The sequence below is a fragment of the Crocodylus siamensis genome, chromosome 1 (genome assembly GCF_052110815.1).
Source record: "Crocodylus siamensis isolate JL-2025a chromosome 1, ASM5211081v1, whole genome shotgun sequence".
Classification (NCBI taxonomy): Eukaryota; Metazoa; Chordata; order Crocodylia; family Crocodylidae; genus Crocodylus; species Crocodylus siamensis.
The window spans coordinates 199032575-199173595 of record NC_143395.1 but is presented as its reverse complement, the minus strand read 5'-3'; the positions used below and the strand labels follow the sequence as shown (position 1 = coordinate 199173595).

General features: G+C 45.8%; 5 protein-coding genes across 12 annotated transcripts; 4 read left to right on the top strand and 1 right to left on the bottom strand.

The window, feature by feature from the left end:
- Positions 1-22076: 22076 nt before the first annotated feature.
- PET117 (PET117 cytochrome c oxidase chaperone) lies at positions 22077-30087 on the top strand. The gene is made up of 2 exons (XM_090052225.1): positions 22077-22543; positions 29938-30087. Exons 1-2 carry the CDS (start codon positions 22448-22450, stop codon positions 30085-30087), a joined length of 246 nt encoding a protein of 81 aa, XP_089908351.1. The 5' UTR covers positions 22077-22447.
- Positions 27884-54151, top strand: KAT14 (lysine acetyltransferase 14). Of its 5 annotated transcripts, XM_090052185.1 has the most exons (12): positions 27884-27898; positions 30383-30643; positions 32780-32898; positions 36177-36298; positions 38258-38439; positions 39042-39458; positions 40506-41068; positions 41773-41909; positions 42167-42342; positions 48475-48665; positions 52327-52516; positions 53654-54151. In XM_090052185.1, exons 2-11 carry the CDS (start codon positions 30388-30390, stop codon positions 52498-52500), a joined length of 2337 nt encoding a protein of 778 aa, XP_089908311.1. In that variant the 5' UTR covers positions 27884-27898; positions 30383-30387; the 3' UTR covers positions 52501-52516; positions 53654-54151. The 5 variants fall into 5 exon arrangements, with proteins under 5 accessions (XP_089908311.1, XP_089908301.1, XP_089908328.1 ...); XM_090052175.1 differs by having other exon boundaries at positions 52327-54151; XM_090052202.1 differs by lacking the exon at positions 27884-27898 and adding an exon at positions 27914-29639 and having other exon boundaries at positions 52327-54151.
- Positions 54152-58296: 4145 nt separating this feature from the next.
- Positions 58297-59713, top strand: LOC149873864 (baculoviral IAP repeat-containing protein 5-like). The gene is made up of 4 exons (XM_090052162.1): positions 58297-58456; positions 58542-58651; positions 58809-58926; positions 59269-59713. The coding sequence occupies exons 1-4, from the start codon at positions 58346-58348 to the stop codon at positions 59350-59352; spliced, it is 423 nt and encodes a 140-aa protein (XP_089908288.1). The 5' UTR covers positions 58297-58345; the 3' UTR covers positions 59353-59713.
- Positions 59703-107030, bottom strand: DZANK1 (double zinc ribbon and ankyrin repeat domains 1). The gene is made up of 21 exons (XM_090052151.1): positions 106986-107030; positions 106608-106737; positions 105699-105852; positions 101451-101568; positions 96255-96354; positions 95345-95469; positions 92496-92578; positions 90462-90579; positions 80330-80443; positions 78989-79081; positions 77053-77175; positions 76003-76167; positions 75078-75306; positions 70883-70986; positions 68523-68597; positions 67501-67597; positions 65906-65997; positions 64380-64460; positions 62977-63104; positions 60831-60905; positions 59703-60524 (listed from the first exon to the last, which is right to left on the bottom strand). Exons 2-21 carry the CDS (start codon positions 106714-106716, stop codon positions 60359-60361), a joined length of 2349 nt encoding a protein of 782 aa, XP_089908277.1. The 5' UTR covers positions 106717-106737; positions 106986-107030; the 3' UTR covers positions 59703-60358.
- Positions 107031-107159: 129 nt separating this feature from the next.
- POLR3F (RNA polymerase III subunit F) lies at positions 107160-122382 on the top strand. Of its 4 annotated transcripts, none has more exons than XM_090052119.1 (9): positions 107160-107289; positions 107899-108016; positions 110605-110672; positions 111215-111282; positions 112169-112281; positions 113700-113843; positions 114937-115008; positions 116225-116416; positions 121264-122382. In XM_090052119.1, the coding sequence occupies exons 1-9, from the start codon at positions 107234-107236 to the stop codon at positions 121339-121341; spliced, it is 909 nt and encodes a 302-aa protein (XP_089908245.1). In that variant the 5' UTR covers positions 107160-107233; the 3' UTR covers positions 121342-122382. The 4 variants fall into 4 exon arrangements, with proteins under 4 accessions (XP_089908245.1, XP_089908236.1, XP_089908262.1 ...); XM_090052110.1 differs by having other exon boundaries at positions 114937-115044; XM_090052136.1 differs by lacking the exon at positions 113700-113843.
- Positions 122383-141021: the final 18639 nt, after the last annotated feature.

Sequence of the window (141021 nt, the reverse complement as noted above, 5' to 3'; positions counted from 1 at the left end):
AACAAGGCAGGCCCTATGAGCGGAGGAACTTGTTCAGCCTCCACAAGAGAAGGCTGAGAGGGGATCTGGTGGCCGTCTACAAACTGGCCAAGGGGGACCAGCAGGGAATGGGAGAGTCCCTGCTCCCCCGAGCACTACCAGGAGTAACAAAGAATAACGGCAATAAGTTGCCTGAGAGTAGATTTAGGCTAGACATCAGGAGGCTCTACTTCACAGTCAGGGCGGCTAAGATCTGGAACCAACTTCTAAGGGAAGTGGTGCTCGCTTCTACCCTTGGGGTCTTCAAAAGGATGCTGGACAATCACCTAGCTGGGGTCGTCTGACCCCAGTATTCTTTCCTGCCATGGCAGGGGGTTGGACTAATGATCTGCTCAGGTCCCTTCCAATTCTACCAACTATGAAACTATGAAATACCTCACTTTAGGCCTGTGTTGGATAGGGAAGAGGCACAATCCTGGAACCATGGTGGGGTGTCTATACTACATGCTGCTTACCAGCTTGTAGCTTACAGCCTGAGCTCATTGATCCCTAGGATGAGATTCTGGGTATCAAGTTGTGGCTTGCTGGTTGGAGGTGCACCTGGTGGCATATTTGTCTGTACAGCAGAGAGCCAGGCCAAATGTCTCTAGTTCCACTGAAAGGAGTTGACTTTCTTGCTGAATCTTTTCAGTGTAGCTTGTATTGCACCCACCACAGCTACTGCCCAGAAGGGTGACACTGTGACCACAACCACCCAAACATTAGCTCCTAACTAACAGCACTAGTGTCTCTTCTTGCTGTGCCTCCCTGTGTTTGTCTTGATGGTGGGATAGACAGTGAGAGAGTTCATGTTTCACCCCTGCCCAGACAGTGCATCTGCAAACCTAGGGACCAAGCAGCTCTGGCTAGAATTGCCTTTATTATGTCAACTGCTGCCAGCAATTTCTGGATTATGCCACTATCATTTTGGCCCACAGGACTTGATTACCGTTGTGTTTTATGATATTTACAGATAAAACACACCTTAAAATGTATTAACTGCCACATATTCCCAGCATGGCAGTCGCAGTATCTGCCTTTCTCTTTCAATCTATGGGAAAGGTTACAAGAAATGAATGCCAATATGATTACAAAGCTTTCTGTTTCTATAACTTCCCCATGCTATCAGACTCAAACTTTGGCCCCAATCTGAGCTGCGATCTTCTATAGTTCTTTAGACTGGCAGAAGCTTCAGAAATGTGTTGGGTAATATTTATGCAAGTCAGATTTGGTTTTGTTCGGTGCTCTGCACCAAACTGAGAGTCTTGTTCAACTGCCTGTAAGCCTCATGAATATAAAACTAACTAGGAAGAGTTACTTTCTGACTTTCCAGAAAGTACTGGTTTCCTGCTTCTCACCTTAATCAGGAAGTGCAAGGGCAAATTTACATGAAAAGGGACTGTTTTACAAGCTGGTTTATTGAGCTATTTTTCCATCCCTAGAACAAGAGAAGTTTAAAAGCTTTTCTCAGAAAAAAAAAGTTTACCTTTCTTGCTTTTTTTTAATTTTAGAAATATTGGAAATGTTTTTTCTAATCTTTCCTTTTAAAATAGAATAGAAGGCAGGGCAAAGTGGCACCTTAGGGTACTAACAGATGTTCATTTAAAGGCATGATGGGAACTGACCCTCTCTCCCAACAATTATGCCTCTTGCCATGCCACATGTGCATGGCAGGATGTGTGATTTTTGGGATCAGATCACAATCACAACCTATTTAGTAATATGGGGGTAGCCTGGGATCATGAGCCCAGGCTTCCTCTGCACCAGCAAGTTAAAAGCCTGGTGCCTGATTCTCACAGGGCTCTGGGACTGCACTGGGACTCAAACTAGCCTTGGAAGCCAGCCAATAATTCATTGTTCATCAGATGGATCAGGACCACACTAGGACTCAAACTGGTCCCAGCATGATCCCCGGCACTGGCTGATAAACTGCTGATCATCAGCTGGATCAGGATCACACAAGGGCCTAAACCATACCAGGTGCAGTCCCCTAATCTGGCTGATAATCAGCTACTGTCAACCAGCAGAGATTGCACCAGTGCTGGATGGAGACCCCGATGAAATCCTAATCCTGACACACATTTGATTTAAGGCATGATGGAAACCAGACACAAAAATATTACCCATTTTTATGTAATATTTTTGTGTTTGCTTACCCTTTTTGGGTTGACATTAATTCCCTCAATGTATGGATGGGTTACTATTTAAGACACAATAAACAGATTGATTGTGTTTTAAGTGTAATGTCTTCCAGGGACCTTAGAGACTAACTTGTTCAGAAATGTGTAAGCTTTCGTAGGCAAAAGCCTACTTTGTCAGATGCTATGAATGGACTAAAGTGGATTAGGTAGACTGCATTAAACTGCTGTGTGGATGCTCTCATTCAAAATGAAAGTAGTGACACTAAATCAGAATTAAGGGGTGAATTAAACATAAGTAAATTACAACTACTTTAGTTTGTCCATAGAGGAAGCTAATCCAATTTGACTAAACTACTTTAAATCAATGCCTTTAGTTATTATGGATACATTTTAGCTGAAACAAGCCTCAGAGATGTAACAGGCTAAGCTTTCTCAGTTCTTAATTGAAGGGTTGGGGTACTGAATCTTTAATATAGATAGCCTTTTTCTTATGTGTTTCTCAGTTGTTTGAGTTAAGAATGTGCTAGCAAAAACAGCAACTACCATGAAGGTCTGAATAAAAAGATTCCTTTTCTCTCAGCCTGTCAGGTTTGACTACTATGGTGTCTCTGCTGCCAAAATATATTCTACAATTATGGATAGACTCTTCTAGAAAAAAAACAAACAAGTAAAATAAATATTATGGTGAGAAAAAATATAAATTTAAGAATCTGTAATTCTGTTTGTAAATATACAATAGCACCAATCACCATCATCATAAATAGCTGTACCAAGTTGACTAGAGCCTGACGATCCAGCCAACTTTCTATCCACCTTATAGTCCATTCATCCAACCAATACTTCCTTAGCTTGTTTGCAAGACTTCTGTGGGAGATCATATCAAAAGCCTTGCTAAAGTCAAGGTATATCACATCCACTACTTTTCCTGCATCAAAAGAGCCAGTGATCTCATTACAGAAGGCAATCAGGTTGGGCAGGCATGACTTGCCCTTGGTGAATCATGCTGACTGCTCCTACTCACCTTCTTCTCCTCCAAGTGCTTAGAAATAGATTCCTTGATGACCTGCTCCATGATTTCTCTGGGGACTGAGGTGAAGCTGACTGGTCTGTAGTTCCCTGGATCCTCCTTCTTCTCTTTCTTAAAGATGGGCACTATATTTGCCTTTTTCCACTGTTATGCTATGTCATATGCTAGAATGTTAGAAAGAGTGGTTATAACAAGCAGGAAGAACCCTTCACTGTGGATAATCTTCTTGTTCATTTGATGAGAAAAGACAAGAAATGACTGACAATTAAGTTCAGTTATGACAGGAACTGAAGAAAATCTGGGGTATAAAAATAGATTTGTAACACCAGGTGTATATAGTGTGCATATACACTATAGTATATAGTGTATATATAGTATATAGTGTATTGGAATCTTATAATGGGTATCGAACCAGCACTGTGTACAGTGAAAATATACTAGGTCCTAGTATTTTTGAGGCTTTCAGAAGGCAGCACAGGGTGGGGTGGGGCCTGGAGGTCTCCTGGCTTGTCCCTCCTGACTTAGAGCCCTGAAGGAGCAGGTAAGTGAGCTCTAGGCTGCAGTGAGCAGGCTGAGGGGGATCAGGGATGCAGAGAATGAAATCGATGCCTATTTCTATTCTCTGCAAGCCTGGTTGCCCACTGTACAGCCCCCACAGGAGACGCATCCAACACAGGAGTGAAAGAAGGTGCCCAAATCCAGAGCTGCTAGGCCTAGAGCGGTGGAAGCTCCCCAGGTTCAGCTGGGGAACAGGTTTGATGCCCTGGCAGCTGTGACGGAGGAGGACGGTGGAATGGCCTCTGGCAGGGACGATGCCACTCCCCACACAACAGGGAATGGGCAGAGAGCAAACACCAGGAGGAAGAAACGCTGGGTCCTGGTGATTGGAGACTCCATCCTATGAGGACTGGAAGGTCCCATCTGCCGGCCCGACCCCTGGACACAACAGGTCTGCTTCATGCCTGGGGCTTGGGTCGGGGACATCACAGAAAGGATTCCGACCTACATCCGACCTGCAGACCTGCGGTTGTCGTTCATGTGGGTATGAACAACGCGGCCAGGGGCAACCCTGACCACATTATGAAGGATTTCAAGGCTCTGGGAGACAAGCTGAAGGAGACAGGGGCACAGGTGGTATTTTCCTCTCTTCTTCCGGTGAGTAGGCAGGGACGGCGACACGAGGCCTACATTGGTGTGGTCAACCGGTGCTTACGCAGCTGGTGCCACCAGGCAGGCTTTGGGTTCCTTGATAATGACCCATGCTTTTGGGCGTGGGACTTGCTGGGGTGGGATGGGCTTCATCTCTCTCTTAAAGGCAAGCGTGTCTTCTCTTCCAGGTTGGCTGATCTCGTACGACAAGCTTTAAACTAGCCTTGCCGGGGGAGGGGGCTGCAGGAAGACAAGGAGAAGCCATCCAAGCAGGACAGGTGACAAAGGCAAGGAGTGCTAAGGTAAGAAACGGGGGTCCAGACAGCCTCCCTAAATGTGGGGTGGCACACACAGTCTTGCAAGGCCTTAAATGCCTACATACCAATGCTCGCGGTATGGGGAATTAACAGGAGGAACTCGCCCTCAGAATAGCTAGTTCAAACCCAGATATCATAGGACTAACAGAAACGTGGTGGGATTCGTCCCATGACTGGGCAGTTAGCATTAGGGGCTATAGGCTTTACAGGCGGGATAGAAAAGGAAGGAAAGGTGGGTGTGTGGGACTCTATGTCAAGGAGCACTACATATCCTCTGCCAGCAGAATGGGATCAGAGGAAGGGCAGGCTGAAGTGCTCTGGGTTAAGATACAAGGGGGCCATAGGCAGAGTGATTTGACGGTGGGGGTCTACTACAGACCCCGCAACCAAGGGGAGGAGCTGGACCAGGAATTTTCGGGCCAACTTGCAGAAGCACTTAGGGCAAGGGATGTAGTTGTCATGGGTGATTTTAATTACCCAGACATCTGCTGGGAGGAACAGTCAGCCAGGACAGACCGTTCCAGGAGGTTCCTAGCTGAGATACAGGACCTCCACTTAATCCAGGAGGTGCACAGTCCCACCAGAGGAAACGCCTTGTCGGTCCTGGCCACAGGTGATGACCTGGTAAGGGGCCTCCAGGTTCTTGACCACCTGGGTGATAGCGATCATCGCTTGCTGGAATTCACCATCCAGTGCAGGGTGTCAAGGGCCTGCAGCAAGACGGTGGCCCTAGACTTTAGGAGGGCCAACTTCAACAAGTTGAGGAGACTAGTGGGTGAGGCGCTGGGGTTCTTGAGGGCAGGGGAACTCAGTGTCCAGGATGAGTGGTCGTTCCTTAAGGAAACGATACTCAGGGCCCAGGTGGAGTCCATCCCAACAAGAAGCAAGGGGGGCAAGAGTGCCCGGAAGCCCCCCTGGCTCACCAAGGGTGTCTGGGAATGCCTGCTTGCCAAAAAGGCGGCGTACACCCAGTGGAAGGGGGGTGCTATCTCCAAAGAGAAGTATACCTCCTCTGCTCGGGCCTGTAGGGGGGCTGTCAGGAAAGCTAAGGCGGACATAGAGCTAGGACTAGCATCCAAGATCAAGGATAATAAAAAGTCCTTTTTCAAATACATAGGGAGGATGAGAGGTACCGGGTAACGTGGGGCCCCTGCAAGGTACTCTGGGCAATCTGGTGGTTGCGCCAGAGGAGAAAGCAGAACTCTTTAACCAATTCTTCATGTCCATTTTCTTGTGCAGGGACCGGGACTTCCCCACTGGGATGCCAGATGGACTCGAGGGGAACGCCTCCAGACCTCAGGTTGGGGAGGACTGCGTTAATGAGCTTCTGGAGGGGCTGGACGTGTTCAAGTCAGCAGGTCCATATGCTCTCCACCCCAGGGTGTTGAGGGAGCTAGCAGGGGTTATTGCAGGGCCCTTGGCATGGCTCTACGAGTGCTCGTGGTCCTCGGGCCAGGTGCCAGATGACTGGAAGATAGCTAATGTGGTCCCCATCTTTAAAAAAGGGAAGAGGGAGGACCCGGGCAACTATAGGCCCATCAGTCTTACCTCTATCCTTGGGAAACTCTTTAAGAAGATCCTCAAGGAGCACATCTGTGATGGGCCGGCTTCAGGGATGATGCTCAAGGGCAACCAGCACGGTTTCATTAGGGGCAGGTTTTGTCAGACCAACCTGATTGCCTTTTATGATCAGGTCACAAAGACAATGGATGCAGGTGTCACCGTGGACGTAGTCTTTCTGGATTTCAGCATGGCCTTTGACACTGTCTCCCACCCCATCCTCATTAAAAAACTAGGTGATTATGGCATTGATGCCTACACAGTCAGATGGATTGCAGATTGGCTGAAGGGTCGTACTCAGAGGGTGGTGGTGGATGGGTCATATTCGACCTCGGGAGAAGTGGGCAGCGGAGTCCCCCAGGGCTCGGTCCTGGGGCCTGCGCTGTTCAATTTCTTCATCAGCGATTTGGACGACGGGGTGAAATGCACCCTGTTTAAATTCGCTGATGATACCAAAATTTGGGGTGAGGTGAGCACACTAGTAGGGAGGGAAAGACTGCAACAAGAGCTGGATAGGTTACAGGAGTGGGCTAACATAAACAAGATGCATTTCAATACTGACAAGTGCAGGGTGCTGCACTTAGGCAGTAGAAACCAGCAGCACACTTATAGAATGGGAAACTCCCTTCTTGAGAGCATGGAGGCAGAAAGGGATCTTGGAGTCATTATTGACTCCAAGATGAACATGGGCCGACAATGTGAGGTCACGGTTGGCAAGGGCTAACCGGACCTTGTCATGCATCCACAGATGCATCTCAAGTAGAGCCAGGGAGGTGATCCTCCCCCGCTACGCAACGCTGGTCAGGCCACAGCTGGAGTACTGTGTCCAGTTCTGTGCGCCCCATTTCAGGAGGGATGTGGACAACATTGAAAGGGTCCAGCGGAGGGGCACACGCATGATCTGGGGACTACAGGGCAGACCCTACATTGAAAGACTGCGGGACCTAAACCTGTTCAGCCTTCACAAGAGAAGGCTGAGGGGGGACCTGGTGACTATCTATAAACTCACTAGGGGGGACCAGAAGGGTTTAGGGGAGACACTGTTTCCCCTAACGCCCCCTGGCATGACAAGGAACAATGGACACAAATTATTAGAGTAGATTTAGATTAGACATCCACAAGAACTACTTCACAGTTAGGGCGGCTAGGAGCTGGAACCAACTTCCTAGGGAAGTGGTGCTGGCTCCTACCCTGGGGATCTTTAAGAAAAGGCTTGATGACTACCTGGCTGGACTCATTTGAGTCCAGTCTTTTTCTCCTGCCCAGGCGGGGGGTCGGGCTTGAAGATCTACAAGGTCCCTTCTGACCCGACTTCTATGATTCTATGATAAGCACTCCTAAAATACTGAGGAAAGTGTGTTCTCTCCAAGATCCATGCTGATGAAAGGTAGCTTTATCATCATCTATATGGTCCTTATCATCATCATTATTATGTCATGCTTTTCAAAGTACAGTACAAGCCAATGAAATACAACTAAGTATGGAATGGAGAGAGAGAGACAACTAGCCAGTAAATAGCATACTTCACAATAGTCTGAGGAGGACAAATTTTGACTAAGGATTCTAGGGCAAGTTTCCAGTCATACAAAAAGTGCTATGGGATGTTTAATAGCCACATAATAGAGCAGATACGACCTTGGTTTTTAAGGTTTTCTCTAACCAACTCACCTCTTCAGTAAATACACACACACACACATACACAAACACACATGCATGTAAAGATGAAAGACTGAGTCAAGCTAATATATGATAGTAAATCACTAACTGTATTATATCATATATATTTATACATATTCACTCACGCCCCACACCCCCACCACAAGATCTGTGCAGTTCACACATGGCCAGGACATACATAAACTATATAAAGCCCAAGGGTCAAGTGATCAAACAAGCAAATACAGTTGGGAACTCCTTATTATTCATTCAGGAGCTCACATGGTTCTGGGGCTTATTGGTCTGGGACTCCACACTGAACAACTATTCTCATTGGATCTCTTTGCAGTGGGGAAACAGGACCTGCTGTTGGCTTTTATCACCATAGTATATAAATATCTCATAAATAATTGTGTATTGATCCTCATATACTCCTGTTAGGCAGGGCAGTGCTGTTATCCCCAAGTCACCAATGCAGAAGTGAGGCTCAGAGGGTAGGAAGCTAGAGGAATAGACATCTGGAAAGGACAGGGTTCTCCCACAGTACATCATGAATCTTGAAGCACAAAGGAAGTCCATTCCCTTGCAGAGAAAAGGTAACAGAAGGGCTGGGAAGTCCTCTTGGCTAAACAGGGAAATTATGGTCCTCTTATGAAAGAAGAAAGAGGCTTATAAACAATGGAAGCTTGGGGTGGGCCCCAAGGAGGACTATACCGCAACGGCCTGCATTTGCCGGGAACACATAAAACAGGCTAAAGCGGCGACCAAACTTAAATTAAGAATGGGAAGCAAGAACAACAAGAAGTCCTTCTTTAGGTACACAGGGAACAGTAGGTAAACAAATAGGAGTGTAGGGCCATTGCTCAACTCAGGAGAGCTGGTTACTGGCACCCAGAAGAAAGCTGAACTTCTGAATGACTACTTTGCCTCAGTCTTTCACCGAACCAAGGGGAAAACCACACCAGGTAGAGTGGAGGATGAGCACAGTAGGAATAATCGCCTTCCTACTATTGCTGTAGAATTAGCGTATGACCAATTAAAAAAATTAGACATATACAATTCAGCAGGACCAGATGATGTTCATCTGAGAGTGCTGAGGGAGCTGGCCAAAGTCATTGTGGAGCTTCTGGAGAAACTCTTCCACAACTTGTGGTGCTCTGGAGAAGTCCCTAAGGACTGGAAGAGGACCAATGTTATGTTGTGCCCATCCACAAGAAGGGAAGGAGGGAGGATCCAGGTAACTGTAGGCCAATAAGCCTAACTTCCATCTTAGGGAAAATCCTAGAAAAGTTCATCAAGGAGTCTACCTGTGATAAGCTTGCGGAAGGTAAGATTCTGAATGGCAGCCATCATGGCTTCATTGCGGGCAGGTCTTGCCTTACCAACCTCATCTCCTTCTATGACTAGGTAACTTGCCACCTGGACACGAGAGAGCAGGTTGACATTATATACCTTGACTTTCAAAAGGCCTTTGGCCTAGGATCCCTCGATGTTCGTGTGAAAAAAATAGAGGATTGTGGGCTTAACTTCAAGACAGTCAGGTAGGTGAGAAACTGGCTGCAGGATACAACCCAGAGAGTCATAGTGAACGAAGAGATCTGTGTCATCTTGGCGAGAAGTGGGCAGCGGTGTCCCACAGGGGTTGGTGCTCAGTCCAGTACTTTTCAACATCTTTATTAACAATTTGGATGTGGGGGTGAAGAGCTTATTGGCCAAGTTCGCAGATGATACCAAGTTATGGGACAGCGTGGTCACACTTGAAGACAGGCTACAGATACAGGTGGACCTAGGCAGGCTAGCAAGTTGGGTGGATCAGAACCTGATTATGTTCAACATCAGGAAATGTAAAGTGCTCCACCTCGGGACAAGCAACCCCCAATACACCTGCAGGCTTGGTGGCACCAAACTGACTAGCACCACAAATGAAAGGGACCTGGGGGTAATAATACACCACAGTATGAATATTTGCTAGCAGTGCAATGCTGTAGTTAACAGGGCAAATATTACCCTGGCATGCATCAATTGATGCATCTCCATCAAAACCAAGGAGATGATTCTTCGGCTCTACTCAGCACTGGTGAGACCACAGCTGGAGTACTGCATCCAGTTCTGGGCACCACACTTCAACAAGGACGTGGACAAGCTTGAGACTGTACAAAGAAGAGCCACCCATACAATTAGAGTCCTAAAAAGCAAGCCATACGAGGAAAGGCTGAGAGATCAGGGGCTCTTCAGCCTAAGGAAAAGAAGGCTGGGAAGGGACCTAGTAGCAGCTTACTGCTACACTAGGGGAGTACATCAAGGGCTCGGTGAGCAACTGGTCACCAGGGCACCCAAGGGGAAAACCAGGAATAATGGCCACAAACTCCTGGAAGATCGATTCAGGCTCAACATTAGGAAAAACCTTTTCACAGTCAAGGTGTCAAGACTGTGGAATAAGTTCCCTCCAGAGGTGGTGCAATCACGTACCCTGGAAATCTTCAAGAGGAGACTAGACAGTCACCTTGCTGGGGTCACCTGACCCCCAGTTATCTTTCCTCCTTGTTGTAGGGGGCTGGACCCGATGATCTTCCGAGGTCTCTTCCAGCCTTACAATCTATGACTATATGAATGAGTCAGTTCCTAAAGCAGCTTCATCCTTGAGGGGCACCAAGAATCCCAGGCTATGTCCTCCAAGAGTGTCATGGCCGAAACACCTAAACTGTCCCACCAGTACTAGCATGTCCAGGTTTGTGTTTCTGCATTGTGGATGCACCAGTGCTAGGCTGTGGATACACACTGCAGCACAGGCATACCCTAAGCAATGTCCCTAAGGTCACACATAGTGGCTGAGAATCTGGCAAAGTTCTCTAGGGTCACAATCTAGTGCCCTGCCCACAAGCTCATTCCATGTCTAATTCTTAGGAAGTCTGTTATAGCAGAGGCCCATTAAAGTCCTGTGTTATGCAGTAAGCCACTTTCATTTTGGTACTCAGACATGTAGTCTTATTCACTGCACACATTAGATCCCACAATACATCTCAGACAAGACTTGACCAATCAGACCAACGTGGGTTCTGAAATACCCTGAAAGTTCATTTGCTCTTTCATTTCTATCTGGTGACTTGTCACGATATCATGTTCTCTTGGCTTTTGGCCCTTTGTATGACTCATCATGGTATTGAATATTGGGGCCACACCCTCAGCTGGTATAAACTAAGTGGGGTGTATATCCCCACAGATGCCGACAGACCTTATACTGATTGGGTGTGTCTACACGTTGCTGTATGGCAATGTTGCCACAGCACAGCATAAGTGGTTACTGTACTGCGCCCACGGCGTACGGGTAGATTTCACTGCTACATCAACGTAGCGGTGTGCTGTATTAGGAGAGGGCGCCACTATGGTGATGTAGCTGGTGATCATGTGCAGACCCGCATGATGACTACGTCACCATAGCATGCTGTATGGCAACGTAGCATGTTGCTATGTCTCTGCAGGGCGACATGTAGATGCACCCATTAACAGTGTCTCTCCTGGGTTTTGGGAATTATATCAGACAGATGACTACCCATATGACTAAAACTAATAAACACACCAATGTGAACATAAGTGTTATTATTCTGAACTGAAATGTTATCAGCCAAGCACATTTTGTACACAAACACACATACATGTAAGGCATTTACCCATTTGTTCAATAGACAGTATAACTGAAAACAGAGCCTAGCTTCCAAGAATGAAACTTCTTGTTTTGCTACTATTAAAATCTGGTGACTTTCTCTGTCAGAAGATGTAGTGCCCAAACCATATGCAAGCAAGGATCTGAATTTTGGCAGAAGGGGTCCCCCCTTTGTGTCAGAGATGCTCCCCTTGTGAAAATCTATCCTAGATTTTCCAGCCTTTGGAACACTACATATGGTACATGCTCAGCAAAGACTGAGATCAGCTGGGACTGGAGAAGGAAATGGAATTGATTAGGAGCTATGGGGGAAGGGAGATTCAACTCAGGTAAAGAGGTGGAGAGAGAAACTGGCACTAATTGGAACAAGAGGCTTGGGGGCTTGGGATGGACACAGAAATTGGACAAGAAGACAAGGAAGGAGACGGAGGCTGGAAGTCAGTGGGACAAAGAAACATGGATGGGGAGTGATCTGAATGCCTTGCAGGGAATTGGGACCAGAGAAACGGACTGAAGGAAAGGCTAGGAACTGGGACTGTCTGGGTAAGGGGACAGAGGATAACAAGCTTTAGGGGATGTTGGGGGGTATCTGGAATGACAGGGAAAGTCAATTGGAGCTCAGGATGGGGGATAGAGACTGAGGCTGGGAGTCCAGAGTAGGGAATTAATGCTGAGCTAGGAGCCTGGAACAAGGAGCCAAAATGGGGAAGAGACTGGAGTGGAACAAAGATGGGTTCAAGGAGATAGGGTGGAACAGCTGGGCTTGGAGGGAACAGGCAAAAGGGTCTGTGACCATTATAGCTTACTCCCCTCCAAAGTCTGAAGTGGGACCTGCATTCCTCTGCTGTTAACAAATCTGTGTGAAACTCACTAGCAGTGTAGCCCAGTCCCTCTAATATTGGTTCACATGCAGGCTAACAGCCTAGTACTGCTACCAGTTTCTCTGATAACTCAAATGGTGCTAGCCCTGCTGATGAACTACATGAAAGAGTCAAAGTAACAGCATAGGAGGGAATCTCTTATTTTTACTTTCCTTTTGAAAAAAATAAGGAAATTATATCAAAAATCTAAAAAAACAACATTATTAAAGCTACAGCATCAAATTGCCTGTACCTTTAATACGTTTTCTTTGGGCTTATGCATTATGATCCAGTTTCTAAATGCTGAATTAATTCCTATTTTTCCCATCAGACTCTTGCTTTTTTTTCTGTGTGCAAGATAGACCTGCCTTGAGGATGCATTACAGCTGTGTAGTGAAGAAAGTATGATCTCTGGCCCATTTAGTGTAGAGTATGGAAGGTGAATGAAGCAGGGGACTGCAAGAATAGAAGGAGGGCCTCCTGCTTCAGACAGCTGATTGCTTCCTTGGGGAATGGATGCTATCCCTACCTCTGTCCTGTGTGATGCTGGTTAAGTCAATTAAGCCAATTTTTTCAGAAGTGGGTACTTGTTCTCTACCTGTAAAATGTGAATGTTACCACCCATCCTGTCATGGGTGTCGTGAATTAATTTACATTTGTCAGTCATTCAGCTGCTCTAGGGATAGGTACCTTGAAAAAGTTCATGAGGAAATAGGTAACTGTGTTCAGCACACAGTCTGAATTGTCTGGAGTGCCTTAGGTCTAGGGTCACACATTAAACAAGGATAAGCAAACCATAGAATAGCAGCATTCTTCAGGTGTTTGTCCTATGCAATCTGGATATTTGGTGCACAAAAGGTTTCTGTCTCAAGAAAGCAAGATTTGCTTTGAACTCCAAGAAAGTCTCTTTTTTCCTTCTTTTCAGCATTTTTTCTGCTATTGTGAGTGCAAACAGGTATAATCAGGCCAAGACTTTTGGAATATGTTGTGTCATAAAGATAAGCAGCATTAAATTCACTGGCCAAACCGTACAGATCTTTTTCTCCTTTGCTGAAGTGTACTAATGAAATTCAGCCTACTGTATGTGTGATTTTAAGTGGCAAATTGAGCTTTTCCACCCTAATGAATCAATGTTTCTAGTCTTATAAGGGGGACAGTTCAATCTAATCCAATTTGTGTGGTAATTCTCTACAATCTGAGGTAATCAGTACTATTTTTAAAGGGAGGGAGCCTGGCAACCTAGTGAGTCATGAAAAGGTACAAAGTTGTGTTTTGGTGGCTTTACCTGCCTGGGTACTCCCTGACAACTCAGCCGTTTTACAATTGCACATGGCTGGGTTTTTTTAATATATACTGGTATATATATTTTCTGCTCACTGTTGATACATAAAAACTCACATAAACAGGGTGAGACTAAATGATATACCTGGTGCTGTTGGATGCATAGAGTGAAAAAAAACCTGTGCCACAGAGATCACGACTTTTTTCTCCCTCTTCTTTCTGCAGTTATCCTGGATTACGAAGCAGTGGGGCAACAACTTCAGACAGAAGGGACTTAAGTTGATGGTGTCCTTTTAAGGAGTCTTGTTTTTCAGGCAGATAGTGTTTGTATTAGCGTGGGCTCATTATAATCTGCTCCTTATTTAGGGTCTGTTTCCAGAGCATAATGTTGTAAGGAGAGGCTATTTGTCAGGGATTATGGGCACAGCTCTGCTTTGGAAGGGTTCAGGGGAACAATTTAACCCGGACATGGATTACCTGGTAGCCTGTCCCAGCTCTGTCAGGCGATTCCTCCAATACAGTCACTGATGCTAAGGTTGTAGAGATGGAGGAACCTGAATGAACCCCATGGGGTCAGGGGGAGCATCTCCATGGTCTGCAGGAGACTTAATGTGGGTTAGTTTTCAAACACCCTTGTTACCTGGTGGGTGGTCCTGGGGGAAAGAAGCAGCCTACCCCCTCCTAAACACCTCTTTGGTAATGAGGACTCATCACCAGACCCCTTAATCTTTCCTACATGCCATGGGAGCCCATCCCCTATTGACACTTGATCCTATTCCATCTCCAAATGCTCCTGCAGTCCTAGAGCTGATCCCCAGAGGTACCCACCCTCCTGTGCTGACCTTTCTCCCTCCAGTTCTGCTCGTCTTCCTCGTCGTCGTGGCAACATTGAGATTGTTGGGGGGAATGAGGCTGTGACATCATAGGTCCTGTCCTGTTCCCATGGCATCTTTAATGAACTGCTCCAGGGCCCATTTCTCTGTAGTTTCTGGAGCAGTTCATTTGATTAGAGTTTTTCTGGCATCTGATGTCCCTGCCTTTTCCTCTTGGAGCTCCCCTGGGGTCCGGCAATAGCCAAGAGACTAGGCCGCTTCCTCTCCCAGCAGCTCCCCCAGTAATGTACCTAGGGTGAGGACAATCAGGGCAGCTCCCATGCCCCCATGTGTCCTGCTGCCCCTAAATATCTGACTTCTTTGTTACACTTCTGGGCTCCCCTTAAGGCTCTAAATCTGACAAAACTCAGTGGGGAGCAGGGTCAAGGTTTGCCTCCAACTTTCAAGGCAGGGTGGCGGGTACACCAGTACTGGGTCAATGACTCCTGAGGAGACATATTGCGGGTGTGGCCTTCCTCCACAGCCTGAAGTGTTTTCATCAGGGGACATTAATCCTGGGGTGTTTCATCCTGAGTGGAAATATTCCCACCCAATCCCCTTGCAGCCCTGGAGTGATTTATTTTCACATTATATGACAGAGAGAGGCCCAGGAGGGATGGGAAGGGCAGTTAGCAGTCATGGAGATAGAGACCACTGGAGATAGTAAAGCTTGTCCCACCCACAGTAACTGGGAGGAAAAGGAGAGTGGGTGAGCCTGGTCTCCTCTGCAGGACTGAGACAGGGGCTTCCCCCCAGGAGAAGTGGGGCACTGAGAAGAGATGGTACGAGCTATTGTTCAGACCTGAACAGCCCCAATTGCAGAGGTGGGATGTTAAATATGATTTGGAGCATCTCAATTTAGGGTCAGCTCCAGGATCAAGCCAGTAATTAAGTGACTGTGCCTCCTAGAGAAGACAGACTACATTATTGCCCTGTTGTCATGAAACCCCAGCATCTTCTGGACAGCATCACGGGCACCCAAGAAACCACAGATCCCAACCAGGACCCTAAACTGGAGGAGCTTATCTTGGATAGATATTTTCAATATACCAAACCCCAAGGCACACTCCATAGCAGAGACAGAAGAGACAGTGCCTCCAAAACAAACCCGATGAGGGCAGGGGTGGGTGGGACTCCTTACAGTACACAGCTTTGTTCTGTATATCCTTAGGGATACCACCATGTTGGGCAGATGGGAGTGAGGTGCATCTCTTTTACTCACGCAGCATACTCAGGATGGCACCCATGCTGGAGAATTCAAGCTCTGAACCATATTTCTTTCTGACATCTAAAATCCCACAACCATTACCCATGGGCACTGCCTGTCTTCCCAACTTCCTTCCCATGTTGCTTAATCTAGCTCTCTGTTTTCTGGTCAATGGTGTGGCCCCTTGTCAAAAGGCAGCACTCCGGATGATTTAAAACTGAACACACTGCTTGACCTTCATAAGGTACCTTTATAACAATGGCAAATACAAAAAAAGAAAAAGAAAGCAACTAGAAAAACATTTTGGTACAGAGTTTGATGGATTCCCTTGAGCTTTTAGCCACCTATGCACGTGTACCAGGCTTACCTTTTCAGAGCTTGGGTTGAGTCCCAGGATCGAGGATCTGCTGTTTGATTGGTGGAGCCCGCCCACCAATCCGGAGGCAGCATCAGGGAAACAATGCCTTACCCTTTTCCTAAGGGAGGGGGCAAGGAGCACCTGGACCTGAATCGGAACTGCACCAACCAGGTCCAGAGAACTTCGGGGATGGAGTCGCTGAAGAGTATAAAAGGGGAGTGTGCTCAGCAGGCTGGAGAGAGATGATGAGGGATGGGGAGGAGAGAGGAGCTCCAGAGATGGCCATCCTCGGGATCCTGCTTGAGCTTCAGTGGTGAGCAAGTTGGTGCACAGGCATCAGGCTCTAGGAGCCACTTGAGGCCGGTTGAGCCTGCAAACCCAGCAAGCGGCTGGGCAGTCGGTGTGCAGACTGGCACATGGAGAGCTGGCCCTGGGAGCAGCTTGCAGCTGCTTGGGCCTGACCCAGTGCGCAGGTTGGCGCACAGAGAACCGCCTTGGAAGGAGCTCGTGGCTGCTCAAATTAGCCCCAGCCCTAGGCCGAGTGACGGAGCCCCGCAGTGCGGCCCCCACTTTTAATTGAAAGAGCCCCGGTGCCCAGAGCAGGGCCTGGGTAAGGGCAGAACCCCCAGTGTGAGACTGGGGAGTCAGAGCCAGCAAGGGTGCCCAGTGTGGGGCACCGGGCCATCAAGGAGAGATGAAGGTGCTGCTGGGGGAGGCTCTTGTGGGATCAGCCACCAGCGGACGAGCCTTGACTTCACCAGAGAGGAAACGTGAGTTACTGGGGAAGCAGGGCCTGCAGGAGAGGCTGACATGGGTGAGGAGGGTCTGCCACTTCCACCCTCCATTGCGGGAGGGGCGTGTCCACATCCTAGGGCCCTAAAGGGGAGGGGCTTCAGGGAACCCCCTTGGGGAGGTGCTGAGTGCGCTCCCTATTTTGAGGTTGTCGTATTAAGGACGATATAGCTAGGGGTAATCTTTAAGGGGGGTTATATGGTTTATGTGCTTTATTGTCTCAGTGTGTATATTGGTATTGTTATTTGTGAAGGTTTAAAGAAATATTATGGTTAAGTTACTTGGGTTATATAGTTTAATATCCCTATGTGTTAAATGTGTTGTATAGGTTGTAAGTTATTTGGTTCATATTTGGTATTATATGTGAATTGTGGAATATTATATATAGCATTATATATTAAGCCTTGTAAATATTCTGTTTTATATTAAGTGTCTGTATTTATTCTTGTAATAAACTGTACATAGTTAAGTATTTGGTTTTGGCCTAGCTCTGTAGAGTGGGGAGGAAGCCACTCTAGTAGCTGACCCCTTCCTCAGCACCCTGCCTGACCACCAGCACTGTCACCGGAGGACAGGGCACACCCCCTGGTATACCCGGGCTACACGTTATGAAGTAGCTTGCCCAAACCAAGGCTGCAGAGTCATTTAAAAATGCAGAGAGGATAAGGCACCATTCTTTTATCCCTTGAATTCAGAACAGTTACTGCAAAGGCTACTTATTTTGTAGTTTGCTTTGTTCTGAGCTGAGGGTGTTAGAAAAGAGAATTTAAGGCAAAGATGGTGCTGCATTTTGGCATGCATGTTGCAAGGCAATACAGTTTTCTGGTGGCCACCTACATAAGATGGCGGTTCCTTGTCACTCCTGCACCTCTTTCTCCTCCTCCTCAGCCTGGATTGCCATAGCTATTTCCCAAGTCATCCAAATCTATCCTGCCAACACACGTGCATCAGCCTGTTTGTATGAATGCCTGTCAGGACTGCCACACACACACCCAGCTGTGTTCCTTCCTTGCTGCCTCACGGCAGTTTAAAAATACTTGCTGTTTCACAAAAGCCAGAAGAATTTGGGGGATGGCAGGAGAGAAATCATGGGAGTGTACCAGCTTGACCCCAAAACCCATAATCCCAGTAGTTTCTAACAGGTATCTCACAGCACGCCACAAAAGAAATCCCAGAATGTCTAGTGTTTCATAGCAGAACATTGCACCTCAGGATGCCTGCCCAAAACACAAGGTCTGTTTAAAAAAGCATAGCACTGAAGGCTTGAAAGACAAGAGGCTTATATTATCACAAAGCAACATTGACACATTCTGTCAGAATAGTTGTACTTTAGGAATTGCACAAGAAAAATATTTTCCAAAACCAGTTTCTTATGTAGATAATCCTGAAGTGTCCTCTTCTTCAATTCTCCTTCTTTGTTCCATTGTTATTTCTTTCCACACTCTGGTTTCCACAAGTCTCCGTCTTAGCTCCGGCCTTTACCTTTCATTCCCCAGTTATATCCCTTTGGTTCTCATCTCCTTTCTTCCCTCCACCCTGCTCTATTAGGTCAAGTCACCTTCTCCCAGAGCAACAATTTCCATCTTCTTCACTCCTTGCTTCACACTCAGATCCTCTTTCTGGCCTTTCCTCCTCCCTTCTAACCAGATCTCTTCATATCTAGGATGCCACTAGCCAAAGGGCCCTTACAGTGTGGAAGTCAGCACCCTGAAGAGGCAGGAAATTTGTTGCCTGATAGTCATAAGTGGCACTGCTTTCCTTACAGTCCATAGTTTTACTACAGATACGAATCCTTATACAGAGTAGTGCATTCTTATAATACCACCAGGGAGACTTGCAGGTCAATACGGATTTCCCAAAGTGGTGGGAGGCTCTCAGAGTTTGAATAGCTGACAAATGGAATCTGCGGTGCCCCTTCCAGAGGGGCAGTCTCCATAGATGCACAGACCTTTATAGACATAAAGCACAGCTCTCTGCCCTGAAGAACTTAGATATAGGGCATCACTAGAAGGAAATGACAGGGAGGAAAGATAGGTTTGGAGCTGGGTTGCAAAACACAAACAGTTAAAAAATAATGAGCCATATGGTCCAAACTGGCACCCGACTGGAGGTGCTAGGCTTGGCTCTAACGCTATACTTGGAGATATTCTGCACGTCTTCTCCCTATTTCCTTTATGAATACTGTAAGGTGTCTCTTTCTGTTTATATCTTGCTGAGACACTGTCTCTTTTTGTTTATATCTAGCACATATCACCTCAGAGCTTTAATCTCACTGGCTGCCCCCAGCTGTTACTTCAGTCATCAAATAACCCCAATTTTTCTCTCACTCACAGTGCTCTAAATTCAGCAATAACCCTATTAAAAACAGTGGAGTTTCACTGGTATAGGATCAGTGCCAGTAGGAGAAGAATCAAGATCTATGAATCATACTCCAAGCATGCTCATTCATTCTGTTTATTTCATGTGGGTATGGTTAAAAAAAGAAGTCAATCTGAAAAATAAAATTTGAAAAAGAAAAGCTAATGGATATACCAGAACGTGAGGGAGCAAAGCACACAGGAACGATGTTGGAAAGTTAACTGTCTTCCCTGGGGTGATTTGCATGGGTGATGTTGAATAGCTGTAATCACCAGACTGCAAAGTCATAATGGAGAATTGGTAAAAATGGGCCTTGAACATCCCATTATAACCTGTTTGTACTGTATAACCTATATAGCATTTATTTGAACTGGTGTAGTTACATCATTGCAAGTGTCACCAGTGCAGAGGGCTCCAAAAGAGAAAGGACTGGAAGAGGAATGCTGTGTCATTCAAAGATAAGGTCAACTGAGGAAAGGGAACAGACCAGGAGCATAGCAAGGGAGAAGACAGGAAGGACAAGGCAGCAAAAAGCACAGAGAGTAAAGGGAATATTAAAAAGGGTAGTTAGCAGCAGAGTTGAATCTGGAAATACAGCTTGTGTGTTTCGTCTTCCTCAGTGTATCCTTGTATACCAGTAGCAGCACAAACAGTTCTTGTTATGTGAAGCAAGGGTTTCGGTGGGTGATAGCTTTCATTAGACCATCTGCATGTGGCTGGTGCAGTAAAACAGGAGTGTCAAACTCATCTTACCTTTTGGGCTAGATGAATGGTGCAGGGCCAGGTCATTGGCTGGATTTGGCCCATGTCTTCAAGAGAAGGCTGGATACGCATCTGGCTGGGGTCATGTAACCCCAACACTCTTTCCTGCCCCAGGGCATGGGGTTGGATTCAATGATCTGTTGAAGTCCCTTCTAACACTAGCAGCTATGACTCTATGGGTCCCGCTCTCCTCCCCCCCCCATGCTGGATCCAGCATATGCGGCACATGCTCTGGAATCTACACTACAATCAATGCCTGCCCCTGGATGCACATCACCTATGGCACCCGCTCCAGCATGTCAACTGAGACCCAGAAGCCGCACCAGGGAGGGGTAAGGATGCATGACAGGGACCTGTGGGCCAAATTGGACCCATAGCCACATGTTTGACACCCCTGCAATAAAAAGTATCACCCACACAAGCCTTCACCTTTCACCTATTTCCCAGACTATCAGGGCTAGGAGGCTATCAGCTTTTGTCACTGCTTCTTGTGGCCCTCTCTCTGGGACCTCTTGAGCGTACACTAACTTTTCATAGAAGCAGGACATTGGCTGCCATGGTTCCCCTGCTTTACCTGTGGCAGGTTAGGGTGTTAGGTTTGTGTTGCATCAGGGTTGATGGTAGTTTTATGAAGTAGTTTAGATTTATGGATTTGTATGAGGTGGTTTGGATAGGGAAGGTCCTGCCTCAGGCAGAGGGTTGGATTTCAGCATTTCTCAACCTGTGGGTCACGACCCAAAAGTGGGTTGCAAGAATACATGACAGGGTCATGAACAAACTTTAAAAATGCATTCTCTTTTAAAGGGGAAAAATGTGGGAAACTGTGGCTTTTACCTTGCAGGCTGGCACAGTTCCAGCTTACAGGGGGCTGCTAGGGGCCCCCCATTCCAGCCACTGTCTCATACACTGGAGGCCTGGAGGTGGGGGCCAGCAGGTCTGGAGTAAGGGGCACTGGGGCAGGATAGGCCATTGATCTTGGTCCTGCTACAAAAAAGGTTAAGAACTACTGGACTAGATGACCTCCTGCAGTCCCTTCCAGCCCTGCTTCTGTATGACTATGATTCTTATGAGACCAGCATTGCCAGGTCCTAAATATGAAATTATTGCATTGGAAGCTCAAAATTATTGTATTTGCTGAAAAACTATTGCACACTGGAAAAAGTTTCAAATAAGCATGCAAATAAGTCTTTCTTATTTACTTCATATTGCTCACTGTAAGGCAGCATGTAAGTGGGTGAGAACTGGGTCATCAAAATGGAAGCATTTCTTCATTTTGAGGCAAGCTGTCATAAGAAAGTGCTGACAGCAAACCCAAAAGTTGCTTTTCAGACCGACTGCCACCAGACCAGACCCAGAGGGGACCTCCTGAAGTCCCCTCTGCACCTGACGGACTCTGAGAGCTACTCTCCAAGCATGGACCACTCCACCCGTCAAGGACCCCTGCAATAGGACTGAGTAACTCCTTCAACCTACTCCCTCCACCACTGCAGAGTATTGTATGGGTTTGTGTGCATCCATCTTCTTTCTCTCTCAGCATTGCAACCTCTTCCGTCCCCTTCTCCTACTCCCCACCCCTGGCCATAGTTGGCTAACACTGTATTTTCAGTCCCTCGCTTGGGTACTCTGTATTTCCCTTATAGCTTTGCCATTTTTGTCTCATGACTCTTAACATTTGCTAACAAAATTACATATGGTCTGTCGCCATGACTGAGATGGATTTGAAATGGTGTTGTGTAGCAGAAGGTCCCTGTCCAATGCACTGTGGACAGGACACCTTATGAGTCTGGTACCAACAGGTTTGAATTACACTTTGATTCTTGCAGGGGTCTGCAAAAAAACCTGGGCTGCCCATCACAATGCCCTAATAAAACTGGAGACTCCCCCTACTGTTACGATTTTCAAATCTTACAGGGGCTTGTGTCTTTTTATGGGGGGGCTGAGCTGCCCTGAACTCTCCCGTAATTTGAGCCCTAGATACAGACTCCCAGTGGAAAGAGCTTGGCCACATGCCTACTTTATGGAAATGAGCTGTCTCCAAGAAAGGTACATTCTGCACACTTTTACTATGATGGACTGCACATTGCCCCAGGACGGAAACGATCATGCAAACACAAATATGGCAATGCAGTTCGACACTATTCCAGGGCCAGGCTGGAAGGACGCCTGCTTCCCAGCACCCCCCGCGCGTCAGGCTCCAGTCGCCGCGCCCCAATCCTCGGCGCGGCGCTCGGCTCGTGCGAGCTGGTAGGCCGTGAGGCGCCATCGATGCGCTCGGCGCTCTATTGCTCGGGCCTGGCGGCGGCTCGCGCAACAACCCCGCCCCCCGCGGCAGGCGGGCGCGTGCGTTGCCGGGTTCCTGCGCAGCGCCGCTCGTGCTCGTTCTCCGCGCTGCCGCGCGCGTGCGTGTGTGCGCTGGGGCGGGGCGGGCATGTCGGCGGGCTCCAAGGCGGTGCTGGGCGTCACCCTGCTGCTCTCGGTCGGGACGGTGGTTGCCGTGCACCTGCAGCAGCAACGCGACCGCGAGGTCGGTGTCACGCGCCGCGGCCCTGGGGGGGAGGGAGGGAGAGGCCGGGCCCGCCCACCCGAAGTTGACGGTTGCTCGCGCGCCGCCCAGAGCCACGCCCCCTTGGAACGCCTCGCCCTCCCTCTCCCTGCTGCATGCCCTTAACTCTGCCCCCCGGGCTGCCCTCCCCACCCCATGGAGTTCATGTGGGGGTGGGGAGGGCAGGCGGGTGTTTCTTGTTGCCCGGGGTCTTGGCCTGCTTGGAAGCTGCCGGTTCCTCCGTGCAGCTGCAGGAGGAACTCGGGCGAGTTATTAGCCAGTGATTTTCTGGGATGGCATGTGTGAGAGCAGGGCCAGGCGTCTCAGACGTGCGGTGGGTGTGGCACTGAGCAGAGCATGCCATCCCGCACCCCCGGGCCCTTGGAGGAGTCCGAGGAGCCCGGTGTATGCTGCACAGTGAAGCTCTGCCTGATCTTTTTGACATGTATCAGGAATGCGGGCCTTATGCCCATGGATCAGCAGGTATCCCTCTCCCCTGTTAGGCAAGAGGGCCGTTTGTTGAGTATGTGTCAGGTGAATTTATGGGACAAATAAAAGACAAAGCATGAATGGGAGGGAAAATCAGAGGTTCAAAACAAGTGCGCCGAGGAGGGGCACTGAGCAGAGCATGCCAGACAGTGCCCACTGGCCCTTAGATGAGTCCGAGGAGCTGGTGGACATTGGCCCAGTGAAACTCTGCCTGGAGACATAAGTGAACCAGGGACAGGAAAATGGCCCCACAGTCCCCTGGGGTCATCCTGGTCAGAGCCTCCTTCCTGGTCAGGCCTTTGGGGAATCGTAGGCATAGGCTCATCACTTCAAAATATAAGCCTCCCTTGATGAGGGGGCCACTGCAGGCATGTCACTGATTCCTTGGGACAAATAATAACAAAACAGGGATGGAAGTGAAGGTCAGAGGTTTCTAACAAGGGTGCTGAGGGGAGAGACTGAGCAGAGCACACCAGACAGTTCCCACTGGCCCTCGAACAAGTCCAAGGAGCAAGTAGATAGTGCTCAGTGAAACTCTGTCCTTGGGGGTCCTCCTGGCCTCTTTCCTGGTCAGAGTTAAGCAAGGCCTAGGAGGAAGTTGACAAGGTCTATTTGAAGTGTATTGGGAGCATGGGCTGTTGCTCATCAAGTGTAGCTGAAAGCTCCCCTTAATCTGGGGGGGCTGCTAAGTGCAAATCAAGTGATTACTGGGGACAACTAAAGAAGAAAACAGGGACAGGAGTGGGGGTCATAGGTTAATCACAAGTACTTCAAGGGGGCAAAGCAAGCACTGGATCTAGGAGTCCAAGGAGTCAGTGGATGCTACCCAGTGAAGTTCTGCATGAAGGTGTGAGTGGATGAGGGACAAAAAGACAGCCCCACAGTCACCAGCGTCCCTCCAGCCAGAGCTGCCACCTTGGTCAGGTAGATGGATAGCTTAGCTAGGGCCTATGAGAGCAATTAGCGCACGTGGCAGAAGTTATATGGTAGACTCATGGCTTCTCACCCATCTGATGAGTCCTGTGGATATCAGTGCGATGCCGCGAGGATTATTTTTACAAACGTGGTTCAGCCCCCTTGCACACATTTGTTTTGGTGCAGTCTTTAGTTCACTGATGACAGTATTTTTTTCTCACAGAATCCTGCCTCATTCAAGCCTTGGGGTGGTGGAGTGAATTAGGGTTACATGGGGAAAGAAGCAGCTGTCTGTAATGCCCCTAGCTGCATTTATTGTAGAAACTAGAAAGTTTGTAATGAATGGGGCAGGGCATTGCAGGAAGAGGAAGGATGGGGTCCTGAGACCTAGAATCACTAAGGCAGTATAATATTGTCCCAGAGAACTAGAGTCTGTCCCTGCCTCTGGCATGGAGTTGCTGTGTGATTCTAGGTCTAAGGCATCATGTACCTGTTACACTTAAGGTGTGATTAACCAGTTAAGGATGAGTTCAGTGGTCACCTAGCCACACATTCAATCAATGGGATGATAAAAGAGGAATAAGCTATGAAGTTATTCCACAGAATATGTTGGAGAACTTTGTAGTTGCTTCCTATCATGGCATTAATTGAATGTATGGCCAGGGGCCCTGGTGGCTGGGAGTACCATCAGCTGATTGGATCTCTGGGGGTGGGGGAGCTATGTCTACCCCAGAGCCTGGGAGCTGTCAGATGACAAGGCTCCCAGCTGCAGCGGGGCTCGTAAATCCCTGTGGCTGGCAGATCACAGCAGCCACAGACTGCAAATCAGCAGTTGGGGCTCCCAGCTGCGGGAGCATGATGCATCCCAGTGGGTGGGTCTGTCAGCTGATCTGGCCTCCAAGCTGAGGGAGCTTGCTTCTTGCCAGTGCAGGAGGAGCTCAGGATTGGCTCCTCCTGCACTGGCAATAAGGCATGATAAAATCTGCGTGATCCACACAATCACACCTCCTGCCACCATGCAGGTATAGCTCTAAGTGATTTACCAGGCTTTTCACACTTGAGTTCCCTGATTTTCTGAGGCTTCCTACCATGGACTTTGAATTGAGATATGCTGAACATTCAGATCTTCACAGAAGCCAGTGGGAGCTGTGCTTTGAACATATAAAGTACTAAGTATTGCTGACTGAAAAAGTAAAGACAAGTTGTCTCAGAGTGGACGCTTTGGAACTTGAGTTCTGTGCGCTGAATGAGAGAAGAGTCCCGTGCAAAAAATAGTACATGATCTTACAATGAAAGTCTGTCATAAATAGGGACCTGCCCAAATCGCGATTACATGGATTTCACGGAAATTGTGAAATTGGGCGATCTCTGAAATCCGTGGGGAGAAAAAAAAAAGAATATCTCAGCCCTCCCCTCTCTCTCAGAACTTAGAAGGTCCCTGTGGACTTAAGCAGTATTTATGTTCTATACCCAGCATAGTGTTGAGTTCCTCGGGGCAGGTCACCCAAAACCACTTCTGGATGAGAGAACCCCACAGGGTTAGAAACATAACAGTTATTCACCTGGCAAAGAACATGCAGTATTGCCAGATTTGATGGAGCCTGTAAAACCCTCCAGAGGCGGAGGGGTCAGATGAACCTGTTGGTCAGCTAGGCAGACCTATTTCAGATCTCTGGGTGACCAGGGTAACGTGAGCATTTTTTTAGGGGCTGATGAAAGAGTAATTTATCCCCACCATTTTTTTTGGAAATATAATCATTTCCCATCCATCTTGATCATGCCAGTGTGCAGATAGCTGCTTTGAAGACTGGAGGCAGAATGAATGTTCTTCTGTCTCCTATTGCAGATGTATAACCCAAGGAAGGGCTTTTTCTTCCATAACAATCTGTTTATAATCCTTCATATTTTCAAGGCTCTATTCAGAAATTTCTTTCTGTAAGGAAGAGCTGAGATTCTTCTTTACAAATCCAGGGTCTGATGGCCTCAGGCTTCATGGGATCCACATATTTGCTCCTGCTGAGGGACAGAAACCTTGGGAGGAGCCTGAAATAGTTGAGTGGAAGGGAGCAGGGGTTGAGAGATAGTTTAGGTATAAGCAGGACCTCAGTGGGAATGGATACAACCTCCAAAGATCCAGGCAGATGTCCTAATGTTTGGGGAAGAGCAAAATCTTACACAGCCATATATCCTTTTCTGCCCCAGCTCCCATACTGTGCAGGATATTTAAAACTAGCCTCTCAAACCCATTTCCTCTGAGAGTGCTGTCTGGTGCATTGTCAGTGCCCAAATTTAACTAAATCAATTCAGTTTAGCCACTGCAAACCCTAAATGTGGATGCTCTTGTGTTTAGTGAGGTCTGGTTTATATCCATTTACATGAATCAACTTCTAGCCTTAATTAAGCTGGAAAAAGCCAGTTATAATTTCAGTTTGTACATATTTAAATGAATGAATTTTAAAAAATGGTGCAAGTTCCTGTGTAAAGAGAAGGCCCAAATCTGTATGCACATACTCCAAATCAGCTAGTGATATTTGGTAGCTCTTAGTGACAAATGACAAAAACTGCCATATTTACCCAAATCCAAGACAACTTCAGATTTAAGGCAGCCCCCCCACCAATAATTAGAATCTGGGCATGGAGCATTATAAATTTGCTATAACTTTCCATGTATAATATATAATTATTGGAGGGTTGTCTTAAACTTGCCTCTGACTTTAGCCTCTAGCTTCTGCTACCAGAGCTGGAGTTGCACCAGTCACCTGTGCCGAGGAAGTACTCAAATCCAAAATGAGCCTTTTTCCCCCCATGTTGGGGAAAAGACTTTATCTTGGATTTGAATAAATATGGTATATACTTTCAGAGCTCTGAAATTAATGAACTTGCAGTCTGATAGATTCTAAGAATCTGAATTCTGTGGGATAAAGCAGGTAGCGTGTTTCTAGCCTCTGTTGTTCACTTGGTCTATAATCGCCATACCTTTTTCTAGATTTTGATTAGCTAATGCTATTAAAGTAATTAGTTTGTCAGGTCTACCATTATATAGTAGTAAGTTGTAACTTGTATTAACTTGATTGAAACTCATGGGAAAGCACCTTTGTCATCAGATTAATTGCCAGAGAGGTTTTGAGAAGTGGATAAAATACTCCTAGCCTTTGTATTTCTTTTAAATTAAAGTAATTTTTGCATAAAATATTTTTTTTTGATGATTTTCATGGAAAAAATATTTTCCTGTGAAATGTATAATTAGGTGGATTCTGGATGAAAAATAAAACCTTTCTGTTAGAACCGATTAAATCATGCATTTTTTGATAACTTGATGACTTTATAGTTAGATTTCAAATAAGTGATTTACAGATTTTTAGCATTAATTAGCTCTGTATGGGATTAGCCAATATTTCTGAAATAACATTTTTTGTCATTTTGTTAAATAATTTGTTGTGCTTTTTTCTCCCTTGTGTTCAGCCAACCAGTTTTAATATACGCATGAATGCATTTGGGTCCTGATCAGGCAAAACCTGGATCCCAAGCACATCAGCATTAATAAAAGTTAGTACAGCGTTTCTCAGGGCACCGTGTGGGTGCCGTGAAATCCTTTTCAGGGCATCATGGAGTGCTGCACAGTATTAGCACTGTTCGGTCTGTGGACACCTCTCTGCAGTACCCAGAGATTTCAAATAAGAATCCATGGTGTCAACAACATTCTGACCTGCTGAAGTCTGAGTTCTTTGCAGCAGAGTAATTGATTCTTATTTTTCCATAGTGCAGAAGCTGAGTGAAAGCTAAGAGCTGGTGTTTTCCAAGGGGCGCCTTGAGTATAACGAGATTAAGAACTGCTGCATTAATACATTCAGCAGGGATGTAAGCCTTTCTTCAGATTAAGACTTTAGTAGGAGCAAAACATGACCATTATTATGCAGCAGGATCCATGTGGAGGCCAGTATTGACTTTTCTACCATAGTTTTATATGTTTCTTTCATCAAATACAATATTTTAATATTGTAGTAACTTTGCTTGAAATCTATTCAGTTACAGAAGGGTTGGAGTCACTGTCAGATATTACATCTGCTGCTCAATGCCTCTGCCATGTTTTATGGTTTTGCAGTTATATTTTCTTAGTTTAAATATGCCTTTCTCTCCCTTATGGTGGTACAGAGATACACATGAGCAACTGGGGACACTCACAAAGACTCCAATTCAGCCTTCAAATCTACCCTTATAGATCCAGTATCCCGGTCAAGGCCTGATTGACCATGTGTAGAGAAAACAGTGACACTAACTGTGGGCAAAGTGCAGTGAACCATGAAGGTGGATCCCCACTGAGGTTGCATAGGGGGCACTACTAGGATGTGAGGGGCTCTCTGCTCAGATTTCATCATAGGGTTAGGACCACAGTGTTGTCGAATGCACAAAGTAATCAAGCCAAAGGAAACTCTTCTCTTTCAAGACTAGTAGTCCTGCTTAATTTTTACAAAGGCAGCCACTGTGTAGTCTGTGTTAATGTCTGATTAATATTAATAAGTATTGTTAGAGAAAGGACCCGTGTTATTTTTTCAAGACCTCACAATAAGCACACTCTGGGTCACCAACAAAATCAGACGAGACATTAGATTCAGATGTCTTAAGGGTAAGAAACAAGCAGGAAGTAGCCATTTCAGTCTGTGTTTTGTATATCACAAAGAAGTGGAAGATGGCACAAGTCCTCTTAAAATCCTTCCAGGTCACCACCAAGTTCTATTCAAGCAAAGGAGCACAAAGAGAGGAATTTGGGACAGGTTAATTTTGGTAAAGGCAGGGGAGTAGAAGTCACAATCTTCTAGAGTAAGGGCTTTTTCTGTAATGCTAAAGATCAGGGATTGGCAATGAATGGCTGGAGCCAGAGGATCTGGCCTGCAGAAATAGTGGGTTTTGCCTTGGCCCGTGGCAGCCAGGAGGTGCATTAGGGTTGGGCAGCTGGAAGCTGTGCCCATCTTGTGGCCACTTCTCCCTGCCCCCTGTAGCTGCAGTATGGGTGCTACTTTCAGTCAGTATGTAGCTGAGCTGGGGTTGTGCAGTTTCCAGATGCTTAGCTCCCCTACCTCAGTTTCCACTGGCTGGAAGCTGTGCTTGTGCTGCAGCCAGGGAGGTGGGGAAGGAGGGGGATGGAGCTGTGATGATGCACGTATCTCACAGCTGTCTGGCCCTGGCACAGTTCCCCATCAGCTGGAAGCTGCGCTTGCCCCCAGCCAGGGCTAGGGACTACAGAAGCAGCAGCAGTGCCTGCTGTCCTACTCTGTCCCACTTGCTGATTCTTGCCAAAACCACCTGGTCTGCCCCAGACTGGAGCTGGGTTGTTCTGGCCCCCAACTAACAAAGGTTTCTGATCCCTGCTGTAAAACAGTGATTCTAAACTAGGGTGCCACAATATATTTTAAGAGTGCCATGGGGTTGTCACGCTATATCAGCACTATTAGATATGCAAACATCTGCACATGATTCACAAGATAAACCCAAAGTTTTCAAATAGGGATCCATAGTGTCAACAGCATGGTGACCTGTCGTGGTCTGTCTGAGTTCTTTGCAATAAAAAAATGCTTTTGTATTTTCCCATAGTCAAGAGATGAGTGAAAACTAAGAGACAGTGTTTTCCCAGGAGTACCTCGAGTCTAATGAGGGGTGTCTTGAGTTTAAAAAAAGGGTAAGAACCACTGCTGCAGGAATCATCCATATACAATGTTGATGGTTGCTCACCAGGTTCCCCTCATTAAAACCATACAGCTAAGTCAGCAGAGAGTAGTTTTGGCCCATTACCAGCAGCTTATCAACATCTACCTCTCAGATCCTATATTTAGGTACAACTAAAGTCACTGAGGGAGAACTAAAGATTTGCAAGTGTTAAGTGATTAGCTGTCCTGCAACAGGGATTGAAACATAAATGGAGATTAGTCACATATAGCACAGGCTGCATTGCGATGAGCCATGTCTTGTGTTTTCAGAGGCTGCGTGAAGGTGTACTCAGAGACCTCGAGAGGCAAAGTCGCAAACAAGAGAACATTCGCCTTTTAGAAGAACAGATTATTTTGACCAAGCGTCTGGAAGCAGAAAGAGACAGGCAGGCTCCGGCCAGAGGACCCCAGCAATCCTAGATGTAGAACAGCAGTATTAGTTTTCACTGAAGACACACACAAGGGATTGCTCCTGCTTGTGCCTTTGTGTTTTCAGATATACAGGTTGTCACTGAAAGTCCATCTCCTCTAGATTAATTTTAATCTTGCACAGAAAATTACAGGCATTAGTAAATGCAAACAGAAGGTCCTTCTGGCTTCAGTATTTTTATGTGTGTGGGGGACTTGGCTGGCTTATCCAATGTGGATGATATTTTAAACATTGGGAGGGGGGGCACCTGGTAATGTAAACTATCCTCTTTTTCTCCCTGTGAAGAAGGGATGGATAGTAATGTTCACATGAGTGGGCTAATGAGCCGTCATGATGATGAAGCCACAAGGACATCCACCTCTGAAGGTCTGGAGGAAGGTGAGGTGGAAGGGGAGACTCTCCTTATTGTCGAGTCTGAGGATCAGGCCTCTGTGGATTTATCCCACGATCAAAGCGGGGACTCTTTGAACAGTGATGAAGGGGATGCATCCTGGATGGAGGAGTTGTCCTACTACTGTGAGAAGTGTCAGAAGTGGATACCAGCAAGTAAGTGACAGTGCCTTTCCTTTGTTTCCTTGATCACTTTCTTTTTGTGTGTTTGTTTCTGTGGGTGTTTGTGAAATATTCTATATTCTTGGAAAGAGCACTGGACTGGACCTTGAGAGACGTGGGTCCTCTGCATCTCTGCCTCTGGCCTGTTGAGTAATGTTGGTCGAGTCACTTTATCTCTTAATTCCTCAGTTTCATCTTCTGTAAAATGCAGCTAATGAGTCTGACTCCTTTTATAAAGCACTTTCAGACCCACTGATGAAAAGTGTTATATAAGAGAGAGTTGCTGTTGTTATTATTTTTATTTTCCTGGTTGATTTGTTGTTTGTATGACCGGTATGAGTAACTCTCAACTGGTATGTATAAGAATTATTCCCTTATACTCTGCACTTACTTTTGCATTCACAGAAGAGTATAAAGTGCCTTAGAAGCATTTTGGGCTAACCAGATTAAATTAATTCTCTGGTATCTGTTTAACATAATAGAAATGAGTTTAGGTTTCTCCCTGTACTAGTACAATACCTGTTACTGTCCAAAATCTAAGCACTGCTCCATTTGTGGAAGCAGAAAACAAACCTGGGTCTGCGCCTTTCAAGTACTTTGGCTAGCCATCTTGCTAAAAATCTGCCCAAACCCTTGGAGGGAAATCCCATCCCCAGTGAAGTCAAGGGGAGTTTTGCCATAAACTTTTAATGGAGCTAGGATTTTTCTTTTGGTGTTCAGTAGCAAATGGCTAAAGGAACACAGTCAACTTGAAATTTACTCTGTAAAAAACAATAAATTAAAAGCATTTGGTGATGATCCCTCTGACTCGTGAGTCCTGCTGCTGCTGCTTTTTTTTATTTTACAGTCCAATTTTCCATTACTCCCACCCTCAAGCTTTGTTGTTTGCATAAAAGATACAAACAGCAAGGGAAACTGGCCACAGAGTGAATGTGATCAGACACAAGTGTGCAGAAATAGAAATGTTTTTCTCTGATGTCTTTCAGTGACAGTGATCCTAGCTGTGACTTACACCACATAAAAGTATGCTCAGAGATGGATTCCTTTGGCAACTTTGCTAATATGACAAATAGCTTTTGCCAAGAACTAGTGTTTCATTAACATTATTATTAGTATTTCACTAATACATTGTGAATTGCTGTATTGGGGTCAATGATGTAGTAAAAGAGGACTAGGTGATTGCCTTAAGCACTTTAAAAAATTCCAAATGTACACAGTTACTGTTCCTGTTTGCTAATGATATTTATGATTAAATTAATCAAAATTCACTAGGGGGTAAATCTTACAATCCTAGTTCTTCTCATTTCCTCTTTTCCACAGTAGAGAGGCTCATTAGCCTTAGAAGGCTAAGATTTTTTTGGACTGACTCTCTTCCATCAAGCTGTTTGTTAAGTCACACGTATTTAAGGTCAGCAAAAGGTCTTAAACATGTGCTGAGATGCTTTCCTGAGTTAGGCTCTAGAAAAATAAACCTTAGTCAAGAACAGCTATTTCCTGGTATCATCTTCTATTTCTAGCTGGATGCAGCATTCCCCTGTCATAGTGCCAAAGAAAAATAATTCCATAATATGGGTAAATAGATATCTTAAGGTCTTATGGTAAGTCTACCTCTGTGGGTCTCTGGCTGCAGAAAGAAGAACTGACAACTTCACATGCAGTGGAGGGGTGGACAGTGAAAAAAGCTAGAGGATTACTTAGCTGTGGAAAGATGGCAAGTGAGGAAAGACTTGTATACAGACCAGGTTATAGTGGCATCTTTCACATGGTTGCCTTTTTGACTACCTGGCGCCTTTATGAAGACCCTGGGGAACCGGGGAGGAGGTAAAAGAAGGCAGAGGAAGTAGCAGGGTCTAGCTAAGTCTAGCAAAGTTTTAAATGTATTTGAAAGCTAGGTTGAAGACCCTACTTTAATGCATGTGTTTCTGTATTGGTTCCTGCTGGTTTCTGTAACTGTACAATGAATCTATAAGCATTGCACACAGTTTTTGAACTTTTCATGAGTACTCAGGGTTGCTGAACTGTGGCTTAGGAGAAACATGTTCCTCTGGGGTGTTGTAGGGAATCCATATCTACTTTTCAGTGTTTCCTCAAAAAGAACTGAGGCATGGGTCTTTTCTTTATTCATTTTAGGTCAGTTGAGAGAACAACTCAGTTACCTCAAGGGAGATAACTTTTTCAGGTTTACTTGCTCTGATTGCTCAGAAGACGGGAAAGAACAATTTGAACGACTGAGACTGACATGGCAGCAAGTAAGTAAAAGTCTTCTTTCTAGTAGAAGAACAATAAGACCTTCAAAACTTGTTGTTTAAACTGTACACACGTCCTAGACATTAGGAGGTCAGATATAGGAGGCAAAGAAATGTATCCAGGAGCTTCCAAAGTGAGTTTTCTGAGGATTGTTAATTATCTGCTTGACATTTGTGAGTAGATCAGAAAGATAGTCATAAGACCCAAACTGCTACTCAGTACCACTACATGCCAGTTTGAAAAACCAAAGAAAATGTAATTTTTGCTGTTGGCTTTTCGGGCAAAGCAAAAGCCACCAAGAGGGCGATGTTTGAACAAAAAGCATGCTATCTCACTGGAAGCAAAAACTTATTGGCTGTCCATGGCTGTAGTAAATTCTAGTATAGCAGTACATTTAGCTGTCATCTTTGTGGGATTTACTATTTTAGTCACTTCTATATCTGCATTAGTCAGGTAATCTCCGATTTATGTAACAGTAAGTTTGATAGTCATGCCTCTTAGAAGGGATTCCTTGTATGATACAAAGTTTAGGTTTGGATTTCATAGATTTAGGCTGGCTGTGCTTGAAATAAAGAACTCTGATATCTTAATGAAAATCACAGCTCTGAAGGTTTTCTTCACCTTTAGCTTTAAGCAAGGTTGGGCTATTTACTCAGTTCTCATAGGACTGAGTCAGGCTGATGTATACCAAGTGTGCATAACTGCTGGAGTGCTTCTCTTCTCTTCTGATTTGGGGAGGGGAAGGGAAGGAGCAAGCCAGTTCAGAAGCTGTGATTGGGAGCTTGTTTTTGTGTCACAAAGCAGACCTGAGCGCAGTTACCTCTGAATCAAAAATAACTGTCGTGAGGGATTTCAACCAGCATATATTATGCTGTGGCACTGAGGCACTTGTCTTCGCTTCTCAGTTGCTGATGGTCCACTGCTGGACATCTGTAAAAGTTTCAAATGTGGTCAGAGGTCTGTAAGATGGTGCATGTCTGAGCAAAGTGGGGAATAATACTGAAAAGGCTAGCCCCAGGATGTCTGAGGGCTGCTCCGTGCTGCTCTGGCAGCATTAAGCAGACCAAAGCTGGCAGATCCACCTGCTTGTGGAATTACCTGACTCAAGTGGCTGAGACCTTCTTTTGTAGTTCCTACATTGCTTTCTGGCATCACCCAGGACAGACTAGATGGCCAGGGCACCCATATACTTTGGGGCCGTTGGCAGCAGGCAGGACACAAAAAGAACAGCCTGAATTTATATCAGGATTGGTGCTTCCAGGTAATTCCCTAGCAATACAAAGATTTGTCACCCTCCCATAGTGAGGTCTGCTTAGCCACCCCGGAGAGTCTGGTCCAGTGATTGCTGCTGTCAGCCTCCACTAGCACAGACAAAGATTGACAAAGAGGAAGAAATAAAAAGGCAGAGACAACAGTAAAGAGAAGTGAAGAGAAGGCAAAGAAAATGCAGCTTCCCAGATTTCCACCAGCTGAAGGCACATGTGGAGTGAAATTTAGGGAAGTAGCCATATGTCTTGGGGAGGGAATGGGGGAATAGATTTCTGGGCTTAGGGTGAGAGTGATGTGATGCACACATCTGATCTCACCCACTTAAACCCCCCCCCCACTGATGTTAAAGCTATGACCAGTCTCCTGTCATTGGTGGGACACTGTTGCATGGTGGGGTCAGCGCATAAGCATCTAGAGCAGTGGTACTCAACTTTCTGGCCCTATGAGCCTGATGAGTGACATGGGGTTAGTCCATGGACCAGATCCCATGGACTGAATCCAGTGTGGAGTTGGCACACAGTGTTGGTCCGTGAGTGCAATCCAGCATGTCATCCCTGCCCCATGCGGTACATCTGACCATGGAGCGCCCTGTGCAGTGGATCCAGCCACAGAGCAATTCTGTGCGCAGCCCTTCACACTATATCTATACCTGACTTTACATGCAGGTGCAATCTGGTGCCCAGGACTGTGCCATTTATCTCATGGGGCTTCCCACAGATTTGGAAATGTGATGGGGGGGAAGCAATGGAAGTGGCAGTTACTGCATCTGCTTCCCTCTCTCCAAATTTCTAGGCCCTTGGGGAGTCCGACGGGTCAGATGTCATGATCCCATGCACTGGAGGTTGAGCACTGCTGTTCTAGAGCACCATATTCCAACTAGCAAGGGATGTATTGGAAAATCAGCCAAAGGGTGGAGGTATTTTTCTCCCACAAGCATTAACAGGCATGAAGCTATCATCCCTTAGTGCATTGATAGGAGACCGTCTCCCCAGACTTGGAGTTCAGAGCTCAAAGGATGTGGAGAATCAGTTCTACTGGAAAACAGTGTCTGAAGCATTTGAATAGCTTGTGCCAGGCTCCAGCCCTAGCCTCAGCATTGGTGTTTACATTCCAGACCAGAAGAGCTTAATGTAACTGGCAGTTTTTCATTTTGGAGAGACTGACATTAGCAACTACTTTAATTTGGCTTTTCATAACTACTTTAATTTGGCCTTTAGCAAGTCCAGTGGACATCTGTGGTGCATAGGAATGTTCTGTAAATAGATTTTGCAAGCTTTTGGGCGCAGTCACCCTTCTTTGGGCATGGGGAGTCTCTGCTGTTCTGAGACTCCAAGGAATAAAGAAGTTAAAAGTGTGACAGGATGTCAGTGAGAATGTAAATAGATGGAAATCAGGAAAACAAAAGGTAGGGAAGGGAAGGGGGTGGGGAGGAGCCAAAGTAAGGGAGGCTGTACTCAGTTGGTCTAATAAAAGATATCACATCTACCCAAAGAACCTTGCCTGCCTATGTCCTTAGATCAACGCAGCTACAACAAAAAACCCTGTAAATGGATTGTACTCAGTGAATACGATGCATGAGCAGAGTGATCCATGCATTTTATAGCCCATTCTTTTCTACTGGATTCTTATCAAGAGACGTTACAAAGACCCTGATCTGCATATTTGTAACATATGAGCCGAGTGGAATGCTTGCTGCCTACCTTTTCTTCGGACAGATTTCCACCTCCCCACACATGTTCATACAGGTTTTCAGCTGAGTTGCAGCCCCTTTCTGCCATTCCCACTGTAGAAGACTGTAAAGCATATAACTAGATGGCTCAGGATTCCTTTGGCATGGGGGAATCCTTAGGAGAAGCATGATGGGCAATTGAGTAAATGCAGCAAGGTCTATACAGATTGGTGTGGTTCAGTTAAAAGCTTTGTATAACTAAGTAAAATAAGCTAGGAGGGGAAGGGGACTTTTCCCCTTTAGACACAATAGTTGAATCCAGTGTTTTCTTTTACATTCCAGGTTGTCATGCTGGCAATGTACAACTTGTCTCTGGAAGGAACTGGCCGTCAAGGGTATTTTAGGTGGAAAGAAGATATATGTGCTTTCATTGAGAAACACTGGACTTTCTTACTAGGGAACAGGTAAAGCCATTATGTTTATGTCAGGATGGAGACCAGAGTTGGGGACAATTGTGTTACTCAACTGAAGAACAGGAATTCCAGGTTATATAGAGATTTTTCTGTTTGTTCAATTGAGGGTTGAGTAGAAGGAAGACAGTGGAGGGTTTGATACACAGGGCTCAAACAAGGACAAGGAGGGTCCTTTTGGGGACAAATGTTAGTCAATGAAAGAGAAAAAGAGTATTGTGCAGAGGTAGATAAAGACCTGTATATTTCTTTGTGATCTTTCTGAGCTACATTTCAGTATAAGATGCCCTAAATCAGAGCCTTAAAGTGTCTACCTCTCTTCATGATCTCTGCACACATAGGGCCTGTGATCTCATTTGTGCAGGTCTGAATGAGGACACTACCACCAAAAAGAGAGGAAGAGGATCTCTTCTCCTCTGCTGGTATCACCAGAACTTTGCAGCCCTTCCCTGGCATCAGCCAGCACCAGCCTCCTTTCCCCAAAACAGGCCACAAGTTCTTGCAGGGCCCTCATGCCTGTTGAATTTGGTCCTTCTTCAACATGTCCCTGGAGCAGGAGCAGACTACAGAAACTTTATTGGATCAGGAATAGAGATTCAGGAGTTACTGAATTGTGCCACCACTTGCAGTCCTTAAGCAGCTACGTTTCTGCCGTTATGTATGTGCAGAATAAATATTGTTTTGAACAGTAACTTGCACTGGAGTCTCCGACATCCCCAGAAGGGCCCTCTCCTGATCTAGAGGGGCTATCTGCCCTTCTTGCACTTGTTTTTTCTAGCTCAGTGATTATGTATATTGAGTGGAACAGCTTCACCCAGAGAGACTGAGTGCCAAAAGTCCAGTAACCTTCAGGGCACTCTCTGGGTGACATGAATTCAAGTCCCTGCTCTATAACAGGCAGAGTGGGGATTTGAAAATGGGTCTCCTGAGTGCATGTCATGACTATTGAGCTGGTGGCCATAAGGTGGTGTGTTTCTCGGGTTTTCTACGAGCATGGCTCTATGAGAGAGCTTGTAGTTTGAGCCAAGGTAGGACTCTTTCCTCTTCTTGGAGTTAGGCTCCTAACTGCTTTTGAGAGGGGGTCTTACTTTTCACCTTCACAGAACTCAGGAGACTGGGGAGCATAGGTGTCTTTCTGCTCCATGTCTTAGCTTCAGTGAATCCCATTCTTAGGAATGACTGTCTCGTGCAATACGGGATGTGCCTGTGCACTTGACTCATGGTAGTGAGTTTCAGTGGACAGTATCACTCCAGCATCTCAGCCCGTGTAGGGTCTAGTCCCAGGCGTTTTGTCCTACAGTGAAAGACTGCTAAAATGCACTGAAATCAAGAATTCCAAGGGTTTAACTAAGATCTACCTGAAAAGAGACCATATAACAACACAACTTATTCAGCAGATCTTTTCCCTTTTATAGTCTGGATCCTGTCTATTGACTCTAACAAACTAGGTTTAGCCTCTTCTTAGTTGTGCTGACTTGTTAGTGATTCAGGAGAACAGGCTTTGTTGGCTCTTGCTGCAGCAAAAGCCATGAACTGTTCTGTGGCTGTAGAATTTCTTAATATGAATGTCTTAAAGACCGTGGTACTAACAGCTCAGGAAATCATCTCTTGTCAGCTCACCATGTTTGATATTGTGAGAATAAAATATCAAATATCTGCAGTGTCCTGTGTGCAGAGTTGATTGTCAGGGTGAACAATAAATCACCCATAAATTCTAGCCTGGGTCCGCTGACTTGGTGTCCCAGGTTCCCTCTTGCAGTGGCCTGTTAGAAATCAAGAAGAGTACATGTCTGAAAGCTGAAATCTGGAAGCCAAATGAACTGTTCCATCAGAGTATGCAAAGAATACATGAGCATCTTCTGTGGCTTGTTTTTGGGGAGGGAGAAGGAAGTGCTACTAAAACCTTATTGGTGAATGGAGGCCTATCACTCATTTTCTTTTCTCCTGCCTTAGGAAAAAGACTTCAACATGGTGGAGCACTGTTGCTGGCTGTCTCTCTGTGGGGAGCCCCTTGTTTTTCCGCTCAGGGGCACAGGAATTTGGAGAGCCAGGGTGGTGGAAACTTGTTCACAATAAGCCTCCAACAATGAAACCTGAGGGAGAAAAGTTGTCTGCATCAGCACTGAAAGCCAAAGGTAACTTCTGTGATGATGGTGTGAGGAGGGGTGGCTGGGGCAGAGTTAGATGCATTTGAAGATATAAGGTGATGCATGAAAAGGGCACATCAGTGCATGTGTGGATGCACACATGCACGCTTGTATGTGTGCATTGAATGTTACAGGGGCTGATTTTTTTTTTTCTCTTTTTTTTTTATCCTAGTCCCACACTATAACAGCCAACCTCAAAGGAGTTACTCTGGGTTTACAACACATGGTCTTTTATACCCTTTTTGTAGTATACTTGCCCAAGCTGCATTTGGAAGGAACCAAGGGCATTGGTCCTTTGGAATATTTTCCTGTATATGAAATTTAGCCGTTTCTTTGTCTGTGGTCTCCTTGGCTTTCTATTCTTTTGTTGTTTTATTCACATTGGTGAAAGCTACTCCTGGGCAGAGAGGGCTTCAGTGGTACCTAGATGTTCTGCTGGATGCCTTGCACAAGAATGAGTTTCATCAATGGCTTGAACCCATTCTTGAAGATTCCTACCAAAATGAGTTCACATGGCTGCAGAGGAAGAGTAACAAGACCGTGGCAGCCTTGGGCCTATTGGAATAAAACTTGTCTTTGTTTTCTGGCAGCTTCAAAACCACCTCTGGATCCCATCATTACAGTGGAGGGGCTTCGGAAACGGGTGAGCCGCAACCCAGTGGAGTCGGCCATGGAGCTGAAGGAGAAACGATCTCGCACACAGGAAGCCAAGGACATCAGGAGAGCACAGAAGGAAGCAGCTGGTTTCTTGGACCGGAGCACTTCCTCCACCCCTGTCAAATTCACCAGCCGAGGCCGCCGTCCTGACCTGGTTCTGGAGAAGGGAGAGGTGATTGACTTTTCCTCCTTGAGCTCCTCAGATCGTACTCCTCTGACCAGCCCATCTCCATCTCCTTCACTGGACTTCTCTGCTCCTGGGACACCGGCCTCTCATTCTGCCACTCCTAGCCTGCTCTCAGAAGCAGATCTCATCCCAGATGTCATGCCACCACAGGCCTTGTTTCATGGTAAGAGATACCACATTTTTTGTTTAATGGGAAGCGATGTGCAATTTTCTGACAATAGAACTCACGTTGAGGAAAGAACAGGCAGTTTGCTTCATTTCAAAGCAAGATGGACAACGGTGAAGAGTGAAGTCTTTTTCTGAATTACATGAAAATCTAAATTCACAATGATAGATGCTACAGGTGGAAGAAACCACATGATCCTGTTCAGGTGACATTCCCTGTTCTGTGTTTATGAAGAATTTTCCCCCAGAAATTCCTGCTTCAAGTTCTACTCCCAGTGTTAACTGCAATGGCAAGAACAGTGAATGAGAGAGTTTATACATTTATATAGGATCAGGGATATGTGCTTTTCTTTGAATACAGACATAACATCCTCAGTTAAGAGATCCTAATTCTAGGTCAGATAATGGTCATGTTACTCAAAATGAAGGGAGCTTTATTCCAGGAATAGCCTGATTGAAATCAGTGGGAGAATTAATGAAGTCAAGTACAACCCATTGCAAGCAAGGGTTTTACAGACTAGTTGGGCCAGGTCTGGCTCTTCAGCTAGTGTAACTCAGGATAGTCTCACTAACTTAAATATTTCTCCAGTTTATACCAGCTAGAGATCTGGTCCATAATCTCTGTTGGTTCAGCACCTGCACTTCATTACACTAGTTTTCATGTTAGGATCTTTCAAGAAAATGACTAAGTAAAAACACGATTTAAAGTGTTTCCCTTTTAAAACAGAAAACAAAAATTTGAAGCTAAGTTTTTAAGAGACTAATGATTTGGGACACCCTCATTCTAGGGAACCAGACTGCAAGACCCCTTAAGGGCCTAATTTTTAAAGAATCGGTGGTCTGTGCCTTCTGAAAACTGGACTCCCATTAAGATGTCTCCAGTTTGGCCTAAAATCACTTCACATTTTGAAAAGATAAGACCCAAAATAAAGGACAGACAGAAGCTTACAGGTAAATTCCGTGTTATTTTCTTCCTCACTTAAACAGCAGCAAGCTGCTATTGCATTTGCATGTCTATCCTAAGTTGCTTTGGTCTTCCATACAGATGATGAGGAGATGGAAGGTGATGGAGTCATAGATCCAGGTATCGAGTACCTGCCCCCACCTAGTGGGCCTGGGTCCATGATCACAAGCAGAAAGAAGGTGAAAACACCTGAGCAGATCAAGCAGGAGGTAGAGAGTGAGGAAGAAAAAGCAGAAAGGATGGAAGGTGACAGTGAAGATGCTGAAGATTCAAATGCAGCCCTGCAGGGCAGGGCACGAGACAAGAGGAAAACCCAGCTAGAGAAAGACAGTAAGCCCAAAGCACCAAAGCACACATCTGTTAGCATCTATGAAGAAAAGCTGCTTCTAAAAAGACTGGAGGCCTGTCCCAATGCTGTAAGCATGACCCCAGAGGCTCGGAGGCTGAGGCGCAAGTTGATAGTTCGACAGGCCAAGCGGGAAAGGGGGCTGCCACTCTTTGACCTGGATCAGGTTGTGAATGCTGCACTGCTCTTGGTTGATGGGATTTATGGAGCTAAAGAAGGAGGTGTTTCCAGGCCTCCTGCAAGCCAAGCAACATACAGAACTACTAGCCAGGACTTCAGAATCCTGGACAGGTACCAGGTGAGTGCTGACAGCCCCTAGATAACTCTTGCCAGCCATTTTGGGACTTCTGCTACAAGGTGCAGCCATCGTGCTGCAGAGGCTGGCTCTCATGAATGAGCTTCATTTTACAGATGGGTTGTACCCATGTGAGTAGCCTCCCAAGACCCGCTCTTGGGTAATGCTTAGTAAAATACAGATGTCTGCTGGTTCTGTCACCATGTCCTGACTCTGCCTAAGCCAGAGGCAGGCAATTATTTTGGGCGGAGGGCCGCTTACTGAGTTTTGGCAAGCCATTGAGTGCTGCATGACAGGCAGCTAGGCAAATAAATATTAATTTTCTAAATTTTTTAGGAGCCCTGTGGGCTGGATAGAATAGCCTGGTGGGCCACATCCTGCCCACCCCTGGTTTAATCAGTTTATTATGAGTGCCCCTGTCAGTACACTGCAGTGTTTTCTTGCCATGCAGGAGAATGGGCATTCATTGTGACCTCAGTGGGTGACTGATGGACTCAGCATCTTACAGGATCAGGTTAGAGAGAAGTTAGAGAGAACTCGGAGCTAGACCACCAACCTGAAGGTGTCAGACCTTCCTGTTATACAGGGGGAAACCTTAATTATAAGGACATTTTTCCCTCTGCCTTCAGTTCCAGACAGTAAGTTACTGAATGTGACTGCTTAATCTGGCATCCATGATGTGTTTGTTCTTTTGTCTTGCTATAAAGACTGTGTTGCCTGCTATGAAGGGATATCGGCACCAGACAACAAAGTTCTTGTACCGACTGGTTGGCTCAGAAGACCTATTGACAGACCACAGTATTGTCAGTCCTTACACATCTCGTGTCCTCAAACCTTACATCAGGTATGTTTGCTGATGCTGAATTTCACCAACTTTATAGCAGACTGACCCCAAGTGCTTGGAATTGCAAAAGCAACCTGGTTTCTGATAATCAGCTTGGATTTTTGTCTGGGTGGTCATAATTTTTCCCACAAATAGAAGGCAAGATACCTTGGGGCCACTGGAGCCCCATCAGAAGAGTGGGCAGCAAACATTCAGCAGTGATGATAATGTTACCGACTTGTCTTTAATGTTGTTGTTTGTGTTTGTTCCATTGGCAGGCGTGATTATGAGACCAAGCCTCCTAAACTCCAGCTGCTGGCAGAAATCCATGCTCATTTGTATAAGAATGATCCCAACTGGAAGGCTGAGCCCGAAGCCCCCATTGATTACTGCTACGTTCGCCCTAACCACATCCCCACTATAAACTCCATGTGCCATGAATTCTTCTGGCCTGGTAGGATTCCCGACAATACTCAGTTTTCTGGAAAGGAGGAGGTTGTTTTAAAAAAATGTCTTGGGCCAGGTCTTTTTCTTCAGTTTGTATTTGCCTGACTCTGTTATTCTACAGATGCATTGATTTACCCAATAGGCACTCGGTGAGATGGCCGTTGCTGGAGAAGTGTTAGCCTTTCTTTTCCGAGACCTGTCCAAGGCAGACAATTAGCCCTATGCCTCCACTAACACAGCACTTAAGCAGGTGCTGTATTTTTGAGCATGTGCGTAGTCCCATTGATGTCAGCAGGGCTACTCACATGCCTAAAATTAAGCATTCGTTGAGTGTTTTGCAGAATCAGGACCATAAAATAAAAGAGACACCGACTTGCTTTATTACTGGTTTCAGAAGGAAGTTTCCCTCCCGGCTTTGCCTGTGTTGTCAGGGGGTATAAAAAGAGCACACTAGTAGCCAATGTAGCCCTGCTAGCCACACCTCTGCTTTGCACAAAGCTCTGGTGGCAGATGGCCTCTGCCAGCAGAACTGCTTCTACTGAGGGGAGCTGGTGAACTGCCAGGAGAAAAACTGCAAGCAGAGCAGCATCTGCTCTAGGGGCCTGACTGATGTAAAGTGTCAGCAGCAGAGGCAGTGTAGAGTAGGCCCTTGTAACTGTAAGGTCTTTATGTATAAGGCTGGAATTTGAGATCTGGGTACAGTTCCTCACTTGGTCATAGACTGTATGTGTGACCTTAGGCAAGGTCCTTCCTTTCTGTGTGCCTCAGGTCCCTTTTGGTAAAGTAGAGCCCAGAGCATTTATTTTATCTGTATCATCTGTCTAGACCAGTGGTGTTCAACCTTTTGGCCCCATGGGTGGCATGGGGCCCATCTGAGTGCTGAATGAGGCTTGGCACTAACTCCTCCCTGCTCTCAGTGCTGGGATAGGGCTCTGGGAGCCCAACACTGCTTCGTCCTATTTCCTATGTGCTGGGGTTAGGCCTTGGGGCCCAGGTACTTCCCCTTCCCACCCCCTGCATGCTGAGATTGGGTTCTAGGGGCTGGTTCTCCACTCCCACCCTCTTGCACAAGGATTGGGTCCCAGGGATTTAGCACCACCCCCTCCCAGCCCCCCACACTGGGATTGAGGCCTGTTACTGCCTCCACCCAGCCCTGTGGGCTGGGATCAGTTGCTGGAGCTAGTACTGGGGGCCCAGAACCTGTAGTCCCAGCATGAGTATCAAGAGTGAATCTGTTTGTTCTCCAGTGGTCTTTTGTTCAACCTCACTCTCCTTACCCTCTTGCCATGTCTTTGTTTTTTTCATGGGGGTGGGGAGTCTGTGGGTTTTTGGTGGCTTGGGAAAACAAATCTGTCCATCTACCCAGTAGGCTTCCCTTCCTCTTCAAGCTTGAGTTTCTTTAAGGAGACACCGTCATGGTGTTTTAGGATTGTCAGGATCTTGTTTGCTTACAATCTGATCCGTTTTTCCTCTCTGGAATTTCCTTTTGACTTGTTCCCCAAGGCAAGCCCCAGTCTGTGAGGCTCTGCCACTTTTACTTTTGACTACCCATCATCTGAGTGGTGGAGGAGCATGCAATGTCACCATAATCTTGTTTTTCCTCCTCCCTCCATTAAGGGTTATCTGCAATCCCTTGCTAAGGGAAATCTCTCTCAGAAGCCCCTAGCTCTACTCTGTTTTGTGCCTTCTGGCATGTGTACTCTGTCTCTGAGACCTTTAGCCCTCTGGCCCCTCTCTTTTTCTCTCACCAGGCCAACTAGTACCTCCTTACATCCCCTTAGTCACCTTTAGTCCCATCCACAAACCACCAGGCCAAACTATAACGAAAGAGCAAGCCTTCTGGCTACAACACAGGCTATTCCCACGCCAGGTCCATGCATAAACATCAGCCCATAGGCTCTGAGAAATACAAAAGTCCTAAACCATGGCTGTAGATTACCGCACTTTACCGCTAGAGCCCCTTGGTAGTGCCTTTCTCAGTGTCTGGCCTGCCTCAGGCACAGACCAGCTTTTTTCTTGCTGCTGCCTGTCACTGGAGGATTTTGCCTTGCAGTCTGCTGCATTACACTGCTCCTGCCCTTCCCTCTCCCACTACTCACAAGGGAGGGAGCTTATATGAGTCAGTGTCCCTCCTCCAGTCTCCTGGTTGGCTCTTTCACACCAGAGCTGGTGTCTCCAGTAAGCTTGTTATCTGCGCCACCCTCCGTCCTGCACTCATTTCCAGCCTCCTCATAACAGGGTAGGGGCTACTTATTACGCTCCTCATGGATCTGGAAATTTAGCAGCAGAGGATTGGTGCCACTGCTCTCCCACTGCCAAATTTCTGGAGCCATGGGGAGCCCTGTTGGCCAGATCTGGCCCACAAGCTGGAGGTTGAGCACCCCTGGTCTGCACTGTGAGCTTCTCGGATAGAGGGGACTGTCTGTTACAATGAGCATGCTCCTGCAGGGGCACCAATCCCAACTGGAGGTTCCAGGCAGTACTGGAATAATAAGGGTAATGTTGATCTCCTGCTTGGATCAGCCTTTATAATGCTGCAAACTATTTCTTTGGAATACAGAGGCAGTACAGCCTATGTTCAAAAGCAAATATTTGGTTTGTACAGCATGCTTTGGTTTGTGATAATCACTTGCTATTATTTGCACGGCAGTAGCACTGAAAAGCACCAGTTAGAATCAGGGCTCCATAGTCCACTATACAAGGTGTTTGGGAAAACATGAAATAGTTTCTGATTTATACCAGAAGCTGAGCATGTTCACGACAGCCTCCCCCATGATGTAGAAAGGTGTTTGTTGTGACCCCAAGTCCTGACTAAATCAGGTGACACATGATGAGGATCTGAGAACCTTCCCTCAGCTAATGTAATGGCACAAGGGGACAAGAGGGTCCACCCCTTCACAAACTCTGTCCACCAGGCATCAAAAAACCACAGCATGCACCAGCCTCCTGTCTGGGCTTCAAGCATGCCTTCTCTGTAGTTGAGGCTACCTTGTTTTTGTTGCAAAGGCCTTTTTTGGCCAGAGGTGCAATGATATGGATAGGAAAGTTCTTTGCACCAGTCCAAGCACATCTGAGAATAAGGGCTTGTGCACCTGTGGGCGGATATTATCCCAATAAAAAATAGTGCATGAATTGAAAGTGTTGCACATTTCTGTGGTTCAAGGGCTAGATACAAAGAAGGATTTGGGTGCTTAAATCCTAAATGGCAATCCAAAAACTCCCACTCAGCATCTCCCACCCTGGAATTGTCTGAATTCACTTTTGGGCTTTGAAATTCCCCAGGTGCTTCTGCACCTATGCAGAACTGCCTCTATCTGAGTAACAAGGAGTCTCATGCCTCCCTGGGCTGTAGAGGATCTAAATAAGAGATTCTCAACCAGAGTGCCGTAGGCTGCCTTGAGATCCTTTCATGGGTGTCATGGGTTACCATGCAGTGTTAACACTGTTAGGTGTGCAAATGTGATTCACAGAGTAAACAGGTAAACCCAGAAATTTCAAACAGGAATCTGGAGTGTGAAAAACATGCTGAACTGTCATGGTCAGTTTGAATCCTTTGCAACAGAAGAATTGCCCTATTACTTTTCTGTAGTCAGAAAACAAGTGAAAATTTAAGATCTGGCATTTTCAGGGGGTGCCATAAGTCTACGAAGGTTGAGAACCATTGAGCTAGATGCTAGGCAAAGCAGCTCCTACATCTGCAACAAGACCCAATCTGTTAGGTTAGCTTTGAGAACGTGGAACGTGTATCAGCCTAACTAAGCATTTATACACATACTTGTTTGTCCTGCAGTGTGCCGGATATCTGCTGCTTTGGAGCAGACTTGATTAATTGAGTCTGCTTTGCATGTAAGCTGACATGCCAGGCACTGTCACAAGTGCGGTTGTATAAGTGCCGAAATGTGTGTCAGCACACAGAAAATGGCAGTGGTGCGCTTTTGAACTAAAGCGCTTCTGAGGTGCTTGCATGTGTAAAAAAGCCTATTGGCTTCAGCACAAAGGCTGCAGCTGCAGCCACTTTCATTCACCTTGCAGTCATGGCAGAGAAGGGGTGTCTTTTCCAAGGACTCTTTAAAGTATAAACATGTCATGGAGCAGGGATTAGAACTCAGGAAGTGTTTTAACTGCAAGGCTACAGAGTCTGGTCCCCTCTTTGTGCTCTCTTTCTGGCCCCAAGATTCACGTATTCTTGGCTGCCCAGCAGGCCAGCTTCTATAAGAGGGATGGAGGGTGCCCTCAGTGAAAGGGAACTATGCTGGTATAGAAGGACTGAACTTCATGTTACCATGGGGCAGGAACATGCATGCCATCAGTTACCACAGAGCAGCTGACACACAGTAAAGCCCCACTCCCACGTTACCTTGTGAAAGATTGTGTGTCTGTGCCCTGAGGTAATGACCTCTATACAAGTATAAGTGCACACTGGGGGATTTATACCATTTCACCTGTACCAGTCTGTTTAGAGCACTACAGTGTTCCTGTACAGACAAGCTCTGAGTCATTTCACAGTAAACTGCAGCCTTGAGATAATTAACACCCATCATCTCCCTATCTCTTGAATCCCTCTCCACCCAGCTCTCTCAAGAAAGTGACTGACTGATTAATCCTTTTGTTTGTTCCCACTGCAGTGTGATGTTTTGAATCTGATCAGGAATAATAATTGTCACTGAAAACTATATCCTGTCTCCTCATTGTTTTGGCTTCGTACATCTATCCACTGTCACCATCCTTAGGTTGATTTATGATCCGCAATTGAGGAAACGTTTGGGGCCTGATTCTTAACTGTCTTACATCTTAGGGCATGCCTACATAGAAAAGCAACTCTAATTTAAAGGAAGATGTGAATTTGGACTGTAATGATGACTCTATACTGACTCCCTATGTAGGCAAGTGCTGGACAGCTTTGGGCATGTGAAGTAGGTACCATGAGGCAAGCCAGCCTGTGAAATTACAGCTGGTTAGGTAGCCCCTGCTAACAGTCCATATGTGTATACTTGCATCATCATAATGGCTAGGTAACTGAGCCCTTAGTGAAGGTGGTGTCACTTTGAAGAGCAGAATGACACTTTAAATTTAATGTCCATCTTTGTGTTTTGGGTGTAAATCCATTTACACTTCTCAGCACCAAGTCCTGCAAGATCTGTAGAGCAGCATTTCTCAGCCTGTTTGGACTCAAGGTCCCCCTGTCTCCCAACTTGCTGGTGCCATTCATTGATACCCTGCATACCCCTGGCCTCACTGCTGCTCCTCACTCCTAACCCACAGCCCTGCTGGTGCCCCTAACTCCCAACCCACACCAGTGATGGGGGTGTGGGGCAAGGGAGGGCATGGCCCAGCTACTGCTGCTCCCTTCAGGCTGCCCTTCAGGGTCCTTGTGGTAGCAGCAACGAGTCTCGCTGCCCTGCTCTGCCCTCCTGTGCTGGGTCCCTCTGGCCTGTCTGCTAGGGTGCAACCTAATGCCCACTGTGGGCACAGGAATGGGGGGCAGTAGGGGCATGTGCCCGTCCCCCCTTACCTGCAAGGAGCTGTGGGAGCTGCTCTCCACAGCTGCCTGGCTGCCATGTGCCCCTTGCTGAATCTACCCCCTCCCGTTCCCTGTAGCCCCAAGCATACCCTTGCAGGCTGAAATGCTGCCAAACTGGAAGGGGAAACCCGCAATTTCCCATGTTTTTTTTCCTTTAAAGGAGAAAATGCATATTTTTCTGTGAATCTGGTGGCAGCATTGGCAGTAGGCTCAGCCTTGGCATGGGCTGCCCCAGCCGACTTCAAAGATCATGATCACAGCAGATCCGAAGCCCCCGCGGACCTCCTGACACCTACTTGTGACCCTTGAAGGGCTGTGGACTCCCAGTTGAGAACCACTGTTGTAGAGGATTTTCTTCTACACGTGGGCTAAAGCCAGTAGCAACAGTGCCATTTCATGCCATTATATGCTGGGTCGATAGCATCTTTCTGTGCACAGTTTGAAAATGAAAACAAAAGAAAGGGATCTAACAGGTTCTCCTGCAAAGCATATGCTTTTGAGAAGGCTGTTAGTTTCCATGGAAGTCCCAGATGCCCTGCCTGTTTGGTTTTGTGCGGCACTAACATTTTCCCTTTGGTTTGCAGTATTTTGTAGCTCTGCTTTTCTTGCCCCCTGTAGGGATTGATTTGTCTGAGTGCCTGCAGTATCCAGATTTCAGCGTTGTCGTCCTTTACAAAAAAGTCATCATCGCCTTTGGTTTCATGGTGCCGGATGTGAAATACAACGAGGCTTACATCTCTTTTTTGTTCGTTCACCCTGAGTGGAGAAGAGCAGGGATTGCAACTTTTATGATCTACCATCTGATTCAGGTAGTAAAAAAGATCCCCTTCCCCTGATACAGGCCCAGCATTGTCTTCCCTCTTGTATACAAATGCAAACAGCACAGGGTCAGGAGTGCTGTTTCTTTCCTTCTGTCTCTCTCTCCTTTCCCACCTATTGTTCATTTGTTTGCTCAATAGCATGGGAGAGCTGTTCTCAGCCCCAAGGGAATTTATACAGTGAAAAATCATTACAGGAAACTGCAATTGTTGAAAGGACTTTTTCAGATAGGAACAGGACAGCTCAGGTTAGCAGCATGATCTAAACCTTGTATTTATTTGGGCTAAATTCTGATTTGCTCATCAGTGGCCAGCTGCTGGTACAACAGCAATATCGCAAATATTGGATACAGAGAGGCGATGCTGTAGTATGCGCTGTCTGACGCTGTCTGAGCTAATCTCAGTTTCAAGCACAGGGAGGTTCCACTGCTGCCTTCCTTCCACCTAGGGGTAGCATCAGAGCAGCTATCCCAGTTGCTGACCACTGCATAATCTGGATACAGTCTTTCATTTCTACCAGTCACACATGGAGCTGCCCTGAGACGGAGAAGCCCAAGGTTAAAGCCTGAAAGTAATTGCCTCATGCTTGGCAAGGAGCTGCCCTGCATTGGAACCAGGGTAATATTACCAGGGTGAGGGCAGACATGTCTTGGCTCAGAGAGCTGCAACCTGTGACTGCAACTGGTTTTACAAGGTCTCTGGGGTTTTCCAGAGAAGTCCCATTTACCTTCTCAGGGCCTAAGTTGCTGGTTCAGATTCAGTCATGTTTGACATAAAGAACAAATGTTGGTACCCTGGATCAGATTTAAAGGGAGTGTCCCTCTTAGCATTTATAGGGCTTCTGTACAGGAACATTCAGGAAGCCTACTCTGAATTAACTTGAGTTGTGACTTTGAAATGGGTATTTTAGTTGCATTAAACCCGGGGTGGGCAAAATACAGCCCGCAGGCCAGATCCAGTGTGCCAAGTGATTTCATCTGGCCTGTGGGTGGGTTCCTACTAGTTCACTGTATCTGGTCCAGCGTGGGGCTTGCATGCAGTTCCCAGGTTCTCTGCCCAAGCCGCATGCTTCTGAAGGGAGTCCCATGCGATGGAGCTGGCGGCCTGGCATTGCTCACTGCTATGCACAAGTTGTGGGGAACAGCATGGAGCTCCACGCTATGGAGCTGGGCTGGCTCCTCCCCTCTCCCTGTTGCCCGAGTCGAGTCTCATGATCTGAACTGCCGGCTTTGTTGTGCAGGGCTCCTCCCCCTGGTGGCACGGAGCTTGGGCATGTGAGCCTTGAGCGGTGGAGCTGGCGACCCAACCAGGTGCAGTCCTTGGGCTCGCTGGGACTTCATGCCGCTGGGGGGCTCTGCCTGCTGTTGCTGCTGGTGGTGTGCAGTGGGGGGCGTGTAGGGGGGCGCTCACACCCTACCATACACATGCACCCACACCCCCCCACACTCATCCCCACCCCTTCACACGCCCGCAGCCCCCCACAAACCCCATACCCGCACATCCACACAAACACATTCCCTACAAAACCTCTATACCCCCCACACCTCCCCACAACCCCCCCCCACAGGCCCACACAAACCCCATATTCACCCACCCATACCTCTCATATACAAGAGTAAGGCTTCATTTTGAGCTTTTATGCAGTCACGTCTAGATACATGATGCAAATGCATACAAATCGGGACACAAACATTTTTTTAAATAAAATTAAAATATGTTATTGTAGATGTTTGATTTTTAGTATATAATTTGTTTGTTTTTTTCCCAGTTCCAAGGTGGCAAACCCCCTTCCCAAAAGGAGTACTTCTGGGGGCAAGGGGAGGGACTTCTGGTGGCAAAAGTCAGAGACATGGCGCAAGACTTCCAGTCCCAAGGTGGTGACCAGGGTGCCTGTCAGAGGCTGGGGCTACCTTTGCGGCCCTAGACAGTTCACCAAAACTCATTAGGCAGCCCTGTAGTCGAAATAATTGCCCACGCCTGCATTAAACCCTTACCTTCACATAGAAACCTAGAACTGAAGTGGCCTTGAGTTAGCTTGCTTCATTTCCAACATGAAGTAAAGTCAAGTAGGTCAGGGCCTTTTAACATCCTGAGTAAGTGTCCAGACGGGGGTCTAAATGCAGCTTTAGTAGTAGGAAACTGTCAGTCCTTCTGGATCATGGTGTATGTGTAAGGAGTCACCAGGACCTTAGTTTTCTGGAGTATTGTTGTGTAGACAAGCCTACAGATGCACTGTTATGACTCACCTGGCAGTCAGTTCATTCAAGGCACAGAATTTTGGTAAAGACAAGTCTCAGAGAAGATAGGCCAAGACTCAGATGGGCACAAAAGCTGATGGAGTTGATAACTGTGGTAGGGCTGAGGCACGCTAGTGGGTCAGTGTTGAAAACTGCCACTCCCTTTCACATGATTCACAGCAAACTGTTCAGCAAATTTTGTTCCCAGTTACACTGGAATATAAACAAAGGGCTGCCATCAAGATAAGTAGAGCCAAGCGGACTTCGGGCTGATATGACAGTAGATTCCAGTGGCTATGAGAGAGTGCCACTATACATGACGTTTCTGTTTGATTTCTGCCAGTCCATTGTCTTTCGCACTGATTGACCAGAGGTACATTCTGGATAGTTTTAAGATGAAGCTCTGGGAGGACTCTGATCCAACCATATGCCCATCCTTGTGGGCAAGCAATGCACTGTGAACTGTGCAGGAGTCCTGTGTTAGTGTGTCTGTCCCAGTGGGCAACAATCTCTGAGTCCTTATATTCTATTTCAGAAAAGGCCCCTGTTTTGAATGCTCTTTGGCACTACTGCAGTTGGATCTTATTATTTCCTTCTGCAAATGAGAAGTGTCTTTTTTTCTTCTTTGCAAGCCTAAGTCAACTGGCTCTATCATTAAAATTTCTAACTGGCTGTATTCTAACTCTTCCTCCTTGTAGTTAGTCTGTTTAATGTTTGTCAAATGCTTTCCACTCAACAGATGAAAGGAGTCCTAAAGGTCTGAAAATCTGTTATATTAGCATTATTACTGGAGCACTTTTATGAACGATCAAGTTGCTAACGAGCAAAAGATTGCCAAGACAGTGATAGAATTTCTCTTTACTATCTGAACAGAGATATTTAACTTCTTGGGAGGAGGGCTCAGTGCCCTGAAGGCTGGGAGAGGGGCAGGGTGGAAGGTATTGGAATTCCTGTGTAACAGACCTGGGGCAATGCAGTGTCACCTATGTGACGGTAGGAAACTCAAGTTTATATGCTGACAAGGAAGTGTACGGTTTTGGGAGTGCAACCAAGCCCTTTGGCTTGGCTTGTTTCTTCAGGCCACTGCTATTGAGCATAAGAGATTAGTCTGTACCCTGAGACTACTTTTTAATTAACAACTACATAGCAATTGGGAGAGAAAAACTAACAAATTAATAATGCAGATTTGCTTTCACCCTCCAAAACTCCAGTTACTCAACCACAGAGGTCTTGATGACAAGCAAAACTCACATCTACTTGGAACTGTTGCTATGTGTTGTAATTTCTCTGTTTTCAGGGCTGATTATTTTCTCACATTTCTTCTGCTAGTTAAATTCCAGAATTTAAAAGTTCTTTCACCTCCTCATTTTCCCTGGAGGCTTTCTCATTCTCTTGATGTATTTTTTCTTTGGCAGACCTGCATGGGCAAAGATGTAACCCTTCACGTCTCTGCAAGCAACCCAGCTATGCTGTTGTACCAAAAATTTGGATTTAAGACTGAAGAGTACATTTTGGATTTTTATGACAAATATTACCCCTTAGACAGTAAGGAGTGTAAGCACGCCTTCTTTCTGAGATTGCGACGATGATGAGCACCAGGACTAGGTACAGCTCTATGCAAAATGTGATCTGTTGAATGAAGAGTTACCATGGCTTTCAGCTGAAGCCACTGGCGGTTCTGCAGAGCTGAAGTGCCCTGATGTATTTATTGCTAACATCAACAGTGATACATTGTGTGCTGAATATGCAACCAGAGATGATTTATGACCTGGAATGGGGTGCCAAGGGAGAGGCCTCGAAATATGAACCGGGACACAGTTAAAACCAGTGGAAGGCTGGAATTCTAGAGGGGAAATTTCTTGTCCATGATTTTGGAGAGTCCCTTTGACAAAAACCCGGGAGAGATCATAGGGGCCAGACTTGACACAAATTGTGCTGCAGTTTTGTTTCCCAGATGTTATTTATGGAACATGAAAAATACCTAAACTCAGTTGCCGACAGGGATTTTGTGATTTATGTGTTTGGGAACCGTATCATAGACGCATGAAGGAAAATACAGCCCCAGTCAATGTAGCTGGACGCTGATCCTGTATAAGTTAGGATGAGGGTCAGAACAGCAACATGAGAATCATTTCTTAGGTATAATAAAGAATGTGATGTCAGTATGCTCCCCCAGAAAAGCGTTAGTGGAAGTGTCTCACTCACCCTACTCCTTATCTTTGGCGTTTCCCCTCATCGTGTGCCCGATGTGAAGTCCTTGCAGTGCATATCATTCTGTGTTCAGGAACAGAATGTCAAGTAGATTTGTAGCTAGGTGAGGTTGGATACAAGAGCTGCCAGATTAGCTCTCTGAAGTTATGAAATCCATCCATCAGTCCTTGAAGCCATAAATCAGCTCTATAGATACACCTCCAGTCATGGGCTCAGCCTTGCCAGCTCCAACATCCTGGCACTTGTGCTGTAGATTCTGTGGTGAGAGGAAATTGGGCACAGGAGACTGGGGAGATGCGAAATCTGATTCTGGCTTTACATAATTCATCTTTTTTAACCTTGAGGAAGCAGGGGCAAAGATGAGGCAGTAACGTTCCTCAGAAGCACCCACTCCATGATTTCATGGCTCTAAATGTGATGGTATAAGTGAAGAAATGGTTTGTGTAAAGAAGGATGTGCAGCTTCCCTCACAAAGGGGACTCATCCTTTTTGTACACAGTTTGTCAGCTCTCTCTCCTGACTTTCCTGCAGGTGAACAGTCACTGGACAGATTGCCACATCTACAACCTGCCAAACTCACAAACAATCTACATTTTGAATGTGAGCTGCACCTACTGTGCAGTCTTAATGTCAAGCCTGTGTAACTGCAGAGAACACTTGGCCTTTTTTTTTTTTAAACCCGCTCTGTGTACATTTCAGGTGCCTGACTATAGTAGTAGTTGCCTTAATGGAGTCTACATTTTGATAGCAGCAAAGCAATGGACACAACATGTGTATTTGTGTAGCCAGTGTTAAGTCTTCACTGAAACAAAAATGTAATTGTTACCAGAAAAAGATGTATGACTTTCAACACCATCTAAGAATTGTTTACCCAATTGTTTACCCCAGCATTCATGCACATTTCCAAATATTTGATGACTGTATGTGAAAATCTTTGATGTTACAAATGTTACAAGTTAGCTGTACTTGGAAAGGAAAAAACCTCTGTCTTTATGAATGAAATTAAAGCCCACCTCTTGGACATATTCAGCTGTGCTCATACATGTTGTCAAGTTACTTTCCACCCTTCACTCGCACCTTCATCCTTTAATGTCAAGTAAAGGCTAGTATGCCCAACAGGGAATATTTTCTGCTTTGGCTCATCATAGTTTCCCCTCATGCAGGAGAATGTGTAGCATGCTGTAGCCTTGCGCTGTATCATAATCCACATTTGATGCCTGGAGGAGAAGGCTCCAAACTCCCTCCAGAGAGCACTGTGCTCCAGAGCAGCAGGGAAGGGTTGGGTGGGATGACACCTAACTCTCCCACTACACATCTACACCGAGGTCATGTAGGATCCTGTCCTGGCTGTTCCCTCACTCCTCCCAAGTAGGAAAGAGGTGGTTATAATGAAAGCAAGAACTGTCTTAAGTTATTGATGTAAAGGTAACTGTCCTTCCAGTTTTCTAGACAAAGTCCTGTTCAATTTTCAAGAGATCCCTAATCTTATACCTGTACAATAGCAGCCCTGTTGTTTGGGAGCCAGGATGGTTAGCCTCCTAAACTGGGACTCAGATTCTTTTTCCTGCTCTCCTGGACTCTCATTTTATGACCCTGGGCAAGACATTGAAACCCAGATCCTCAAAGTAGCGCTATGTACTTAAACATCTTTAAAGGGCTGGGGATTAGCTTCTCTGTATCTGTTTCTCATCTGTAAACAGGGAATTGTGGCATTTCCCTACTTCCCAAGGGTGCTAGGAGAATGAATACACTGGAGACTGCAGTGTGTCCAGAGAGCGTAGTGTAGTGTTCCACACAAGTATGAAGAAGTCTCTGGCATTTTGTGGGTAGTGAATTGGAGGCATAAATCTTTACATACTGATGGTTGCATTCTCTCTGATTTAAATTTGTTCCCAGAAAATCAGTTAGTGAGCTATCTCTTGTTCCTGTGGGTCCCAGGATTAGAGGGTTAAAGCTAGATGCTTGATTATTACTATATTCTGAAACAACTTGCTGTGACTATGTGAGGACAGTCTGGCTTCCAAATGGCTTATTTTAGCCAGGACTTACCCAATGTAGTGTTTAATCTGTTGCACCACCACCATGTTCTAGTATGGAAGTTGGGTGCCACCCTAACTAGCGTTAAGATCACCTTTGATGACAGTCTGGTCAGAAACTTCTGGAACTGAATGGCCATGGAAACAGGACTGCCATCTTGTCCTTGCTGCTATGAAAATGCACAAAAATTTCAGTGGAGCAGCTTGCTTTCTGTGGGAGAATTCTCCAGTGAAAAGTGTGAGCAAAGCACATGTAGTCTGCCTTCCCCCACAGCTCTCCTTTTTTCTCTGCCTCAGATCTGAATACCAAGCAATCTTATCACCGATTAGAAATCCAACACCCACACTGATTTAACAATCCAACACCCCACAAAAGTGACTTACCTACAACTCCATCAAGCTGTTCAATGATTGTACAATTTTGGATGCCAAACCAGCACCTTGGCACAACCAAGTTTAGCAGAGCAAAGTTACCTAAGACTAATGATGAAATTCACTTTTCTCCTTAAAGGGAAAAAGAAACCTGAATTGTTTCTGAGTGGTGTTGCTTGTTCATGTCAATGTGATGTAGCAGGGAAACTGCCTATTGCATTCAGGCTATCTTGCATTTAGATCTCCCACACATGTGAGCTACTGGCTATGTAAAGGTATATTGTTCTATAATTTTTTGAGCATGAAATAATTCGATCATCATCACGCTTACCACTTTACCTTGAAAGAGGAATCTGATTACTCACAGGACATCTTGTATTGCCTACACTGGTGAGGAATGTCTTAATGTCAAACAACACTGGGAATGGAAGCAGTCACAGCTTGCCTGGTTCATGTTTTGCTATGCCTACTGCATGCGTATGTACGTGTGCATTTTCTTTGCACCCTCACAAGCATACACGGTGGCAGGTTCTAGGTGGGGGTTTGCAGACCAAGGGGATAAGCTGCAATTATCACCTACCTTTGATCACTTCATTTTCTTCACTAATCTTGCCCCGATCCTTGCCCCTGCTCTGCCATTAGCATCCCAAAGCTGGAGTGCCTGAGCTGTCATTGAGGAAGCAAGCCTGCAAGCACTGTAGGTAGGTGGATAGGTGGTAGGTGGGGCTGGGAGAGTGGGAAGTGGGTGATGCACACACAGCAGGGGACTTGTGTGTTGTGCTGTACAGGTGGAGGGTACTGAGTAGCCTGTATGGTGGGGAGGAGCTGGGGAAGGGGCACTTGTGTGGTGTGTGGCCGGCCCCCTGGCCAGTGGGCCTTGTGATATGAGGCTCCCAGCTGGAGAACCCTGTACTAGAGGATCTGGCTGGAGCTGTCAAGGGCTTTACTTTTGAAAAGGTTTTTCTAAAAAATGTTGCCCAATGTCTAGAGAACCTAGGATTGACTGTAGTCATCTGATGTTTTTCTAGGTGTTAAACCCTGTCTGTCTGAGGTATTTTCTGTGGCCTCTGCAATGATGCTGTCAGAGCATCTCACAATTTTGAATTGTTCACCCTCCCCACATTTTTGAGGCAGGGAAACACTGCTAGTCCTGCTAGAGTTGGAGAACTTGGGACAGAGAAATTAAGTGACCCGGCTAAGGTCACAGTGCCACTGCAAGATCATTAACCTGCGTGTCTGACACCCAGGCTAGCTCCTAACCACTAAGCCATCTCTTCTCTCTCCCTTATGTACAGAGTGATGTTTAATAACATACGTAGTTACAGCATGTTACCTAACAGCTTGTTACCTAGTCTAGACAAGCCCAAGCCTGGATTAAAAACTCTTCATTCCTTTGCATGAGGGAAGACTTGTTGAGTGTTTAACAAATATCCATTTGTCCCCTGTGTTTATTATTAAACAGCTCTAAACAAAGCTTTAAACCAAACTCTGCCTTGCCCGACTGGGGTGGGGGGGGGAAGGTTGTTGCATTCTGGGGAAAAATGAAAACTCTTGTGGAAAAAAAAAAGTCCAAGTCTTGCAATCAAAGAAATAGCAACTATAAATATGGAAGTGCAATGGGTATGCCTTTTTTGCTTGTGGGCCTCAAAGCCTTCAGCTGTGTCCACATGAGCGTGGATGTGTTTTCCTGAGGACAAGAAGCAGTGGACCACCTTGTGCTGCTGCCACTTGTCCCTGGGCAATGCCTGTGTTACGTGCCCTCTAGTGTGTGGCAGGTTAGCCTGGGTGGGGTAGGGGCCATGGACCCCAGCAGCCTTACCTTGGGGTCCTGGGAAAGCTGCAGGCCCACTCAAGAGCCTGGCTAGCAGCTGAAGCATGGCTCCAACTGGCCAGGCACAGGTTTTGGGTAGTGCACACTGCCCCCATGTGCACAGCCCTTTTTTTTTTTTGTGGGTTTTTTTTGATCCTGGGATCTCCTGGGGTCAACCCCACCCCCCTACTGCATGCCATAAGGTCATGCTCATCTGGACACAGCCTTCATGTTTAAAACTGGTACACAAGGAACATACGTCTGCAAAATGGGGAGCATATAGGCAGGCAGAGGCAGATCTACAATTTTGGACGGGACGCAGGTGAGGTGCTTCTCCCAGGTGAGAGCACCAGTGCACAGGTCCCCGTCAGGCTGCGCTGCGAGTGTGGATGGGGAGCTGGGCCACTTCTGGAAGTAGCGTAGCTGCTTTCATAGTGAGTAAGATCAGTCACCAAGGGACACCGCCCCCCTCTTCCCCCAGTCACTAACTGGTGTAGGGGGACACATGCCCCCCCCCCGGCACCAGACACCCATGCTTCATCCTACATGAAACAACAGCTATTTTTCTCCAGTTAGAAATAAAGCAGAGGCTTTGCTAATAGGCGAGGTGCCTGGGGCTGGATTATTCAGTTAAAGATGGAAGCAAAACCAAAGATAACTTCATGGGGAGGTGTGTGACGGTCAGCGCCTGGCAGAAGACAGGCTGCTCGCACCCCTGGGACATCAAAGCCAGCGCAGAGCAGAGAGCCTGGTTACACCCCCATGGGATGAAGAGTTAAGCGGGGATAAGAGACATGACAAAGAGCCGCGCAATACAGTAATCCCTCAGCCCTGCAGCAACAGCTTCTGCCCCCGCCCGTTAAGAACCGCGCCGACCCCACGCAACGGCCGCTAACTACCACCCCGCGCTTCCTCCTACCTGCGCACGCGCACGGCGCCCCGCCCGGGGGAGCTGCGACCCCGCCCCGTTCCCGTCAGCCCCCGCGCGGCCGCGGTCGTTTGAAGATGGCAGAGGCCGCGCTGCCGCCCGAGTGGCGCCTCTACCTGCCCGCGGAGCGCGCCGCCACCTTCCGCGCCTGGCCCTTCACAGAGGGCTGCGCCTGCACGCCCGGCCGGGTGAGCCGCGGCCCGGGGCGGGGCGAGGGGAGGGGAGTGGCTGGGCTGGGCTGACCCGACCCCCCATTCCTTGGCTGTGGCGCAGATGGCGGCGGCGGGGTTCGTGCACCGCCCGAGCGACAACTCCCCGGACGTGGCGCAGTGCTTTTTCTGCCTCAAGGAGCTGGAGGGCTGGGAGCCCGACGACGACCCCGCGTGAGTTTTCCCCCTCCCCACCGCGTGGACGGGTGCAGCCACGACTGTGATGAGTGCAGGAGGAGCTGAGCCCAGGAGGGAGTGGGCTCGGGAGGGCTGTGGAGTACAGCGGTGCTCTGGGAGGTAGCCATCATCCCAGCTTGGTTCTTTCACCTAGGGACGAGCACCGGAAGCACTCCCCTGCCTGTGCCTTTCTCTCCCTTCAGAAGGACGTTGCTGACCTGACACTGCAGGAGTTCCTGAAGCTGGACAAGGAGCGGATGAGAAACATGATTGTACGTGTGGCTCTGCTCTGGGTCCTGCTTGCCCCTGCGCTGAGTTCAGGGAGGTTAATGCAGCCTCTAGTCATGAGGTCTGCAAGTTGACATCCTGGCCCCACAATATGACTTCCCTGTTGTGCAGCTTTCTTTCCTCATCCCCTTTTCCCTTTCCTTGTGCTGCCAGGATTGGCTGATCTCCTGTCTGTCATGGGTTGGGCCAGACAGCGTGTCTGTTTCTGTGCCTTTGCCCTCTCCCCTTTGTCCTGGGAAAGGGCCACTCGGCTGTAAAGCAGCCCTCTGTCAGCTGAGTATGACAGTGCCTGTCCCTAAGCTGAAGAATTTCTCTTCTCTTTCCAGAAAAAGCAGATCTCTCAGAAGGTGACAGAGGTTGAAGAAGCAGCAAAGGACATGCGCCGCTACATTGCAAAGCTGACCTCCTGAGTGCTTCTCTAGTTGTTACTTGCAGGCAGCATCAGGCATGTAGATCTGCCCTCATTTGACTGCTGGAGTGATTGCATTTCTTGAGACAGCGGCTGGTATTGGTGCTAATATGGCGGTCATGTCTTTGTAGTGGCTGAACAGCTCGTGTTGCCATCATACCATTCAGTGGCTCCAGCAGGAAAGTCTGAGCCTTGGGTAGATCTCTACCCTTCGTGGAAAGGGCTTCTCACTTCCATCTTGTTATTCTTAGCTGAGTGCTCCCAAATCTCTCAGTAGCTTTGGAAAGTCTCCTGTACAGTTCCACTTTTTTTGTTTTGATGCATTTACAAATAAATGTCTATAAGACAAAACACTGAACAAAGATTTATTTTTACTCTGCTCAGAACACTTCCTACAATGAAACTTAACACTTGTCCTTTTACAACAGTCTGCATCAGAGGTTCCCAAACAACTTTTTTCTTATTGTGCACCCCCTTCCAGATTTACCAGCTGCCCATGTACCCTTACCAGTATACTTTTTATCTTAACCCTTCAAAGCCAGTTATTATAAGGAAAATCAAATCTGCCATTACACAGTTTTTCCTGCATAGTCACCTGGAGATGTTCTACATTTTCCCCACAGTACACATACCACAGTTTGGGAACCCCTGGTCTACATGATTCATAATGCATTATACTTAAAGTAAAATAGGCTGATCAGTCAATTCTAGATCCTACTGATACCTCCACAGAGTTGATGAATAAAGCTGAAAAGGCACAGATATTCTCTTGAGGTCTAACCCTGAAGTTCTTAAGACTTCTTTTTGAACTACAAAAAGAATCTTGCTTAAGGATTTTAGATAGGATTTGAGGCTTTTGACACTGTAGTCAGATGTCACTGATTTCAATGACACTTAATTAAAAAATAGAATCCAGAGCCTGAAATCTGAAGGAATTCAGTGCAGTCCCATAAATTTCTTCTGACCATAAATAACCTCCAGCTCTACCTTCAACAAGGTGATTGCAGTCAAACATCAGTCAGAGTAATATTTTTGGGTTTGGTGAGTTTGTTTAGCAGTCCCTGTCCAAGTTTACTTGTAAACAATGCTATTATTTCTTTATTCCCAGTCTTCACAGCCAGATCGTATGCTGATTGTCCTTTTGCATTTTTCTTCTTAAAGCTTGCATTGCAGCTGTAAATAAAAAGCAAAATATTCAAGCTACTTGAAATTACTGGGATCAGAAAGGAAGTTGCTTACAACCAGATTCTGCTGCTTATGCTTGCTGTAATGGGAGTGAAGGCATCTGATTCTGCTGGCTCTGTTATGCAAGACAGATAGTGATGCAACATCAACTTGAATTGAGGCCACACAGCACAAGGAATCTCTTAAGTGTTACTAGTTATTAGTTTTCTGTAGTGAATGTAGACTCGGGTCCTGTTCCCCAAGATCTGTAAGGTTTCTTCCAGCCTCTAACAACTATGAAACTGCTGTACTTACCCTAACAAGACTTGGATGCATTTCTTTCCTTCTAATCCAAATGAAACAGCCTCATGAAGAGCAGTGTTACTATGCCTGAACAAGAGGAATCAAATTTTACCATGTGGTTTGATGTGAGTGGTCAATCACATTCTGCTATGGGAAAACAAAGAGACAGATGAGGATTGGATGACGAGATCTTATGGCTACTTAGATATAGTTCAAGGTAGCTAGCTGTGTTAGCCTGAAGTCAGGCAGAAGGCAGGGCAGAGTGTCACCTTAGGAAAACAAGTTGTATGCTACCTTTTCCTAATGGTGGAGAAAAGGATTGAAACGAGAAAAGGGTGACAGGAGAGAAGAAAGAAAGAAAGCAGGCAGGGATAGAGTGAGGGAAACATTTGGAAGGGGTAGTAAACAGGGATCTGGGACTCCAGTTTCCTACAGGAAAAAAAAATGCAGATTCCCTCTTACCCAAGAAAATGTGGATTTTCATTTAAACAGAAACATGGATTTTGCAGTGAGCTTGCTGCAGGCTAGCAGAGTTTTAGCCTTCAAGGGGCTAGGGGGAATGGGAGGAGGGCAGTTAGGCAGGGGATGCCATGTGCATGTGTATATACGTGGCCATCAGGCAACCTGGAGAGCAGATCCTGCAGGTAAGTCTGGTGGAGGGAGGAGGGGGTTGAGGCCCCCATAGCAGGGGAAGGAAGGGAGCTGGGCAGGGCTGGGGTGGGAACACGCAGCCACGGGGCCATGGGCAGGGAGTGGGCAGCTGCAAGTAGCTTGTCTGAGGGTTGGGGCTGGCTCCCTGTCACTACACCCCTGAGAGGAGGCCAGGGGACCTGTGCACAGGGTGGGGGTGGGCTACCTGCTGAGGGCTTGGGCTCTTCACCCTGCTGCCCACCCCTGGGCTCTGCAGCCCACTAGGCAGGACCCAACACAGCAGGGCAGAGCAGGGCTTCAGAGAGGAAGCTTCTTGCCATGCAAGCCCCATGTCACCCTGGCAAGGCATCCCCTGCCAGGCCAGCAGCAGTGTGGGGTTGTGCCCCTCGCTGCTGCGGGGCAGGTCACCAGGGCAGTGGAGAGCTTGCAGTGGCAAGGAGCTTCCTCGCCTAGCCCTGCTCTGCCTTGCTGTGCTGGGTCCCAGCCACTGGGCTGTGGAGGCCCCAGGGGACAGCAGCAGGGCAGGGAGTCTGAGCCCGCAGTGGGCAGCCTGCACCCGCCCCATACATATATCTGGGGCACACGGGTTCCCCCAGGGAGTGCATGCAGTGGCAAAGAGCTGCCCTCCGACTGCTGCAACAGTTGCCACTTCCCATAGCCAGCAGCCAGGGCTCAGGTGCTGTGGGACCTGGGTCCCTGGCTCTATAGTCCTGGCAGCTGGGAGTCCTCTGGCAGGGCAGGAGAGGAAAGGAGCTGTCAGTGGGGAGTCAAGGGCACCAGCAGGGCTGGGGGGCTGTGGCTTGGGAATGAGGGGCCTGGATCTGCATTCCATTGGGACAGGGTAGCTCTGATTTTCTATGATAAAAAACCCCAAATCAAATACCAAAGCTTATAGGCATAGTATAGGCAACTGGTGCCACCTTAGGAGGGGGCAGATTGAGGCCCCTGCAGTGAGGAAGGGAGTGCGGCAGAGGCAGGGGATATGGTGAGTGGGGCCCTGGCTGCACCAGGTCCTGGAACATTCGGAGCCCAGGTGGCTCATTCAGAGGCGTGGGGGGGCTCCTGCCGCTGTGTGCACCCTGCAGGAGGCCCAGGGGGCATGTGCTCCCCCCAGTCTGTGTGCTACAGCTGCCCTGGGAGCAGTGCAATGCCTCATGGATCCCACTGCTGCGTGGGCAGGGCGCAGCACAGCCCAGTGGCAGCAGGCATGTGGCATCACGCCACTCCCAGGCCAGCTGCAGCAGTGCACAGAGCCTCAGTGTGCAGCAGCAGCCAACTCTGTGACCAGTGGCAATGCACAGACTGGGGGGGGCAGGGGAGGGGCATGTTTCTTCTAGGCTCCCGCCAGGGTGCATGGAGCATCAGGAGGCCCTCCTACCCCTGCATCCCTGAATGAACTGCCTGGGCTCCAAGTGTTTGAGGTAAATCGTGGGTTGCACTTTAATTCCAAAAGTAATCTTGTGCTTAAAAAGGTTGGAGACCACTGGTTTAGAGAATGATCACTTACGGTCCTGACTGATGGTCAATATCTGCACCTTTCTGCGCAAGAACTGGGATCACTTCATCATGCCCATTTAGGACAGCCACTGTTAAAACAGGTCGGTCTTCATTATTTATGCAGTTTGGGTCAGCTCCCTGAAGTAGAGAAAAGGAAGACTAACAGTTAAATTAATCATCCATTTCCTGTTTTCATATAACAAACATTCATCACAGTGAAAAATATTTTAATGCTTAGAAAATGTTGAGAAACACACAAACCTGGAAAAAATGAACTTTCGTGAATTTGTGTCTGTTCCCTGTCATGCTCTAATATTTGTCTGCAGCACAAAAAATAGTAATAGCAAACAATACCTGGCTGCAGAAGCAAAAAGGGTCAAATTCCTTTGGGTGGCAGGGAAGATTAATGTTGCAGCTGCTCTGTGGCTACTACCACAGGCAAGACAGGTGGCACAGCTGTGCTGATAGATTTAGCCAGTGCCATATCATTTCCTACCCAGCTTTCCCCTGAAACCCCCATATTTGCATTATATTGTGCAGTGTATGAGAGTGCAGTTGGAATGCACTGTTGGTGTGACATTTCTATTCCATAAGACTGCATCAGTTTTCTGCATTTTATGTAAAGCAGTGTTGTCCAACTGGTGGCCTGTGGGCCACATGAAGCCCTGGGGCTCCCAGTCTGGGCATCACACCCCACTTTGGTCTCCAGCTGCTGCTGCTGGAGTCCCTGAGTTCCCTCTGCCCCTGGGGGTCAGGTGGAGTGGCATGACCTCTTGGGTTGAGGAAGCCCAGGGCCAGGAAGCTCAAGGGCACCTGCAGCCCCCATGCAGTATGAAGGCACCAATGAGGTACAGTGACAGAAGGATGGAGCACTGGGTTACATACCCACATAGTGGTGGTGGGGTGGGGAAGACACTATGGCTGGGGGAGCAAGATGCATTGGGGACATGTACAATAAGAGGTGGGTGTTGTGTGGTGCTGTGTGTGGCCCCTGCAGTATGGGCCTGGGGGTGTCTGCGGTCCCCAACCACACAGAAGTTGGGCAGCCATGATGTAAAAGATCTGGCTTTAAATGACAGGATGAGACTTCACAATAGATTTGGATTTTTTTTCTTATGACGTAGTGTTGTTAGAGGCAAGGGAGTCCCTTAGCATCACTTAACCATAAAGTTTGGGAAATGTATCCAAATGTAAATTTATTTCCTTTACAGTTTTATTTAAAATTTTCTTTATAATTGGGCTATTAAGTGTTTTACTCCAATGGTCTGGCATCCCAGGAACAATTTCTGAGGTTATAATATTATAAAAAGTCATAAATATGACTTATGACTATGACTTAATGCTTATGAAATAACCAGATGCTGGACTGTCTCCTGAAATTCTGAGATATAAACGACCTCATTTTAAACTTACTTCATCAAGCAATTGTTCTACTATAGAAATTCTTCCCTCACCACTTGGGCCCACTTCTTTCAGTAGCTGTCTAGCCTCAGGCTGTGGAAATACAGAAATCAACAACAAAACAATTCACATAGTGAGAATCTGATTGCATGTCCAGATTCTGCCCTTGGATACAGGCAGACAATTTGAATTGAAGGATGCACATCAATCTGAGGGAAAAATGTTATACATTTGAATCTCACCAATCCACACACAATTTCCTTTAAATAGAGTTGTTTCCAGTTCTGAGCAAATACTGAGTGAACAACAGCACTACAGGCAGCTAAGGTCCCCCTTTTGCTAGCACTTATGCATATGTTTAACTATGTTACCACAAGCAGTTCCACTGAAATAAATAGCTACTCAAGGTAGTCAGGTTAAACATGTAATTGTTTATAGGATTACAGCCTAAACCATCCTGTTTTTACAAAATAGGAGGCATGATATTTACCACGGCACAGTGAAGGGGTGTGTGTGTGTGTGTGTGTAAAATAAATGTTGTTTTACAAATAAAACTAAACTCCAGTTTTAAGGTGCATGAAAAAAATACAGTTTGTGATGCACTATCCTTTTTAATTGTTTACTGAGGCTAAAGTTCAGACCTTGGCGTACTGATTGGGTATGTGGGCTCTATTATGTGGCTATGAGTAGAAGGAAGAGGGGACTGCTAGACCGTGGAGCCACTCTATGACGTTAACTGGAGCCAATGACTTGAAATAGCCTATGCAAACAACACCTCCTAGGATTTTCAGATGTGGTAAAGTCATTTTTGGCCGAACTGTAGTACAAGCAGACTTGTTTGTGAAACAGCTGGGATTGTATGAAATGCTTTAAAAAGTAAAAGCTTTTTCTTGTTGCTTTTCAGATGCCATAGAGTGTGGCTTGCTGAAATAAGGTATCTTGTGGGTGGAAGTGATTGGAAGGGCTTACATTGCTACACTGAAAATCATCTTTTTTTTCTTAAGAAAGCCTTACATTCACAGAATCAGTGTGTACTGTATTTCTTAAGTCAAAGTAACATAGTAAATTTCTCCCCCATTCTCTCCTTCAGATGGATAAATAAATGGTAGGACCATATGTCAACACTAGTTTCCCTTTAAAAGTTTCTATTTAATAATCAACCCTCTCTGAAACATTAAAGTTCCTGTTAGGTAACCAAGTGATAGAATCTCTGCCCCTGCCCCTGTTTTTATGAAAGCTTAGATCCTTCCATTGAGCTACTTGCATTTGGTTCAGATGGGAATTTTTCTCATTAGAAATAAAAACTGCACAGTTAAAACATGGTTTTTCAAAGAGTAGGAAGATGTTTGATTAAATGCAGCTTTTGAAAACTATGTATATCAGCCAACTATTTTTATTGTACATAAAATGCTTTCCCTAATCAATGTTTCAAAAAATGTTTTTCCTTTGGGTGTCCCTTTAGATGCAGTGTTAGCACTTCTACAACTCAAATTTCCTTCCTACACTCACACACTTATAAAGCTGTAGGAAATACATACGGGCAGCTTGTCTTCTTTTTCTACAAATTTTCTTGTCTTCTTTGGTCTTTTTACTTTTCCTTTAGAGCTTGAGATTTGACCCTCTTCACTCACTAAATAGGGAGAATTTGGTATTAAAATTCAAAGCAAGTCCAGTAATGCAACAAGAACTTAGAACCAAGGTATGCAATCAACTGATTATTCAATAAGATGGCCAAAGCAATACATCAGAAGCAGTTCTTGCTTGGGGCCAAATGAAAACAGAAAAAACTAAGTTTCTATTTCATTTTGGGTTATTAACTTAAAACAAACCCCGTATTAAGCTTAGGAAAAATTCTGAAAGAAAAACATTCTTTTTTTCAATGAAAAAAAACATGCTTTGACTTTTCCAGAATTTTGTTTTCAGATGTTTCCAGCTAAAACTATTTGCTAAACTTGCAAATAGGTTTCATCTGTCCTCAAACTGCATTTTTTAGCAAATGATTAATTAAAAAAATTACCCAGGCTTCTACTCAAGAGGCAAATGTGGTATATGCAATGCGATTGCTTGGGCAGGGTAAATCCATTACTGTACAGAAGTCCAGTAAAGAAACCTGAGCTGCATTTAGAAAGAGGTTAACTTGTGCTGGCCATTTGCACTGGAGCACATTTCAGCTGAAGTACATGGGAATCTAAATGGCTCTTAAAAGTTCTGAAAACCAATTAGCTCTTAATGCATTGCCTGCCATTCCCAAACTGCAGATCAATAGGTTTACAATTAGCACTAATATTAAAAGACAGTGATAGGCATTTATGCAATCATTAAAAAAAATAAGGACACAGTAATCCATGCATTCTAGTGCTGACCTTGTAGGCAATGACAGTTCCAGCAAAATACCAAAATTCAATAAGAGGCAATCACACCTCTTACTGAAGCCAACAGAAGCAGTGCCAATATAATTCCTCTGCAAACTGGGTCACCAGATTGTTTTAGTTGCCAACTGTAGCAAAACCTAAACTCTATAAGCAACAGCTCAAAATTAATAACAAATATGACTTTGATATATTACTGGCCAGTGGGAGCCATACAGTTACTGGCCATTAATATCACTTGGATAAAAACACCATGCTAAGCTTAAGTTGCAGCTTGCTGAATTTTTCAGCTCTTCTCTGTGGATGAAATTCAATGTCTGTGAGAACTAAGCAATGCTTGCGTACACCTACACATCATCTTAAATGTTGTATAAGTCCTATTTTGAATTTTTAAATGGCAAAAATGGTACCAGCATATATGGGGTACACCAGGGGTAGACAACCCCTGACATGGGTGCCAGAGCATGGCACACAAAGGCATTCTGCTTGGCACGTGTGTCAGGGTGGACAGTGGAGAAGGGGCTGGGGATGCACTGCCACAACAAGGATTGGGCCCCTCGCAGCTCCCCCACTGTCTGCCTCAGCACATCAACATCTTACAATTTCTGGCTGACGTGTTTTTGGCACGCTATCCAAAAATGATGCCGACTGCTGGTGTATATTGTCTGAAAAAGGATTAATTTATCAGTGTTAGCATCCAATGTTAAACTTATGAGAGCTAAAGCTATATTTATGACAGACTGCAAAGACACAGGAACACTCACCTAGACTAAGGTGACTATCATATAGGTCATCTCTGCCTTCTGTCACAGTGCTCAGATAATGATTGTCAAACTTTATTGGTTTGCTTGTAAGAATACCCTAGGGAATAATAAAATGCACACATTTAATTGGAATATTATGTAATGCTGTGTAAAATTCTTAATAGCATGAAATGGGAGGAGGTTACACATATGAAAATATATACAGATGTTTAATGTCTTCATCCTACACTGCAGCTAATTTGAGATTGAACTTCATACTGTTCAATATTTGTTTTACTTCAAAAATTTTAACAGTCTCAGAATTATGAAATGCCAATTCACATCAAGGAAAAAAACATTCATGTTAGCTAAGAGATCCTGTTAATTTATTGCTTATCAAATGAGGTAATAGCAATAAGAATCCAAACATCCATTTTTAAGCACCTTTCATCAAGATAAGCATTTCAATATATCTTCTAATAGGAATCTGAGTTTAACTGAATGCCTTGAAAGGGTTGTGAATAACATTTCTAGCTTTTCTTTAGGACACGGTTAAGCAAATTAACATCGGTGAGGAAAATCCAGCACTTCAATTTATAATTAGCCACAGTTCTGGCAAGTGCTGTCTCCAAGCTGTATTTAGAATTAGAAAACCTGTCCCCCAAGAATACTACTTGCAGACAGGAGAAAAGGAAGACTCTTGAACAGGAGGAAAGCAGTACTAAGGCTATTTAAAACTTTGTCAGTTGAAAGTAGGATGTTAACAGCAAGCTTAATAAATGCCCTTGCACTGAATGCAAGGTGATAGCTACAGGACCCTGAAGTCTGTTTTAATCAGACAAGGATACCTGTTCAACCAGTTTAAGCAGAAAAAGTCAAGATTTCTTTTTCTCAAGTGATACATTAACACCCTCTCAATAAGATAAATACTTGGTTAGAATAGAATTTGGAATATGCATTCTTGCAGGAGTGAGCTGTCAAACAACGGCTATAGGCTCCGGGGGGCCAATTCTCTGAGGATGTACTTGTTTCCCCAAACTGACCTTGTTTGTGGCAAGAACATAATTTAATCTGATACTGACTTCATAATCATCCTCATGGACTGTAGCAGAAATAATCTAAAGGAAAAAAACAGAAGTTAGCATCTCTTTTCAATAAAAGTACAGGAAGAGAGCTTCAGGAATGCTAAGTCATCCTGCTGGTAAGTTGACATTTATCAACTAGACCAGTGAAGAAATAATAATAATAGTTCACACTTGACTAATACACACTTATAGTACAGTACCACTATTAACTCCCATCTTACCTGAGTGCTGGGGTGAGAATTAATAACAGGTGGTATTTTGAGATAACTGGAAAAACCTGAATGATTGAAAATGTCAAACTTGTCTAAAACTGATATTAATGACACCTTACACTCTAATTCCAAAGTGTTTAACAGACCATGGACAAGATTCACACCTGTCACAGAAAGGTGTCATTTATACATACATACCCCTCCACACATTTTGCATCTGCAGAGGCAATTATGCCCAGATACTTTAGTGCACGGAGTATAGAACAATCAAGTATAGAATAATCAAGCTAGACAGGGCTTACCACAAGCAAAAACTGGTGCTAAGTATGCACATCTAACTGAATCTGTCCTGTGGCCTGCTCACTTCTGGGGCTGTCACATGGCTCCAGACTCTTGGGGCATGGTTTCTGGGGTACTTTGTGCCATCCTGGTCCAGGATTGCTTACTACCAATGGGGAACTGCTATTTGGGTTACACCAGCTTGTAACAGTACAGTCTGGGTTGCGAACAGACTTCTGTAAGCGTAACTCCAGCTATGAGATGCAGCTAGTTTTGGGACGGAACCATGGGTACTTTCTTGTGTGCCAGCTACCTTACATAAATCTCAGGAGGTAAAGCACAGTTATTTATTAGTTCTGTTTAGTTTTGCTGTCCTGTTCATTTTTCCATTTTATAAATTATTCTGTCTTCTTGTTGTAAGCTGCCATGAGCCTTTACTGGGAAGGGCAGCATATAAAATGGAATTAAAGAAATAGATAAAGTGGCCGATAAACAAATAAAGTAGCCACAAGCTTATCACCTTGCCAAAGTTGACAAGACTACAAAAACAAGTGGCATGGGAGAAGACTGAGAACTTTTGTGTGCAATTTATCACAATATTTCTACAATGCATGAAAAATTAGTAAGAAGTGTAAATAAAGAATAGACACTCGGCACCTGCCCTAAATAATCCCTGATCCTTTTCTTAGCAACAGTTTCATTACACTAGGATGCCAAAGTTCAAGAAACTGCAGAAATATCCCCAGCTCAGGTATTTTCTATGTTTCAGGTATCTGCAGTTCTGAACCCTTTAACAAATAAAAAATAATAATAGTAATGTCCAGTGGTCTTGAATCTTATCTCCACATAGTACATACCACATTTACATCCACATTAAGATTCCTTTTCACTGCCAGAATCGGGCCTTATCGCAGAACTAAGAATCAGTCCCAACATAGGTGTGCTGGAGCATACTGCTTCCAGAAAATGACATATGGGAAATGCCCATGAGATTCTTTCTCCTTCTCACATTGGCTCATATCTGGAGCACTTCCATTTTCCACACTTGTTTCTGTTTGGTGTGAGTTTTTTCCCCATTAGTGACTGTGTTCAGTAGCACTACACAAGGGAAAAGCCTCAAATCCCCACCTCCTCAATATACCATGGTACAGTCACAAATAAACGTTTTAATACTGTTTGGTGACATTAATTAAGCCAATCTCTCTAATATGCACAAGCCAAGTACCTCAAATGGCACAGTTTTCAGTACAAATAATACATAAGACAAAGGGAACTACTGCTATCTACTGGTCAAATTCAGTCCTGAACCATACACTAAATCCTACTTGTGAGCAGAACTTAAATTAGCAAACTAGCCTTGTTCTAACTCTCTGCACATGTAATTCCATTCTTTCTCTCACTCTCTAAATCACCTGCCCTGGGATATATGGTAAATTGAACAATGACTCTGCTTTTGGTCCACAGCAGCCTTGAGGCTTTTATTATCTCCTTTTGCTCTGATGTGTTTCTAAAGAGGGTATGAGAGAGACATAAAGGAACTACAGCCAGGGAGAAAGCAGAAAGAACTGAGTAGATGACTAAGACAGAAAATGGAATAGACTGAAAGAAGTGAGAAAATGAGAACAAGGAGATAAGAGAAAACAAGCAGGGAAAAATAAAAGAAAAATGAAAACCCACATAGGTAAAGGCAATAAGGGTACATTTATTTTCCAGTTACTTAGATGCTATTTTCTGGACAAAATAATGGCTTTTTGTCTGATTTATTTTCTTTTCAATCCTTCTGTGATACGTCACAGGTAGAATGCTAGCCACAAATGTATTTCTTACCTTTCCCATACGAGGTTCCCCAACCAAAGCCCTGAACTCTGGGTGGTTCTGAGCATAGCTTCTAAGGTGAGCACAGATATGATCCAGCTGCTTTCTCCAGTAACCTAAAAGGATGGAGTTAAGCAGAAGAAAATATTCTTTAATTTTTACCAATAACTGTTGATTAAAGAATTGCAGATCTTGACCAGGACAAAGAGCATTGAGTTTTTGTTACCAGATTCAGCTGACCAAGGAAGAAGAGAAAAATTGCACCCCTTAAAAAAGTAAAATAATGTAGTATCTTTTGGAAATGGAGGCCAGTAATGAGCCAAATTGCTTCTGAGTCCAAAACAGCTGAGAACAAGTTAATGTTAGTGCAACGTTAAGAGTTAATTAGCATGAATTACTGATCTGGTTTTCAGTAAACTTGACTAGTTCTGCAGAGCACAGTGAAATTGAAAACACAAGCCAACTCTGAAAACTGCATATACAGTAACCCATTCTAGTTTGCATTACCTACCACATTATTTGACAAATTGTTATAAGGGAGGACCGTACCTGAGAAATCAGGAAGCACAGTGGAGTGGAGGATGAACTCTGATACACAGTTTTTAGGAAATGGGAGGAGTGCTAACAAAGCAATGCTGGCTCAATAGCTCAGCTCTCCTCGCTTTTTCCTCCATCTAATCCTCCTCTTGAAATGCATTCCTGAGCTAACAGGACTGACAGCTACCTTCTCATCCTGCAGAATCCTTCTCAAGACCCGCTACTGAAGCTACAAGAAATAAGCTCATGCCCGGCAGAGGCATTTTATGCATACAGCAATCAAAAAATATTACCACTGGAACTGGTATTAAGTGTGCCCCATACTGACTGGTCTGCTTGTACCCTGTACCTCTATCCTCAGTCTTTCATCTGTTCCTAGTCCAGTACATTGAGATAGGGTCTGGGCACTCCATGTCTAGGCAATATCTAGGCTATTTTAGATTCTGCCACCATCTAAATAATTATTAATAACTCAGACTAGGGGGGGTTTCAAGTGATTTTGCAGCTCAAATCCAATATTTTCAATGCTAGATCGGGATACATTTTATAAATTTTAATGAAGAACAGGAAAGAAGGATTTCCTTTGAAGTTAAAGCATTTGAGTATCAGGATCTGACCAGCTTTATTTTAGAGAGCACTTAGGGAAAGTACAGAAAGTACAAATCCTTTTGCTGAAAATAAATCATGTAGGTGACAACAAGCCTCATTTAATTGAAATAAAGAAGTCACCTTGACCTTACCATTGCCAGTCTTAGCATTGATAGAGGATCGCAGTACATACATGAAGCCAAGTCAGAAAATAAGTCCTGCCACATGGCTTTGACAATACAAGACAATTACACTGTACAGGAAGGAAAATAGACTTTGTGGACTCTCTGTGTTCTGTTGATAATTCTTAGATAGGCTACACTGTACCAAAATGTTATGTATTTGGATTAAAATCAGTGGACTCTGGCTTCCTACTAGCTTGTATAGCATTTAGCACATAAGCCCCAGCTCAACAGGGGCCTCCAGACATGACTGTATTATAAATATTAATTAAATAAACAAGACTGAAAGCAAAGACTAAACAAAAGGAATAGCTCTCTAACCATTCCTCTCCTGAAGGAAAATAAGCAAAGTGGACTTAGGAAGAAAAACAAATGTCCAACATCAGCCATGAAGAAACCACGACAAACCAGAACAACAGGACTTGTTCTTCCTGACAGTCTTGAAGAAGCATGTTGAGAAAGGATATGGCAGGGGGACTAAAGGGGGAGATGATCTACACAGCATCCCTCCTGGTCCCTCAAATATTTTTGCTTTAAATTAAATTAGAGCCTGAAATAAAGAATAAGTTAACATAATAAAAATGCCCAGCTGAACTGCTGTTTTCTAGATGTGACCCCCAGTAAGTCAGTGGTAGTTGCATTAGATTAGGCTAAAGCTAAACTTGAGCTGCTTGTCTTTCACATGAAAATCAGGACATAAAATCAGGATGCCAGAAATATGCTTGTGTCCATGTGGTGCCAAGCTACTTCCATTTGAGGTGTATCTAAAAGGATTTCTGGCAACCTTGAAGGGAACACCTGAGTTTATGTTGTCAGCAGCTGGTTACACCTAGATATGACTTATTTACTGTACATGCAGTGGAAAGGGGAGGCTCTTTTGTTATATTTGTTTCTGAATGCCTTTGGTTCCTGCTCAAACAGCCTGAAATATAGTAGAAAAAAAATGTACCATTGACCAAAAAACTGACACCTCAGTCCCACTGTTTAATTTTCCTGTCCAAACTATCTTTTACATTTTCCCCTGCCTATTTAGTGCTTCTGGCTAGTTCATTCCAGGAGGAACAGGACAACAACAACCCCCCCCCAAACCTAGCTGTTATTTTTAATTGTTTACATTTTTAAATTAAAATATCACTAGTCAAATATAGGAGTTTGAATTAGAGAAAATATGAACAACCTGCCTAGCATAACCAAGAGCTGCCTGCATACTAGTACTCTGGTCACAAGTCTCTGGATTAGTAGAAAGCTCAGCATGACAGTGTGGACAGTAGAGAAAACTGAGTTCTTATGGTTGCCAGACTTTAACTGTGGGAGAAAATCAGTTCCATGGGCTTAGCAGATTCCAAAGAACTTCTTTCTCCTTTACTAATAAGCCTCCAGCAAAGGTACCTCTGCTGACTAACGATATGTAAATTAGCAAGGTTTCATGGCAATTCAAAGCTTCTTCCCAGTTTAGCCTGGTGAAAGGAGTTCAATCTCTCAAGAGTTGAAAACTGCACTGTCAATGAAAGGATATAAAAGTCTTTAGCGTTAAATATTTTTTCAAGGCTATTCAGGGCCAGTCCCTTAACTTTTTCTCTGACTAAATTCCTTGGCATGTTGTCACATACTGCATTTCACTACAAGGATGGATCTAATTAGAGATTCCATGTAACAGAGCAAGGGACTGTAAGAGCTATTTCCCAGGTATTAATGTTGCCTTACCTGCAAATTTACAAAATATGGGAAAAGGGCTGAAAGAGTCATTAATACCATGAAGGTAGAGTTGGGAGCTCAAGGTGTGTCTGATTTTTTTCTCCAAGACCTGAGGAAGGGTACTTCATACACAAACACTTGTATCCCTGAAGGCCTGGAGACATAGAGAGGGGCAGATGGGGACACCCAGCTGCCTATGACCCAACTGCCACGGGGCCACTGAGACAGTTGAGCTCCTCCTTTGGGTCTGCACCTGCGCCAAGGAGGCTTTGAGCAGCAGGATCACTGCTGCTGCAGCCCTAGGAAGCCTCCAGGGCCCTAAGTAAGGCTGTTGGGGTCAGCCAAGTGCTGGCTCCAGCCTCCCCTATCCCACCTGGGGTAACCTGCCACATGCCAGAGGGCGCATGGCACGGGAGTTCCCCAGAGACAACTAGAAGTGGCACAAGCTGTACCACGCTCCTTGTCCCCAGGGAAACAAATGTCCACGCTGGTGTGCATGCAGCCTAAGAGTCTATCTTAAAACTTTTGTTTTCAGCTTACACTGGAATGTTTCCAGGACACTGGGGCTAAAATCTCTAATCTTATAAAATGTTAATGATTATAGACAGCCAGTGCATTGAATTTGTATGCGTATGTATGTCTGGACACAGTTACTCTGAAATAAGAATGCTCCTTTCCAATCTAGCTTTCTCTTCTTCCAGAACATCCTTAGATTATTCCACAACAGTCACTCCAGTAAATTTCCCCAGGTAGACAAGCTTTTACATATCTTCCAAAAGACAATATATCTAGTGACACAATATCCCCTCAAGGCATTTACTGCTGACAGAAATAATACTGCTTATTTAATGAATACCACCTTTGGAGGAAACATGGGTTTTCCTTGATGGTCTCCAGTTCAAATAATGACCATGTCCAATCCTTAACTTGGTATGATCTCACCATATCTGACAAGTGGCATGACTGCACAAGGACCATAAACTGTAGTTTATGCTGGAATGATACCTCCCCCCCTTGCTAGTTATTAATGGAAAAGTTTTGAGATTTGGTTCCTCAAGCCAAAGCACCAAGCACTGGCTTTACAGTTCTGAGTGTAGAGGGAGACTAGAGTAATTTTGTAAAAGACCATCTGTTAGGAAAACTGTAGTTTTCAGAACCAAGGGAAGATCTTTGTGATGACCATATGCAATCAGATTATTTCTAACCTCTTCCAGGACTGATGGCTGTAAGGAGAGGCTTATGATCACTCATCTTCTCCTCCTTTTGTTTTTGAGAAACTAGTTCAAGTTCCTTCTTTTCCAGGAGTTTACTTGATGGGTAAAACAGGCCAATGGTCTGGGTTCCTTTGTCTTTTCTTTCTGATAAATCTAGTCTGGGTTTGGGCAATGCAACAGCCAGAGGTTGCCAGGCAGCTTGAGTCTGTAACCCTTTAACCTACAGGGAAAAATCGAAGTCCAGATGACAAGAAAGATAACAGTAAAAATGCATGGTTACATCACTTTGCAAAAAGAAAAACACCCAAGAAGTAAAGAAACATCGTCTGTAAAAACAAATCTAGAAAGTAAAAGCTATCAGAGAAGCATACAGTATTCAGAAGGAATTGTGATAATTCCTGGTTACAATTAACACTCGGTAAAAATGCTGATATCATTTATCACAAATGCTTAAAAAACATGCAACTTACGTCTTAATATAAACCAATTTATGTTCCGACACCATAAAAACATTGAAAGGCTGACCTTACTATGTATTATTATTGTCTCTAAAATCTTTTAAAATTAAACATGGCACATTTATTTATCAAAAATACCCTTAAATTAGACACATACATGAGTGATGATGTCACAACCACAAAAAAGTATTTAGAAAGCTCAGAATTTAAAAAGAAAGGGACTTGGCCTCATTTAATTATATGTAGTAATAATTAGAGCTGAGAAACTCTCTGCAGTTAACAGTTCTACCAATGAAGTTAACTTCTTTTTTCTGCTGAGAGAAAGTCTGTCATAGATTCTATAAAGAAATCATGGTACTCTCAGGTGAAAGATGTGAATTTGTACCAGTTTGTACTTGCTGAGGACGTGACCCAATATCTGTATACAGATCAGAGCCTAGTATACAACACTGGCTTACCTGAGAAAATGTGCAGGAGTCTCTGGCGCCCAACAGCATGCCATTCTGAGAGCTTGATTTTGATATGGGTTCAATATAAACACCACAAGATCCACAGAATCGAGCATATGGATGGTTGTTTGCACCACACTTGAAGCAAGCAAAGTAGCAAGGAGGAGGACCTGGCTGGGGAGTACAGTAAAACAGCTGTCACTATAGATAAGCATTCTATATATCACAAGGAAGATTCATCTTCTGTACTCTCAGAATTAAAGCACTGATAAGACTGTGAGCTTGAATTCAGAGTAAGCAAAAAACCACAGGACTTACAACTTAGACTGGTGACCTTAGTTGTAGTTTCTGAACCCTATCTGACAACAGCAAAACAAAATCACCATCAACCTTCTCACTGTAAGGCTTTTCAAACAGAACCAATGTGTAAGTAGGCTAGTTTTCAGGTCTGCCAATCTTAACATATAAAATAGAATTTTAAAATGTTTTTCTCCTCTGGGAAACTTTGTCTACTACTTCAAAGCACCTCAATTAATATTCAGTTCCACTCTGCCCCTCCCCTTGTCATAGTATAATTGTAGAGACCTGTGATGACAGATTGTCTATATCTAGAGCAGAGTTTCTAATTTTACAGGACCTGGTTTTGAACTTCCCTGCCTTGGTGGGAATGAATCTATCTCAGAAATACAGAAGTAGGTGACATGGGGACAATTTTACATTGATTGTTCTAGAGAAAAGCTCCTCTGGGCAGAGACCACAAAGAAAATATGGCTATTACTAAAGTCAGTGAGAGTTTGGGCATTGACATCAATGGGACTAGGATTTCACCCTGGGCCTTTACATTTTCTTTGTTCACTGCACACACATGGCTCTTTACACATGTTTAATAATAACAGAAAAATACATGTTCTAACCCAAAAGATTCTTGGGAATGGAGCTATGGAATTGCTGCAGGTCATAGATGAGTAAAACCTGACTTGTCAACACAAATGCTTATTGCCAATTAAAACAGAAAGAGAAAAGAGTTTTCTACAAAAGCCCACACCTGGAAACGCATACCTTGGCTCCACACCAGTCACAGAAACGAGCATCACGGTGGTTAGCACGACCACACTTTGAGCAGGATATTGTTTTTCCCAACTGCATGGGTAAAGGAGGGGGTGTATCTCCATTGAACACAGGCTAGTAAAGCAAAATAAGAATTATGAAGAAAATACATACAGCCTGCTGCTAAGGAAAAGCACGTGTTAAGTAAGAGGAGGAGAAAAGCAAGCCAATTTGACAGCATGAAGCAATATTCAGCATAAAGGACTTTTTTCAGCTGTGACTCATCACTGGTTTTAATTTGATCTGTGTACCATAATTTTCTCATTTAAAGTTCACAATAATGTGTTTTTAATTTAAATATATATTTCTGAACTTTCCATTATTTGCCCTCTTTGAAATAAAACACCATTTATTTCCTTACATACTTGTCCTATTTTAACTGACCACTTATCATCATGTTTCTGTATTTCCAGGTGAATTTAAAATGAAAAATCACATTCTCTATAACACATGACAAATGTACACTTAAGATCCAAAATCCAATCATTATTTTTCTGCTCTGTTTGCAAAGTTTGTGTCATTCTTTGAATGTGGAAACTGGTGGAGGAAAGTGGGTTAGATCAAATATTTCCATTTTATTTGGATCTTTCATGTTCTGCTGCTGACTCTGTCATCAGGTTAGCTCTCCAATTAACCCTCCGATAATTAATTGGTATAAGAATGCTGTAGTTGAAGGAACCTTTTTCAGATAGGCCCTATGTTGTTTTACTATTATTTCTTTGGAAATCAGCACTATGGATGATAACTAAAGAAGTCCAAATGTTCTGATATTTGAAATTGAGCACTCCAACACTGTCTTAGTCTGCAGCCTGCAGCAATAGTGAGTTTTAATTCTAGGTAAAAGAGAAGTGAATATTTACCTTGTGTTTAGAACAATTCTAAAATAAGTCACGCCTTAAAACTACTTCATCATATTCATACAAAACTCTCAGCTTTTTCCTTCAGCCATCGCAGACAATCTGAACCCCTAATTCAACAAAAAACTCACCCACATGCTTAACTTTAAGTAGCTGAATAATACCATCCACATTCAGCAGAGCATTTAAGCATGTTGCTTAACTCTGTGCCTGTCAGTAGTTCTAAATTAGTTGATTTTGAAGCAAGGCTATAATGGTTAGTACAGAAAATGTCAAATCAATGTCCTGGCAGTTTTAACTATGGTCTAGCATTGTTGCCACTATGACCAATAGACAATGATGTCCAAATCACTACTGCCTTCTCCCATCTGAGTAGCTATCAATACATAACAAAAATAACACTCACTCATTGGGCTTGTATGAGGTTTTTTTCTTAAGGTGTAGAAAATAAAAACCACTCCAACCAGCCAAATGAACACAGCTAAAGTATGAAGTGACAAAGACAGCGATTTTAGGGAGAACATTCACTGTGGCTTCTCTCACCTCTGCATAGAGTCACAGCCAAATACAAGCATAGCAGCTGTAAGTTGATGGGAAGAGCAGAAAGCAGAGATAACAGAAATAATTGAAAAGTTAACGAACATATAATTCTAAATTGTTGTGAATGGTGTTCCCTGCTGTTTAGATTTAAACTCTACTGCAATTATAAAGAAAAAGGAATGTGAACAAGTCTTGGAAAATTAAGGACACTTTGAACCAAGACCACTACTTTGAAATGCATATTTTCAAAGCACATTACAGACAGGGATAGTATCATTTACAACCCTGACTCCTTTGAAAGAAAATAGAAGATACATAATGGAATTCCCCTGTGTCTTTTGGGGATGGGAACTGATATTCCAGACAGAGTGCTGTTGGGTGCCAAGTAAGAATTCTACTTGGGAAGTAATCCCTTTCACCCAATAGTGCCTGAGCCCAGACAGGGTCAGGATTTGACTCCAAGCATTGTTGTTATGTGCATGAAACCTTACCATCTGTGAGTCAGGCAGCTTGCTTTCACAGGTCACACAGTGCTTAATGTGAATAGGATTTCCCGTGCCACACACCCGACAAATTACCTTGCCCTTTAAAATACAGATTAAAAATACATTTCACTGGATATATTTAAACTGCGAACCACATTAAAGTTAAAAACAAGCTATCTACTCCATAAGGGCTCAATCCTGCCGACATATGTATGTAAGCTGCTTAATTGATGAAAAAAAAGAAGAACCCTCTCAAATATGTGGCATAATGTTCCAGTAACATTTAAACTGTCAGCTCCTCTTAAGTCATCTTGCCTGGCCATCATGCAGATCTTGAGTTGGTGGCAGTGTTGTTAAAGTAGTAGAACATATGATGCAGAAGCTCCTGTATCAGTGCTCCCCTGGAGCTGTTTACAAACTAATGAGCAATGACAGTTTAGTTAGTTGTGCATTTCTTACAAACAGGCTAGCATTTGTAAGGAAAACTGCCTCCAACTTTGAAGCATGCTGCCTGGAAGGATCTCATTGGCCAACCTTCATTACAACTAAGGACCTTCAGCTTCCACTTATGTTAGGAATCACAAGCATGACAAATTCTGTACTATAGCTTGTGTCCTCACTAGCCACCGTCAAGTGGTTTAGGTTTGTTCTTGTATCTACATTAAGGCTGCCCTAAGCCATTCAGAGTGGGCAAGTAGCTGTGACAATGGTAACTTTTGACACCCAGAAGAAAACTACTCTCAAATAGTGAGCTTCCTTTGTTCACTGCCAGATAGTCCTCATTCCCACCATTTTCCTTTCAGCACCAACCTTTCAGTATCATGCCCTTCCTGGAAATGTCCCCTAGCCATGACCCCCTGGCACACAGTGCATCACTCCTGCTATCCCCACTACAATAACACCTCCTTGAACATGTCAAGCCAAATCCCACATCCAGTAACTGCACCACCTGTACCTTCTCATGTAATAGTTCACAGTCAGAAGAGATAAACACAATAATGAGGACAGATTTACTGGAGCTAAGTGCTTATGAGTAAGGCATAAATGACTAGATAAATCAAACTAGTCTACTTCATAATGAATAGAAGAACATGCACCCGTAGCTTATTTGAACAGAAAATGCTGACATTTTGTGCTCTCATATAACATGCCCTGACATGCTAATGTGGTCTGTCTTTAATGACAGCTACAACTTTGTAAATATGTTAAATCCTACTAACCCTTTAAGTAGTAGCAACATATTTATACAAACCCAAAAAAGATCAATGTATTTTTAACAAAATCACCTATAAGAATCATACAGACTACTAGGTAAATTACTTCTTAGTTTCATTTAATCATATTTACCTTTAAGCAGATGCTGGCTTGGGGCTGCAACTGTGGAGCTATTGGAGCCTCACATACAATACAAGAGGGTGTGTTCATCGGCACCATCGTTCTGCATTCAATACATGGCCCCATCTGAATGAAAGATGACAGGATTGTATTGTTATGAAAATGATGATGAGCAAGGCTTTCAAGCATTATTGTTAAGCAGAGCCTAAACCTATATCTGACTTTAATACAAATATTTGCAGGCAACTTAAAATGTAATTCTTAATTCATGAGCCAGATGCTACTACTTCTACTGAAGTAAAGCAGCTTCACCCAATATTTTTAGGAAAATGAGATAAAAGATTTGATACCTATAAAATTATTTATTTTGCTCCATGGAATCCTTCCCTCCTTCCTTCTTCATGTCCTTGTGACAAGGTACAGCAGTATTTACAGATTTGCTGGAATCCGACAGGGCTGTACCATGAGCATTTCTGCTCTGGCCATTTATGAATTATATGATGTAGCTACAGAGTAACTATAGTAATGATTACTGGGGTAATGTTATTCTACTTTGTTCCATGGAATTGAATAAGCATAATAAGATTACCTCAATAATCATGGCTATAACTATTCTGTAGCTACATCACATAATTAATAGTCTCTAAAAGCTTCTATCTTCTCTTTACTACTTGTTCTTCTCCAAGCCTTGGTCAACCCTCCACTTACGTAACCTTCTGTTCTCTGTTCTTATGGTTTTTCACCCCAACCCCTGCAATCTATAGTTGACCTTCAGATGGATTTTGAGAACCAAGAAAGGTTTGAAGTGCCAGTCTCATCAAAATTAAATACTCACAGAATAAGAATACCCAAAATTTTAATAGCAAATTCAATAGCAAAATAAAGAAATGATATAAATGGCTAAACAGTATAGATAATGCATATCCAAAAATTTATTAAAGTGCCTAAAATGCATATTTTTGGCCTATCTTATCTTAATTATTTAAAAATAATTTAATCTTAACATTTCAAAGTCCTAAAGTCTTAAAAAACTTCTTACAGGGGCCAGCCCATTAAAGAAAAGGCCTTCTTACCTAAGATTTAAAAAACTAAGTCGCTAAATGACACTAGCTAGGTACACTTGCAAGTAGGTGATTCAGCAAGATCTGTAGTTCAAGACCAAAAAGAAAAAAATCCCAAAGTGGACCTGGTTTTTATACTCTATTGCTTGGCTAAAATATCAAAAAGCTTACTAAATAAGGTAAACAGAAAATTAAAAAGTGTTCTAACAGGTGCTACTCCAATGAATATTCATATGCTTATTCTTATTACCTATATAAGCTTTAGCTTGTCTAAAATTAGCTGTGTCTATAGTCAAACCTCTAATTGTACTTTAGACAATTGTACTAATTGTACTTGCAGTCCTTACTCTAGCTTCTCAATACATCTTTTTTGAATTTTCAAAAATGGTTCCCACCTTGTGACATTCTCTTGCCTGTTCTTCTCCTAACCAAATTAGTCAAGCAATTCTATACTATCCTATCATTAGACAGCTTTAAGCCTACAATACTCTACACTATCTAAAAGCCACCACCAAAATCACACTTCTTGTCATCTACCATACCACTCCCTAGCTTGGCTTTCCCTTCACACTGACATCAAATTGCAACTTCCCATCTTCACCTTCGTTGGAGGCTCTAAACAATGCTACCCCCCTGCCTGTATCTCTACTTGTATCTCTTTCTAAACACCCCTGTGGGTTCTCCTCACACTTCTGCTTTCCAATTTTCTTTCATGCTTCCCCTGATCTTGAAGCACCCTCTTCAGCATACCACCTCAATTGGAAAGCAACAAGGGTCAGATCCTGCTCTCATTCAAATCAATGGCAAAACTCCTATGATTTCAATAGGATGAGAATATTACCACAAGTTCTAATGTAAACTTAAATATAGCATTGAACCCAAACTGCTTTGAGATTAGCTCCATCATTTGGCAGGTCATTACAGTGCTGTTGAATTACTTGTCTAAGCCTGTAAACATGCACCTGAGCAGCTTTATGAAGTGTGAGCAGTCTCCTTGAATTCACTGGAATAGTTTTGCATGTGCAAATTACTCTTGGGCATTTTCAGAATTAGGGCCTTAGACTGTGTTGTTTGAAACTCTATGTTCTTTATGGGATCAAACACTTCAATAATACCTAATAGATAAAAAATAGAGGAACAGAGTTTTAGGCCAAGATTTTCCATACTACATAAGGGACTACTGCCCATTAATTTCAGTGGGAGCTGTGCAACAGTTTCAGGGTCATTGTGTTACTGCGATTATTTTTTACATGAGCTATTCACACATTATTATGTGGTTGGTAGAGCTATTAATGCATGCACTATATTACATGGTCTCTGGAGGACACACTAGGCAATTAACTAATATATACACAGTGTCCACTGAAAACATAGTAAGTATTATAAAGCTGCATACTGCAGCAGTATCAAAACCTTGCTACTGCTAGCAGATTGTACTCCAGTTACAATTAAGGATGATTAAGTGGCTCTAATTGAAAGAATATTTTTTAATTTCTCAGAAATGTTCCATATCTGCTGTCTGCCTGATGGTAGAAAGCTTGCAAAAAACCATATTGAGAAATATGAGAGTTCTTTTGCATAATAAAAATTATTCCTGCAACTTTTTTTAAACAGCACTATTTCCTCAGCAAACTGGGGAAGAAGGCTAGTATTTGTAAACAAGGGAAATCCTCAGTGACAAGTGACCTAAGGGAAGCTGGATTTTTTTTTTAGTTGGCTAAGTAATAACTGCTTCGTGCTTAGTGTAGTTTATATATGCAAGGTACATTGTTTTAAAGTTCAGTAGGAGTCAATTACCCAGGAAGTCAATTAATAGGAAGGTTTTATATTAACAAAACCATTGACCTGCAGTTGGATTTTGCTTATCAATGAGACAACTGTGCACTGCTTGTTTACTGTGTACTGCTTTGTAATTTTAAAACATTACTTGGAACAATACATTTTCTCGCTGCTTTTAGTATCAGCATTTCATACAATGGTGTTTGTTTATCCAGAAAGTGATTATCTAGATTAGAATAATGGTGACAGTAATTATTCCAGATGATTGACTTTCTCCTATATTGTTCTTAAAAATTTCCCAACATTGCAAAGGAAGGGATCTGACCTAAACTTTATTATGTTGTATTTTGTGTCACCTTAACTCCCAGGCTTATCCTATAAAATCAGCAGGGAAGTATATCATGTACAGAGGCTGTTCCTTTGTCCTTACCTCCTCCAATCTGCTGTAACCCCTTGCAACCTAATATGAGGTAGTCCCCAGACAGGAATTCCCTGGAGGCAACAGGAACTTACTGAAGACTTGATGCCTCTATGGATGTCACTCCTCTTCATCCTGTCCCACTGTCTCATTCCCTATCACTAGGAAAACTGATGGGTTAGATTTGATCCTGTGTCATTCTGCATTCAGTATCCAGCTGCTATGGCTGTGTGCATGGAATCTAGTCAGAGGCATAATGAGCTCCTGAGTACCCTAGGCAGAGTGCTGACCACCGAAGGGAGGGGGAGTGTGGGGGGGCAGTGGTCAGAGGACTTACCTGCCCCAGCTCTGTCTACTTTACAACAGCTGAGGAATAAGCTCCTTGTACACCAGATGCAGCAGGGGGCACCAGAATACCCCCACCCCAATCTGGTAATATTTGTTAGAGCAGGTACAGCCCAGTCATTGAAGTCATGCATCCCTGCACCCAGTAATGTCTTTGGCAATCCCTTGTAGTCAAGAATGATTGTCTTCGGTGATTGTCTTATCTGGGGGTCTAAAGATGGAAGACAAGATCTAGGGTGGGTGACTGGATTCTTGATTTGATCCGTGATACACAGTTTTTGCTGCTCCCATTTTTCCATCTCTTCTTATCATGGTAAGGTTTCAAAGTACTGAGATACTTGCAGCAAACACTTCCTCCATTTGGGGAGGTCCTGGGTGATAGTCTCCCATGAGCTGATGTCGATATTGCATTTTTTCAGGTTGGCCTTGAGGACATCCTTGAAGCATTTTCTCTGCCCTCCTCTTGAGCATATGCCTTGACTGATCTGGGAGAATAAAATTTGCTTTGGGAGTCTGGAGTCAGACATCCAGATGATATGGCTGGCCAGCAAAGTTGATGTTGGATGATCACTGCCTTGATGCTTGTGGTGTCTGCCTGTGAGAGGACACTAATGTTGATACATCTATCTTCCCACTGGATTTGAACGTTCTTCCACAGGCAGCGCTGATGGTTTCTTGTGCATTGTCCATGTCTCAGCTCCATACAGTAAGGTGGGGATCACAACTGCTTGATAAACCATAAGCTTGGTTTCAGATCTGAAGTCGTGATCTTTGAACACTTGTTTCCTCAAGCATCTGAAGGCTGGACTTGCATATTTGAGGTGATGTTAGCCTTCTGCAAGAGATGGCTTCTGAGGTACAGGAATTACTCAGTGTTTTCCAGAGTTTCACCGTGCATCTGAATTACTAGAGCTGGGGACTGCTCAGTAACAGCTTATTGATGGAGGACCTTAGTCTCCTGAATGTTAAGAGTCAGTCCTATTTTCTCATATGCCTTGGTAAAGACATAGACAATTGCCTGAAGGTCTGTTTCCAAGTGAGCCCAAACTACAGCATCATCAGTGTACTGGAGTTTGATTGAGATTGCGGTAGTCCTGGTTTTGGCTTGGAGTCAGCTGAGAGTAAACAGTTTACCATTCATTCGGTAGTCTAGCTCCACTCTAACTGGAAGTTTGTTAGTGGTCAGATGTAGCATTGCAATAAGGAATATCAAAAAGAGTGCTGGAGCAATGATGCAGCCCTGCTTAACTCCTATCTTTACCTCAAAGGGATCTGTGATAGATCCATTATTGAGAACCACTGTTCACATACAGTCGTGGAACAGGCGAAACATGGTGATGAATTTCAGTGGGCATCCATACTGCAGAAGGATCCTCTACAGCACTTCTTGGCTGAGAGCATTGAAGACTTTTGTGAGATCAAAAAAGGCCACGTAGAGAGGTTTATGTTGTTCTCAGCATTTTTCCTGCAGCTGGCAAGCTGTGAAGATCATGTCAGTTGTACCTCTTGATGCCCTAGACCAGGGGTGCACAAAATGGCCGATCCAGACAGCAGTCAGACTCCATTTCCAGCAGCCCCTGCCCACATGGCTGGGGCCGGCCTCCATGGAGACCCCAGCCGAGCTATGTTGTGAAAGCTCAAGGCTGGGGTTGCCATGGAGACCAGCCCCAGCCATACTGGCAGGGTGCATGGCAGAGCAGGGCAGGGGGCTGCTCTGGAGCTGCTGGGATCTTGCAGCTTACTCCGGAGCCAGGGCAGAACTGCAATCTGTAGCTTGCATGCTCCAGGCAGGGGATTGTAGCTCTGCCTCTACTCCAGACCAGGCTGTCAGCACTGCAAGGAACAGGGGCAAAGTTGCAATCCCCTGCCTGCACACCTGTGCCCAGAGCATATAGGCTATAGATCACGGCTCTGCCCTGGCTCTGGAGCAAGCTGCCCCCATCACAAGATCCCAGTTGCTCTGGAGCAGCCCCCTTCCCTGCTCTGCCTTGCCAGTGTGGCTGGGGCTGGTCTCCATAGAAACCCCAGCCTTGAGCTTTCACAGCACAGGTCCAGCTGGGGTCTCCATGGAGACCAACCCCAGCCATGTTCAGGGGCAGCTGGGAAATGGAGTCCACTGCCAACCAGATGCCCAAGGGTCTGACTTTGCCCATCCCTGCCTTACACCTATGCTGAGATTCCAGGAAGAGCTCTTCAGCAAGTGGAAGAAGACAGTTTAGAAGGGTTCTTGCAATGATCTTTCCTGTAGTGGACAACAAGGTGATCCCTCTGCAATTTCCATGGTTGGACTTGTCTCCTTTCTTGAAGATTGTCACAATCAGGGCATCCCTGATGTTATCTGGGATTTCCTAATCATTCCTTAACATGAGGGCATGGAGTTGTGGTGTGAGCTTTTTTCCCCTGTGCTTAAAATTTTCATGAGATCCTATTAGATCCAGTTGCCTTTTTGTTCTTCATCTGCTTGATGGCTTTCCTCACCTCTTCAAGTGTTGGAGGGATTTGGAGGTAGTCTCTGACTGAGTATTGTGGGAAGGAGGTTTGTCAACATTGGGTTTTGATTGAGAAGGTCTTCAAAATGCTCCTTCCAGAAGGCACTAACAGCCCCGCTTTCCTTTATCAGGTCTACTCTATCCTTAGATTTCAAGGGTGTTGGTCCTTAAGTGCTTGGACCATAGATGACTTTGGTGGTATTGAAAAAAACTCACATATCATGAATATCAGAGAGATGTTGAATCTCCTTAGCCTTGTCTCCCCACCATCTGTTCTTCACATTATGGGTCCTCCTTTGGACCTCTGTCTTGGCTTGTTTGTGATTCAGTTTCTTTTGCTTGGAGTTGATGTTGTTCTGCCAAGCACAAGATGCCTTGCATTTGTGGCCAATCAACTCTTGGTTCAGCAGCCCAGTGTTTCTCATTGTAGCAGAGCACTAGGGTGCTTGCTATTAATAATAGTAATAGGGACAGCTGCCAATCAACACAGCAGCACAGGTGAGGGTTGCCAGGGCAACTAATGTTGGTCAGCTGGCTAGAAGGGGGCAGGGCCTGGCCTTTATAAGCGACCAGGCTGAGACAAGAGCTAGTTCCCTTTTGGCAGCCTGAGATGCAGGAGTTTTGCAGCAGTGCCTCGCCTCGCCTCGCCTCGCCTCGCCTCGCCTCGCCTCGCCTCGCCTCGCCTCGCCTCGCCTCGCCTCGCCTCGCCTCGCCTCGCCTCGCCTCGCCTCGCCTCGCCTCGCCTCGCCTCGCCTCGCCTCGCCTCGCCTCGCCTCGCCTCGCCTCGCCTCGCCTCGCCGGCTGCAGCATGGTGAGGGCAGAGAGAATCCTGTCAGAGCTGCCCCTGCAAGAGGGCCAGTTTGGGCCTGGACCCTTATGTTATAGCCAGTAAGCTTATTTTGAGTTAGAGCTGGTTGGCTAGTAGTTTGCTTTGCAGTAGGGCTGTTTGTGTGAATACCGGAGGACCGGGTGAGGCTGTAGGGGTGTGAGGAGGCCTCACGGGAGCTCCCCAATAATTTGGGGGTTCCTGGTGCCCAATAAGGGCACAGCAAGCGGTGCCAGGGTGGCACAGTGACTGATGCCGGAGCTGGCACTATGGGTGAGTGCCAGGGAGAGGTGCAAAGTTGTGGGGTGTTGTGACCCTGGCCCTGTAAGGGGCAGTATTCTGCCCAGTGGGGTATACAACCCAGAAAAAGGGTCAGGGGCCAGGCACGGCTATGGGCCACCTGAGCCCCAAGCGCGGGAAGCATGAGAGCTAGGCCCGAGAAGGTGGGTCTGGGGGCCAGGTAAGGCTAAGGCTGCCTGGTTCCCAACCACAGGAAGCCCCGAGTGTGGGTGAGGAGCGCGGGCAGCGCGGCATAGGCCCCAGAGAGGGCAGGCATATGGGAACAGGAAGCCTGGGTGAGTGTGTGGTAAGAGTCCGGGAGAGAGGCTGGCACATGAGAACAAGCCCGGCAGGCAGGCTAAAATAAGAGGCTCCAGGGTGAGTGACTAGCACCCTACTGACACGAAGTCCTGGAGAAGGGGGAGCGCGCGGTAGAAGTCCTGGAGAGGGGCAGGCATGCGAGAATAAGCCTGGAGAGGGGCGGATGTGTGTATAGGGGCTTGACTGATAGAAGCTCGACAGAGCCGAGCACACAGCTAGAGGCCCGGAGAGGGTGGACAGAAGCCCGGGAGGGGTGAGTATATTGGGCGCGCATATGGAGAAACCCCAGAGAGGGAGTGCGCGTATCGAGAGACCCCAGGTAGGGGCGAGCATATGACACGAGAACGTCCAGTACAGCTGCAAGGCTTGGGGCATGCTAAAGGGGAGGTTGGGGGCACGCATAGCCCTTAAGGCTCGGGTGCACCAAGTCACCCCATACAGAACAGGGAATAGTTCCAGCATAACACCGTGTACTAGGGGATCAAAGGCAGCCTCCCATATAGAACCAGATATCTCGCCCACCATGTCTTTGATAAGAGGGTGCTGGATCGCCTACTTGGCACGGTGGGGGGGGGGCGGTAGAGGGATCACGGCCGCCCCTGCGCCCCACCCCATGACAACTGGTGCATTGGCCGGGAAACCGGCTGTGCGTGAGGGTAGAACCTGTGTCCCTGCGAAGGGGAACGAACCCAGAGGGCTAGAACAGAGACGGATGGATAAAGTCAGATAAGCTCACCACAGCTCGTCAGTTAGAGCCAAGTAGAGTACCCATTGCTCAGAAGTCCCGCAGCAAGACTTAGACCCTGAGCCAAAAGGTACGGGTTGAGTAGATATGGCACAGGAAGAGTTTAGAGAAGGCCAGGGACTGGATGAGCTGGCATGGGGTCTGAGAATGGGGGAGATGGAAGAGCAAGTGGTTCAGCTTGAACAGGAGCTGGAACTTGCTAAAGTACAGAAGGACAGCGCTGAGGTGAAAGTAGCTGCCCTAGAGCAGCACTTGTCGCCAGGCAAAAAGGAGGAGGCGGCGAAAGAAATCAGATGCCTCTTGATAGCGGAGGCAGAGAAAACTAAAAAACTAGAGCGGGCGATGGCTCAGGAAGAGCCAGGATAGGGAGGACAGGCTGTGCCACATGCAGGCGGAGCTGGAGGCCTGGAGGACACCGTCTCCGAAGGCCTGCGTAACCCCAACAGGGAAGCAGTTAGAGGTGCAACAAAAACTAGAGGTAGCCAAAAACCTAATAGGTGTCTTACAAAAGGCAATCCGCAGCCAGGGAGACCAAATAGACGGTCTGCAGAAGGACCGAGAGGAATGGCAGGAGAGGTGTTTGGAAATGGAACAGAGGGTCAATCAATTGCAGGAAGAGTTGACCGAGGGCTGCGTCTTAGCTGAAGAAAATAGTGAAATTGTCACGCGTGACGGGGGAAACAGTAAAGAATTGTATAAAGAATTATGAAATGTTGTGCGATCAATACCAGGAGCGAGAAGGAGAATGAGAGGCTAAGATCTCGGGTGCAGGACCTGGAGGTAGAAAGGATCAACTCGGTAAGCAGGTTCAGTCAGGTGAGGCTCTACTAAAGGATGGCCAGGCGAGAGAAGCAGACTTGGCCACAGAAAAAGAACAGATACAGTGGGAGAGGCAGGCTCTCGAGAAAGATACAGGGGCTGCAGGAGTTAAATACCCAGCTAAACTTAAAAGTGCAAGAGTCCAGGGAAGCTGAGGCACTGAAGGAGATGACCCTAATGGAGCGTGAGTTGCAGGCCCAGGAGATCATGGTCTTGCTAAAAGGAAAGCTGGAAAATCTTGAACAGCGATTGGCCAGAGAAGTGAAAGCTGGTGAGACCGAGTTCAATGAGAGAGCAGTACTCATAGAGCTGTTAAAACGGGCAGAGGCACTCGTTGAGGATACCAGGCGGACGAGATAAGAGGGTGCTGGATCGCCTACTTGGCACGGTAGGGGGGCGCTAGAGGGATCATGGCCGCCCCTGCACCCCACCCCGTGACACTCATCAAACCAGTCTTGATTGTATCTGGTAGAGAATCCAAGTATCTCTTCATAGGCACTGATGATGCTGGACTTCAAGGCACTCCAAACACTGCCAACCTTCTCCAATTGTTGTTGACTGGAATTCACCAGTTCTTAGTTGAGGCACTGGTGGAAGAAGTCTCACTTTGTTGGGTCCCCGAGTCCTTCAACATTCAGGTAAGCCAGGCAGCCCTGCACCTAGTAGTGTATTAGGGGAAGGCAGGGAACAAAAAAAAACAGATAGGGCTAGAAAAGACCTTGAGTTTATCCAAGTCCAACTCTGCTTGAGTCAGTTCAATCAGGGGTGATCCTATCCTAGACAAACACTTGTCTCGGAAGTACTTTAACAACTCGGTGATGGAGACTCCACATCTCTTGGGAATCTGTTTCAATACTTAAACATCCTTAGAGTTAGAAAGTTCTTCTTAATAGCCAACCTACACCTCAATTAAGAATCTGAAGAATCGCAAAGAGTAAGAATTTGTAACTGGAAGAAAGAGCAAACTTCTTCTTCAACTATATGATTTGCTGAGGAAGGCTGTTTCTGTTTTTTAAAAAAAAAAAAAAAATGGAGTTGGTATTCACAGCTGTTTTTACTAACCTGAGCTCCTTCAGGGGGTGGGAGGCGATGTCCTGGCACAGGTGGGACAGGTGAACCACATTCTTGACAGAAGTGAGCAAAAGGATCAGATGGCCGAGGAGCTAAGCAATGTGCACACCTAAAAATAACAAACTGGTTTAACATGTTTTCAATTTGTGCTGCTGCATACTCTGGACCAGTCTGAAACCAAACACCCACTGGAAAAGGGAGGTCGAAGGCCTAGATCATGTAACCCTAGCATGCAGGGATGAAGACTTAGTCATGAATCAGTAGTAATGCCAACTCTCTCAAAAGTTGTGAGACTCCCAATTTCCAAATCAAATTAACCCTAATTCACAATCTCAGGATACAATACTCACATCTCAGGATTTTCCTTCTGGCACATGTAGAGAGCACCCAGCTGGTAAGCCTGTGGAGGGAAAGGGGTTGGGGGGGGAAACAGAAGGGTTGGGAGGAGGCAGGTTGAGGCCCCCACAGTGGGGGAGTGGGTCAGGGGTGAATGGGGCCCTGGGGCTGGGTCAAGTTGTGTGGCAGGCAGCTCATCCAGACCATTGGTGGTGGGGGGGGGGAGGGTTAAGAGTGTGGCTCCCTGCTGTAGCGCACACCCCTAGGGAAGATGGGGGGAGGGGGGGCACATGCCCTCCAGATATGTGTGTGGGGCACAGGCAGGCTGCCCATGCTGTGGGCTGGGGCTCTGCACCCTGCTGCCTTGCCCTGGGAGCTGTGCAATGCCAGGTGTGCCTGCCACCTGCTGTGTGGACAGGGGACACACTGCGTAGCCAGAGGGTGGCTCCCAGGGGCAGGGGCTGGGGTGAATGGCGCTCTCTGTGCTCTGCAGGTTGCTCATCCAGAGGGGGGTGGGGGGCAGCTGCCTGCAACTGCATTCACTCCCAGGGGAGGCATGTGCTCCTTGCAGGACAGGTGGGCTGCCCACTGTGGGCTAGAGCTCTGTGCATTGCTGCCTTGGAGCTCAGCCTTGTGACACCATTGCTGCCCCCCGAGCAGGAAGCACACTGACATTGCACAGCTGAGCTCCTGGAGCAAAGGCAGCATGGTGCAGAGCCCCAGTCAGCAGCAGGCAGCTCACCTCTGCCCCATAGGGGGCACATGCCTCCCCTGGGGATGCATGCAGCTGAGGAGAGCTGCACCCCCTTCCCCTGCACCTCTGGATGACCTGCCTTGGCCCCAGGACCCCATTCACCCCAGCCCCTGCTCCTTCCCTACTCCCTCCCTCACTGTGGGGGCCTCGATCTGCCCCCGCCCTTGCCCTTCTTCTCTCTTCCCACCCCTTCCCCTTCACTTACCAGCTGGATGTTGTCTGTGTGTCTGTTCCTCACTCCCAAGCCGCAGCCCCACTGCTGCCTCTCATTCCTGACCCACAGTACCCTGCATCCTGCCAAGTTTTTTGTGCAGGGACCCCTCTCCCTGGGCTTCAAACCCCCCCCCCCCCCCCCCCCCCCCCCCCCCGCACACACACCCCTTCACAAATAATCCCCTTCTCCCCCCCCCCCACTTCAAAAAATAGCATGTCATAATTTACATGACAATCTCCTGGTTGGTTTGTTTGTTTGTGTGTGTGTCTTTGTCTTGTTGTTTTTGTTTTTGTTTTTTTTCTTTTTTTTGTTTTTTGTTTTCTTTAAAGAGTTCATCTCATGATTTTTGGCTCGGTGGGGTTAGCAATACTGATCGGTGATTTAAGGGCTGCACATTCTGATCTTGGGGGTGCAAGGAGTTGATGTGATTGATTCACAAAAGGAGATTTTGCTTCTGCTTGATAGTAGGCTGTAAACATGCAAGTCAGTAAAATTTTAAAGCAGTATTTTAAAAATAAATCTATGACAACGTTTGTTTGTTTGTTTGTTTGTTTGTTTGTTTGTTTGTTTGTTTGTTTGTTTGTTTGTTTGTTTGTTTGTTTGTTTGTTTGTTTGTTTGTTTGTTTGACAGTATTATCATTGCAATGGATAAAGCAATTTTGTTTTGTTATTGCCTGACCCTCCTCCCCCCCCCCCCAAAAAAAAAAAGGCAACCCCTTACTTGAGGAAGTCTGTTTCCCTCTGGATTCTCATTGTCTGGATGCTTGTTAAACTTTTCCTGCCAGTTGCTGCAGAACTAGTGAGCTGAAATAAAAGTGGTTCTTTAGGGCAGTGAACAGTGCAATACAAAATATCAATTTGGTTATAAACAGTTCATCATGGTTGTCCAATGTTGCCTATTGGGTAAAACACTTGTGTACCCCTGGCGCTGTGGCCCAGAGCCCTGGGTCATGGCTTGGGGAGCCCAAGGTTATAAGTTCAGAGCTGTGTCTGGTGCAGCTGGGAGGAGAGGGGGATTAGGTAAATGTACCTTTTTAACTGCTTTAGCAGAGGTAGAGGAGCTGCTGCTCAGGAGCATGCATCAGTTCTGAGGTAACTGCTATATCTACATGCTCCTGCAGCAATTCAGCTTAACTATGTCACCTTTTAACTTTAGTTAATGAACTGTTAAAACTGCAATGGTTTTGCTACACTTGAGCAGGGACAGGGCCACAACAGCTACATCTCTATCATTTCATATAGATTCAACTATTACATTTGCCTATGCCCTAAAAGTAAATTTCTCTCCACAATGACTGGAGCTGCTGGAGACCAGACCAGCACAATTCAAAACAGTCCAAAGTCTGTTCTTAATTGTTTCACTTTATAATGGTTACTGCTGGCTGTTATGCCACCAGTAATTGCAGCCAATCTTGGTACCCCATGCTATCTTCTCCTGGAGGGACCAGGAAGGTGGTAGCAGAAAGCTGTCAACAAGAGCTTCATGATACCCAGAGATTCCCCCTGTACTGTACGTGAACACTCCAGCTGTTCAGGTTTCTGTGGTTACACACACACACACACACACACACACACACACACACACACACACACACACACACACACACACACACACACACACACACACACTAACTTCAAGTCAGGTGCTCATTCCAATGTCCCTTGCCTCCCTCTTGTGCATAGCAGCATGTTAAACCCATACTATTATTATAGTTTTCTTCCTTCTGCACTGTAAATGTATGGAAATATATCCTGTTAAAAAGTTGCATGTCTTTGGCATCCCATTATGGTAGAGCATCTACCATTCCAGTCCAAAGCTGATACAAATGCCATGATGAAAGTCACTGGAATGCAGAGGCTTTAGGCCAGGCCTGCCTGTTAACACTGTAGAATCTCATCTGCTGCCCCACAAGAGGACCCAGATCTGCTTCCTATAAAGTAAAAGACAGTGCTGCTCTTTACTTCAATGAGAGCAGGATTGAATCTTAAAGTGTTAGAAACTTCCATCTGCATGTAACAAATAATAGGAACTACCACTTCAGGAATGTGTTGGAAAGCAAAGCAGTGAGTCCATGCACTAATAATTTCTTCTGCCTGACCAGTCTTTATGGTGGCTGTATTCTACAATGGCACTTTCAGGGCATGGCTATACCACCCAGCATAGCACTAGGGAACTGCCTGAGAGACGGAGCTTATTGGCACATGCCCAGTCCTGATTTAAGCCAGTTACTTGACTTCTGGTTCAAGAGAGAGTGTGTGCAGCAGGAGGGCAACACATCCCATTTAAGTGCGGTCTATGATATACCCTAAAAATTATATTGCAGGCCTGCAACTTCTAGCCTCTTTATACAAGTACAGCATAGTCCAGGAAGAGAGGTGAATTGGATGGAAGAAGAAAGGAGGATGTCTACAAGTTTCCAATGTTCTCCATTTTGTAGGGCTCAGTTCTGATTCATGACTGGGCAAGGTAGGAAGCACATGTTTAATATGGTGCAGTGACAGAGGCCAGCAGGATGTTCTGGAGCACATTCTGTCCTGACATGCTTGTCTGTATGCTCCTAACCTGGAAATTTGCTGGTGTATGTGCTCTGGAGTTGTCCCTACCAGGAACTCTCAGACATGTGGAAATCAGTCTCAAAAGAACGTATAGAGGGACACCCTAAAACATCCTCACCACTGTATTTGTGCGTTTGAAGCATGCATAGGAGAGTAAATGAGAGCAGGTCCTTGGGACTGGCCCAGTTGGTACACAATACCATTATGGTGTAGATATACTCTAAAGGGGCCTAAAGACTCCATATGTAGCCTAGGAGGGTTTTCTTATAAATCCAGACCTGGGGTGAGAAGAAGGGCTGCATGTCTAATATTATTCTCTGTAAGAAAGTGTTTGGGATGGAAAGGTAGTAAAACAGCCCCGTCTCCATACTCTATCCACCAGCTGATAGCCACGGTGCTTCTGGCAAATGGGCCAACTCAGTATATTCTCCCTGCCTCCAATTAGTTGCAAAATGAGCTGGGAAGAACCATGATTCATGAAGGCTTGTCTCTATAGGAAATTTACGAACAGGACTATACAGGTGTAATTATACTGATATAATTATACCAGGACAATGCACTCATACTGAGGAGTAAAAGTTCCTTCTTGTTACAGGTAATTTTGCTTTGAAAGTAGTTTAAGATAAACCATAAAAATGTCACTCTTATACCAGAAAGCTGTCACTGAGCCACAGTTTCTTTCTGGAGCTCCGTCTTTATATTTACGGTGACCATATAGGACAGTGGAAAATCCGGTACACTGCCCTGCCTCCCACCCCCAAGTCAGTGGTGTTGCTGCAGGCAGAAGATGCCTGCCTGCCCGCCCACCTGCCAGGTGCACCATGCCACTCAACCTCCCTGATGGACTACGCCCCATGCCCCTGCAATTCAGGGACTTTTGTTTTAATTTTCACCAACTAAGACCAGCCTATGAAATCTGGGACTGTCCCGGCCAAACCAGGACATACGGTCACTACTTATACTGTCTGGAGAGTAAACTCCCAGTACAGCCCATAGCATATTTGCTTCACTTACCTGAGCCTGCTGGGTTGGTGGTGCTGAAACTGACCCCTCTCTATAATTTGCTGTTTCCGACCGACTGTTCAAGAATCTGGGCCCTTTTGGAGACTTGCGGACAGTTCTTCTCTCTACCTCCACATCTAAAATTACACCCACATTTCATCCAATTCCTCCTTTATGATGCACTTCAGAAAAATATGCTGTTTGGCTAATACTAAGTTGCATGTTTTCAGAACTCTGAGTTCCAGTGTCTGAGGATAATTCTAGACACTTTGGAAACAGTTATTTGCTGGGCATTTTTCCAGAAAATTAATTAACCACATTTTACTAACCCCACAAAATGTGTGAGTTTACAGAGGAAAGGGGAAGAGAAGGAATAAGTTGTATTTTGCACTGTTTGCATCTTTCTCAATGTAATATTTTCTTTCCCTGTAAAACTTGTTCCCAGAAGTACTTTAGTGAGCAAACACTAAAAAGATCCTGTGCTCTGCAGCGTGCTCAACTAATAAATCCATTTATTTACAACATTAATAACATCTGAATTAAGTTTTCATTAATGTGGTTTAATACTGCACTCCTTACTCAGGCTATGTCAATGGCAGAGATGTTTCTAAGTCACCTGAGCATTTCATTAATTGAAATGGAAGTTTTGATTCAAAAGGAAAGGAGGACTGGGCCTCAGGGGAAACTTGGCCCTTCAAGAAGTATAAGACTGAGTCCCTACAGAAATGTTATAAATCTCAATGTAATCTTCATGGAAGTTAATTTCATTTTCTATTTAAAATGCTCGGAGATTCAATATGGAACTCTCAGAGAATGCTCAGCCCTGTGAGATTACCTACATTTCCTCCAAAGAAAATGTTTCTACCAGCTTTTTTTGACAGGGGCTAAAGTTAGCTCTGGCTTTAATGTAGCCATAGTATACCTTGAAACTCCTGGGCTGTACCATTCCAGCTGGACTTGCTGCTTTCTACATTCAGGCCATTCTTTTTTGATTTTGTGATAGGCAGTCCATCTTCTAGCTCCTGCAAATATAGTGAAAATCTTCCTGACCTCTCAAATGCATATTCCTTATAACAATAAATTCTCACTCTTGGCCATGATCCAGCCATCTCTTGCTAGTTATCATCATCCCCAACACCAACATAACTCCCCTCCAGGCCATCCATAATCAAGTTCTAAAACAATCATCCCGCTCCCCCATCCCTTCCTTTTTCAAGTCCTTGTCTTCCTTCTCAACCTCATCTTCCAGGCCCTGCACATTTCTTCAGTTGATTTTTCAGGCCCTGTCAGGGTGAAAACAGCAGCTCCCCTATCCTGTTTATTTCCGTCTCTGCCATGAATGTCTATAAAACCTTTCACCCTCCCATACAGGGGCAGAACCAAAGTGAGTGCAGTGGCATGGCTGCACCCCTGTTCTGGACTGGACTGTGCTGCTGGAACTTCTGGGACTTAAAAAGCCCCAAAAGCAGGTAAGGATCCCCATTCCTTCCCCCCCATGCTGAGGCAGGTCTCCCTCATTCCCTATCCTTTGCCTGCCATAGTTGTTTTCCCCAGTGTCCAGGGGAATTTTGAGAGCTGCTTCTGCCCACTCTGGCTGAACATGGTGATAGTGTAAAAGTGCAATAAGGTTTCCTGTGCATGCTTTTCTCCATTGTCTTCCAAAGAGCAGCAGTATACAGCCAAGCTCTGAGCAAGAATATGATTTGGCCCTTTCTGGACTTCACATCTTCTAAAGGTTTATTTTTCTAACTAAATTAGAACCACTGCAGAGGAAACAATATGGTACAGCAGGGGCCCAATGTTGCCCTTATTTCTCTTTCAACTTCCCATGTATCTGAAGAAGGGCTTTTTATTGTCCTTGATTACCACAGCCAGTTTGAGCTCAGTTTTAGCTTTGGCTTTTTTGGTCCACTCCCTACAGGTGTGGGCCAGTGATGCATAGTCCTCCTAAGAGGTATTTCCCATCTTCCAACCCTTATAGGTTTCTCTTTTAAGATTCAGGAGGTCCATGAGTTTCCTATTGAGCCAAAGGGGTCTCCCAGCCCTTTTACAACCTTTCCTATGGACCGGAATGGAGTAATAGATTTCATAGACATTAGGGCTATAAGGGACCAAGGGGCAGGAAGTCAGCTATTGTCAAAGGATCCCAGCAAGATAAATGTCCAAATGTTTCTTGAAGGTGTCCAGGATACATGCTTGCATCACTTCTGGTGGAAGTCTGTTCCAGGCCTTGGGGGCTTGGACAGTAAAGAAGTTTTTCCTTATGTTCACCCTAAAATGGTCTTGCAGGAGTTTGTGACCGTTGGACTTTGTCATTCCCTGGGGTGCTCTGGTGAACAGATGTTCTATGAACCTATGAATCCTGATGCACACCCCTTATGTACCTATAGGTTGCCAACAAGTCACCCCTGAGCCTGCGCTTCTCCAGGCTGAAGAATCCCACAGACGTTCTCCCTAGACTGAAGAGTTGTGCTTTTAAGATTGTGTCCTTAAGGGGCGACCACTCATCTTGGACTGCCTTTCCTGGCAGATCATGATCTTTCAGGGTCTCAACAACCAACCATCTAAGCTTACGAAAGTCAGCTTTCCTAAAGTTGAGGATTTCAGCATTGCTGACTGATCTGCCAGCTTTGCAATGGATAGAGAAAGTGATCAACTCATGATCATTGTCACCAAGCTTCCCTTCAATCCTCAGGTCTCTGACTAGATCACCCGCTCTGGCCAGAACCAGATCTAGCAGCGCCGCACCTCTTGTCAACTCCCGGACTTCTCGACTCAGGTACATCAATACAGGTGAGGAAGTTGTGTGATCAGTCAGATTTAGCTGAATGTGCTTCCCATGAGATGTCAGGATGGTTGAAATCACCTATGACAACCATGCACTGAAAGCATGCAGCCTCAGTGCCCTAGAGAATTCATGGTCGAGCTCTTCCTTCTGGTTAGGAGATCTGTAATAGATTCCTACAGTAATATCCCCTATTCCTTGCTGTGTCCCCCTAATGAATTTGTAGGCAGCTACAAGATCACCTCTCAGCCTTCTCTTGCGGAGGCTTCGGAGGTCCAGGTCCCTTAGTCTCTCCTCATAGGGCCTGGCCTGCAAAGCCTTTACGATACAAGTGGCCCTCCTCTGGACCCTCTTGAGATTATCCACATCCTTTTTAAAGTACGGTGCCCAAAACTGAATACAGTACTCCAACTGCGGTCTGACTAATGCCGCATTAAGGGGAAGTATCACCTCCTTGAATCTATCTGTCATGTATCTGCTGATGCATGGTAAAGTGCAGTTAGCTCTTCTGATGATTTTGTCACACTTACAACTCATGTTCATCTTGGAGTCCACTATGACTCCGAGATCCCTTTCTGCTTCTGTGCTGCTGAGAGGGTCATTTCCCAGCCATTTTGTGTCCTGCATATTTTTATGCCCTAGGTGCAGCACTCTGCATTTGTCATTGTTGAACTGCATCCTATTGTGTTTTGCCCACTTTTCCAACCTGTCCAAGTCTGCCTGCAATCGTCCCCTACGCTCTGGAGTGTTCACTTCACCCCGCAATTTAGTACCATCTGCAAACTTGGACAGAGTACACTTCACACCCACATCCAAGTCACTGATGAAGATATTGAAGAGTACAGGTCCAAGGACCAAGCCCTGCAGGACCCCACTACTCACATCCTTCCAGGTCAATACTGACCCATCTACTACCACTCTCTGGGTGTGACCCCCAAGCCAATTTGCCACCCACCAGACTGTGTAAACACCTAAGTCACAGCCTCTTAATTTATTCATGAGAATGAGATGAGATACAGTATCAAAGGCCTTGTGTAAAGTCCAAGAAAACGACATCCACCTCTACTCCTGCATCTAAGCATTTTGTGACCTGGTCATAAATTGAAACCAGATTAGTCAGGCATGATCTACCTGCTATGAATCCATGCTGGTTGCCCTGCAGCATTATTTTTTCACGCTGGACTTGCACAAATATGATCCTTAATAATATTTTCAAAGACTTTTCCAAGGATGGAGGTGAGACTGACTGACTTATAATTACTCGGATCCTCCTTCCTCCCTTTCTTGAAAATAGGGAGCACATTGGCTCTTTTCCAGTCCTCTGGGACCTGACCTGGGTGCCATGAGCACTCAAACAGCCGTGCCAGTGGTTCTGCTATGACACCGGTCAACTACTTCAGTTCTCTCACATGCAGCTCATCCAGGCCTGCCGACTTGAACACATCCAGTCAATCCAAGTGACTCTGCATTGACAGTTGGTAGGCTGGTGTCCCCCTGATGCCCATCTAAGAACCCGTTAAGAGACTTATCTTGACCCTTGCTCAGGAACACTGAGGCAAAAAACTCATTAAAGAGCTCAGCTTTGTCCCTCTGTCTGTCACTACTTGCTCCTGCTTGTTCAGTAGGGGTCCCTGCGCCTTCCTTTTCCTCTCTACATACCTAAAAAAAGACATTTTGTCATCTTTAATTTGTGTTGCCAGCCTCAGCTCCATAGTTGGTTTGGCCTTTCTGACTGCCTCCCTGCAAGTGTTGGCCAGGTCGGTATACTCGTCCTTGGTAGCTTCCCCCTGCTTCCACTGCTTATATGCCTCCTTTTTTGCCCTTAGGCTTCCCTGGATTTCTCTATTTAGACAAGGAAGTTTCTTTGCCCATTTCCCCCCCTTTCCCTTGCACTATGATTGTCTCCCTCTGCGCCCAAAGGATTGCTTCCTTTAGGAACGACTTCCTATTCTGCAGTGCATCATTGACTAAACTCCTGAGCACACTGAAGTCAGCTTTCCTAAAGTCAAGCACGTCCACCCTACTAGTTATCTTACCCACTCTACACCCTACGGTGAATTCAGTTGCTTGGCGGTCACTGTCCCCAAGATGACCGTGAATCTGCAGCTCCCCTACCAGGTTATTCCCCTTCCGCCCAACACGGTCCCTCCTACACAAAGGATAGCCATCTATACCTGTGGTCCAGTCATAGGTGCAGTCCCACCAGGTCTCCGTTATCCTTATGAAATCATATTTGTTATTGCTTAGCAGAAGGGTCAATTCCTCCTGTTTGTTCCCCATGCTCCTGGCATACATATACAGGTAGCTAAGCCTGCCATCAGAAGCCCTAGGCTTGCTTCTTTGTGCATTTAGGAGAATCCCATCCTTGGGCTGGGGTCAGAATAAGTTTGATTGTATTTCCTGACCTGCTGATTATGTGTTTATCACTTCCTGAGCTTGCAGAGGATGGTTGTCTGTCCATCCCCCAGTAATATTAGTTTAAAGAAGGTCAGCCAATCCAGTCAAAAATAGCTTCTTTGCCATTGGGGTGAGGTGGAGGCTGTCTCTTCCCAACAGACAGTTGCCTCTGTCTCTGAGGTGCGGACTCTGATTGAAGAAGCCAAAGCCTTCGCAGTGGCACCAGCACCTCAGTCTTCTGTTTATTTCATCCATACATCTCTCCCTCCTACGCCTGCAACAGGAAGGATCGAGGAGAAAACCACCTGTGCCCCCAACCCTCTGAGCCCAGCCCCCAGAGACCTGTAGTCACTCATGACCTGGCTGGGATTGCTCCGAACCGTGTCATTTGTGCCCACATGGATGAGGAATATGAGGTAGTGGTCAAAGGGTCAGACAAGTTTAGGGTTCCTTTCAGCTACATCCCAGATACGGGCCTCTGGGAGGCAGCAGGCCTCATTAAAATGCTCAAAACCCAACAATTATTCATGTTTTGTATTTGGTACAAAAAACCTACTCTAAATATACTGGATACAAGAAAGAAAAATAGTCGGTCTACATGTTTTGCATTTAAAACTGGAATTAATAAATATTACTCATACTTTTAAGTAGTTTTATTTTTAAAAGAAAAGATATTTTAATTAAAAATTGATTTACATGTTAAGACATATGTTTTAATATTTTTTAAATCTTAGGCTTTTATCCATTTGGATCAGAATAGTTCTAACTGGCTCCTCTAGCAAAGTAAAAATAGCCACTTTTAAAAAAGTGTAAAAGCAACTAAGATGGACAAACTGGTAAATTAAAATAATTATACTCTATGGTTAACAGGATTTAATCTCTGTGAAATTTAATACTGTTACGGCTAAACAAGGACTTACTGTTACTATAACTTGCCTGTTTGAAGAGGTCCTTCAGGAAATTCTCATCATTATCTTCATCAGAGAACAGTATGTTTGGTGGCTTGTATTCTACCAAAAACATCTTTGTTACAATGGCACTTTCTCTGCAGTCCCTGAAAGTCAGTAAAAAGGTATACCACAAAATTATGTGCAGTAAAAAGTAAATCAACACTGAAAATAGGTCCTGTCTTGAAACTCCTCCTTCTGGACAGCAGACTACTATTGCATCAAACAAGCATAATCCCAGTCAATATTTCCAATCAATCAATGCATCATAAAAACCACTGATATTCTAGGTACGATAAAATTCACCGATAAAAATGGATAGAAAAAAATAGATACATTTAATACCTGTTCCTCTTTTACACAAAATGCTCCCAATATGCCTTACTAGAGTGCTATTTGTTTGCATGAGGGAAGGCAGCATGCTCCCCATTATTCATAAGGATGTATGGTACGGGAGTATTTATCTCTGTGGCTGATGTGTTAAACGTCAGCATCTGTCATTCATAAATGTCATTGCTGACATTCAGGACTTTTCTTCATTGTCCAAGACCCTACTAGGGAGTGTTGCGGTGAAGCATTTCATGCCTATTCCATGTGCACCATGCCCTGAAACATACGCAGTGTAGCCATTTTAGTGCAACACTGGGCATACAGCAATGAGCTGTCCTGACTGCAGTGCTCCCTGTTAGAGAGGTGATTTTTGTGTCATAGATTTTCTACATCCATGCTATTCATTTAGCATATATGAAATGCCAATTCCAGGCCAGCTGTTTATCAGGGTTGTAAAATCTGGGAAAGTGTCTTATCAATACAATAATCAAAACAAGTGCAGGTCTAGGCAGTGACAGCAGGAACTATGCAAAGTCCCTGATCGTGCAAGCCCTTGCACAGTGAGTATGAGGTTATTTAACTCCAGGGCAAGTGGAAGCAAACACTCTGCATTGGTGCCAGTAATGATAAGCATAAGCAATCACCTAGACATTCAGGTGAAGGGAAAATCTCCAACACCTTGTAAACATAACATGAACAGGCAGAGTTAAAGTGAGGGTATTTGAGGTGACTGGGTTTTAGGGTGAAGTTCTCTCATGCTAGTCACAAGTTTGGTGGATGCAAAGCAGGATCAAGCCATTTGTTCTCCCTGTCCAAGTCATCCCAATTTACTTTGTTCTATGAGCTATACTGTACTTGAGTTGTGAAGCTCCAGTTTCCAGTGTTGGCTCAATATGCACTGAGCAGAATCCTAGAAAGCTGGTGCATGTTTATAAGTGTGCTAAATATCCATGGACCACTGGCTACTTTGCAGGCCCCAAGACACATCATGCTGGCAATCACCAGTGTTCTCAATGGTCAACCCAAAAGAGAATTATCTCCTACTTTGTATGACTACTTATAATTAGGGGTCCATAGTGCAGATCTAACAGCAGCTTAGGCCAGCACTCTCTGCTGCAACACACTCAACATGTCATTGATACCTCAGCCCCAAAACCCAGGGAGTGGAACCTAAAAGTATGCTCCAACATCCACAAATGCTGCACAAGAAACTAGTGGCACCATGGCCAGGTCACATCGCTTAAAATTCAAGTGCTTGAATTTTAATATTAGGAGACAGTGCACGTGTCTACTCAAGACGCTTTACTGTACAGTTGAACACTTTACTGTGCAGTAAGTTCCCAGGGGCAGGGATCAATCTCCTGCCCCCTGCTGCCTGGAAGCAAATTTGCTCCCAGTCAGCCATCTACACATGCCTTACTATGCAGTAAATACATAATTAATTTGCTACCTGCATTTGCTGTGGAGTAGATCAATGTATTGCGCAGTAAGCGTCTGCATGTGTAGACAGCTGACCGGGAGCAAATTTGCTTCCAGTCAGTTGGGCAGCTGGCGAGGAGGAGGAGAGAAGGTGGGAGGAAGGGTGGACAGCTCCCTGCCCCAGGGAGTTGCCTGCTGCCAGGGCAGGCTCCAGTGGCAGAGCCTAGGCTGGGACAATGATCCCTTGTCCCAGCAGCAGGGAGCTCCTGGCCCTGGCTTCACAATTGGGGGTAGCGGGCTTGGAAAGAGCTGCAGAGGACAGGCAGGTCCCAGCCCTCTGCCCAATCCGCCAGTGGGGCAGCTAGCAGTGAGCCTCCAGCTGGACAAGGATTCCTTGCTAAGCCAGGGGTGGCTGGGAGCTGTCCCAGGCCCTTGACCTCATCTGCCAGTGGGGCAACTAGCAGTGAGTCCCTGACTGAGTAGGGAATCTCCACCAAGCTGGGGCTTACTGCTAGCTGCCCCACTGGTGGAACAGCTCCCAGCCAACTCCAGCTGAGGGGGAAATCTGCGCCTAGCTAAGGTTTGCTGCTAGCTGCCCCACTGGTGGACTGGGGTAGGAGGCTGGGACCTGCCCCTCCCTTGCAGCAATTTCCAAGTCCCCTGCCCCCAGCTGTGGAGCCGGGGCCAGGAGCTTTCTGCTGCTGGGGCAGGGGAACACAGTCCCAAGCCAGACTTCACCACTGGTGCCCACCCCAGCAGCAGGCACCTCCCAGGGGCAAAGAGCAGTCTCCCAGCCCCCACCAGGAGACAGCTGTCTCCTGGCTCCATACTCTCTGCCAGCCCCTGCACTTGCACCCAGTGGAAGCCTAAAGCTTCCCCTGGCTGCTTCAGGAGGCCAGAGCAGGGTGGGAGCATCCTTCTCTGGGCTGCTCTGTTTGGGAGCAAATCTGGTCCCAAATGCCTGCACATATAGATGCCTGCCCAGGGTGGGTTTCCTCCCCAGTAAATTACTGTGGAGTAAACCCATCTAGCAGCATTTGCATGTGTAGATGCACCCAGTGTGATCTAGTGATGCTTGGGTGGCTGGGATTATGAACAACCAGACTTTAATCTACTACTAACCCAGTGGATGGGCTTGAGCACTGTGCTTTGGGTCTGGACAGACATAACACCAAGAATGGTTTACATGCTGTTTAAACCTGATATAGACATACAAGTCTGTTAAACCAATTTTAAACTGCCTGGAATGGTTCAGATGAGTACCTGGAAAACCAAGTACTCTTTTGAACTGGTTCACTGTGAACTGTGTCAATGTTATTTGTGGAGTCCAAGTTTTCCATGACTCAGGTTGGTGGGGGTTTCCATGGTCTAAGCACCCAACACTGCATCACTTCTCATGCCCTCTCCCCCGCTCTGCTCTAACTCTCTGCTCTGGTAAAGGGCCAAAATTCTAGTGTCCCTTCTTTTTTTTGTTGGCACTTTTTACCACATTTATAGGGCACTGCTTGTTTAATGAAAGCTATTTTTCTAGCAACCAGCTGTGCTCTTATCCGCAACTCAACCATGGTCCTTCATCATGACCCCCCTGGGAACCCAAAAATATGGATCCAAGCACTCCCCCTCTCCCCTCCAAAGGCAGATAAGCACACTGCAGACTTTGGTCAAGTGCATGCTACTGAACTTTAATAAATTCATGTTTAGGAGAAAAGGGAAAGCAAAAAAGTGAACCACAATTACAGGTCACTCACCTCTTAGGATCCTCAAAGCATAGTTGTAAGCACTCTCCTCCCATTACTTGCCCAATGTGAGGCAGGCTGGGCTGAGTGCTTACTTCCATCCTCTGGTGTTGGAGCTACAATTCTTCAATGACTAAAAGGCAATCCTTCTACCTGGAAGGCTGGGGCACTGTATATGCCAACATCTCTGACCCATGACAATTGTGAACCAGTTCCCAATCAGTGACATTTTTTTAAATGGTTCAATTGTTACGTGTCCACACCCACAGAAACCTGGAAAGACTGCTTCCGTTTCTGGACTGCCATGTGTAAAATGGGAAAAGGAATATTAAACTACCACACAGCATTAGCAGGAAAATGTGTTAGCTCATCTTTTGAAGTGGACTCACTAATTTTTATTTTCTTAATAATTTACTTTTATTATACAAACGTATTTATGATGAAAACTCTTCATGGCAAGATTCTATAGTGCCTAGTGAAAGTGGGCCCTCATCCATGACTAATGACCATGGCAAATAATTAGTAAATTCTAATAAATATGGTGGCAAACTGATATCAATGAAAAGGAATCCATACAAGGCACTTATATTGTAAGCCTTGTGAGGCAAGGAGTATCTTTCATTCCGTATTTGTACAGCACCTGGCACAGGGTAGTCAAGATCCCTGACAAGATCCCTGCCATTCTCAGGCACTGCTGCAGTATAAATAACAACAACAACAACAACAATATAAGATAGACAGTTGCTACTTACTTTGTGACTGCCATAGCTCTGACCATTATTTTCCCATCAGGCAAGGTGATAGGTTCTTTATACTTAAAAGTGTTATGCTCTCCATAGCAAGATTTTTTAAAGAGCTCTGGTTTACTTCCATCTAAAGTGTAGTATATGGTGACATCAGGGGTATCTGCAAGACACAAATAAGATATGCATTAAAACTATATTGGGAATTTTTCAAAAATAAGGAAGCCTAGTACTGCCAAGGCTCGCATATGCTTAATTACTCATCTAAGCAAAATTAAGCAAGTGTGCAAGTGATTGCAAGGCCTGGACTATATCAACTTTTAAGCCTCACAAAATTCAGTGACAAAATAGTCGCACAATTTCATCACAGGGATTTCCCTTCTCAGAAGATAACTGTAGAGCAGGTGATCTTGTATGAAAACGAACACCAGTTCTAAATCTTGCACGTTCTAATGTGAACATGGATTATGGCTGAAAAATAGAAACTGGAATTTCAGAAGTGGCAGATATGGCCTCTGGAGTAGAACTGACCAGAAAGTCCCAGTTTTGTAAAATCATAGCAAACTGCAAAATCATCAAATGCCCAGGTTTTCATACTACACCGTGATTACAGAACAAACACAGCAGCACTTCAAATGGAATGAGGACAAAAGTGGTGCAATTAAAGCCCCTGATGGTGCAAATACTGACACCTATGATTTACCTTACAGTTTACATTATGTGAATAGTGTTATTTACTACAGTCGGACTACCCACGCGTATAAAGCACAGGTGTGTTTGCAGGATTAAGACCCGTATCATTTATGCTGAAATGGGTACCTGTGAAAAAGGTGTGAATACAAATGCAGTATCAAAAAGCATGGACATCAATTTGCAGAAGAAGAGCTTCCACTGCAGACTGAAAGCTGCTGTTTGTACCTGACTTTATTTCAAGAAGGGTGTTTGTGTCTATTTCATGTTTCGCCTTCCCGGCAAGAGGAAGCTGAAGCGGTATAATCTGAGGCACGAGGACAGAACCAGCAGCCATTTTTTCCCTAAGTGCAGACCCCTAAAAAACAAAACAGCATATGACTTTTAAAATGAACGTGTGAGGGGGGCATGTGTGTGCGCACACCTGCAGCGGTGCATACATGTATATGCACATCCCCCATACACAAGTCTCCCTATACACCCCCCCATACACCTCCACACTCCCCTACACACACATACCCATCTCCCCCCGCCCCCCCCCCGCACGCAGGCGGGCAAAGCAGATAAAAGCGCGGCGAAACTCGCCCCCACCCCCAGGGCCCTCACCCTCTCCTTCGCGCTCCCCTCGCCCCGCCGTTACCACGGACGCTCCCCACCAAGCCCCGCCCCCCTGAGGCGGCGGCCTCTCATTGGTCCACCGCCCGCTCCTTCGCAACCGGCGCCCATGGCTTTCGGTGGGGGCGGAGTTTGTGGTTTAACGTCATTAGTGCGCGCCGCACGGCCCCGGTGCCGCTGCCGGGGGGTTGTACGTGGGGAGCGTGGAGCGGGGAGGCGCCCTCCCCCCCCCCAGCACTATGGCCGAGGTCAAGGTGAAGCCCGAGGTCCCGGACCCGCTGGACGTAGAGAACAGGTGCCGGGCAGGTCTTGCGGTGTCTCTGGCGGGGCAGGCACGGGGCTGTGGGGGAGCCCCGCACTGGGGTTGCCGGATTTCCATTTTTAACAAAGAGGGTACCTGTAGGTGGGGGGAGGGATATATGATGGATGGGGCGATAGTGAAATGTCCCTGCCCTGCCCTGCCCTGCCCTGCCCCTAGCCCTCACTCCTAGCCACCTACCCCCCCTCAGCCTTCCTGTACCCCTCCTGATCCCCAGCCCCCTGCTCTCCCCTCCCCTCCCAGCCTGCTGCCCCCACAGCTCCCTGCTGACCCCAACTCCCTTTCCCTGCCTCCCGTCCTTGCTGCAGCCCCAGCACTAGCAGGCAGGCACACCCTCCCTCCCCCTTAGCCTGCCGCCTCTGCAGCTGCTGGGGCCCGTGCTCATAGAACTGGTGACCAGCCTCTAGTTAACTTTTCCCGCTGCTGGGGCAAGTCGGGAAGAGCAGAATCCCAGACACTTGCTGATATTTTAAAAAAAGCGCCTAGACAGAGATAGGAGGACCCAAAAACAGGACATGTCCAGGAAAGGTCCATGGTAACGTATGGTAACCCTAACCCACACTGACTTCTCCTCATCCCACTCAGGATCATCGAGCTCTGCCATCAGTTCCCCCATGGCATCACAGATCAGGTGATCCAGAACGAGATGCCCCACACGGACGCCCAGCAGCGGGCCATGGCCATCAACCGGCTGCTCTCTATGGTAGGGTTGCATCTGCTTGGTGAAGGCACCAGCCCATCCCCTCACAGCCTCCCTGCCCTCACCCTTGTTTCCGAAGCAGGTGTGACTGCAGAGCTGGGCCTTCTTCGGACTGGCTAGAGCAGAAAATGTGTTTTGTTCGGTGTTAGCAGCTGCGTACTGCTATTCTTCTTTAGCTCAGGGATAACACAATTGGGTCATTAAGCAAATTTATTCCCTTGGAAGACCAAGTGGAAGTCAAGATCCACTGATGTCAAAGGAAGTTTTGCCACTGGCTTCATTGGGACCTGTATTTCACTCAAATTCTACTAGATTCAGGATTGAAGGCTGATTTTTATTTTGTTTTGAGCTTCTCTCTGACCTCTTAATCTGCTTTAATTTTAGTTGCATTTGTTATTCTGTAATGCCCACATAATCGAGTATAGCTGCACAGGCTCAAATAGCACCAGCCAGTATTATGCCAAAATGGTGACCCAGGTTCCTTGCAGTTCCTCCACAGTGAACAGAGCAGCTTCCCTGAGAGCGTTTGTGATGGTGAATTGTAGTCAGCAGACTCTTAGGAAATCCCATGCCTTGGTCTTGTCATAATAATAACAAGACCTTTTGCTTTAAAAGTGGCCAGGTTTATGGCTCGATGTAGAAAAAGATGTCCACACTAAATACTAGAAGCAAAAGGTCACTATTGAATGTATCCTGCACTCATCTTTTCGTTCCAAGCGTCAAGTGTATGGTAGTACTGTATTCATGATGTTGTAGCTGTGGTGGTCCAGGAATTATGTTTTTCGGGGGGTGATATGTGCTCCTGCACTCTTCTGAGCTTTCACTTGCATAGTGGTGGACAGGCAAGCATGTTGATGTAATATGGTGTCATCAGGTTGTCCTAGCTAAAAAAATAAGTACGGTGGGCTTCAGGGTCAGCCCTAGGTAGAGTTTGTTGCAATAGTCCTTTGAGATAACAAAGGTGATGATGACAAGATCTGTATGCTGAAATGAAAGAATGCAATTTGGTCCCTACTGGTCTTTGGGAGTGCTGTGGAGAAGAGACTAGGGTCCTGAAAATGATAGTTGCTGTGACGACAGGGGCAAGTACACTCAAATAAGGGGATGTTGGCAATTTTTACTAAAGGCTTTGTGGTAAAAATGGTTTAAATGTTTTACTATACATCCCATTTGGAAGTGGACTGAGCTTGTGAAACAGCTGGATGAAGCCACCTGTTTTGTCCACATCTTAAGGAATGCATAGCTGGGCACCGCCATCACCCAACACAAATGCAACCCTGGCCCAGGCTCTTCACTGGGAAGAGCCTGGCACCACACCCAGCCCACAGCAGCCCTTGCCCCGAGCACAGATCTGGGGGGCACACGCTCCCCCGCAAGTGGGCACAGTGGCAAGATCTGCCCCCTGCAGCCCCGGGATGAGCCTCTCATGGCTCTGTTCCACACCGTGCCCTGCCTCGGCTGGACAGTGCCTGCCCCAGCCCCACCCCCATTCTCTCTCTCATCACAGGAGCCCCAATCTGTGAACCCCCCATCCCATGCCTTTCCCACCCTGCAACAAACTTACTAGCCAGACTCTGCTCTCCAAGCTGGCCACATGCGTGCTGTGGCCAGTGACATTATGTATCAGTGACATTATTGGCCACATAGGCCAAAGAAGCAGATTGCTGCTAATGTCAATTTTCCTTTTATCAGTGCTGATACAATATGGACTGATGTATCATTGCACCTCTAATCCTTAGTGATCTCTAAGACAGAAAGGAGCAGAGCCGATTAGCCTGTGTCTAGCTGCCACCTTCAGGTCCCAAAAGCAGGACAGCAGCACCTCATGAGCAACAGTTATAAAGGCTAGAGAAATAGCTAGTAGCATCAGTGGGGATGCTTGTCCTTGATATGGAGAGTTTTTTGCACCACATCCTTGTCTGAGACCTTACTGAGTTGGGTTAAAAAAGCCTGGAGTATGTCTGATGATGCTGGAAAGGAACGCTAAGAGACTGTCTGATATTTGGCAAGGTAATGACGGTTACGTGTTTAAGGATGGAACAACCCCTTTGGGAGCATTGTTGACTACTTGACCTGGGGGAAGAGGACAGCTATTAACATTATGCTGTTTATGATCCTCCAGCCATTCTCTTGTGACCTAATTTAGCCATTAGATCAAGGCTCTGACCCTGCCATTGGAAATTGGGAAGCCTTCAAGCTCTTACACTGCTTTTAACCTGTACACATGGCAATTTGTTAGTGTTTTTGTTTAAATAAATGGGCATGTTATTGCAGGCTGCAGGAAGCGTACACTGGAACTTGATAGCCTTTATGCAGTTGGAAGGGAGCAAAAAGTTAATGTTTTCCAATTACAGAAAGAGGCTGGGAGCAGTGTCTGTGACCTTTACTGACCGGTGTTACTTGCTAAGCCAACTGATTTTAAAATGCTATGGTGTTTCCAGAAGGTGAAAATGTATTATGTTTTTCAGCAATCTTAGTCAAATATAATTAAGTGACATTTTGTGTCTATAAAGTATAGAAGGTAAATGTCAAACTCCTGCTCTTGGCAAAGAGCCAAGTACTAGATTAATTAGTTTGTGTCTCTCTTCCAGGGACAGTTGGACCTTCTCAGGAGCAATGCAGGTCTTCTCTACAGAATCAAAGATTCTCAAAATGCTAGGTGAGCTTGATTTATTTATTTTATTTATTTTTTTAATGGAACAGTCCTTTGGTTATAGCTCCTCACCAGCTCTCGCTGCAATCTTGGAGAGAAGACAGCATCATTTCAGGATGGCAATTATAAAATGTTTGTTAACTCATTTGTTCCAACATGTAGTTTTGGCTTCCTTTGGGCTTTATCCTGTAAATATTGCCAGGCATAGTGTTACTCATGGTGAGTAGCCCCCATAAAATGTTGTGAGCAGATCTGTATACTTGGGTAAAATCCAGTTGAAGTCGCCAGGGTACTAAATGGGGGGTCACTGATCATAAAATAGGGTGTTATCTCACATCTCAAGTTGCCTGTGCAAAGTGGAATAAAATTGACTAGATCTGCTTCCAACGGGAAATCCTCCAAACCTAGCTATTCTCCCTACCTACCCACAAACTCTCCCTGCCCCAACAAAATCCACTTTTTGTGCATTGAATTAGGTTTTTTTGTGTTTACGTCTCTTAGGTTAATTAAACCAGTAGTCTTATCTCCTTGTAATCTGTCTTTTACAGTAAAATGAAGGGATCTGACAACCAAGAGAAGCTGGTCTATCAAATTATAGAGGATGCAGGCAACAAAGGTACCTCACTGACAAAGAATATTAGTTATAATCTTGAACTAGCTCTGTCACTTAAAATGTATTTGGAGGTGGGAGTGGAAGTGAAGGTGTAATGCTGTTTCCCAATGTAAGGCATAGTGATCTATAAACAAAGCATTACCGGTTATAACTTTTTTGCTTATTTGAAGAGCTTCTCACCAAGGTGTAAAGTGCTTATCTAGAACAAACAAGCCTAAAGAATTGGTGTCTATAATAGGATTTCAGCCAGCTCCTTCCCTTGTTCCCCCCCGCTGGGACTAAACATTTGTATTCTCCACAAAGTAATGGCCTCTCCTGTGAGGTTTTCTGATCCAAAACCTTCTTAAGAAGCCTGGGAAACAGTTTGAAGTGTGTGAGAATCATCAGACTAGGACTGTGTCAGACTGAGGGATGAGGGATTAAGTTTCAGAGCCAAAGCCCCCTCAAAGACTGACCTCAAAACCCACATTTCCATATGCCTCCCCTTTATATAGCCTGTTCTGCAAACAAGAAGGGTGAGTTGGTCACAACCTTTTATTGAAGTGTTTCTTAAATTATTATTTTATTTTAAAAAAGTGAGGGAAATTTTCTCACTATTCTTTCCTGTATATCTTGGCCTGTTCCAGTGCCGGAACCGAATCAGCCCATAAAAGCCCTCGGAGTAGACAATTTCTTTTTATGGCAACTGCAGACAGAGGGTAGAATAATGAGTGTTCTCATACAGTACATCCTGTTTAGTGGTATAATGATATAATGTGAGCTTTGAGTTGGGAAGGAACATTGTGAGACTTGATTTGGATATAAGAACAAAACTTGTTCCTGAGGCTTATAATGCTCAGTTCATATTCATTTTAATTCAACAACTTTTCTTCTTTTTTATTTTAAACAGGTATTTGGAGCAGGGATATTAGATACAAAAGTAATCTGCCTTTAACAGAGATCAACAAGATACTGAAAAACTTGGAGAGCAAGAAACTCATTAAAGCTGTCAAGTCTGTGGCGGTGAGTAATCCAGAGTTCTTAACTACTTGAAATACATGCTCCACGGTGTGATCGTTAGAGCAGGTGACTAGCAGTCAAGAAATTTGTGTTCTCTTCCAGCTTTGTTATTGAATCTGTGATCTTGGGTGAGTCATTTAATTTCTCTGAGCACATCTACATGTGGCCATACAACCCAGAAACAACCTGTACTGCGCCATGCTGGCTGCACATGGTTATTTTTAGCTGCTGTGTTGCTGTAGTAGCGTGCTATAACGAGGGAGTGCGTTGCTACTGTTATGCAGCATCGCATGTAAACATGCCCTCTGTGTAGCACCTTGCTCCTCTCCAAATTGCTGGCAGTATTTTAACTTCTTTGTAAAGCCATGAAGGACTGGGATATAAGTTGCAATTCAAGCAAAAATATTATATGTGCATAGAGGCATGATGGCTTTAGTGAAGAGAAACTGGGAATTGTACTAAAATCCTACCTTGTTATTGCTATGTGTTGTTTAGGTCAAATTAAAACTTCCTTGCTTCATCCTTCCCAGACGATTTTGCAGTCAAAACTTTTTTTTAAACATTGTTCTCTTAAATGGAAGTGTATGATTTCTGAATCACAACGTTAGAAATGAGTAGGATAAACTAAGCATTTGTATTCAGAACCAAATTTAAGCAAGTAGCAAATATATATGTTTAAGAATTGCTTGGAAGAGCGATAGATTTTTAAATGTGTCTTGTTATACTCATAAACTTTAAAGAGTTGAAAAAGCATTTAACCCAGTTTATAAATGCCAGCTGTGGAATATGCGAACTATTTATAGTGTGGCTTTTGCAGCCTATTTGCCCTTCAGTTCTTGGAAAAGGCAGAGTATATGTTGTGTACATAATGTGAAATGTCTTTGTCACTTGTTGCTGGATTTTAATGAATTTTCAGTAATTTTTCCTTGAAAACGTGTTCAGTCTGCATCTCAGTTCAATGTAATAAAACCCTTTTCTTAATTTACTGCTGAGTCCATAATCACTATCCCTTGCCGAAGCTTGCCTACTTTGCTACATCCTGCATAATGCCCTGCTTTGGAATTATTGGAGCTTTGTCTAGGTGCAGATGTTCAAAAAGCCCCTGACAGAAGCGCTTGAACTATTGTGCTTGACTTACAAGTGCTATAAGTTAGTGTGCAAGCAAACATAAGTGACATTTGCTGTTCAGTGTAGGGTGGGGCATGAAGCCTGCCTGCGCCAGCTGCTGGGGCTGCCTCCCGCATGCCTCTGAGGAGGCTGCTGGAGTGGCCTCTCCCCTCAGGCAGCTGGCAGTTGGATTCCATTTGCCCTGAAATGAAGTGATCATGCCAACTGTTTACAAATTGCTTCTGTCCTTAGTTAAATGCTTCTCTCATGTGGAAGAAACTTGGCTATTTAAAACTGCATGTATTCTTCACTAGGCCTCAAAGAAGAAAGTGTACATGTTATACAACCTACAGCCTGACCGGTCTGTGACTGGTGGGGCATGGTACAGTGACCAAGACTTTGAGTCTGAATTTGTGGAAGTACTAAACCAACAGTGTTTTAAATTCTTACAGTCCAAGGTGAGAGAAGGTTGCTGTTGTTGTTGTTATTATTATTATTATTATTACTATTATTATTATTATGATGATGATGATGATGATGATTGCTACACCCATCTTCTGGTGTTTTGCTAAGTAATTATTTTTATGTAAAAACCTGTTGCTGAAAGGTTTTTACATAACTCTTAATACAGAAAAGTAGACTTTGTTGCATAGTTGCTGGGCTGTAATTCTTGGCTGGTTTTTACTTGTATTGATAGTGCAAACATAGTGGAGCTCTCCTTTAAACTTGTAATTCTTACCTTTTTTGGAAAAAAAAAAGCCTCATTCCGCCAGATGTGTTTTTCAAATTGTATAGGAAGAAACAAATTAGCTTTTTCTATAGGGGGATCGGAGGAAAGGGAAGGGAAGAAGTGTTTGGCCCTGATTATTGCAAACTCTGCCTAGAAATCAGTACCTCCTGTCCCAACTTGAGGGAAACAGCCTTCATCTTCTTGATCCCAGTTGTTTTTTCCTGCCTAGTGCAGGGGGACTGGACCCGATGATCTACAAGGTCCCTTCCAGCCCCTAACAACCTATGAGTTGCACTTGCCCATCAAAATGTATAGTACACATATATGTCTGTCTGATATTTTACCTCTGTAAACGAGATTCAGAATGGTACTTGCCCTTTTTCATTAATGTATTTATCTGATTGTATATGGTGCTTAACTTGTAAGTTGCCACTTAATGTACATTGTGCATCATAATTTGTGGAGTCTTTTATCTGCTGCAGAAAACTATGGTCTCTGGAAAGCACTGTAGACAGGTGTCTGGGAAATACCTTATACCAGGGCTGGCCAATTATTTTGGGCGGAGGGCCACTTACTGAGTTTTGTCAAGCCACGGAGGGCTACATGACAGGCAGCCAGGGGCAGATAAATATTAATTTTCTAAATTTTTAGGGGCCCTGCAGTCTGGATAGAATGGCCTGCCGGGCCACATCCAGCTCACAGGCCGCATTTTACCCACTCCTGCTTTTATATGGTAGAGGTTTTCTCATGACTGTGAGCAGTAACTGTGTTTTTCTTTTTGTTTCTCTTGTTTTGTTTTGCTCCTGTTCACCTTTTCCTAGGCAGAAGCAGCTCGAGAAAGCAAACAGAACCCAATGATACAGAGAAACAGTTCTTTTGCTTCATCCCACGAGGTGTGGAAATACATTTGTGAGTTGGGGATCAGCAAGGTCAGCATGACATTCAACTTACTGCTTTCCAAATGGCCGATGATGATTAAGTTGAGGAACTGGGCCTGAGGGTTAATGTACCATATTTACCTAAATCCAAGGCAACCTTGAATTTAAGATGACTCCCAATAATTAGTTTCTGTACATGGAAAATTTTAAATGTATTTTCATTTCCCATGTATAGTATCTAATTATTGGAGGATCTTCTTAAATTCATCCCCCCCATCACTGTAATGAGGAAGGCAGTGGTAGGGGGATAGGTAGTGTGGGTTAGGCAGTATGGAAGCAGGCAGCTTAGAATCATAGAAAATTAGGGTTGGAAGAGACCTCAGGAGGCCATCTAGTCCAACCCCTTGTTCAAAGCAGGACCAGTCCCAACTAGATCATTCTAGCTAGGGCTTTGTTGAGTCAGGCCTTAAAAACCTAAAAAGATGGAGACTCCACCACCTTTGTAGGTAACCCATTCCAGTGTTTCACCACCCTCCTAGTGAGAGAGTTTTTTCCTGATAGCTAACCTAAGCCTCCCTTGCCGCCACTGCTCCTTGTTCTGTCATCTGCCACCACTGACAGCAGTCTAGTTCCATCCTCTTTGGAACCACCTTCAGGTAGTTAAAGGCTGCTATTAAATCCCCCTTCAACCTTCTCTTCTGCAGACTTAAAAAGCCCAGTTCCCTCAGCCTGTCCCCAGAAGTCATGGCCCCCAGCCCCCAAACAATTTTCACTGCCCTCCGCTGGACTCTCTCCAATCTGTCCACATCCGTTTGGGGGCGGGGTGGCAGGCAAAACTGGACACAGTACTCCAGGTATGGCCTGGAGCTTGCAAGGCAGCTCATCTTAAGAGTGAGAAAATGACAGTCAGTTCCCTGTAGAGTGAGAATTGTACCGTATTTGAAGTATTACAGAAATTGGAGGTGCACGGGGATCCCATGCCACTTAGGAAATATACATGATAGGCCAGCTTAAACTTAAGGACTGTGAAAAAACAGCAAGAATTTGACTAGTTTTAGTCTGCTTCTAACTTTATTATATCCTTTTTATAGCCATTGGAAGCTATATGCACCTATCTGGACTTAAACTATACTGTAAAGACTCAGCAGTAATAAAAATTTACCTTTTTTTTGGTCTTTAGGATTTGGTAACATCTGCCTTCCCTTGTTCCCAATGTTTGTTTTTTGTTTAGGTGGAACTGTCAATGGAGGACATTGAAACCATTTTAAACACACTCATCTATGATGGAAAGGTGGAGATGACCATCATTGCTGCAAAGGAAGGGACAGTAGGTAGTGTGGACGGACAAATGAAACTGTACAGAGCTGTCAATCCTATCATACAACCTACTGGACTAGTTCGGACCCCCTGTGGTCTCTGCCCAGTAAGTGGCTTGCTGGGGCTGTGGGGAGGGAAGAGATGCTTGCAGATATAAAGATCGTGTAGAAAGTTAGGCACACTCTTAAGCTTACATATGTGCACTATCCCATTGACTTCAAATAGTTATAGTATAATAAATTAGTAATAATAAATTATATAACATAGATTCATTGATTGTATGGGGCTGGAAGGGACCTCGCAAGATCATTGGGTACAGCTCTCCTGTACTAGGCAGGAAAGACAACTGGGGTCAGGTGACCCCAGCAAGGTGATAGTCTAGTCTCCTCTTGAAGATTTCCAGGGTAGGCAATTCCACCGCCTCTGGAGGGAGCTTATTCCACGGTCTGGACACCCTGACGGTAAAGAAGTTTTTCCTAATGTTGAGTCTGAAATGGTCTTCCAGGAGTTTTGTGGCCATTACTCCTGCTTTTCCCCAAAGGTGCCTTGGTGAACAGTTGTTTGCCAGACCCTTGATGTACTCCCTTAGTGTAGCAGTAAGGTGCTACCAAGTCCCCTCTCAGCTTTCTCTTTTTTTTTTAGGCTGAAGAGTCCCAATTCCCTCAGCCTTTCCTTGTATAGCTTGTCACGCAAGTCTCTGATCATACAGGTGGCTCTTCTCTGGACTCTTTCAAGCTTTTCCACATCCTTGTTGAAGTGTGGCACCCAGAACTGGACATGGTACTCCAGCTGCAGTCTCACCAATGTTGAGTAAAGTGAAGGAATCAGTTCCTTGGTTTTGCTTGACATGCATCAGTTGATGCATTCCAGAGTATTGTTTGCCCTGCTGGCTACAGGATTGCACTGACAGCTCATGTTCAGACTATGGTCTAGCTAGTGTTACCCCTAGGTCCCTTAAAGTCATGGTGCTAGTCAGTTTGGTGCCACATAACTAGCTGAAGTACCCGTTTCATAGTTTCTAGGGTCGGAAGGGACCTGAGCAGATCATCTAGTCCGACCCCCTGCCATGGCAGGAAAGAATACTGGGGTCAAATGACTCCAGCAAGATGTTCATCTAACCTCCTCTTAAACACCCCCAGGGTAGGAGCCTGCACCACTTCCCTTGGAAGCTGGTTCCAGACCCTAGCCGCCCTGACTGTGAAGTAGCGCCTCCTGATATCTAACCTAAACCTCCCCTCTGCCAGCTTGTGACCGTTATTCCTGGTCACTCCTGGCGGTGGTCGGGGGAACAGGGACTCCCCCAATGCCTGCTGATCCCCTCTGACTAGTTTATAACAGGCCACAAGATCCCCCCTCAGCCTTCGCTTTTGGGGCTGAACAGGTTCAGGTCCCGTAGCCTCTCCTTATAGGGCCTGCCCTGTTGTCCCCTGATCATGCAAGTGGCCCTCCTCTGGACCCTCTCCATGCTGTCAACATCCCTCTTGAAGTGTGGCGCCCAGAACGGGACGCAGTACTCCAACTGCGGCCTGACCAGTGCCGCATAGAGGGGGAGTATCACCTCCTTGGACCTGCTCGAGATGCATCTGTGGATGCATGACAAGGTGCAGTTGGCCTTCCTAACTGCCTCCCCACACTGCTGGCCCATGTTCATCCTGGAGTCAATGATGACCCCAAGATCCTTTTCTGCCTCCGTGTTGACAAGAGGGGAGTTCCCTAACCTGTAGGTATGGTGCCGGTTGTTCCTCCCGGGGTGCATCACCTTGCACTTGTCTGTGTTGAACCCCATCCTATTCTCATCCGCCCACCCTTGTAACCTGTCTAGGTCTGATTATAGCCTGTTGCATCCTTCCAGTGTGCCCACATCCCCCCCACATCTTAGTGTCATCAGCAAATTTGAACAGCGTGCTTTTTACCCCTTTGTCCAAATCACTGATGAAGATGTTGAACAGCGCAGGCCCAAGGACTGAGCCCTGCAGAACCCCACTGCCCACGTCCTTCCAGGCTGAGAAGGACCCATCCACCACCACCCTCTGGGTGCGGCCCTCCAGCCAGTTGGCGACCCATTTGACTGTGTGGGTGTCTACACCACGGCCCCCCAGTTTCTTAATGAGAACGGGGTGAGAGACAGAGTCAAAAGCCTTCCCGAAGTCCAGGAAGACTATGTCCACTGCTACCCCTGCATCTAATGAGCTGGTGATCTGATCGTAAAAGGCCACAAGGTTGGTCTGACAGGACCTGCCACTGATGAACCCGTGTTGGTTGCCCCTAAGCATGCAGCCGGCTGGCCCCCTCTGGATGTGTGCCAGCATAATTTTCTTGCCCAGGATCGAGGTAAGACTAACCGGCCTATAGTTTCCCGCGTCCTCCTTCCTGCCTTTTTTGAAGATGGGGACCACGTTGGCCCTCTTCCAGTCCTCCGGTACCTCACCAGAGCACCGTTCTTTTTCTAGGTTGTTATTTTTGTAATTGCACTGTTTGTTTATTTTCAAAGAACTTGGTACAACATATTTTAGGTAAAAAATGTTGCGTTATTTTTAAAGAACATAGCATAACATTTAATGTTTAACGTGGAGTGGAGAAAAAAGGCAAGTGTCCATGTAATAATGGCAATTGATCTGAATTCACTGCATCCAAAACAGAGTGGTACCAGTTTATCTGAGACGCAAAGTAATCCCAGTCGATGGAAGGCGTGCATCCATAGATGCTTCTCGAGCAAATCCCGGGACGTCATTCTCCCCTTGTACTTGGCCTTGGTGAGGCCGCAGCTAGAGTACTGCGTCCAGTTTTGGGCTCCACAATTCAAAAAGGATGTGGAGACGCTTGAGAGAGTCCAGAGGAGAGCCACGCGCATGATCAGAGGTCAGGAAAACAGATCTTACAATGACAGGCTGAGAGACATGGGACTCTTTAGCCTGGAAAAGCGCAGGCTCAGGGGTGATCTGATGGCCACCTATAAGTTTATCAGGGGTGACCACCAGGATCTGGGGGAACGTTTGTTCACCAGAGCGCCCCAAGGGATGACGAGGTCGAACGGTCACAAACTCCTGCAAGACCGTTTCAGGCTGGACATAAGGAAGAATTTCTTTACTGTCCGAGCCCACAAGGTCTGGAACAGTCTGCCAGCGGAGGTGGTTCAAGCACCTACATTGAACACCTTCAAGAGTAAATTGGATGCTTATCTTGCTGGGATCCTATGACCCCAGCTGACTTCCTGCCCTTTGGGCAGGGGGCTGGACTCGATGATCTCCTGAGGTCCCTTCCAGCCCTAATGTCTATGAAATCTATGAAGCCCCAAAAAGGGTCAAGTGAAAAATAATCTGCCTATAATTTTCTTCAGGTGGTATTCAGTGATTTTGGAAGGTTTAGAGTAGGTAGAACCAGCCATTCTTGAGTTACATACAGACATATACATGTCATTTAAGTGAGAGAGAGAGAAGTTTATAGTATAATGAATTAAGGTAAATTAGTATAATAAATCAAGTAAATGCCTTTGTTATGGAGTAAATATGATTGATCCTTTTATGTGGGCCATGAAGTTTTTTCTTCATGTTTCCTTTCTTCTCCTTTATTGCATGTTAGAAGGACCATGTCAAATTGGGTGTGCTCCAAAATGTAGTTTTTATTTAAAAAATAAATAAATAAAAATCCAGTCCTAAATTTAAGCAGGGGGAGGGGGGGACTCTCCAACCTTTAGCAGCAGTTTTCCTTTCAGATTAACCAGCAAAAATCTGCAACTTTATTATACTGGCTAAGAAGTTTAAAGTGACACTGTCACTTTACTGTCAGTGTCTTCTGCTGAGAAATGTAAAAATGAATAATAAGCAAAACTTAAACTATAAATGATTTCTAAAAGTGTTTCTTTTACAACGTGGATAGGAAACAATTAACGTTTTTAACGTAGCTTCTCTCTAACCTCTCTTCATTATATTCTTTGCCCTGGTGCTCTTGCACAGCATGCTAGTGAATGTAGTGGAATTTCTACAGGTGCTGCTCATAAGCACCTGAAAGATTTTTTTGCATGTAAAACCCCTAGAGTAGCTGTTTCACTGTTACATTCTTGATTCATTGACAGTATATTGCAGTGGAGAGAGCACTAGACTTAGGAGTCATGAGACTGTGGTTTTCTGTTCTCATCTGAGTCATTTGGCAAACTGTTTTACTTCCTGAACACCTGTGCCTTTCCTCTCTAAATCATTGGTCTTCAACCTCAAGGTACCCTTCCACAACTTTTAAGAATTGAGCTGCTTCCTTGCAGAGAGGCTGGGCGGTTAGGGTGGGGCAGCAGCCAGGCAGAGAGAAGCCTAAGTCTGTGTTTATTTCCTCACACCTCACAGCACCCTTCAAAATACTTTGCAGCATCCCAAGGTGTCCTGGTACCCTAGTTGAGAATCACTGCTCTAGATTATAACCTATTCAAGGCTGGGGCTGTCAACTGCTTTCTCTGCATGTAGAATTAGCATAAATTGATCCCATTCAAGACCCCAAGTGTCAGTGTAATACAAGTGGAAATCTTTATCATTGGGATTCGATGCAGTTCCTGGCTCCACATGAGCATGGAGGCTGCTCCAACTTGTGGGAATTCCAGCATGTCAGTGCAGACTCGGTTAATCAAGTCCGCTGGAGTGTGGGAATTGCTGCACTCCAGCAGTCTCCTCCATTTCATGTATCAGCATCCCCATGCTTAAAAATAGCGGCAAGGTGCTTGAACTACAGCTCATTTTTAAGCATGCAGATGCTGATACAGAAGGTGTGGCAGCGCTTTAATTGGACCAGCTTTTGGAGCCACTAATTAAAGCACTGCCCCCTGCCGCCCACCCCTGCAACACATGGAAAAGTGCCCCCTAATTCTTGGTCTGCTTCTCTGTGGAGAGAACATGGAAGACTTGTACTTGCAGTTGGTTTGTGCTCACAGTATGTGGTGAATCTTAACCTTGTTTTCATGTTTTTCCATAGGTTTTTGATGATTGCCATGAAGGTGGTGAGATTTCCCCATCAAACTGTATTTATATGACAGAATGGCTGGAATTTTAGTAGCAGAGTAAAAACTATGAACTGTGTCCACACTTCGCAGCCTAAATTGGTGATCTAGCTTGCTTTTTTTTAACCCTGGATGATGTTTTTTTTCTAAGCGACTTCAGGATATGAAGTTCATTTGTTTTTAAACACATGAAGAAGCAACATATTCGTTTATTAGCGGCTGTGACCAGGGACTAAAAGCCATGAACTCAGTAAGATCAAGTTACTGACAGAAACCTAGACCTGTTGCTGCACAGAAAATGGAGGAACACTTGTGTGACAGATGCCACAAATGGTTCTGGTGTATTATAAAATCCTGAGGGTTTCTGTACAGCACTCGACCATAGGCATGAAAATGAATCATTTGCTTTAACATTGATAAAGGATATCGGTCCCAAATTTTGTCTTCAGACCAGTAATACTGAAGAAGAAAGTCCCAGTCTGAAAGGCAGCACTTTACTCCAGGGATAGCCCAAGTCTGGTTGGGGGCTTAAATTGTAATACCATAACTGTTCTAAGCAGATGGTCCAGCATCACTAGTGATTCCTTCTCGTCCTCCTTTTACCTTGAGTTTAATTAAACTCTCATTGAGTAACCTCTTCTATATGGGCTTGTTTTCTCCATTCCTGCTGTTGTACCATAATCTGCTGATGGGTACCTGGTGCTTAGCTTTCTGTTCCACTTGGCAAACAACCATAAAAAGCTTTATGTTAGTCTGTGTCAATCTCATCTGGTGGCTAAATTGTGCAACTGGCATATGAGGCAAAGTATTCAAACAAATTACTTTAAGGAATAAAGGTACCTCTGGAAGAGAGAAATCCCTGCTGTCTGTTAGCTACAGTATTTTTCATGTGAAATCTCTTGCTACTGTTGTTCTGTATGTTAATCTGTTCTCTTGGCTTTGTGTTGCGGTTTAAGGGAGAAATCTGTTATCAGTACGTTGTCAAAACCTGTTGTTCTCTTTCTTTCTTGTGGATTGGAAGCCCTGTGAAACCTTTATCTTTGCGTTCCTTCCCTTCTTCTCTGATGCTACTTTGAGAATATAATTTATCAATAGCCTGTGTTCAGCTGTTCCTTTTGTGGACTGCATTGTCTTGACCTGTATGCTGGCTGGTAAACATTAGTTAGCTTATTGGGAACAGAGGGTAGTAGCTGTTCCAGATCTTGAGTTGTAGGTATTTTTCTGATTTTTCTGACACAGATTCAGATGATCATGTGCAACTTAAACAAGGCTATGAACACTAATTTTTTGGGCTACTTCATCACCCTAGTTGAGTATATGAGCTTGTTATCACTCGTGTCCTTCAGTGATTAAACAACTACTCAGGAAAAGACATCTTTTTGTTTGCAGAAGTATTGCAGTGTTTAGTAATACATGTTAGAAAAGTGAGGGTGGCATGTTTAGTTTAGACTAGAAGTTTTAACCCTCTGGTTAGTTCAAATCAAGCTAGACTAATAGTGACCAAAACTCGTCTGGAAGGTGGTCTTGGAGGCAATCTACACACTTAGCAGGGGTCCAGATCTTGCTTGTTAGCAGTTAGGGGTAAAAAGGCCAAGGACTCAAATTGGCCTGGAAGTATCCTTTTGCTGCTCCAAGCTTCCTGTTGGAACAGGTCATTACAGAGGAAGTTTGCATGAGCTGTCTGTTTTATAGATAAAGAGTGTTTCTTCCCTATCATAATCATTGCAACAATAAATTAACAATATAAAGAAATGATGTGGGGAAAGGCCGGCTGGTCCCTCTGCTACAACTGCTCTAACTTTGGTGCCCTTTTGTACTATAGGAAGGACTGTCGGGGGATTTCTGCTCTGAATCCCTCTCCGATTGGCAACCCCATCTCTCTGAATCACTCTGCCTCCTGTCTCTCTTACTCACTGATGTGTAGTATGGTTATGCCTAGAACACTTCCTATTTCCCATCTACCACCCCCTCTCCATGGAAAAACAGGTGGTCCTAAACACCAAAAGGTTCCAGTCTTAAGTAACAGAAAAGCAATGAAACACAGGAAGGCAAGGGGAGCCCCAGAAACTTGCAGAGCTGCCAGGCAAGTGCTGTTCAACAAGTGTGTTCAAGCTGGTTGCATTGTTGTGGGAATGGGCCAGATAAGCAGCATGTAGAGTAGACTGTAGCTTGGAGCACCGTTTTTTTTTCATGGTTTCATTTCTTTTGTAGGGACTTGTCTTCCAGTAATGGCAAGGGGAGACTGTTTACAAGCAGAAGTTTACCACAAAACGAATGGAAGTTTCTCTTTCCCAGCCTATTTAGCCCTTCTGTCGCTGTTGACTGCTCTAATCCCCACTCCGGAGATCCATAGAAGGTCAAGAAACGATAATTAGCACTAAAATATAATGCTGTCTCTGTTCTGCATTTAGACAGGACCTAACACAAGGGGTTCCTGGGCTGCGGTGGCCTTCCACACTGGTAGAGCATGTTATGTTGTACGTTCTTTCTAAACTTGAGGGAAATTACCTGTACCACACGCTGACATTTCTGTGTGTTTTCTTTACTTATACAGGTTTCCCTCAATTTATGCAGTACATATGTTCCCAGAGAATGATGCATAAACTGAATTTGCATAAAACAAACCCACTTTACAATGTAACAAATAGGGGTAGGTTCCCATGGTCGGGGGGGAGGGAGTGAGGATGGGACTAGGGAAGGGGAGGAGGGAAGGGTGCCACTCTTGGGGCTGCACAAGGCAGCAAAGCAGAGGGAACAGAGTGCCACTCATTCCAGCCCTGGCTACGGCAGCCCGGGGAGCAGCTGGCGCCAGCTGCCTGCAGCTGCTGGGCTGCACTGTGCCCCAAGGCACCTGGGGCTCTACCTGTCCCCACTCACGCCAACTCCTGCTGCAGCAGCCCAGGGAGCAGCCTATGCCAGCTGCCTGTAGCCCCTGGGCTGCACTCTGCCCTGGTGCAGTCAGCTGGTGTGGCTACTCCCAGGGCCACTCCAGCACAGGCTGGAGTGAGTGCGGACAAGTGGAGCCCCAGGTGGTGTGTGGCGCAGCACTTGCCATGCTGGAGCAGCCTCAGGAGCAGCTGACACCAGCTGCCTGCACCAGGGTACAGCATAGCCCATTAGCAGAGGTGAGTGCAGATGAGGGGATGGGTGGAGCATGGTCCAGCCCAGGGATGCTGCAGTCGGGGCTGGTGTGAGTAGGGCCATGCTGCTTTCCCCTCCCCCCACAGACTTACCTGCTTGGGGAGGGATGGGGATGTCCTATGCTGATTGCATAAGAGCAAATTTACCTTGCATATAATGAAGTATGGGTCTAAATATGCTCATTGCATAAGAGCGAATTCGCATATAAATAACCTGCATAAATCAAGGGAAACCTGTATAGTGTTTCTGTATTGTATGGCACTGAAAATAAGTAGATGGCTCCAAGTCCAGGAAAGTATTGTATTAGTTTTGCAGTATATGGCCAATGGAAAGTCAGTTTCTTCTTTTTGCAGTTTGGGACAGCCTCTATTGGGAAACAGCCCCATATCTTTCAGTTACTCGTACAATTTCACCCTGATTCGCCTGGGAACCCTTAGGTATCACTCCTGGACAAATAAACCAAGAAATAACTGAGGTTCAGACACTTGTAGAATCAGTGGGTATTGAGTAGCCATTTAACTCTGGTACATCTTGGGCCTAGTAACACCAAGGTTGCAGGGTGGATCCCTGGTTGGACTAGATAATCTCTTGAGGTCCCTTCTAGTCTCACGTCTCTATGATCCATTTTAGAAAGGTGCCAGCTGTTTCACTTTTGCTCCCCCTGTCTGTAAAACAGACCCCAGTGCAGCAAATCTCATTTCAGTATATTTTAGAAGAAGAGGAATGATCCCTCTATTTCTTCCCAAACTTGTTAATATAATTTCCTCTCCATTTTGAATGAAAGTAAACTCTAATAAGGAATATCAGGTTGGTGTCTTCAATTCCTTCTGTGCCTGACTGAGAAGTGGCTGTCTCTCTTTTATAGTCCAGTATGAAATCCTGATGTTACCCATGGAAGTGACCAAGAGGCTACTATACTCCTCAGTTCTGTACCATAGTCCTCAAAGACTGAACTACTTGTTTGAGCAGAGTGTAATCCTGAAGCCTTCATCAGTGCAAACCTCATCAGAACATTCAAGTTCAAATATTAGAAATTGGGTAGGTGGGTCAGTGCAGAAAATAGCTCTGAATCCAGCAGACAGTACTCATACCTGAAGGCTGAGTTTTTACAGGTGAAGTCAAATGCAATATTTGCCTTACTTCCTAGAGAGTAATTTCAGTAGCCTGATAGTGCATAGCTAGCAGCTGCTCTTTAACATTAATAGCCCTCAAAAAAGTCCACAAAGTTTATAAATTCTATCAGTAATGCCACACCTGGATCTTTGATAGTGACTTACTTTCTCTATGACTCATTCAGTTTTCTATTGTGGTTTTTAACACTGCTGATGATTTTTCAGTTAGATTTGACTACACATATTCAAAGACCTGTTAGACTGATTTGCTGCTTAAAGAGTACCATCTACTGTCTATCTAGGTAAATTGCCTCTGTCTTCCCTCTAGCAGCTAGTAGAATGGCTTTTTAATAGCCAGTGTGGATATGTCTATACATGCAATTTAATTTTCTGCACAGAAAGTTCAAGCACATTAAACTGCCCAAGTATACATCTGAATGTGCACCCGTTAGGATCAAATTTGTTCCTGATGGGAGTATGTCAGTCCAGGGCTGCCCCTGCTCTATTTCTCCTGTAGCAGCCATGGGGAGCTCCAGGCTTCCCCAAGTGCCAGTCCTGGGCTGGCAGGGGACATGGGGGGCCAGTCCCAATCTCTATGGGGTGGGGACAGCTGTACCAACTCTGAGGGCAGCTGTCTCTCAGCTGCGAGGAGAACAGGACTGGTCCTGATTGCTGCAGGACAGGGAGAGCTGTCTTGGCTTTGGGGGGCATCTGCCTCGCCTTGCAGAGGTTTGGTCTGCCTTCTCCACCCTGCAGCAATCCAGGCCAATCCTGATCTCTGCACAACTGGGAGGCACTGCTGCCAAAGCTGGAACAGTCTCCCTGCCCTGCGGAGATCACTAGCCATCCTTGCTATGTCAAAGTCTTATTACCTTTCTTTTTTTAATTTGCAAGGGTAAATGATTGTAACAAATGTAATGCCTGCAACAAAAATATCTTAAAGATTCTTGAACTATAAAAGCGGGGAAAAGGCCATATCCCAGTTTGATAAGACTTCCCCTTTGATGAATCTGGCTGCCTTAGAATAGAAGTTTGACAGGTCCGTGGTGTTTAAAATAACCTCGATGTGCTGGAAAAATCTGCAAGTTGTATTACAGCTACACTTCAGTCTAAGTTGACCAGCTCTATTACAGTAATGAGATGCTTCTCAGGCCTCCAGTCAGCCCTCCTGGAGTGTCCACTTGACCCAGATTTCCTTTTTACTCCTGTTTGACACAGAGTACACAAAAATGAGAGGTGCAGAGAAATTACATCTCAAAAGGGTGACAGAAAAGCAATAAGCAGCAGCTGTTGTGTTGTCCTACCTTGGACTGAAATCTGGTGGGAGGAAATGCGGTAAGAAAATCATCTGGACAAAGTGCGGTGATGCCATATTGACTCTTGTTTAAAGAAAGTGCAGAACTGACATGGAAAAAAGATGTGTTGCATTACAGTGGTCACTGCTGCCAGCCATGCTGGGAATTTGCTGTCACTTGTAGCTTTTCTTCCAGGTCCTACAATTCGTATTGGCTCAAATCAAAAAGGGAATTTGATGACATCATCAAGCAGGCGTTAGGGCAGGGGTGGTCAAAATGCCGTCCACAGGCTGGATTTGGCTTGCCAACTGATTGGATCCAGTCTGTGGGCAGGCAGCCATGAATTTGATTGCATCTGGCCTGTGCCTGCCCCCACAGCACTCCACACAGGACCTAGCCCTGCCTACTCCCACCCAAGGGAACTCATGCCACACTCCTGTCTGTGCCTGCTGACATCCCAGCCCTGGCCAGTGAGGACAGCTTCTTGGTGGGGCTGCTCTTGGTGTAGTTGCAGCCATTTGGTACTGGCTGCTCCTCTTCCTGAACCTGCTGCACCTTCAGGGCAGCAGGTAGCATGTGGAAGTTGTGGCGGCCTTAGGGATGCAGGCAGGGCACCATACACCCAGCCAGGTGGGGAGGAAGCTGCAGCTGGGCAGCTACTGCCCCAATGTGCAGGGCTCCAGCTCCACCTTCTGGCCTACTTCTCCCCCCCTCTGCCTGCCCAGCATGATGAGCAGCTGGTGCCATGGGCAGGGTCATGCCAGGAGTGGATTACAATTCTGGCCCAGGCTCCGGCCCCATTCTGTCACCTCTCTGCAATCCTAGCCCCAACTCTGCCCACCCATCCTGGTCCCAGATGCTGCTCCCGACCTGACGATGGCCCCATCCCATCTGCCCTGCCACCCTGCCTGGGTGGGCCAGTTTCCATGGAGACCACAGGATCTCCACACGGTGACAGTGCTGGACTGGACCCTGGGGCAGAGCCACTTAGGGAGTTTTGGTGAGTTGTTGTGGGTGGGTGGAGGGGCAGTTAAACCCAGCTCTTTCATTTCTCCCACTCCTTTTCTTCCCTTTACCACTGGGACTGTTCTCCCAGTTGCTCCCCTTCCATCCTGCACTGCCCAGGACAGTCTCCAGGCCTAATGCTCCAATGTGCAGAGGCTCCACTGATGCTAGTGCCTGTGGGGCTACTGGTGCTCAGCACCTCTCACCAGTGAACCATGCGCCTGCCTCAGTCTCCCTGACCTGCTGGTGAATCTCAGGCAATGAGATATCAGAGTGCAAATGACTCAGAGGGGAGGCTGAGGGTTGGCTGAGAAGTCTCTGACATCATAATGTGCAGCGATGAACTGGCATGGTCAGAAAGCCCTGGCACAGGGTAACCATGGGCAACGGATGCCCCCAAGTGACCCTTTGTCATCATCTGAATGGAGACTGGTGACACAACAGCAGCTCTGGGAGTGACACTGGCTGCAGAGAGAGAAGGAAGGTGAAACCCTATGGCAATGTGCAGGTGCCGGTGCTTCCTCTGTGGGGTCCTGGCCCGCTGCTTCCACCAACAGAAGAAGTGGCGGCTGCACAGCCTGACTGGGCTGGGAAGGGACATGTTGGGGGGCACTGAGGGAGGAGGATTAGTTCACCCTCGGAAATGCACCTGCCTGATCTTTCCCAAAACCATCCCCACCAATTGTATCTCATATGGAGGCGTTCCACTCTGCCCATCCCAATGTCTAATACAGGGGTGGGCAACCCATGGCACAGGTGCCAGAGTGTGCCACATGAAAGCACTTTCCTTGGCACATACACCTTGTGGCGGATGGTGGGGAAGAGGCTGGGGCTTCACTGCCAGAACAAGGATTGGGCCCCTTGCACCTCTGCTGTCGTCTTAGAAGTTAAGGTTGCACATGTTTCTGGCACTATCCCCCAAAACGTTGTCAACCTCTGGTCTAACAAACCTACTTGTCCATCTCCTTGTCCTTTCTTCTGCCTCATCTATCCCTCCAATCACCACAATGAAATATCCACAAAAGCCATCTCCAATGCCACTACTTTTCCCATCACCTAACTCACCTCCTGTCACATCCCAACCCCATGGCTCTGCCATCTGCTTCTGGACTCAACTGAGCTGGGGGGTGACAGTATTGTGGGGGCTTTAATGGCTGGAGGCTGGACCCAGATTTGATCCCTTTGGCATTAGTGCTTGGGGGCAGCTGTTTTAGTGCTGGGGTGGGGGAGCAGAAGTGTGAGCCACAACCTTGCTGCATGCTGTGCTGGTCATTGGGCCTGAGGGTTGACTGCCCTGGTGCTGAACCCTTGACTCAGAAATGTCAGGGTGGGTTGGTTGGGAGAGAATCATCATCCCAGTGGCAACAGTTGGACTTGCTCCTCATGCCATTCCTGGCTGAACCCAAGATTTCTGGTCCACACTCCTCTGTCCTGACAAGACCTCAGAAGGTTTCCTTTTGTCAGTTATTTCCTGACCTTGTCTCCCAGATTTTGATGTGGTTTCCTGGGGCTTCTGGGAGCATGACTGTGTGTTTGAGGACAATTATGCTTGGCTCTTTGACAACTGCAGTCTTGACAAGGGGAGCACACTCTTCAAGGTCAGAACAATGGTCCATAGGTGAGGGGAAAGGTGACTTCTTGATGGACATGGCCCAGCCTGGTGGACAGCAAGGTGCAGGCAGGGGAGATTGGGAGCTCATCTCCCCCAATAGTGAGGAAGACCTAGAGGGCAGAACAACACGTCAAAGGAAGGAAGAGCAGGGGCCCAGAGCAGCAGAAGTGCCAGGAGGCCACAGTGAGGTGGAGAATCTGCACAGGACCTTGGAAGGACACCCGCATGAAAAGGAGGGGAATCAGTCCCTGGGATGTCAAGAAGAGGGCAAGGAGGATACCCACAGGCCTAGGTCAAGGCTCGCCTGGTCTAGGAAAAATGACTTCCATCTGTGGAAGGGCAGACTCCTCCAAATGAAGAGATCTCTGCAGGTAAAGGTCTTGTTCACTCACTATGCCTTTCAGGTGTGCGGGTGAGATCAGGGGCAGGTGCAGAGGGGGACTGCTGCACTCTGCTTTCAGACTGTATGGGGGCTGCCTGGGGGCTGGGCTCATCTGGGAGCAGTGACAGCGGCGGCAGCAGCGATGGGTGGAGGGTTTCCTGGGACCAGGCATGGGGAGGAGGGAGCACCTCTGCCTACAGCTGCTACCCTGGGCAGGAGGGGCCCTAAAGCTTCCCTGGCCCTTGGGACAGTGGGGAAAGCAGCAGCAGGCAGGGAAGGAGGGGATGTGCTTTGGTGCATGGAGGGGAAGGGAATTCTTACATGCTTTGGGGACTTAAAAAAAAGTGTGGTAGTGAAGTCTGCCTACACTGATGGGTGGCAGGGAGAAGGCTGGGAGCAGAGGTGCAGTACCCTTGCAGTATGGGTGGCTATTTCTGCACCTAACTTTGCCAAATCCTGGACCCACCTTTAGGCAAGACAGTCCTACCCATAATACTTTACAAGCAGGTGACATAAAAGGAGCATCACTAGTGGTCACAGGCAAGACCCTGGAAGGGCCAGTGGGCCATGAGAAGCAGGGGAGCTGGCTCAGGAAGGTAGGAAGTTTGAGGCCCGAGGGGAATCAATGGGTGCCAAAGTAGGCAGAGAGGTCCTGGCAGGAGGAAACCACAGTACCTGCAGCCTTTCCGAGGCCAGGGCTGGGACTGGGACCAGGGCCTCTCCAGGCTTGTTGGGGGTGAGGAGCCTGGTCAGGGAGAGCAGCACACAAAGGTGCCTGTCCCTCTCTGTAGGGCAGAGGAGCCTGCTGCTGTAACTCCAGGGCTCCTGCCTGCCTTGTCCCTGCACCAGGCTGCTGGTGAACACTACCCTTGGTCTTTCTTGTGTCTTTTCTCTAGGTTTCCCCTCAGCTGCCTGGACTCCCCATAGGGACGGCACCCTGGAGACGTCCATAGCAGACATTGGGTGGTGGATTCAGTGTCAGGTATTCCACAGTAACCACCATGTGCATGCTCTAGCCCCATGGTAAGTGTGAGGTGGCTCAGCCCTAGGGACCAATGGGGTGGCCTCTTGGCATTTCCCACGGAGGACAGCCTCCTCTTTTACTGAATGTACCCAAATGGCGCTTGCTCAGCTGCACAACTGCCACTTTCTCCACTTACACACAATTTCTGGTCTTATTCCATGCACAGTGCTGACATGGAAAATCCACAAGGTGTTACATTTTTGTATTAAACAATGAGCATTATCTTTAATGTATGGGCCTTTTACCACTTAAGGAAACTCTGCAGATGAAGCTTAGCATAAAGGGTACATTTATTACTCATTTAGAACTAATATAAATATAGAACAATATGGATACCTTTTACTGCAATATGGTTAGGTTAACATATGTGCTTACCACCCTAAGAAATAACAAACATGACATCAGTGATTGATTAGTTTGTGAAATCTTGTCCAGGGGCTCCCAACTCCTACCTTTTAGGTTTTGTGCAGGGCAGATTTTTAGTTTCAGGATTAATGTTGAAGGTTTTTAGAGCAGGTTGTCCCTGATCCAAGGCTGGCCTCCCAATTTTATATCCATTTTGTTTGTATTTAAGTTTTTATTTTAATACACACCCATATTTTATAGTAATTTATTTACATTACACATTTTTATAGAAAACTTATCTTTATATAACAGCTGTTCTTCGTATGGTTTGCCTTGCCTTTACAGGGTTTTTATTTGTCCAAGTCCATATGTTGTTTTTCTTTGTTTTTAAGGGGGGGTTGTTGTTTTTAACCAGTTTTGTAGTATTCTTAATTGATTCCGACTCAGCGAACTGCATTTCACATACACAACTCCCACTGCTGGACAAGAGCCAAGCTACGTATGTCAAGATGAGACTGCATTTTAGGCTAACAAAATCCCTTTTTGGTAGCATTATATTTGAGATCATTTTGATAGAATGTACACCTTTTTGTTCCATTTGGGCCCAAAATCGGGGTCAGCTATATACTGAATATGCATTTTTCATAGCTTTAGTTTTTTTTAATTCAGCAGATTAAAATTATTATATTATGATTAGAATTTGGATGCCAGTTGATACCACAGTTGGGTGAAGAAGTATGTTAAGGAAACTTTGAGCAGTAATAGGGCTCCATTTGAGCAAAACTTTCCACCAAGAATGCTGTGCAGTTTGGGGTTTTTTGTTTGTTTACCTTTCTTAATACCTTTAACAGGTTTTGATTATTATACATTACCTACACAACAGTTTTTAAGCATTTGGATTATTTTACATGGCGCAAAATAGCCAAAATCACATCCACTATAGATCAAAAAAGTAGAAAAACAATTAATATAAAATGCATTAAAACTAATTGAACCTGGCTAAGCAATACACAGGGACAATGCATCTACACAAACACATTCTTGTCTGGCATAAACTATGGCAGTGTAATTTTTACTGATTAAAGAACATCGCTGAATTGCATATTCTTAATAAAGATATTTGTTTTGACTTGAAAATTTTTATTTTTACACACATATTTTAAATTTTTATGGACTAAACAATTCTTTGGTGCCAATAGTTTTTCACTTGTTTTTTTGCTTCTTGAACACACTTTTAGGATGGTTATGGGGTACTTAATGATTTCTTTTTTTAATTTCAAGCCCTACAGACACTAATTAGATAGGTACAGTAACTACATGAGCAATGTCACAGGGTACCCCCAATTTTTTTGTTTTAAATACCCTCTCTATGGGCCATCTGCCTAGCTCTCACCCACCATGCCCTGATGGTAGTTAAAATACAGAGTGCAGGAGGCTGCCCTGGTCTTATTATACTGACCACCCGGATTGTGGTCCTGATCTTATGGGCCAACTGCATGACTCTGTACCTCCCCTACACCATGCCCCATGCTTTGCAGGTGGCATCCTTACAGATGTTCAACTAATTGCTGATGGCCTTCCGACCCCTCGGGCTCTCTTAGCCCTACTCCAGGGCCTTCAGACCTGAACTATGAAAGGCAAACCCAGATTTCAGGCTGATGCCAAGGCCTACAGAGTACTACATTTTGGCTTATACTTGTTCCTTTTTCATTGAAGGCAGCAAGTGTTGAGTGCCACTGTGGAAGGTGGAACTCACTCACTCTTAGAGCAATTAGCTAGTGAGGTTTTCCGAACACAACCCAGTAACCTAGAATTATATGTAACATTTAAATACCAATAAGACTTCTTTGTGGGTGATAAGAATATTTCTTCATTGTTATAAAGATCACACACTTTTCCATTTTGTAGATACCGTTTTGTAGAACAAGTTGTTTTGTCAACTAAAAATTCCCATAGCAATTGGTCTTCTTCTTTTCAAGGATTAGAACATCCTTTTACTTCAAATTGGATGGAAGTATCCTGTTCTGGGATCCACAGACACAACCAATTTTTAGAGCCAAGATTATTTTTTATTTTAATTACACTTACATGGTATGTACCAGTTGCTAAGTTAAAATTCACCAAAACAATACACATAAAATAAACAACATAAAACATACAATACATTTTGGTCATAGCAGCAAAGCCATGGCTTATGCAAAGAAGATGGTATCAATGTTGGCAAAGTGTTGTACATTATTTATAATTCTAGAATGAAATGTAAACAATGAATTTCTCCTTTTTGGGAATCAAGGCCCACACAATATACTTCAGTGATGAATGGATAGTTTTAACAATAGTAAGCCTGTACCTTAGCTCTGTGGATGTTTGCATGCCCATGAACATCTGGAACTGGGCTGCAAACAGTAAGTGCCACAAACAGGAGTGGTGCAACTGGGTAAGGGCCAACTGGGTGCATAAACTGGAGGTTACCATTAATATCCCCAGTGGAAGTGGATTCTGCCCTATGAGCGCACACCTGGGCAGTCAACATGGAGCAGCCGACACACTGTGAATCCATGCCTCACTCAGCTTCCTTCATGGCATCTTCTCAGTGGAGCCATACCCTTGATGGAAGATGCCAGAACCCTTGGACCAGGATGTGAAGATCAACATTTGAAGACCCCAGGAGAGCCCCATGCCAACAACCCACAGACCTCTTGGGCCATTACTTAGAGAGCAGGAGAAGACCTGTGCAGCCCAGAGCTGGTGGAAACAGAAGAGCATGCTCAGTAGCAAGACATCACCTTTGTTATAGAAGGTTAAAAGAGCTTGCAGCATGTAGCTCAGCAAGAAGGAAAGAGAGAGGACAGTATGATGATCAACAGACCTCTACTTCACCCATCCTTGTGTGTCATTTCTGGAGTTCTGAGCTTGTGGCCCCAGGTTGGGGTACAGTGTAGAAGGTGTGAGATAATCCCATGCTTTAGGGCTTTTACTTCATGGGGCCAGGATGGAATTTCTACCCCCTGTCATGTTCACTGCAGGCTTCTGGGGTTTTTTTGCCTCCCTCTGAACATTTGGATGCTGGCCACAGCTGAGGCTGGGATTTGACTGGGCTGCACTGATGCTCCTACCAGGACATAGAGAACCCAGAGGCTCCTGGCTTGACAGTCTTGGTCTTTTGCTCAAGGTTATACCAATCACCATATTTGGGGTCAGGAAGGAATTTTACCCCATGGTCACATTGGCAGGGACTGTGGGCATTTTTGCCTTCCTCTGTAGCATGGGGCATAGTCCTCTTCCTAGGATCTCCTGGACATATTTTAACCAACTACTTCCCTGCTGTTACAGGGGCAGGGCACTGGCAGCACACTCATTCCCCCGGCTTTCACCTGTGGCACATTATAGGGAGCTCTTTCTGTTTGGAACATTGTGCCTGGTATCTATGGTAGGATTTGGGTGGGGGAGGGGTAGGTTAAGTTCCTTGGATTAATGATGGTTTTCGGATGCAGAAAACAGGACTGGATGGCTCAGGAGACTCCTCCTGCTCCTATGTTCTCATGTTCCCACCCCAACATGAAGAAAAGATGATCTGCTGTTTTTAAATGTATGAACTCCACAATAAAAGGTCTGTTCTCTGTTCCCATCATGGTGAGAGTGTCAGTATCCTACAAGGGCCTGATTCTGTCACAGGAGTATCATACCAGAGAGGCAACTAGGAAAAACTACATTTCCCTGCAGCTTCTCTCTAGCTCAAGCCAACTGAAGGCACATTCACTCTTTTTCTCCTTAGCTGCAGTGTCAGTGCCAGGAAAATGGCCCCCCAACTGCCCTGACATTCATATCCTAAGGTCTCTCCCTGAGGCCCTGCTATCTATGAATCCAGGCCTTCCCAGGGCCCTTTAGCTTGTGTTGACTGAGCCCTGCTTCTCCGCAAGAGCCCCTGAACATAGACATTGGAAACATCTATGGTCCCTATGTCCCTTCTTCACCCTTCACTAAAACCTAGCACTGGTCTGGGTGCTTAGGGGCTCAGCACAGCAACTGAGCAAAGGGTTCACATGCCTTGAGCTGTGCGGTCCAGTGCTGGGTATAGGGAAGTGACAGGCCACTTATCCATGATTGTCACCAGTGCTCTGCTACTAGCTTCTGGCTCAGGCCTGTACAGGCCCCAAGGAGCTGACAGAGGCAGATGAAGCTCCTTGGCCTCAAGTACTTGTTAACAACCTGGAATCATGCCCCCAACTATTGCAGATCAACCGCAAAAGGAGCTATAGGATGCAGTTTGTGTGTGTCTGTGGCAGAGGTGAGGAGGGGGAGGAAGGGACAAAGTTGAGAAGATGAGGAAAACACCTTGACTGACCTGTTCTGGTCCTGGCATACTACACAGAAGTCCAGGACTTGCTCCAAGTGCCCCATCTGTGTGCAGAAGGGAGGAAGCACCAGCAAAGGGATTATCAAAACCAAGTCCCCCTGTCCAGTCACGTCCCCAGGGTCACTGGGGCTCAGAAACATGTAGAGACTGGGTGCAAAGGCTCCATGCTGCTGCAGGGCTCCTGATCATCGGAGAAACCTTGGTTGCTAGTGATAGACAATATCCAGGCCATTGGTATTGCTCCAAATGCTCTCTCCAAGGTGGGAATCATCAAACAGAAAGGAGCTCTGGACTGGGGGGATCTGAGGGTGGGACCTGGGGAGTGCTGTGGCTGAGCTCAGCAGCAGGCCCAGCTCACACACTTCATATAGGTGTCCGCTTGGGAGGCACATCTACCTGGGAGTTCAGATTTATTAAATACCAGAGCAGAAGAAGTGTTCTGCATTCTTCATGCCACTGGTGCCCCATCTCTCTAACCCCTTTCATTAAACTCAACAGTTTGATGTGCCTCCCATGGGCACGGGGATTTCTCCCTGTGATTGGCTGTTGAGGGCTCTGATATTACAGTGACTGTTCACAGGTATCCATTGACCTGTGTTATTGAGTCACAAAGCCCCAGAATAAAGTTACCAGGGGACACAGCCACCAACCACTGCTTCATCCCAGGAGGATCTCCCTTTACCTGAGCCAGGTATCAGACAACAGGATGCTAAAGTGCAGGTCGAAGGGAGGGAGCTGGAGCTCCTTCAGGGATGTCCTCCCCTGCCCTTTGGGTGGAGTGCAAGGCAGTGCTGGGCTGGGCTGGGTTGGGCTAGGATTGGAGGGGAGTGGAAGGGAGCAGAGGGAGGTAGGAAGTCTGCTTCACCTGCCTGACATCATACCAAAAGTGAGAGATGGGGACAGCCAAGGCAAATGAGTCTCACAGACTCAAACAAAGTTGTCAAAGCAGGCATAAGACCAGCAAGCACGGGGAGGAGGCTAGAAAATGTGGCCTCTGACAAAAGGTTGCAGGATGTGGCTTTTTCTAGAAAGGAGAGGCTATAGAATGGTGGGGGCCAAGGTCCCCTGTGTCCCCACAATTCCAAAATGGAAATGCCACAAAGGGCCAGACTCCCTGCTCCATTGATGCCCTTTCTTCTTAAGCACTTTTCTTTACCTTTCCAAATCCTCCCCTCAGCTCTTGTATCTGTTACTGGGAAAATGGCTCTCATCCACGAGGGAAAAGAACCAGAACTAAATGTAGCCTAAATAACCAGTGGGGGATGATTCAGGAGGCAATGAGGGCTCTGGTGTCTCAGGCTGTCAAACCCCCAACTCTACCCTTTCATGTCAATGTATCTAGAGCAGAGGAGCCCAGTGGGTTGAATCCAAAGACCCCTTCTGTATGTTTGTGGGGCCCCAAGATTTCTCCAGGCAGAGTTACGCGGCTCAGACATGTCTGGTTGTGAGGAAGGATCCAGCGTAGGGAGACCACCTCGCCTCAGGGTGTCACCCTGTGCTCTGGGCATGCTCAGAAGGTAGGGAAGGTAGGGAGAGGATTCTCCCACCTGGTAGGATAGGCAGGGGGGAAAAGAGATGAGGATGTGGGAAGGCCTGGATGACCCAAGGCACAAGACAGAGTCTCAAGCACACTGGGGTCAGCACCTAGCTCCGCACCCCCTCCTTTTGCAGGCCACACGGTCTAAAAGTGGCTCTAAGGGCCTAATGCTCCAGGGTGCAGAGACTCCACTGACATTGGCCTGTGAGTGCTCAGCACCACTGAGCAGTGAAGCCCCTGCCTGCCTCAGCCTCCGGGCTCTAGGCAAACACCCACAGAGGAAAACCAGCCAAGGACGTATCGGAATGCAAATGACCCGGAGCACAGACTGAGGGTTGGCCAAGAGGTCTCTGAGGTCATAATGTGCAGTGATGACCTAGCACAGGGTAACCACGAGCAACCAATGCCCCCAACTGCCCGTTTGTCATTCAGCCTGAGACTGGTGACACAACAGTGGCTTTGGGAGCAACAGTGGCTACAGAGCAACGTACAGAGCAAGGAAGAAGTAAAGCCCCAAGGCGACCTGCTGCTGCCAACAGTGGAAGAGGAGGTGGCTGCAGAGCATGGCTGGGCTGGAAGGGGCAGGCTGGGGACACCAAGGGAGGGGGAGTCGGTCTCATCACACAGAGACGAGGGCAGCCGGAGGCAGCAGTGACCGGGGCTTGGTTTGATCTGCTCTAGGAAACACGCCTGCCTGTCCTTCCCCTGACTACTCCCCCTGCAGTCTCTGCACGAGAGGGCACTTCCTGCCTTTCCCCACATTCAGCACACACCTGCAGCCTGGTGGGGAGTTGGGGGAGAGTCACCCGTGCACTGATCATAAGTCTCTGCTGAGGACATTGACTTCTACGTCACTGATTTGGAGCCCAGGGACCTCAACCGCCTGTGTTTCTGTGATGGCTCCTGCCTCTTTGCTGAGGAGACCAGCCTGGATATAGACTGGGGCATCTTTAAAGTTGGAGTCACCATGCATAGGAGCACGGAGGAAGGTGAGCTGCTCTGGGATGTGGCTGAGCTTGGAAGTGAGGAGGCTGAGAGCAGGGAGGTCTGTGAAATCTTTGAAGACCTTGAGCAGCCAGAAGAAGAGAGCAGCTAAGACCAGGAAGAAGAACAAATACTTCTGGCCTTTGGACATCAGGGCCTGGATGAGGATGACCGCCCGGGGAGGCCAGCAACGAGGCTGGCAAGGTCACTAGAAGGCAAAGTCATCGCATGGAAAGGCAGCTTCCTCCAGCAGTGAGGAGAGAACTTCCGGTAAAGGTCTTCTTCTCTCCCAGTTGATGTAATGGTTTGCAGGTAGGTACATGAGACTGTCCTATGCATGAGACTTTGCAGGCCAGGACCTGAGGGGTGGCTGACCAGGGACAGGAGTAGCTGAAGCCCTGGAAAGGGCAGTGGGCCATGGACACTAGGGGAGCTGGTCTCAAGGGGGTGGGAATCCTGAGGGCCTGGAGGAGCCAGGATGTTAGAAAGGGCAGAGAAGTGAGGCCCTGGTTGGAGTCCAGAGCACTAGCAACATCTCCAGGACTAGCACAAGGTGGTCTCAATCCAGGCCTGAAGGGGGAAGGACATTGGCCAGCTTCTTCTGCAGGGAAAGCAGCACACAGACCTGTGCTGGATCCTTCCCTGATGCCATCCCTGTGAGGCAGACTATCCTGCTTTGACTCCTGGACTCCTGTAGGCTTTGTGCTGCCTCTGGTCAGTTGTCAAAACTGTCCTTCTGCTTTCTGATTTCTTTTCCCCAGGTCCCTTCTGAGCTACATGGACTCACTGTGGGCTACACCTACAGGGAGAAGTGACCATGAGGGAAGCTGGATTCGCAGTTAGCTTCTCCATGGTGGCTGCCCATGTGCACACTCTTGGGCATAATCCTATTTCACGTTATAAGCCCAAATGGCACCTACCCAGCCATATAACAGCCATTCATGGCTCTGACTCACCATCTACCTTTCTACTCTCCATGCAGTGTGGAGGGCAACTGAGCATGTGCAGTAGGTGTCACTCTGGATGGGTTTGTACATGGCACTGGACACACATACCCTGGATGAGTGTAAATCACACTCTTCTGCCTGGCCGAACAACATAAGGAGGAGAAACTTCCTGTATTTCATCTCCCATAGCTGAGTGGCAAGGGCACATACCCAAAAGAGGGGGAGATGCAGCCTCTGGGGCCAACATCACTCCTAGCAGAGGCTGAGCCTCTGGCTCTTCAACTACCCACCTCTCTGCTCTAGCCACCAGGCCACAGATCAGCCACTGCCCTGTCTCCCTGCTAGTCTGCCTTTGGCAAATCCTGAGGTTGTGCCATGGAGTAATCATGTCCTTTCTCACTTTGGAGGATCCCAACCCTCCAAGGGATCCTCTTCATACCAGGATCCCTGGAGCAGCATGGGAAGAACGGCACTTGGAGGAGGCCTACAGAACCCTGTAGAGCTCCTAGACCAGTGCTGAAACATCAGAAGACCTCTGCAGACCCCGCATCAAACAAGAGAAGAGGACCCAGAGCAAATGATACACCCTAGCTATGGAGAACCTGAGATTAGAACAGAAATAATTTTTACATGGAAAATTAGGAAATGTTGCAACAGTCTTTCCTGTATGCCAGGACAGCAAGTCCTTTCTCAGTTGTCAGGGGTATCCAATAGGCAAGGTCATGTGTTTGTGGTCCCCCATTTGGGTGAACTCATAACTCTTGTAGAAAGGCAGGTGTCTCATAACCCCATGCTTCTGGGCTTCTGCTGGTCACCACTAAGCGGTGGTTTTCCCCCCTTCAACTATGCTAGAGCTTTTGGGGGGGGGGGTTCCACCTTCCTCTGAAGCATGGGGATGTTGGCTACAGCTGGGTGTTGACTGGGGTGCATCAATGCTCCTGCCTGGTCTTATATCATCCAGAGGTTCCTGGCTTAGATGGGCTTGCTTTTGTGCTCAGGATCATTCCAATTGCCATATTTAGAGTCAGGAAGGAATTTTACCCCAGGGTCAGATTGGCATGGGCTCTGGGGGTTTTTGCCTTCCTCTGTAGTGGGGGCCCTGGGCCCTCCCCTCTTTCCAATCACCTGATTCCCTCCATGCAGGCCTGCCCAGGAGGTCCTCCTGAACAGCATGCAGCCCTCAGAAGGGGCGGCTCTGCAGTTTTCTCTCAGCTGCGGCCTTTTGCCCTTCTAGCTCTAGAAGTCTTTGCCTTCAAGGGATCTTGCCCTGCAGTCCCATCCCACGTCCTTCCCCCAGTACTAGTACCAGGATGTGACTCCCTGTTACAGTTCCCACATCACTACTTTTCCTGGTCTTAAATACTGATGCTCTCTTTTGTGTCCTTAAGTCATATTCTAATAGCCCTGACTTCTTCATAAATGCAGAAAAAAATCCGCATTACCAGACTGATGATTTAATGTGATAAGCAGGGCTCCTGGTTTTCCCTGATAAAAAATTGCAAATTCTCTGATAAAAACCAGGCAAGGTTCTTTGAGTGATATCTTTTATTAGACCAACTGAGTAGCTGGAGAAAAAAGTTTTAGGCAAGGTCACAGGCACAGTCACCCTTCTTCAGGCCTGAAGAAGGGTGACTGTGTCTGAAGAAGGGTGTCTGTGCCCAAAAGCTTGCCTAAAACTTGTTTTCCAGCTACTTAGTTGGTCTAATAAAAGATATCAGTCAAAGAACTTTGCCTGCCTATGTCTTTAGATCAATACCGTTACAACCAAAAATCTGATAAAAATCACAAATTCTCTGATAATTGCCCCCAAATCAGTGATTAAAATGAAAGGCTCCTCACTTGCCTCCAAAGCTCCTCCGGCTCTGCTCATGTCCCCCACTCCCCCGCACAGTCCCCTGGCCTGGGTGGTGCCCTCACTCCCCCATACAGACCCCCCAGCTCTGCTGGTGCCCCTCACCTCCCACCCACAGCCCTCTATCTCCCTAGCCCTGC

Coding starts and splice junctions, on each gene's coding strand:
- PET117 (XM_090052225.1), top strand. CDS start 22,448: ATGTCGGCGGGCTCCAAGGCGGTGCTGGGCGTCACCCTGCTGCTCTCG. Junction 22,544..29,937: donor AGCAGCAACGCGACCGCGAG/GTCGGTGTCACG, acceptor TTGTGTTTTCAG/AGGCTGCGTGAAGGTGTACT.
- KAT14 (XM_090052185.1), top strand. CDS start 30,388: ATGGATAGTAATGTTCACATGAGTGGGCTAATGAGCCGTCATGATGAT. Junction 32,899..36,176: donor TGAGACTGACATGGCAGCAA/GTAAGTAAAAGT, acceptor TTTACATTCCAG/GTTGTCATGCTGGCAATGTA. Junction 41,069..41,772: donor GAATCCTGGACAGGTACCAG/GTGAGTGCTGAC, acceptor CTTGCTATAAAG/ACTGTGTTGCCTGCTATGAA.
- LOC149873864 (XM_090052162.1), top strand. CDS start 58,346: ATGGCAGAGGCCGCGCTGCCGCCCGAGTGGCGCCTCTACCTGCCCGCG. Junction 58,457..58,541: donor GCGCCTGCACGCCCGGCCGG/GTGAGCCGCGGC, acceptor GCTGTGGCGCAG/ATGGCGGCGGCGGGGTTCGT. Junction 58,927..59,268: donor AGCGGATGAGAAACATGATT/GTACGTGTGGCT, acceptor TTCTCTTTCCAG/AAAAAGCAGATCTCTCAGAA.
- DZANK1 (XM_090052151.1), bottom strand. CDS start 106,716: ATGGCTGCTGGTTCTGTCCTCGTGCCTCAGATTATACCGCTTCAGCTT. Junction 70,987..75,077: donor AGCCATCAGTCCTGGAAGAG/GTTAGAAATAAT, acceptor CCATCCTTTTAG/GTTACTGGAGAAAGCAGCTG. Junction 60,525..60,830: donor TGCATCCAAGTCTTGTTAGG/GTAAGTACAGCA, acceptor TTTTATTTACAG/CTGCAATGCAAGCTTTAAGA.
- POLR3F (XM_090052110.1), top strand. CDS start 107,234: ATGGCCGAGGTCAAGGTGAAGCCCGAGGTCCCGGACCCGCTGGACGTA. Junction 108,017..110,604: donor TCAACCGGCTGCTCTCTATG/GTAGGGTTGCAT, acceptor TCTCTCTTCCAG/GGACAGTTGGACCTTCTCAG. Junction 113,844..114,936: donor TTAAATTCTTACAGTCCAAG/GTGAGAGAAGGT, acceptor ACCTTTTCCTAG/GCAGAAGCAGCTCGAGAAAG.